The sequence below is a fragment of the Colossoma macropomum genome, unplaced genomic scaffold (genome assembly GCF_904425465.1).
Source record: "Colossoma macropomum unplaced genomic scaffold, Colossoma_macropomum, whole genome shotgun sequence".
In the NCBI taxonomy this organism is placed as follows: domain Eukaryota; kingdom Metazoa; phylum Chordata; class Actinopteri; order Characiformes; family Serrasalmidae; genus Colossoma; species Colossoma macropomum.
The window spans coordinates 30,883,681-31,005,576 of NW_023494790.1; the positions used below are offsets into that span (position 1 = coordinate 30,883,681).

At 38.5% G+C, this 121,896-nt stretch overlaps 4 protein-coding genes and 1 long non-coding RNA gene across 7 annotated transcripts; 3 read left to right on the forward strand and 2 right to left on the reverse strand.

Annotated features, from left to right (window-relative positions):
- The first annotated feature begins 16,852 nt into the window (after positions 1-16,852).
- fam20cb (FAM20C golgi associated secretory pathway kinase b) lies at positions 16,853-71,998 on the forward strand. Its single transcript, XM_036573057.1, has 10 exons — positions 16,853-18,615; positions 19,318-19,493; positions 21,348-21,426; positions 58,364-58,456; positions 63,754-63,869; positions 65,734-65,914; positions 67,443-67,552; positions 68,233-68,314; positions 68,460-68,519; positions 69,766-71,998. The coding sequence occupies exons 1-10, from the start codon at positions 18,062-18,064 to the stop codon at positions 70,022-70,024; spliced, it is 1,710 nt and encodes a 569-aa protein (XP_036428950.1). The 5' UTR covers positions 16,853-18,061; the 3' UTR covers positions 70,025-71,998.
- A 3,596-nt stretch (positions 71,999-75,594) lies between these two features.
- Positions 75,595-79,129, forward strand: foxl3 (forkhead box L3). Its single transcript, XM_036573059.1, has 3 exons — positions 75,595-76,605; positions 77,721-77,889; positions 78,710-79,129. Exons 1-3 carry the CDS (start codon positions 76,499-76,501, stop codon positions 79,127-79,129), a joined length of 696 nt encoding a protein of 231 aa, XP_036428952.1. The 5' UTR covers positions 75,595-76,498.
- A 6,168-nt stretch (positions 79,130-85,297) lies between these two features.
- tom1l2 (target of myb1 like 2 membrane trafficking protein) lies at positions 85,298-106,816 on the reverse strand. 2 transcript variants are annotated; one of them, XM_036573060.1, is made up of 15 exons: positions 106,655-106,816; positions 105,753-105,837; positions 105,338-105,416; positions 105,096-105,245; positions 102,426-102,560; positions 101,551-101,715; positions 101,065-101,181; positions 100,670-100,803; positions 100,531-100,579; positions 97,889-98,054; positions 96,433-96,550; positions 94,860-94,935; positions 94,217-94,276; positions 93,603-93,639; positions 85,298-89,794 (listed from the first exon to the last, which is right to left on the reverse strand). In XM_036573060.1, the coding sequence occupies exons 1-15, from the start codon at positions 106,755-106,757 to the stop codon at positions 89,640-89,642; spliced, it is 1,629 nt and encodes a 542-aa protein (XP_036428953.1). In that variant the 5' UTR covers positions 106,758-106,816; the 3' UTR covers positions 85,298-89,639. The 2 variants fall into 2 exon arrangements, with proteins under 2 accessions (XP_036428953.1, XP_036428954.1); XM_036573061.1 differs by lacking the exon at positions 94,217-94,276.
- Positions 106,817-107,190: 374 nt separating this feature from the next.
- Positions 107,191-112,690, reverse strand: atpaf2 (ATP synthase mitochondrial F1 complex assembly factor 2). Of its 2 annotated transcripts, none has more exons than XM_036573062.1 (8): positions 112,286-112,688; positions 112,102-112,146; positions 110,878-111,026; positions 110,688-110,785; positions 109,700-109,780; positions 109,487-109,599; positions 108,873-108,988; positions 107,191-107,929 (listed from the first exon to the last, which is right to left on the reverse strand). In XM_036573062.1, exons 1-8 carry the CDS (start codon positions 112,419-112,421, stop codon positions 107,792-107,794), a joined length of 876 nt encoding a protein of 291 aa, XP_036428955.1. In that variant the 5' UTR covers positions 112,422-112,688; the 3' UTR covers positions 107,191-107,791. The 2 variants fall into 2 exon arrangements, with proteins under 2 accessions (XP_036428955.1, XP_036428956.1); XM_036573063.1 differs by lacking the exon at positions 107,191-107,929 and adding an exon at positions 108,373-108,420 and having other exon boundaries at positions 112,286-112,690.
- On the forward strand, positions 111,747-118,101 carry LOC118809599. The gene is made up of 3 exons (XR_005007376.1): positions 111,747-111,834; positions 116,024-116,123; positions 117,786-118,101. It is a non-coding gene; the product is annotated as an uncharacterized LOC118809599 (long non-coding RNA).
- The last annotated feature ends 3,795 nt before the right edge of the window (positions 118,102-121,896 follow it).

Sequence of the window (121,896 nt, forward strand, 5' to 3'; positions counted from 1 at the left end):
CTCCACAGGAAGAAATACACAGCTAACAACATAACATCACACAAAGTGAATGTGTGCTATTTCACTAAGATTTGTTACAGGACTCAATGTTTTACTGCCTCCAATATCCAATCTAGCATTTTCTGATGATATCTACCCAATACTGATATCTGGTATTGGATTAGTGCCATGTCTAGTTGAGGTTAAGGTTAGAGTGAGTGAGAAAAATATTGACTAGAGTGGACTATTAAAATAAAGTGCTGCCAGAAAAAGAATGCTTTTTTCCTCAAGCAACTCCAGAGTTTCCCATTTGAGCAAAACTGTTATAATAATACAGAATATACTAAGTAGGGGTATGTAGCATATCTTGATACAGTATAGTGTAGCAATATTAAAATATACCCACAAATTTTCTAAACTACTTATCCTTCTGGGTCATGGAGGGTGCTTTATCTCAGTGGTTCTAGGGGCAATTTAGCATGTCCAATTGGCCTGACTACAAGTCTTCAGACTGTGGGAGGAAACCGATACAGATACAGGGAGAACATGCAAACTCCACACAGAAAGGACCCTGGTTGCACAGCCAGAGAATTGAACCCATGTCCTTCTTACTGTGAGGTGACAGTGCTACCCACTGCACCAGTGGAGTTTGTTAGGAGGAACAGTCAGTGCACTGGATAACATGCCTGCCCCCCCACACAGCAGAATCAGGCAGACCTTTTTTAATGCTGATTGTTATTTACAGCTCTGTTTAGCCTCTGTAAAAATGATTAAAGTGTGATAAACAAAATAACAACAAAATTTTTAAACAAAGTTTTCTTTCGGAGGCACAATTTAGATTCAAAAGTAATATACGACAATATATAATACATTTTCATATCTCAATACACTTTGTTGCCCTTCCTCTTTGCATCTATAGCAGCCCCCACTCTTCTGGGAAGGGCGTTTCTAAGGGAATTTGTGCCCATTTAGTCAAAAGAGTATTATTATGTTATGAGTAGAGGTGACTGACTGAGCTCTAAACCACCCAAAAAAAGCTCTAAACTACACACACACCTACACCATACAACTGCCTCAATTCCACAAACTCCAGCACAAGCAGCCACATGGATCTGGCCTTTAACAATGGGCCACAGTGGCATTTTGCAGGCAGACAGCCCCGCTAATAAAGGTCTTAGCAAGAAACGCTACCTGCCACAGCCAAGTGTCTTATAACTTATAACCGAGAGAGGCTGTGAGGAAATAACCTGCTAAGTCAGCGCTCAAATAATTGCAGTGCACGGGATCCGTAAAAGTGGCCGCGGAGCAGAGCGAAGAGCATGACAGCCCAAGTTCAGCAAGAGAGAAACTGACAAAGACAGGAAAATTCTAGAGAGATAAAGCAATTTCACTCATAGAAATAATGATTTTTATAACAATTTTAATGCTCTATTTTGTTTTAATGGAATCGTTTATTATGAGTATGCATCTTTAAAGGGATGATGATTTGATTTGATAATGCTGCTGACTTTTCAAAATAATTAAATGGTTAGGATGTGAATAAAATAATTCAAAGTGGTTTGAATATTAAATGTGTCACTGTAGAAAAACTTACCAAATTGTTTACAGTAGTGGTGATAGTAACCAGACATCTGAAGTGTTTACAGTGGTAGTGATAGTAACCAGGTGTCTAGTGCCTCTGTTTACGTGTTTAATGCCTTTAAAAGCTAGCTCTCACTAAGCTATTACATGACACAGTTACGAAAATGCTGCTACATGTCTGAAACATTTTTTTACAACAGCTTTGTGATAAGATGTGTGGATAGCAAATACAGTGGCCCTATTTGTGTTGTAGACATTGCAAACCCTGGTTCATTTCAGTAACATGGTAAAGAAAATGTGATTCAAAAAGTCAATTGTTTTAGATCTAAATCACTCTGAATGACTTTGTTTACATCTCAGTGCTTGAATTACTCTTGAAATTTATGATAAATATTATGAAAAATTAATGGAATTCCCATTTAATCCTGTATACTGCAGGATTATTTTTGAAAGAAAAAAAGAATTGAAAGAATCTTAAGGCTTATTTATAGGGTGGAATAATAAGCTTTAAGATTCTTTCAATTCTTTCAGTTAACTGCTATGCAACAAATATGTAAGGTATGAGAGCGAAGTGTTGAGTGAAGCGTTACGTGCATACTGCTAGGAATGTGCTGAACTCTTCTGTGGCACCCATCAAGACTGTTTCATCTTAGGATTGATAAATGATACAAAACACCCCACTGCCCTCTCCCCTTGTTGCCCCATGATGTCCTAAAGTTCACTGTAATTCATTTCCTTGAAGGTATTCCGCCCTCGTAGCTTTGATTTAGTTACAGAGAAAAGCAAGAGAGTCTTTCTGCAGCATATTAAATGCAACAGACTCCGAGGGAGTGACCTTCCGCCCATAGCTGATTACTGACTCATCAGTGTGCTGAAATAGCAGGTGGTGGCAGATATGAAGGTGAAGAACCCACACATACTGTAACCACTGTCAGACAGGAATCCGCACAGTGCAATCATCCACAAGGGCTCATCTCATTATGCTCTGGGAAAATATATATTATCGCCTTCTACTGTGAGATTATTGTTGTAGTGAATCTGGCAGCTCTCTTTCAGTAACCAGCAGCAATAATCAGTCATTGAAGACCAGGCTAGAGTTCCACATTATATTTTACAATGGGCAAAAACCTCAAGCTTGTTTGGAGGGCAAAGTGTTATTTTTCATTAGCTGATATTGTCCTAGCCTATTATCTATTAGGCTGTCTAACATTGTATTCTGAATGTTTGAAGTAGTCTTCCATGAATATTTGTCTTTTTCTCTTTATCATAATCACTGAGCATTTTGTAAGCCTGCTTCGCTAATGTTTAGAAGCTTATCATACGGCATTTTAACCGGTACCAAGAAAATAAGTTGTACTTACTGTAACAGTAAATGCTAAGAAGTATACCTAATTAGGCTAACTTAGTGACTGCTCTCTAAGGGTAAAAATGGTTTGTCAGTTGAACTAAAAAAATTACTTCATGATATACCAAAATAAATCTAAGCTGTTTTTGACAATGGGAAGATTAAATGTCATTTTTTAAAATCGATGCCATCACACCCTGTGGTAAAAAATGTTCCAAAGTCAGTACATTCTGTCCCCTGAATAATAATAAAAATCTAAACTAGTTTATGCAGGTCTGACGCTGGTATAGCTGGTCATCCAGCATGGTAATGACTACATTAACTTCTATTAAAACTCAAGATCTTGGCACAGTTCCTTTATCCTCAAATTCAAAACAGGACTCCTGTAATCTTCAACATTTCTGGTGATGGCCTAATTATAAGGAGAAGGAAACTGAAATATGTAGTACCTCTCACAGGGCAAGGCAATGTCTTGTCTTGTTGGGCAGCATTTGGTAAGTTGAATGAGCCGGATGTTACTTTCTGTTGCCTGGAAAATTTAATTTTAATGGTAATATTACTGTCCAGCATATGGCGTTTCGATTTGGGCTATCTGGAGCAATTTGTGGAAAATTCACAGACCATAAATACCGCCATTCTCTGGAGTTCTTTATTTTGCATGTCACAACTACAAAATGATGCAGAGCTTCAGACGTCTATATGTAAAATTTTATTCAAAAATTGTAACTGAATATTTGTTAATCCTACGGAAAGAACAGCACAGACCAGCATGAATTCTATGCTGGTCTATACTCATCTGGTCCAGCCGCATCCAAAATACAACATATGTTGGCTTTGCTGGTGATCAGCATATTAACTTCTGTTGCTGCTGACCAGCATCCCAGTGTCCAAAACACAACAAATGCTGGTTTTGCTGGTGACCAGCCATGCTGGTTTATGCGATTTTTTCCAGCAGGAAAATTTGATCAATAGTGAACTTCAATGAAAAAAATTCAATAGATTTTTTCCTTCAATTTTGATCATTTGCCATTTGAGAATATGTTGCGGAGACCAAATACCCGTGGGCACAAACATGTAGACCACTGATCTACACTACAGGGCTTATAGGGTAAAAGGTAAAAAAAAAAAAGTGCACGCTTAAAAAAATGATGAGATCTTGTGAAAAAATAAAATCACTGTTTACGCTAGCTTGTGGGAAGGAATCACTCTCATCACCCCAGGCATATCAGCTGCACTCTTCCTTAAACACAAACCAAGACTCCTTGGCTGTCATTTTCAGCTTTGAGTATATATAGCCCTTGAGTAAAATAACAAACTGTGGCATGGATGACTGTTATTTAGGCATGGTAAGGGGGTCGTTACTATAATCAGCGCTGACCAGCCGTCCCCGGAGACGCACATTAAAACCCACACGCTGAAATAAACACAAGCCTAACGCAGTGATCTGAACTAGGACCTTTCCATAGTTAGACCTCCCGCTCATTAAAGCTGTCCGCCCGGGGCTAATTATAGCGTTATATGGGGCTCATGGGCCGTTTGCTCTGCATCATCTTATCTAGACACAAACACGGCACTCATCACCTCCAATACCCCTCACTTTTTTGATGCTTTCTTAAACAAACATACAGACTGAATGCGCTGTGCAGTGGGGGAAGCTGCCAAAATGTGGCTAAAAATAAAAAAAAAGAAAAAGTGAGTGAGATTTGGAGAAGCAGACAGAGAGTGAGCGAGGGAGTGCAGAAGCAAAACAGACCTTTCACAATGCCACTGCTGTGGCTTATTTTAGTCACAGCTGTGTGTGTGTGTGTGTGTGGGTGTGTGTGTGTGTGTGTTGCTCGTATCTGCTGGCCCAAGAGCACTATCCTTCCTCACCCTGGCCTGAATGTGCCCTTGATTTTATCCATCAAATGAGACTGCTAAGTACATTGTACTTTTTGTACTATTGTGCATTCTTTGTTTAAACATTTATGTTAGTTTAAAAATTTATGCTAGTTCTAACCTGCTCTGACATATGCTATCACTGAGATTACACAGTAATTTAACAGTACTGTGCAAAAGAGACCTCATTTATTTAATTTCCAGTCAAAACAGACATTAAGACAGACAGACAAGTTATCCATTTTTCTGGAAATATGTTTAATGACACTAGACAAAGGATTATCTACGTGCACAGATAAAGGGAAAGTCATGGGAAAATAAGTGAAAGTGGAATTATTTCGATCATGAGAAGCAGAAAATGCAACCAACTTCTAAGACTGAACTATGAAGGCATGGAAAAATACACTAATGTTATATTTATATTACACCCATCAGCCATAACATTTTTTCTAAACTCATTGCCCATTTTATCAGCTCCACTTATCATACAGGTGCGCTCTGTATTTTTACAATTACAGACTGTAGTTCATCTGTTTCTTTGAATACTTTGTTAACCCCCTTTTATGCTGTTCTTCAATGGTTAGGACCCCACAGGACCACCACAGAGCAGGTACTATTTGGGTGGTGGATCATTCTCAGCACTGCAGTGACACTGATGTGGTGGTGGCGTGTTAGTGTGTGTTTCGCTGGTAGATCAGACACAGCAGTGCTGCTGGAGTTTTAAACACCTCAGAGTCACTGCTGGACTGAGAATAGTCCACCAACCAAAAATATACAGCCAACAGCGTCCTGTGGGCAGCGTCTAATCCACTGATGAACGACTAGACAAAGTTCACAGCAAAAGGTGAGTTACTGCTTCTGACTTTACATCTATAAGGTGGACCACCAAGGTAAGTGTGTCTAATAGTTTTTTTTTCCTAATGCTGAAAAAAACAAATAACGTTTTGGCCAATTTGACTAGAAATAAAATAAATGAAGAGTGATCTCTGACTTTTGCATAATATTGTACATACAGTCCTGTGAAAAAATATTTGCCTCCTTCCTAATTTCTTATATTTTTGCATATTTGTCACACTTGAATGTTTCAGATCATCAAACTGTTTTTAATATCAGACAAATATAAGCCAAGTCAATACAAAATGCTGTTTTTAAATGATGATTTCATTTATTGAAGGAAAAATGCTGTTCAGTCCTACTTGACCCATGTGAAAAAGTAATTGCCCCCTTAGCTACTAAATCAACCAGTTAACCAAATTCAATTGCCTATTGGGTTCGATTTCACTAACCACACCAAGGCGTGATTACTGCCAGATCTGTTGACTCTAAACATCACTTAAATAGAACCAGTCTGGCTATAAGAAGCAGACTAGAAGGTCTCAAAACACAGCACATGATGCCACATTCTAAAGAGATTCAAATACAGATGCGAAACAAAGTCATTGAAATCTACCAGTCTGGAAAGGGTTACAAACCCATTGCCAAGGCTCTGGGACTCCAGTGAACCACAGTGAGAGCCATTATTCACAAATGAAGAAAATCTGGAACAATGGTGAACCTTCCCAGGAGTGGCAGGTCTACCAAACTTTGACCAAGAGTGCATATATGACTCACCACAAAACAACCCAGACAAACATCTAAAGCAATGCTGGCCTCACTTACCTCAGTTAAGGTCAATGAACATGATTCCACAATAAGAAAGACACAGGGCAAGAATGGCATCCATGGAAGAGTTGCAGGGCGCAAACCATTGTTGACTAAAAAGAACACAAAGGCTCATCTTGCATTGTCAAAAAACATCTAGATGACCCCCAAGACTTTTGGGATGATATTCTGTGGACTGATGAGGCAAAGGTTTTGGAAGACATGGGTCCCGTTACATCTGGTGTAAAGCTAACACTGTATTTCACTATAAGAACACTATACCAACAGTCAAACGTGGTGGTGGTAATGGGGCTGCTTTGCTTCTGCAGGACCTGGTCGGCTTGTCATAATTGATGAAACCGTGAATTCTGCTCTCTATCAGAAAATCCTGAAAGAGAATGTCTGCCTGTCAATAGGGTTATGCAGCAGGACAGTGACCTGGAGCACACATCGAAGTCCACCTCTAAATGGCTCAAAAGAAACAAAGTTAAGTTTATGGAGAGGCTGAATCGAAGTCCTGACTTGAATTCCATTGAGATGTTGTGGCAAGACCTCAAATGGGCAGTTCATGCTCGAAACCCTCCAATATAGCCAAAGTAAAACAATTCTGCAAAGAAGAGTGGGCTAAAATTCCTCCACAGCAATGTAAAAGACTCATTGCAAGTTATTGCAAACGTTTGACTGCAGTTGTTACTGCCAAGGGTGGCACAACTAGTCATTAGGTTTAGGGGGCAGTTACTTTTTCACACAGGTGATACAGGTTTTGAATAACTCTTTATTATCAATAAGTGGAGCGATCATTTAAAAGCTGCATTTTGTGTTTACTTGTGTTGTCTTTATCTTATATCAAAATTAGTTGGATGATCTGAAACATTTAAATGTGACAAATTAGCAAAAATAGAAGAAATTTGGTAGGAAGCAAATACTTTTTCACAGCACTGTATTTAACAATATCGTAAGAACTGACAAGTCTACACAGATGTAAATCCACGTTAGTTCACATTCTGAATACCTAAAGACCAATTTTAAGCTTTAATCTTGAGTGGATATCCCCTCTACTGCAGCACTCTAGTCACAGTTGATGGTCAAAATATTTAAAGAATAACGGTAAAGTAACTTAATTTCTAGATTTAATTCTCTCACCAAAACCAGCAACACTCTATCACCATCCCACCAAAGTGTGGCATAAATCTCTGACTCAATAATAAATAGACACGTCAACCTATACTTTCACGCTCTCATTTTATCTGTATCTGTATCTCTGCTTCTATCTCCAGCATAATCCCCTATCTCTGTCCACAGAACTGTATCTAATGGTCCTCCCTGATACCTTGCAGAGACATACAGGAGTGGTCATAAATCTATTCTGGCTTATTTACAGCTGCTGCTGTAGTCAGCGCTTTGAAAGGAGCAAATCCTCGGGTGCCTTTGCCATCTGCACAGCTCTCTAGCTGATGCCATTCTGCTGGCCAGCACTATGGAACATGAAACAGAGCAGGCCTTACTGTTGGACTAGACTGCAAAAGAGACATTTGGTTTCAGTGGTCATCGGCACATCTAAGCAGAATCTGAGTTGTCAGAATCTAATATGTGAGGATGGATGGGACGGTTAGTGGTTTGAACAGTAGATTATGGTAGCAAACCCAATGATAATTACACTGTTTTCTCCCGATACTGATTTTAAGAATTAAAACTTATGATAACCAATAATATCAGCCGACATTATTTTATTTAGTTAAAAACTAAACAAACTCACTTTTTGTGTGTGTTTAGTTTGTCCTTTTAAATTCAACCAAACAGCCAAACCTTACAAAACTGTAAATAGCTAACATAATTGCAAAACAACCCACTTAAAAGCATAAAACAGGCAAACAAAATTAGCAAGGTTGAATGGTTGTTCAAAATAACATGTTTCTTACAAACCTTTTCTAGAGACATTATAAGTGTATTTATCAGCTGAATTTCCACTGTTATCAATAATTCTGTGGAACTTTAATATCAGTCAAAATATATTGCTTTTAGCAATCTTCATCCTTTTAAAAGTCACAATCAAAATAAATGGCCTATGGTCAATCTATAAAGCACATGTCAGCATAATGTATGTTTATATTATAGTTATAATCAGTATATATAGTATACACTTATCAGCCATAGCTTTAAGTACACCTCCTTGTATCTACACTCATTGTCATTATTTTATCAGCTCTACATACCATATAGGTTCACTTTGTAGTTCTACAACTACAGATTAGTGTATATGTTTTTTTGCATACTTTGTTAGCCCCTTTTTACTCTGTTCTTCAGTGGTCAGGACCACCACAGGACCCACAGAGAGCAGGTGTTATTTGGGTGGTGGATCATTCTCAACACTGCAGTGGCACTGACATGGTGGTGATGTGTTAGTGTGTTCTGCTGGTACAAGTGGAACAGACACAACAGTGCTGCTGGAGTTTTTAAACACTGTGTCCACTCACTGTCCACTCTAGACTCACCTACCTTGAAGATGTAAAGTCAGAGACAATAGCTCATCTGTCGCTGCACAGTTTGTGTTAGCCATCCTATAGTCCTTAACCAGTTGTCACCAGGACGCTGCCCACAGGACGCAGTTGGCTGGATATTTTGGGTTGGTGGATTATTCTTAGTGAAGCAGTGACACAGAGATGTGTATTGCTTGGAACAAATCTCTTTACATTAACATATACTATATATACACTATATATAGTTTATACTACACTCACCAAGCACTTGTATTAGGAACACCTGTACACCTGCTTATTCAAGTTCTAGTTCAAGAGGCTTTATTGTCATTTCAGCTATATACAAGTACACAGTGAAACAAAACAACATTTCTCCAGGACCATGGTGCAACACAGGAACACAAGTGCAAAACAATGTAATATACACAGTGCAGACAATACAGCGCAATAAATACGACAATAAATACGAAACAGAACACAGGCAGTGCACAGTACTGAGAATATCTAGAGTTGTGCAAAGCAGGATGTAACATACTATGACATATTAGCAGACAGCCTTGCATATATGAGCATAGCAGTCACTGAGGTAATAACCAGAAAAACAGCAACAGAATACAGTATTTGGTTGATACAGTACTCTAGCAGCCAATATTGTTAAGAAATAAAACGTGCAAAAATGCAAGTAGTCAGATATATGAATTATATTAAATGAAATATTTCAGTGTGAAATGGAATAATTATATAAAAATACAGTGTCACAGACACAGTCTGGAATTTCAAGAAGTGGGCAGTGAGATGGTGTCATATTGTTATGCATATGTGTGTGTGTCTGTGTGAGTGTCTGTCAATTGAGTCAGTGGAAGTTGAGGAATCTGATGGCTTGTGGAAAGAAAGTGTTGCACAGTCTGGCTTTGAGGGCCCAGATGCTGCGGTACCTTCTCCTGGATGGCAGAAGAGAGAACAATTTGTCTAAGGGGTGTGTGGGGTTGTCTACAATGATAGTGGCTATTTGGATGCAGCATGTGGCATAATTGTGCATGATGGAGGGAAGAGAGACACCAATGATCTTTTCAGCTCTCCTCACTATTCGCTAAAGGGTCTTGCAGTCTCGCAGTGCAATTCCCAAACTAAGCAGTAATACAGCAGCATGCTCTCTATAGTGCCTCTGTAGAAGGTGGTAAGGATGGTGGGTGGAAGATGAGCTTTCCTTAACTTCCGCAGGAAATAGATGCTGCTGGGCTTTCCTGACTATAAAGCTGATGTTCCAGGTCCATGTGAGATTCTCTGCTAGGTGAACACCAAGGAACTTGGTGCTTGCAACAATCTCCACAGGGGAGTGGTTGATGGAGAGAGGAGAGTGATTGTGGTTATCTAATCAGCCAATCTTGTGGCAGCAGTGCAGTGCATAAAATCATGTAGATACAGGCTAGCAGCTTCAGGTAGTGTTCACATCAACCATCAGAATGGGGGGGGGAGTAATCTCAGTGATTTTCACTTTGGCATTACTGTTGGTGCCAGATGGGCTGGTTTCATTTTTCTATAACTGTTGATCTCCTGGAATTTTCGTGCAAAACAGTGAGTTTACTCAGAATAGTGCAATAAAGAAAAAAAATCAAGTGGCAGTTATGTGGATGCAAGTACCTTGTTGATGCAGGAGGTCATCGGAGAATGGCCAGAATGGCTTGAGCTGACAGGCTACGGTAACTCAGATTACCACTCAGGTATGATTGTGGTAAGAAGAAAATCATCTCAGGATGCACAACACAGCTAACTTTGAGGTGGATGGGCTACAACAGCAGAAAACCATGTTAGACTCCACTTACGTAAGCCAAGAACAGAAAGTCGAGGCTGCAGTGGGCACAGGATCACTAAAACTGGACAGTTGAAGACTGAAAAAATGTAGACTGTTTTGATTCTCGATTTGTGCTGAAGCATACAGATGATATTGTCAGAATTTGGTGCCAACAGCATGAATCCATGGACCCAACCTGCCTTGTATCAATAGTCTGGGCTGGTGGAGGTGGTGTAATTGTGTTGGTATGTTTTCTTGGTACACTTTGGGCCTATTGATACCAATCGATCTTTGCTTGAAAGCCACATTCTATTTGAGTATTGTTGCAGTCCATGCACATTTCTTCATGACCACAATTTACCCATCTTCTAATGGCTACTTCCAGCAAGATGATGCACCATGTCATAAAGCAAAAGTCATTTCAAACTGGTTTTATGAACATGCCAATGAGTTCAGTGCTCTTTACTGGCCTTCCCAATAAGTGGATCTAAATCCAATAGGACACCTTTGGGATGTGGTAGAACGGGAGATTTTCAGCATGAAAGTGTACCTGAAAAATCTGCAGGAATTGCATAATGCAATCATGTTACCATGGACCAGAATCTCAGAGGAATGTTTTCATCTTGTGGAATTTATGCCATGAAGAACTGAGGCTGCTCTGAAAGCAAAAAGAGGGTCCTGCCCAATATTAGGATAGTGTTCCTGATAAAGTGCTCAGTCATAGCACATAGTAAGGATGCATCAATACCTTTTTTTTTTCAGACTGGCTATGAGTACATAGTTGGTTGAGTACAAGAGTAGTTGTTGGTGTAGATGAGTGTAATTTACCTTAACAGTTAATTCATTGAAATGTAGCTGCTTTTAAATGATGTCCATTAGCTAACTACGCTCCATTATTTAACCTTGGATCGAGTGGCACTGCATTGGAGAAGAGTGGGCAGAAAAGTGCTTCTGTACAGCTGTAAGTCAGGTACAAGTCATAGTTTTGCTTCTTGCCTCTTGCTCTCTTTCAAAAGCAGTCTTCGTAGCACAGCGACAGCAGGAGTCATATCCGAGGCTAACGCATCTGAAGAGCTCATGTTTCGAGTTTTTCCGTGTTGTTGGGAGTATTTTGTTTGGCTGGTTGAGCTGTAGTTGATGTTCTATAAAGCAAGACATACACTGTGAGATTTTAGAAATCTTGTTCTTTAGTGACTTGCACTGTACATTTGAATAGCCGATTTTGTGCAGACAAAGGCTAAGATTTATATGTGAAAAACACAGCTTCTACAGGCAGCTGTATCTGCAGACAGTTTCGTCCAAAATAACATGCTGCGCACCAAGTACTCAACTCAGCAACACTGTTAACACTGTGTACTGAAGCTTAAAGTAGGCGGTACTGTACAAAGTAGGACAATACAGTCTCTCTACAGCCTATTTTACAAAAAAATCATCGTATAAACATTTATACCTCTCTATTGTATTCAGTAAAACACAGTAAAATCAGCATAGATGGACTTTGGCAGAAAAAGGTCAACTTTTTTCATCTCCATTTAGTTGACCTGTGTGTCTCCATGTGTACTGGAGAAACAGTCGTGATTGTGTTTTCTGTGTTTGTTCAAAGCGGGCTAAAATCACACAGTGTATTTCTGGCGAGAATCTGCAAAGGCAGAATGTTTCAAATGACTGACGCAGAGTCAGTAACTCTTCTCTGTGTGTGCAGACTCATCTTCACTGCGTTTGTTCATTAGCGTGGCAGTATACATTCTGCTGATGTCACAGCAGGTATCGGAATGTTGGTATCGGTGCATTTTTAACCCTTGTCTGGTGTTGGGGTCTGTGGGACCAATTTTCAATGTTTACTAAAAGAAAAAATCATACATTTATTATTATTTCAATCTCAGGTGCTGGAGCCTATCCCAGCGGTCATTGGGTAGAAGGCAGGATACACCCTGGACAGGTCGCCAGTCCATCGAGGGCTAGTACATAACAGTAAACATTAGGGGTGTTTCTTAAAAATCGATTCTTAGATGCATCGCAATGCGGACGTGAACGATTCTGAATCGGTTCACAAACGTCAAAAAATGACTACAGTGAACTCATTTCCATATAAATTAAAGCTTATTAATTCCTTTTCATCATTGCCATAGCATGCAATTTCAGGCTGTTTTGGAGGTCCCTCAGTTCAGCCTTGAATTTTAATATTTAAACAAAATTATTGGTTTTAAACTCTACTTCAGGGTGGCACAGTGGTGCAGTGGGTAGCCCTGTTGCCTCACAGCAAGAAGGGCCTGGGTTCAGTTCTCTGCCTGGGTGACCAGGGTGCTTTCAGTGTATAGTTTGTATGTTCTCCCTGTGTCTGCATGGGTTTCCTCCCACAGTCCAAAGACATGCAGTCAGGAAAATGGGTCATGCTAAATTGCCCCTAGGGATGTGTGTGGATTAATCTGTCTGTCTGCCCTATGATGGTCTGGTGATAATTTAATTTTAATTATGTTTTGAATTAAACTCTTTTGTGTAATATTTGATCATATTAATAAAAATATCAGATGAGTTGCTACTCGGAGGCCTAAAGAAAGGGGTTAATACTTAGAAGTTGAGAGTTGTTTAACTATACTATTTAATCTCTTTACATTCTGTATTGATAGGCTTGAGTCTGCACTTATGACTATTTCAATTTGTGTTCAAGTGAAGGAGGGACAAAAATTTTATATTTTCCCTGCAGTACATAATAAAAAAAAATATCTCTGCTTCAACTCACAAACACAAACCTGGTGCTAATTGAAAGTTTAGAATCTGCACTTTCATCAATTTATCCACTGTTTTCAATGAACTATAAGTGAATGAATTTTTTGGTATTCATTTTTGTTGTAACTTTTGTTACTGCAAATGATAACTGTGTCCTCTATGGGTTAAACATTTTAAAAATATTTTAGCAATACTCCAATAATAAACCTATAACTATGATCATTTTGGTCACTGATACTATGATAGGAAATTTTCATACCATCCTATCCCTTGTCTGGAGAAAGGGCCTGTAGGGAGCGGCTCGGGTTGGGTTGCGGCTCTTTCCAGAGAAAGGTAGTAGTTATGGTTGTAGCAAAGATGGGAGCTGCATCCAAGGTTTCTCAGGCTGAGAGAATAAATAGAAGGGGTAGGAAACAGAGGAGCTTTTTTTTAGTTTTTTTTTTTTGCTAGTGAAACCCAACCCTGTTTTAGATCAATGCACGTTTATCTGCGCTGACCTCAGTTGGTCACTCTACCTCGAAGGATTCTTCGTGAAGGAAATGTGCAGGCCGCAAACAAGCCTGACATTGTGTTGGTGTGGTCTGCATCTTTGTCAAACAACAAAGACTTTCAGCACACCGAGGAAAACATATCAGGATACTGTCTGCTGACTGAGGTCTTTTACAATGCAACCTTTGGTAAACATCTCTCAGAACTCAAACACAACTAATATTGCAATGTACTGAAACACATACTCCACTACATATTACATATTGTAACTGTAAGGGGGGTGCATACAAATTTAATTAAAAAAAAAAAACATTATTCAAAATTTTGATTGATTGATGAACATTGAAAGGTAAGACAGAACCACAATTTTGACTTCATGCTTTTTCCTCCGCTCAAATGAAACGATGTTCAAATTTGCTTTGTCAAATAATATAATGCAGTTCCAGTATAAGCAAAAACAAAAGGGTAGCAGGAACAACTCGTTTGAATTGTAATTTCTGATTAAAAATATTAGTGCAACATGTTACATTTGTGTGGGAAAAACTGTCCTTGTCTACAATACAAGTGAGAAGAGGTCATATGATGTTTGTGTGGATTTATGACCACTTTTAATCTTTACATTACCATTATCTAACCTTGCTTTATCCCTTACAGTTCAACATGCTGCTTTTACTGTGTCTTTAATGTTGATATATAAAAATGAGCTCTCTTCTGATTGGCTGCCCTGTTTTGTGCCTCATTCAAAAAGCAGCCCGATGTGAAACACTCTCTATAACTTGTGAATGGACAGAGCTAAACTGCTGTAGACTGAACAGCCAGGTATATGTAAATACACTGGGTTTTGTGTTAGTGTATTCAAAATGGGTTGTTCTGCAGCTTGGTTCCTATTTATGGACTGTATGAAGTGGGGAGTGAATGGTATGTTTTCAAAATGTAACAATATTTATATACTACATAAAACTTTCATTTCACAAAAGTGAAGAAAATTTGCTTTTCCAAGATCTGGACCCTTTCAAAAAATATCCTACCTGTGGAAATCTAATCTGTGTCCTCTAGTGTTCAATAACTTTCCATGTCTCTGAAGCTGTTTCCATAACAGCTGGGCTTTTGCTGGATGCGGTGCAAAAATGCGAACCTTAACCTTTCAACATTTGTTGTGTTTTTCCTTTTTTTTCACATCACAACTGATCATCTGTGCCAGGGCAGTGCTGCTGGTTTCAACTGTTCTTATCAGCTCTACATAACACACATACTGGAAATTAGGGAGCTCAAGTACAGGATTCTGAATGTGAGTTACTTTAAATAATTCAATGTTGTAAGTTTGTAAGTTTTAAAAGATTTAGAAAGATTTAGTTTTTATCAAGAGTTTAATTTTTCAATAAAAAAACTTTATTCAGAAAATGCTGTACCATGTTTTCATGTCATGTCAATTTTTGTGTTTTAATGAAAAATATTATGATTTTATGTGTGTACAAATCTGTGTTTGCTAGTCATGTACTGGCTATTGTTATAAGTTATGCTCAAAATTAGCTAAAATTGTCACTACCAAAACATTTGTTAAAGTTTTGTAAGTGTTATGATTGTTTTGGTAGTGACACAATGATTCAATCATTTATGTTAATAAAATTAACATAATTAAGGCATAAGGTTATTGAAAACAAAAGGATTTTACTCTAAAGTCCAAGTTAGTTTAAGTGTGCTTTTAATTCTGACTTTGAACCATGTCAGTAAAATGGTCTATATATATATTAGGTAGTTTATTAGGTAGTCCTACCATTATCTACACTCACTGGTGATTTTATCAGAAGCATCTACCATACAGGTGCACAACCACTTGGCACTTTATAATCATGCCAATCCAAAGCACCATTTTTTCAGTTTAAATATCCTTTCAGCCCCATAGCATTGAGTTGTCTTCTCACAGCGGAAAGATGGACAGAAACACCTGTGGATTCTTTCAGATCTGAAGCAAGAGTGGAGCTTGATTTTCTCCTGTAACTCAAAGATGAAAACTTTCAGTACTATTTCTCTGATAGTGACTCTTCTGGTGGTCTACCAGATCGTCTGTCGTTGTTTTCTATATATCTTTTAACAGGTTTTTAACTACAGCTCAACAAATGTTTACTTATTTTCCTCTGACATCTTCTTCCTCATACAACTGGATTGTCTCATATCTACCCTCTTCAGAAATATCACTTTTAACCATTTTAGACACACATTTTGCAAAGCAGCTGAGGTGTGTTTAAGTAGCTGCTTGTGTGAATGTTTTTGTGTGAAGGGTAGCAATGTCAATGTCTCCTTTACGAACAGCTTTTATTGGGAGGACACAGTAATTTTACTAAATTTGCTGATCTTAAGACTGAAAGGATGGAAGAGTTAAAGTGGCAGCAGTGTGCACTAAAGTAGGGAGTGGACTAATTAAACACTGACAGATTCGATATTGTACTTAGTGCTGTAGGATTTTGTGTCATTTCTGGTTAAATATGTTCCCCTTTTTGTCCATGTACTGAAAAAACAACAACTTGCACTTAAGACCTGTTTTGACAGGAAATTAAATAAACAAAAGGGATGGTGATCCCGCGCTTCTGCACAGTATTGTGTACAGTAAAGAAGTAAAGAATACACATTTATTATATAAAAGATATACAATATATGCGTATATACGATATATCTTACACATGGGCGAAAAGGATTCGGAGTCAAGAGAGCTCCAAAAGAGCCTTTTACTGACCTTTTCAGAGACTAACAGTGTGAGAGAATGTGGGTGAGACGCCCTCTTCTTGTGCAGATTGGCGTTGCAGAATTAAGCCCTGCCTGTCTGATCTCTGTCCTTAAAGCTTGTGTTTCTTGTGGGAGAAGATTCAGCCAATCCCGTCTGAGTGACGCTGGAGCGAGGCTGGACCGAGCGGCTCCACCATATACACACTCACACCCACCCACCCACCCAAACAGCAGCACAGTCCGGGGAAGCGGTCACTCGGGCAGAGCAGCAACTGTGGACGGACAGAAACATTCTCATCCTCTTAGCGCTGCTTTTCTACTCGACGACGTCTTCTAAATTTGCGCGTGAGAAATGTAAAACTCTTTGGGCGCGTGTGTGGCTCTGCTCGAGGAGAAATGCAGCGCTTCTCTTCCTCAGCCTGCTCGAGCTGATTAACGGCTAGCATCGCACTCGCGCGCTAAACAAGCCTTGATTTTTGTGGATACAGAAACGGACTCAGCTATAGACCCAACAAACGGACAGAACTACAGAATCAACGGCTAAAACAAAGGACAGAACTACAGAGTCAACGGCAAAACCAACGGACAGAACTACAGTCAACGGCTAAACCAACGAACAGAGTCAACCGTTAAACAAACGAACTGACCTAGCTAGCTATTTCTCTTAAGAGTCAACGGCTAAACCCGCGGACTTAGCAAAGTCAACAGCTAATCCAACGGACTGAACTAGCTAGCTATATCGCTAAAGTGTTAAAGTGAAATTCAGTTGAAAGAGTCAACGTGAAAGAGATTAACTACCTATATTAACGTTTTACCTAACGTTAGCTTTTTCTCTAAAAGGTCAACGGCTAAACTAACGGACTGACTTAAACAGTCAACGGCTAATCAATCCCTCGTTTTTGTTTCAGAGTGAACTGAACTTTCATACTTAAGTGTCCACAGCTGCCTCAGTCAGGCACTGAAGTGCGAATATTTGCCTCTTTTTCTTCCGGTGAGTCTACCAGTCCCATTGCAATATACAGGCTGAAAAATGGAGCTCCACGTCTTCGCTTTTACACTTTTCTCCAAAACTTACCAATACTTGAACATGGTGCACGTTTAGACGCTGTTCCGTCCAACCAAATCTGTCGATGTCTCCAGCCTCCTCCTCCTACCCCTCCTCTTTCCACCTGCCCTCAAGATTGTCCAAGACTCGTCTCGCCCTGGATTATAAACCGCTCCCAGCTGGACGCTGTGTTTGAGCTGAGAGTATTTAAAAGGCATTTCTCCCTCTCTCTCTCGATCCTGGAGAGCGTGCACCATCACCATCATCATCAACAGCAGCAGCATGGCCCGTGCGCGCTCGCGCTGCCGCTGAGGGTGGGCGCGCGCCTTGTGCGCTCTCTGTGCCATGTGTTAGTGCGCGCGCTCGCGCTCCCGTACCGCGCAGACATGATCCTGTTCCGCAGGTTCCGCGTGCTCATACTCACCGTCTTTCTTGTGGCCTGCAGCGTGCACATCGTCATCGATCTGTTGCCCCGGTTGGAGAGGCGTAACAGCAGCACGAGCAGCAGATCACCGCAGACCCCCGCGTGCTCGTGCCCGCGCGGCCCTGGCGAAGAAGCGCCCGGATGGGCCGCGTGGCCCAATAAACATACGCTCAGGCTGCTGCAGGACTTCAGCAGCGAGCCAGGCTCCAACCTGACCTCACACTCGCGCGAGAAGGCCAGCACGGCCGAGGCGCCCAGCAGAGTGGACAATCAGCATCAGAATCATCAGCAGCAGCAGGATCAACGCGCACGGCCACGACTGGAAGGCCACGAGAGGAGAGGAGACCATGAGACCGCCTTCAGCAGGAGACCAACGGCTAAAGGCTCTAGACTGCACGCGCTGTTCGAGCACCCGCTCTATAAGAGACCTCTGCCCACACTGACCGAGGAAGACACTCTGTTCAACGTCAACACTGATATCAGATTTGACCCCAAAGCTGCAGAGAACCAAGAGTGGTCAGTAGTCCCCAATCTCTTTCTCTCTCTCTCTGTCTCTCTCTCTCTCTCTCCCTCTCTCTATCTCTCTCTCTCTCTGTATCTATCTATCTATCTATCCATCTATGTTCTGTTTGTTTCTCTCTTTCTACTTTTTTCTCTCCCTTTTTTCTCCATCTCTCTCCCTATACATCTTTTGCCAATAAACAAATAAACATTAAAGACTCATGACATTTATTATTTATAGGGCAAGTACACATTTGTCAATTCCAAGTATAATGCATACACATAATTAGTATATAAAATACAAATTGTTAATTTATTTTGTGGTCACGTTTTAAATCAAGCATATTTGCTATAAAAACATTATTAACATATCATGATAAAACCATAATTAATACTTAAAAATAGGAAAATACAAAAAAGTACTATTATATCACTATATAGTACTAACCTTTTCTAATGATAGTGAAAATGATGAGTAGCTAAGTAATAATAATAATAATGGCACAATCCCTTATTCAGAAATGATTACAGTATCTCTGGCCTCTAGACTGTTACACTGTATATTCTAGATCTCCAAGGCCTGTCTCTTGGCTTGTGAGTTGTTTAATTTAATGTTTAATATGCGTCCTCAGTTTTGAACATAGTCAATCAGGACTGTACAGCAGATCCACTACTGCTTCTATCAAATGAGTGTGCACATGTGTGTTCTCTCCACAGGCATGGGCAGGAGAAGGATGGAGATTATGCTCCTACAGGTGATCTCTCCTCAGATTCTTATCCAAACTGGCTCCGTTTCCACATCGGGATAAATCGCTATGAGCTCTACTCCAGACACAATCCGGTCATTGATGCCATGCTCAAGGACCTGGTTACCCAGAGAATCACCAGCGTTGGTAAGTAGGGCTGCACAATATATGGTTTGTTCATCTTCATTGAGATATTGGCCTCTGCTGTGCTGATATCCAAGGAGTCTGCAACATGCAAACGAGCTTCTGTTTAATCATGGCATATGCCGTGAGCATCCTGATCAATCATAGATGGTCTTTGAGTGTTTGGCTGAATCAAGCCATTCATATGAGTAAAAATGTGTTAAAAATAATACAGTCTTTAATTCACTCTGCTTTTAATCTAATCTTTGACCCTGTCACTAAGGGTTCAGTGATGTGTTTGTAATATATTGCAAGGTGTATAGCAATCACAATATATAGCAATATAAGCATAATATGATTGGAGCATTTTGTCCATATTATGCAGTCCTTTTGGTTAGCCACAGCTGCTGGCTGGCAGTTACAAGATTTCATGCGTGCTGTGACAAAAAACAAAAAAAAAGAAATAGTTGTCAGACCTTAAATTGTGACAGATTTTTTATTTATATCTGTATAAACTCATGTTGCCTTTTTTAGTTTTATCAGTGCTTTTTGTTTGTGTAAATGTAGGTTTTTTGGCTCCTTCTCTTTAAATACCACATCCAAACCACAGTTTGATTTTTAGACCTAACCCTCAAAGGTATTCAGTCAAGAAGAATGCACAGTTTAAAGTACAACAACTGTTGGCCTGGTTGTACTGTCTTATACAAAATCTAACAGTGATTGTTGGGGTGTGATTTCGGCAGAGCCCACACACATTCTTGAATCGAACAGATTATAGTTGACTAATTTATTGTATACAAGGGAAAATCAAAGAGATCAAACAGATGCCATCAGATACGGTTATTCTTTCTCTGTGGGGAAAAGAAGGACATTTTCGTAATCAAAACTCGGTCAGGTTTAATAGCCTGTCTAGTTACTTTTCCTCAGTGTCTCTGTTTTCTTTTCCCTTAGCTATTCTGTACACAGAGGCCCTTGTGCTAAGTCCTTATCAGCTCTTCCCAAAGGAACAGTGTGTCCATCCAAAACACACTTATTGCATTTTTGTTTTCAACCTCATGTAATCAGATACAGGTGATGTGCTATCTGCACTATGAGGGGAGGCAAGCAGCATCTTTTGACTTTAATAACAGGCAATAACTGTCTGCCCTGAATGCGTATTCCCATTGACTTACACTTCTTCCAGCTACTACTTAGGTCAGTGTCAAGCTGGCTTTACATGGTAAAAGTTTAGTTGCTTGAAACTCACCTGAAAATCAATGTCACTTACGTTCCATAATGTAAAGCCTCTTGCAACTGATTTAAAACTGGTTTGAAACTGATCTACAGTAGCTGCAACCATCTCAACTTGCCGACAACTGTCTCAACCGTTTCGACTTGCTGACACATTGTGGACAAAAAAACAAAACATTTTCATTGAATATTGTAGCTTTTTTGTTTGTAACTAGTTAGTTTTATTAGCCACCTAATGATATCATGGTAGCTGTTCATATGGCTGCCAGCTTAGTCCTGCTTTGTAAGCCTGCTGTAGCCGATCTTGTTCTATGTAGCCTGGTTACTGATGTGTTGCTCTGTTGACATAAAAATTAAACAAAGATACAAATGTGGGCTAAATAACACATCATATATGATTTCATGAGGACAAGACAGATCTGATACATGAAAAATACTAGCTAATCCTGCTAACTAGTATAATAAGCAAATTTAAATGAGTTATACAAAACAAAAATTCAGTCATGCTTCACACAACTTGCAAACAGCTTAACTAGTAATATGAAAGTTTCACAATGTACAGCCAGTGTTAAGAATGAGACTGTCAGTTTTGGCTATAGCATCACCCTGTTTTCTCATTTTGTTTTTTGTTTTTTTGTATTTTTGCAGCCATGAAATCTGGAGGCACTCAGCTGAAGCTCATCATGACATTCCAAAACTATGGCCAGGCACTCTTCAAACCTATGAAGTAAGTACATTTGATGATTTTTGATGTCATCGTGTTAATGTGTGTCATGGAAAAGAAGTGAATTTTACGTTATTAAACAAAAATAACGGTGTTAGAGTTACCACTGCATCTTGATTCTGTTTGGAATTCATGACACAGTGTTTTATGTGTGTTGTGTGGGTTGAGCAGAAGTGTTTCTGCTTTGGCAAGCTATTTCAGTAGAGTTTATCCTGCCACTTCAGACCATTTCTACCATGTAAAATCTGTACCCCCATTGTTTTGGGAGGTACAGTTTTAGCACTGTTGCTCCATGTAATTTGGACACGTTTTTTTATATGCATTTAGTGACGTGCTTGGATCTGGGCCTCTAATAGAGGATTTATAGTTGCCTTCAAAGAGGGTTACAGGGGGTGGTTCATTTCTAATCAAAAATAAAAGCCACAATAGGAGGGTTACTGTTTGTGGATTTGACATCCCCCTCTGAGCAAATAATAGTAGGCTCCCTGTAATTTTCTGAAGCTATAAATGGCAGCAACTATATCATCTCACTGTCAGATGCATTTCTATCTGCTTGTGCAAGTTGCTACTCTTAGTTCTGTTCAGTAGACAGTGCAGGTGGCCTTGCTGGTGAGACAGTATTTTACAGTCATTCTCTTCTCTCACAGTGGTGTAGCCTAGCTGGATTATGTAGCTCCACATTGAGCAATTTGGGCTTCTGCAACAGTAGTATTTGCAGGACATAGGCCTGGTTGATAGTGAGGGATGTAAGAACACAGGTTTTGCTTGAGTTCTTCTGCCTCTGTAGTGCTATACTCCTCTCTTATCATGGATGTAAATATTCCCATATAATAAATACTGCCAAATGGTATGCTTAATTCCATTTACGTGCATAGCCTAGCGTTAGAATTTGTGAATATGTGTGTACTTCGGAAAACTGAGGAATGCACCGATATGGACATTGTAGGCCAATGTCGATGTCTGGGACTTTCCATATACGGTATCTGCCCATGGCGATAGCACTGCTGATACGTAAACATTTATAAAATGTATAAATTTGGACTAAATGCACTTTATGAAAGCGGTCAACTCAGATTTGTTGCTGTCAGTCCTGCACATAATACACCTTCTTTTTGGACTCTGATATTTTTAGTGAGGACCATGTTTTGTCTGCTTTTTCACATAATTAGATATGTTGAGTCAGTTAAAAACAAAATGGATGTGAAAAATATGTCTTCTAAACATAGCTGTAAATAGTCACTATCTGTGTTTATACACCTGCATTTGAGTAAGAATATACATCAGGTTACATATTGCATGCAGCCATTTGAGTAAAACAAATATGTCTCCCACAGGCGATGTGTTGGGTTTGTGCTTTGGGAATATTTAGGACAGATGAGAACAATGGGCCTTTAGTGAGAAGCTACATAGATAAATGTTATTAGAGTGCAAGGATCTGCATGCAGTCTGGTGCTGCTATAATTAGCACAAAGCAAACAAGCTAGTCTCACTTCCCCTGGAAGCCAGACCTCTTTCCAATGGCTTTATTTTTAAGATAAGTCATTTCAAAAAACATCTCATAATACACTGGTGTATGTTTTCAGCAAAAGTTCAGGATGTTTTGATATTATTCATTGTTGAAGATCCAGCTTGTACACTCTTAAAGATGAAGCAGAGATACCATAGAAGAACCGCTTTAAAGGTTTTAAACAAAGTGAAGGTTTTTTTGACAACTGCACATCCATGCAAAGAACCATTTAGGAACCTTCATTTTTAAGAGTGTGTGTTTCTTGGAGAAGGCAATAGTTGAACAGCATTAGATTGAGCAGCATGGGGTGAGTGAATCATTAATTTTTTTTAGTTTTAAATGAACTGCAGAGATGACCAGGCAGAGCTACTGTCATCCTTCCACATCCTGTAACTTTGCCAGTCAAATCAAATCCACAACTCCTCCAGCATGACCAAACAGCAGCTTACATCCGCCTGTCTACCCAGATTTCTCACCCACAGTCTGAAACAGAAGCAGAACTTACCCCATTTCTTCAACCCTTCCAGTATAGACATGCCTACTTGCAACATATGTGGTGCAGTGAATCAGGCTGCTAAAGATGATTCATGCTTGCATGCTCATGTTTGCCGTACAGTGATAGTTCACTTCAGCTTGGCCTCAAGTGATTGCATAATGAACTGAAATCCCCTGAAAGGCTTTGAGTGTGACATTACTCAGTGGAATTGTTTCCTCCAGGAACTTTTTTCCTGCAGCAGCTTTAAAGGAATAGCTTGACTTAACATGCTAATGTGGCTAACAGTGAAGAGAAGCTTGTAGTATCATTTGTAGTATCATAATGCTAACTAGTGCCTGTTTTTTTCATTGGTTATTAGCAACATGAGCTTTTTGACTGAACTATCCCTTTAAGGCATCTGAACAGCAGCAGTGATGCTACATGACACCCAAGATTGCAAAAATGCATCAAACAAGTTGGAGATTGGACTGATAGGATATTAAATTATGAGAGGGCTAGTTGTAGTCATATATGCCTGATTGAAATCACTCATTCTATAGTAAAATTAGGACAAAAATAACAATATGCTGCTGTTAACAGAGAAGCAATGAGTCATTGAGAGTTTCATTACTTCAATAGCTAAAACTTTCTGAGGTATTTCTTCAGAATGGCCGTGCCTCTTCTGTGAAACAAAGAGACAGAGACACAATAATACAGTTGTTCTCCTGTGCCTCCATTGTTTGACATCTTCCTCTAGATGCCACATGACTGGCGCACATCTGCTATATAACACACTCTTTTTTGCCCACACAAAAGTTTCCTCTTGTAGCCTACATAAGTAAAGCTTGAAATGTTTGTCCAAACCTGACAGGACCCAACTGCTTACGTCATGTTTGTCCATGGTCGGATGTTTTTCCAAATATGTGTCATGCTCAGGTTGGGTTCATGTTCAGGTTCTCACAGTCCACCTCTCAATTTTAACAGATTTAGAGTTGGCCAGAAGCATTGCTTGATGAATAAATTAGTTAAAGAGGAAATTAATCTTGACATTGGACAGCTAATTTTTAGTAAGTATGTGCAGGACATAGGCCTGGTTCATACTGAGTGATGAAGAACACAGGTTCCTCACAAGTTCTTCTGCCTCTGTACTGGTATAACTTATCTGTTATGGTGGATGTGAACATTCCCAAATAATAAATATTGCCAAATGGTATGCTTAATTCCAGTTATGTGCATAGAGTAGCGTAAGAAATTGTGAATATGCATGTATATCAGAAAACTGAGGAATGCACTGATATGGGAACTGTGGGCCAATGCCGGTGATATTTTCCATGTGTGGCATCTGCCGATGGCAATAGCACTGTTGATATATTTATAAAATGCAGAAATTAGGACTAAATCCACCTGGGTTAGTATCATACTGAAATGTCACATTTTTATGTAAGGTTACAAATGCAGTAAAATGAAAAAATGCAGATATTTTAGTTATGTTAACTGTCTGCTTTCTTTGCGTACAATAAATACGACACAAAATACTGGTCTGAAATATCATACAAGTTTAAACTTAAAATTGAAAGAGTAAACTAATCTTGATTTTTTTTTAATATCATCTTATTTTATGTTATTTTTTATTTTATTTATCCATGATCAAATGACTGCTTTCATTAGAACAGACGGAATTTTTCAGACAGAAATTTGTTGGTTTGGGTTATTTTGGGGCTCTTGATGTTGTGGGCTAGGTCACATCAGGTTCGGACTCAGACCACAATGCCGTGTGTCAGGTCGGAGAGAGCTTGGATAGGCTGTATTTAAGTTTGGACCAAAATTTCAGGCCTCTGTTCATGAGTAATAATTGACCTATATGTGCATTACCCACAAATTTGTTCTTTCATAGCAACTGTTACAAGATTGAAAACCTGTTAGAATTTTCATTATAGAGTGTATTAACCCCTTAAAATCTCAGGCTTATTACATACTAAGTCTTGTTATTCAGGAAAACAGGGACTTTCTCAGGTTATATAAATGTGAAATACAACTTCTGGCCAACCTGCGGGCCCTGGCCATTTAAGGGGTTAATTTCATATCATTACACCCAATCTAGACAGGGTAGCTTGAGTGTAGTTTTTTTGTCAAGTAATGATGCTAATGTTAGCATGGTGTCTACAGCTTTCTAGTTTTCATTAGATACAACAGCATAGCCCAGCTTGGTAGTGTAGCTTTTTTAACTGGAAAATAAAGGTGGGCAGTATGACATTATTTTATTGTTATCATGATAAATTTTGTTAGAGCTAGAAACTGTGCTTCTCTGAGCATATCATGGATATCGTCAATACTTACCGGCCGCATGTTTCATTAGAAAGAAAGCATAGTTGCTTCTGTTTAATTGGAATTTAGTGCAGCACAGAATGTAAAATGTTAAATAGATAGCAATACACCCTGTTTTTGATAGCAGTTTTTAAATATATAACTACTAGTACATTGTGTCCATGTGTCAAAATGTTGTGAAACGTCATGTATCGTGAAAAAGTATTGTGTTGCAATATTTTTGCCATATCACCCACCCATAGTGGAAACCCTAAACAAAGATCATTATAATTTCTTTAATGGGGATTTTCGTCAGCATTTTGGTAAAGCATGTCCGACTTTGCAACTGTTGTTATTTGTGGGCAGGGCATAGATAGGTCCATAATTAAATAGATAGGTCCATAGGTAGGCATAATTAAAGTACATTTGATATGTGATTATAGAGCTGCATATTGCAGTATGTTGAGTGCTGATTCTAAACAAAGCAGAATGTTTGCCTGTTATCTCTTTCCATTGGGAGCGCCATTGATGTTGATCCCTTTGTGTGGTTGACTACTGCAGCTCAGCTGTCTTTCATAGGAGTCACACTGCTTTACCAGCACTGACTTGATTCATAAATAATTAGCACTTCCGCAGTCACACAACAGGAGATTTTGGAAAAACACACCGCCATTGATTTCAATGTTTTCATGAGCGGAGTCGTAGTGTAGCTCTGCGCAGATGACTGTTTGACAGCTGAGGAACTGTAATAAAAGACTTCCCCAGGAATATGTTTTATGCTCAGGTGAATGCTGCCTTATCAAATGACAAGCCTGTGAATTCAGTTACATATTTGGCACGTAAACTAAGTCAAGGGTATTTAATGTAGGCTGTAATTAAAAAAGGAATAAAGAGAAGGCACCAGCCTTTAAAAAAGCTGTGCCCCAGGTGATTCGAGCCAGGGCTGATCGTTGCCTTGGCTTCTGTGTAGTTTGCTTCAGATCATTGGCAATTTTAGTGTAGCTGCCATCCAAGCAGTCATTTCATTTTGAGCTTTTGACAGAAAACACAATATTGTATGTGACATGCTACAATAACCAGAAGTATAAAAATACCTCCCAGCCAGCAAAGTGAACACTCTCATTGACTTCACACAGCACAACCCAGGTAGGACTTTGTAACCGCAGTTGAAATGAAATACGGCAACATAAGAGGGTTTTCCATGGATCTCTTGTATGCAGATTTTGAAATGCACATTAAAAAATTGTGGATGAAAAAGCCAGAGATTTAGAAAAACGCCTAAATTTTCCAAAAGAAGTTATTCATTCTGATGAGGTGGAAAAGTGATGGAAACAGATTGTGTTGACATAGTGGGAGCGAAAAATCGTGTCCTCTCAGAACTGTTCCCCATCCGCAGGGGAATTCATGCAAAACATTAATTAATTTACATTTTCTTTTACCAACTTTTCAGAAATGTGTTTATTTGCAAAACGTTTGAATGGAAAGCCTGCTATAGATTTGGCTATTGCATGAAAGGCAGCATAGCTATAAGCAGGGGTGGCCAGTGTGACAATGCGTTATCGTTTTAGTGATAAATTACATCACAATACAGTAAATCATAGGTATAGTAACTACATAAACTGCTCAGTATACAGTAAGTATCTGATTGGATTAGGGATCTAAATGATTTAATGTTAATTTATTTTATTTCCAATAAACAACAGTTCCTTGAATAGGTGGGTATCTTCCAAATCACACCACAGGCAGTTGGTTCTGCCTGATTGACCTACTGAATAATAGCATAACGATGTACCATGTTGAGTGAAAACATCCACAAGCAATAAGAAAGACTTAATGTTTCATCCATGAGAATTACTACTATTTTGTCCATGTGACTTACTACTATTTCTTCAGGAGAAAGTGCGATGCAGTGGTGTGAGGAAATCACACATGATTACAGAGGACACGAAGAATGCCAATAGATTTCAAGAGTTACTTTATAACTTACTTTATTCATTTTCACCAAGTGTTTGATTTTTTTTCCTGTTTTGACTTAAATTGTTTGTTTTTGCAATGTTGAATTAAAAAAAAAAAACTTTTCATGGAAAGAGTTTTACATTGGCTTTGTAAAATGCGATACCACGTTTTGTTTCGAATGGCTACTTGCAATATGTATCATTTATCATCATGTTGTCGATATCATGATGTCATAGTTTTGCCATATTGCACACGTTTAACTTTAGGAGATGCAGAGAAGATATGAATAGCAAGCAGAGCTTTAGTCTTGGTTGTGGTCTTGGAGGCATGTGCTTTGCTAATGTCCTTCATCATGAATTAGGCTATGAATGGCTGATGAACTGCAGAGTTCTGTGCATTCCAAAGGTTAATGATATGCACCCTTTCTGTAGATCCCTCCCTTTACAAGGTATGACCTTAAAGGCAGATCTTAAGGAATGCCCTTAAGGTCATTTCTTGTAAATGGAGAGATCTATGGTGGCTTAAATGCCACGCGGTGTATGAGCCAATGCTAATCCGTATCTTTATTGGCTTTCCTTAGTACTTACCTTGTCTTGACTTTTGGGAGACATACTGAGCCACCTCACTGCACTAAAAAACTATTGTGTTGAATTTACTTCATTTAAATGTGTACATCGTTTCCACATGAATAAAATATACTACATAAACTATATTGCATAAATAGTTGTTGCCAAAAGAAAGTAAATTGAAAGACAAAATGGTGTTGATGTACTTTATTCATGTGGAAATTTTGGACTCAATTTGAATCAAGAAAATTTAACGCGTTACTTTTTTTTAGCATGTCCTGTAAATGTCGAAAAATGCCTATAGCTCTAACCAAAGACACATGAAATCCTACATACTGTGTGTTACTGTAGTCTCAAAGGAGCTAGGACCACACTGAGCACACAGCAGTGGAACCGGATTCATTTTATAACCTGTAGTTTCTGTGAGGAGCTTTCCTTGGGGAATAATTAGCTGATAAAGAAGCAGAAGGTAAAAATACTGCGTTCACAGTTGTTAAAACTTTTGATCATCTGTCTTAATTATAACAGCACAGGCGTGAGCTCAGAGATTTTTTTTTTCCTCTTCGCAGTAGGACAAACTCTCTAATTGGCCCTCTCTGTGTACCAACCCATCTGAAACATTGCAGTGTGATAGATAATTGAAGGACAACAAAAAGCGCAGCACCATAACCCTGTCAGCCACTGTCAGTGCAGGGAGAGGCTCATGGCCCTGAACAAGGCTTTGAAGACATCTGTTGTGCAGCTTAGCTTCAAACAAGTGCGGCTCAATTCTCTCTGTGGAACTCCAAGATGGCCCACAGACTCTCCAGAGCAGATCAGAGCAGGATGTGAACTGGTTATCTGAATAGCCTCCAATTTCTTTTTTTTTTCTTTGTTTTCTGGCTGCTTGTGTTTGAGTTACTGAAAGCTTTTGCAGTCAAAACAAATTATCTCTCTGGCCTTGGATTCAAATGCCCACAGGTAGTTAATCTCAACTTTTTTCTCTCTCTCTCTCTTTCTTTCTTTTGTGGGGATGTCCCAATTACATTTTTTCCTGATCTGATCCTTGTTAAGGATTAGTCAAAAATGATTCAATCCAATGACACAATTTAGATTGTAAGCAAGTCTGTCAATTAATACAATAAAACATTTTTATGTGTGCATGATGTGATATTCAGGACTAATATATTTAGTTTTAATTATTACCATTTTGTAGAGTGTTTAATATCGATTATGATCCAATTTGACTGATGACCATGATGATTTGGCTATGTGGCTATTCAGGACATGCTTAGGCCAAAAAAAAAACAATAAAAAAAGAAACAATAAATTAAAACAGCTTTCATAAAATAAACTTACTAAATTTATTATAGTATGTAGGCTATGGTATGTGCCATTAAATCTAATATCTTTAACAACAGAGTTGGTCATCTAAGGCAGTGAATTTCTATTATTTGTAGTTATGCTTTACACTTTGGCACTGTTGTTTGTGAATATTTTCACAATTTCAAAAACTGCAGCTACAGGTGGTGTTCACATGCCCGTTTTACTTCTGATGTTTTGCTGTAATTTGCATATCTGTATTTTCAAATGTTGTCAAACCTGTAGTGAAGTTTTTGAGTGTACTCTCTTGATACTTGAACAGTAATTTGAATCACGTCTCTAATGCAGAGGTTCCTAAGCATTCCTCAGGCTTTACATTTTTGCTCCAATCTGGTTCACAATGCGTAGGGATAGAGTCAAAATGTAGACTGTCTGGGGGGCCCTGAGGATCAGTTTGAGAACCACTGAAAGCAGAACAATTCTGTGATATTTTCATTTTTAACCAGTTGCACTTGCAAATGAAAAGCATGGCAAGACTCTGTGTTCTACATTTTTGGTGGCATGTTGGTAATCAACAGTAGTTTTTATTTTGTACTTTAAAATAGTTCCACAGTTTAGACATTTAAACAGTTTTGTTAGCTTCTGAAAATGCGCCTAACTGCTGCATGTAGTAGATATTGACCATTTATGCCACCTTTGGCCACTTGATCGAATCAGGACATCACTACACTTTGGTTATCTTCCTTCTGCACCTATTCTTTCTTATTCTTCTCTTCCTCTCTCTGTCTTCCTCTCTCTTTTCTTTCTCTCACTTCTGTCTTTTTTGTCTCTTACTCTTGCTCTCTCCTTTTTCTCATCCTCTTTTTTCTTTTTTTCTCGCTCTCTCTGTACGTTTATTTCTTTCTCGCCCTCACCTCTTTCTTTGCCCTATGTGAGTATCACAAGTTCACAGCAGATATTTGTGTTGTGATCACTGCCTCAGTTGTTTCAGAAGAAGGCGCAGAAGTGTGGAGGATTGTGTTTGCGTTAAGCCCCCCGTGCTGACGGCCCGTCTGCTTTCGTCTCTCTGTTTTCTAGGCTTTCGTACCGATGATTAATGTAAATCTTTTGTGGTGGAATGTAGGGATAAAGACAGCAAAGAAAATAACATATGGCCCTTCCGTCAACTTAAAGAGAGATTAACATGAGGTAATGCCAAGAAAAAAATAACCCAGAGTTTGCTATTGTAGTGAGATTAAAACCAGCTCTGACTGAGTGGCTTGAGCAGGAGATATAGGCTAACAGCAGCAGAGCAAGGCTGCAGGAAAGCATTGATCTGTTTGCTCAGGACTGCAGAGATGAGCAGAAAGTGAGGAAACATTCACCCGTTTGTTTTACACCATATGCAAATATGAGCTTTGGAATCTAATTTGTTAAAACAGGAGTTGCGTTGAGAGGGCTAATCTCAAATCATGCAAAATAATGTGCATGTATTATTGCAGGCACAACAGTAGCACCCCAAGACAGCTAGAGCATTTTTGTGGAGCACAAATTTCACAAAAGAAATTCCAGCCTCCAATGCTAGACGCACCTTCACAGTGGCCTAAACCCAAGAATCTTTCAATGTGGAACAGATTCTCGAGGTTAGCTTCTTTAATCCCTACCTGAACTCAATCAGCCACAGACTGTCTAAAAAACAGCCCAAACAAGTTGTATTACATAAGCATCTACTGCTGAATGATTTAGAGGATTTTTTTCTGTTTACAAAAAAAACAAGGTTTTTATAGGGTCAGAAAGCCACCACAACACTTTCTGTGAGCTCGTCATCATTTTTTCTTATTGACTTGCTTTAATTGAGCTGGGTGCGGTGTTTACAGCATAAGAGACACAGTGGGGCTTTGTCATTATGTTGGAAAAAAAAGTGTATGTCTGTTAACCACAGACATTATGTCGTTCACTGTAGACTAAGTTATAACCATTTTGAGTCATGAATGGAGCTATTCGAGCAGCGTACCTATTTTTTTCAATTCACTGCCATCCCAAGCAAAGCAAAGATAAAAAATAGTGTGTCTGTTCAATACATGCACAGTTATATTTGTATATTCAAATGATGGAAGGTTGTTTTGTAGAAAGACTTGCTAGCATTACTTTTATATTCAATGGCAACCTTTGCACACAGTACAGTCATCACCATGAGTGAGAGAGCTGTTATTACTGCAATATTCTGATAGGCCTGGACAGGAAAAAGTCTCTGTGGTAAAACAAAGGGAGTTGCTGTGAAAGGACATTACCAATAATTCTACTCCACATGGACATACACTATACTGAGATGCCACCCTGGACTTATGTTCATTGGCCACTGGCCAGCAACACTGCAGCTTTGTACCACTGCATACCAGTGTAATACACACAAACATGCCACTACCATATTGCTATCACTGCTGTGCTGACTATGATCCACCAACTCAGTGGTGGTCTTATGGGTCTCTTTCCATTGACAGACAGGGTAAAGATTGGCTGATAAATTCTGCATATCAGTAGATGGGCTACAGTTAAAAGTAAGCAAAATGGCAAAAAATATAACATCACAATACTTGAAGACATTTTCAGCATACACTGTATGCATCGATTAGAGGTTCCTCTCTTGCTGTGTCTATGCTGACACCACAATATTGTGATGTAAATGTATCACAATAACGTATTGCCCTCTACTAACTACTGTCTTTTATTGTAAATCAAAGTAATTGTACATTTGCACCTATAATGGCCAACAAGTTTAGGTACAGGGTAGACGTGCCTAATAAACTCAGTGTATATCATTCCCTCAGGTAAGGAGTTCTTTAAGCATGTTGCACGCATCCCTGTTTTAGAGGGTTTCAAGTTGTTGGAGAATGCTGTCATTTTGTATGAAATGGTTGGTATAGCGTAGTGGCTAACATCTCTGCCTTCCACGCTGTAGGCTGGGGTTCAATCTCTGCCTGGGCAAACACCCTATGCTTTACCAATAAGAGTCCTTGGGCAAGACTCCTAACACTACCTTTGCCTACCTGTGTAAAAATGATCAAATTGTAAGTCGCTCTGGATAAGAGCGTCTGCCAAATGCTGTAAAATAAAAACACCAAAGTCTTGTCTGCTAGAAAACAGACCATATGGTGAGTATGGACGAAAAGAACAAAGTACGTCTTTGTGATGTAAGATCCTTGAAAATTAGGGGTTAAGAGATACAAATATAGCCAGAAGCCAACTGGGGCAGCATAGTGGGTTAGATGGCTATGCTGTCACTTCATGAACTCTAGCAGCATTGGATTCCATTGTGTATTTTCAACAGGATGTTTATCTCTCTCTTAAACCTTTTTTCCAAAATCTAGTGAAAGATAAGCACAGGCAACCCCTCGCCAAACTCTCAAGCTTGACTTATTTTTCAGTGGGAGACTCATAGCAAACTGTTTTTTTTCTCTGTTCTTTGTGTTTGTACTTGGAGCATTATGAAAGAAGCTTCTACACATAGCTGGAAAATGTGAACACTTCAAACATTTTCGGTGCCAAGGGTGTAGTTGATCTGTACTTTTTCTCCTTACAAACTTGCTTTTTTCCCTCCAATAAAACATTACAGACTGTTCTCATAAAAGTTTAACAGTTTCGATTCTGCTGCTGCTTTCCATGGAGCGGATGATATGTTTTCTATTTGCACCACGGTCTGCTACTATATTCTGCATGCCTGTTTTGCCACATGGTCATCGGCATTCGCTGTGGACAGAAATGTGATGGGGTGGGATTCTCTCAGCATTCCAGATTGGACTTCGGTCCAAACTGGCCCTCTGTCTTTCAGCTCACATAAGACATAACAAAACACAGCGAGGCAGAGTTACTGCTGTGGCCTTTATGCATTTGTCCAGTTTTCTGTCTGTCATCACCCCAGAGCTGCAGGATGGGGCTGATCTGGGACCTGTATCCACCTGCATTTTCCTATACTTAGAGAAAAACAGAAAGCCTATTTACTTAAAACAAAAGCACACTTATAGTAAAAGCCAGCAGGCAGTTGCTTCAGTGTTTTGCGTCAGTGTTTTTTCTATTTTCTTTTCTCATTTACTTAGTTCATGGAAATGCATTGAAATTATTGTCTGTGGCAATCGACTCTATGTCGAAGAGATTGTTTTGTTCTACAAATTTACATGTTTTACACAGAGGGTTACTGAGAGAATTCTGCAACTGCCTTTTCTATTGTAAATGAGTGGAGTGTTTTGTATCTTTCTAAAAAGGAATGGGCAGTATGACAATATTTTATCTTTATTACAATAAATTATGCATATTGTGGATATTGTCAGTACTTAAAGCAGTGTTTCTTAATCCTGCTCTGAGCTAGAGAACTGCACAGTTTTAAGTATTCCTTACTCTACACACTCTACACACCTGATCCATCAACTTATTATGGCCATCATGCACTGCATCAGGTGTGTTGAGTCCTGTTTAACTAGAGATTTAGTGCAGCATAGTATGTGAAATATTAAACAAAAATCATTGTATAAGTTGTGCATAGTATTTTATTATACATGGCAATACTGATGCATTTTGACTGTTTTGACTTAGTCAAATCTCACTCACCCACTTACTCACTCACTCACTCACTCATTCACTCATCAAATCCACTTATCCTCCTGGGTTGCAGGGGGTACTGGAGCCTATCCCAGAGCTCATTGGGCAGAAGGCAGGAAACACACTGGACAGGTCACCGGTCAATCACAGGCCATAGTCAAATCTCATAAAAATGAAATATTGTGATGCAGATGGTGTGTTGTGACAGTGTTGTGATTTTATATTTCTAAAGTATTATGATTTTATATTTTTTCCACATCAACCATTCTTTTTCAAAATATAGGGAAAAATGTTAAAATTATTATATCTGCTAATGCACCATATGCCACAGATGCAGCAGACTACGCATTCAAAATAGTGCAGATTCATTTAACCCTTGCTGTATAAGCCACTAAATTGATAGCAAGTGTGTTAATCTCGACCATCCTCTGCTCTCCTTTTCCTTTGTACACACTGCTTGTCGGCTCTCCTTCTACTTTCCACCCACTCTTTCAAAAGATTTCATGGAGGGACTCGTGACCACAGGATCAGAATTTTTTTGTCTTCAGTTCACCAGATTTCTAGTACATAACATATGAAGTACACTATTTACACTAGCCCTTAATGATTTATTCGAACCCAGCATGTAATGCTGCGTATTGTATGTATCACAGGAAACTGTGCAGTCTGTGATGAACAAATTGCCTGTCTAGTGCTCTTTTAAGGCCCTCCAGAGAGAACGCTGTCCTGTATTTTTAAAGCAGGATTTTGTGTTACCTTAAATGATTTAAACGTTTAGGATCAAGAGACACTGCTTTTGCAATTAAGCATGAGGAAAATAAGAAAACATCTCAGGCACAAGTTCAGTCTTGCCAGCAGGCTGCCACCAACAGCCAGACCAGACCCTAAGCAGTATAATTACTCTGAGTGTTCCTCCAATAAATCTGGATCCAGACATGAAAGAATTTAGTGAGCATCTTTAATTATGCACACCAGAGGAGCCCAAATAAGCACCCTACCACTAGGAGCAGCTTTATATAGAAGTTATCGGGGGGATGTTTGGTTCCAGAGAATTGGTAGGAACTTGGAAGTAATGATGCCTCAGTGTTTATGGAGAGGCACTGCCAAAGCACAAGCCTCAAAAATGAGTTTGGCTCTTTAAAAGTCCTGCTGGAAGTGCAGAACTCAAGACAGGACTGCTAAAAGTAGTCTCTCATTATTGATTTGGAACGATAAAATTTACAGTTTTTCGTCTACCTCAAATGTAGTCAGCTGGCCAAGACTTGTTTGGTGTCTGAAGTTTGCTTCTTTAGTTTATTACTGGAGCTTTGAGGCTAATGTAGCTAACACATTTACAGCCACTCACTGCCATCACGCAAATTGCATGTCTCAGTCATCACACACTTGCCACACTTGCACTGATTTGTCAAGTAGTCTCAAGTAGACTTGCTTATGTGGTTTCTGATACTGTATGACATACTGTTATTTATAAAAATGAACAAAAATATGTTGCACAGCTAAAAACAGTAGTAGCAGCCATCTTGAACCCTGAATGTTGTCCATATTTATGCATTTTATGCATTTTGATGAATAGCAAGCAAACTTGAAACGTGTCTTGGCTGATTGACATTTGGGGTAGGGAAAACTGTAACTCTGATAGCTTTAAATCAGTCATAAGAATCTCTTTTCATCAGCCTTGTTTACATCTGACTTTTGGCTAAACCACTACTTTAATTAGAATCATGAGAGTTATAGACAAAATTTAGGATTCAGAATGGCTGCTACTATGTTTTAGCTATGTAAGCTACTTTGCCATGAAATGATTGTATGATTTTTCGCCAAACTATCACTTTAATCGTCGATTATAGGACCATGATGTCCTAGAAGAGATGTTCTTCCCAAGCAAGGCATTCCATATTAATAGTGGGCGGTATGACCAAAAATGTACACGTCAGACACTCCTGGAATTTGGTAAAAAAAAAGCTATTCATGCTGTCACTATTAGCTGAGAAGCTACAAAACATCTCGGCTTGAGACCGCAGCACTGCCTGAAGCAGCTGGCTGAGCAGGCTGTGTGCACAGGAAAGCTGGCTAGACTACATTTGAAGCTAAAAACTAACAGGCTAACCCAAGAGACTGGCTTTTCTTTCCACTCTTTTTCCCCACTTTAACTCATTAACTCTTCTCCTTTGACTGGACTAACCAACTTTAGACTGCAATACACTACACAAGAGATGAGAGAGCATATTTTGCACTCCCTGTACATTGCATTATCTGCGCTTATTTTGGGCATAGCAGTATAAATGATAAAACCGGTATAGCAGATGAACTGTATATCACCCACTACTACGTCTTTTGTATATTTAAGAGCAGTGTATTAATTACACTTTGCCAGTGTGCCTCTTACACATAAGGCTCATGGACTGATCGTCACTAGCCTTTCTCAGAAGTCAACCTTATTTAGCATAGACAGGAACAAGTGAGGCAATTGTTGTGTAATTACAGCAGGACCACCTCCGTGTGTCCCATCTTTGTGTGTTATCAGGAATTTCCGTGGTTGCTCAACAGGTCAGCCAGTGTTTAGGTGGTGTGTCAGAAATCTGATCTTTGCTCTTTTTTCCCATAGTGTGCCTCTGGCTGGTCTGAGGTGGTACAGAGGAGACTCTGTGCTGCTGCTGTAGTGTGTGCTGTCGGCTATTGTCTGCCCTCCGATTGCCCCCTTTATCTGAAGGAATCCATACTATAGAGGGAAAAGCCCACACTGTATTACTTTACAAGACCAGCCATGAATTGAAGGTGTTTAGGAGATGCACTAAACCCCTATAGGGACAGTTGGGGGGTATACATTCCGCCATGGGAATTTCTGTTTGGTTGAACGTGCTGGAGTCATTATGCCACATATCACTGGACCCTCCTGTTATCATCTGAGAGAAAGGGAGAGAGAGTAAGAGAAAGAAAGAGAGAGAGAGAGAAATGCCCCTAATCTTTGGAAATGATTCTGTTTGCAGATAACTCGTCTGCTATGTTAAAAACATAAAGATAATGAATGCATTTTCATATTACATTTTTATATAAATCCCCTGATATCTTTTGCTTGAAGAAAGTGGCCATTGTTCAGTCTGCATTTAAAGTAGCTTCAATCTCACCTACCAGACAGTACTTTTTGGGTGCATTTACATATACGGAAGACATAGACGATTTACTAGGCAGCTATGCAGGTACTACAAACACTAGGGCACAGAGAAAAAAGTATATAGCCTGAATGATATATTCTGGGGATCGTATTCCATATTAGAGGCAGACGGTAAAGCATAAAATATACTTGAAGATTTTTCGCATTACAATCTTCAGGTATCACAATATTTCGTTTTTATGAGGTTTTCTAATAAGTTGGAACAGAAAACACACAATGCACCAGTCAAATAATAGTGCTACATTTTAAAAAATGTTAAAAACTGTAATTACAGTAATTTTTATGCATTTTATTCCATTTTATAATTTACAAAATGTATGATAAAATACAAAATGTATGATAAAAAACAAATGATACTGGCATAATGGGCTAACATCCTGTCAGCTCCTTGTTTTTTGTGATTTTGATCTGACAGTGTGACTTTCCAACTTTGTGACAGTGTGACCACTGGTTATAGTTAGAAGGCTCTATTATCAGTCTGAATCTCCTATGGTTGGCCTATGAAATACCGATAGTACCTGCATTATGCTCAGGGAAGCATGTTTTAAATTTTTCATTAAAATACTCACATTGTCTTGATTTCACTGCTAGACCACAAACTACATTGTGGTCAGATTTACTCAGCAAAATATAGATTTGGGTTTTGAAGCAGGCCTGGATACAGAAGAAAGAGTGATGTTACTATTTATTTGCCACAATGGTATGATCAAGTATATGAAATCCAGTCTGGAGGGTAAAGGACTGTATTTTCCTGCCCCATTGGAGTACCTCCAAGGGGTATGTCTTACAAGCCTGTCCCAATAAAAGCAGTGTAACCTCCCTTTTCTGGAGTGCCTGTGTCTGAAGGAACAGGCCTTGCCAGGCAGATGTTTCTTCCATCCCCTTGGCCTCGCTGAATCCCAGATGGCAACTGTGGACGGTGTAGCCAAGTAGCTTCCAGTGGAGAGATGCATCACGGCATCCCAATGAACAGGAAATGCCTTTCACTCACACAAACTCAGGAGCCAAATTATTTCTGCATGCCTGCACCTGTGAATGTGTCATATGTTCTATATTCTGGCAACCTTACAGTCACTGTAGAATCACGGTGGAATCACTATAATGCTCAAAGATAACTGTCTCATTGAATGGCAGTCATTGATTGAGTACATACATTTATCAGTATGTAACACAGCAGGCATGTGCCTGGTGACAGTTAACTGAGTTACCATGGTAGTAGCCTCCAGTGGTGGACACACAAGAACACACTTTAACTTTTAAACATGCTGGGTGATTTGATATCCTATGTAAATACCGCATTTATTGTACTTAACATAGATGAGTGTGTTCTAGAAACATGGCTTTCGAGCTTGGCTGGTTGAACGCACTCTGTGCGGCAGGCATACACCATGCCTAAAATGCCTCCTATATTATGTACAGTATAGTGTACATTGTAAGACATTGTCAGACCACAGCATCAGGTTTCAGACATCAGATAAAGCAACTTCAAGTCGAGAAAAAATATGTCTCAGCTCTCGTCCATCTGGCGACACAGGATCTTTCAAACGGCCTCGGTCAAAATGTCTTCAGAGATGAAGGCATCAGGCTAAGCTAAGCAGCTACAGACTTTCAAAAGGGCAGCTATGTGTGACATTCACAATTTCATTCTTTCTTACTAGATTCATTAAAGTTTCATGACCAAATCAAAGTTGACAATCACACCTTTTACTGAACTGTGGTGTTATTATTTTCTTTTAACTAACAAAGATTAAGTTAAGTTTCAACTCTTGCTATCGCTATGTTTGCTCTCATGTGTCTTCCAGTGTTTTACCAATTTATGTTTATGTTTATCCAACTAAAGTTTTATCCAACTCTAAAAAACTGGAACAGCACACTTAAAAACCATTTCCGGTTTTCTGTTATCCATAGACAATCAGGTAAGAGCCTGTAAAACCTCTGCCCACACTGCTTCACTGCTGCCTCAGATTTTTCCTAAAATATCTGAAAAAAACAACTGCAGTTTTACAGCTTAATTTAAGAATTAAGAAGAATTCCTATTTTAAAAAGCATGTTTTTCATACATCATTTACTGATGGAGTACAGCAACTGCCCAATTGTTTCTATTAGAAGTGAGTTTGGAGTCAACAGTTCTGTTCAGGGTAAGAGATAAAGATTACTGTCCATGTTAGTCAGCCAGACACTTCTGATTCAGAAGATAGGCTGAGAGACGCTGGACTATTTCTTTAAAAGAGTGCCAGTGTGTTGAGCTGGCTGTCTTTAGCCTGGCCATTCCTCTGAGACATGTGGTGTTTGTGTATTTTCACACTCTATTTCTGATGCCAAATCTGGCACTTAACTGCATCCCTCCGCTGGCCTTCTTGTACTCCCTCATTCACTCACTTCCTCCTTCTTCTAGGACTATTGCCCAGAAGGATAGTGCCGTTAGAGCTCTCGTTCCCTCTTCCCGCACAGCGCACCCGTAGTCTCAGATCCTGTCCATTAAGTTGCACCAAGCTACTCTGTAATATGAGGGAATGGAGTGCCCCTGGCAGCCTGACATTGTGACTGTGTCATCATTAACCTGGCCCGCTGTAATAGCCTGCCCGCGTATCTGCCCGACGTGAGGCCACATTTGCTGCATGGCTGCGGACGGCACTGAAATGGCACAAATTATGCACTTTTTATTAGACGCCGGGGTTATCCTATTAAGGGCCAAGGTAGAGAGGGGAGGGATACGACCGTGTGTGTAAAGCACTAAAAAAAGCCTCTCTGAATGCCAAATAGAGCTAATCTCTGCCCTTACAAAAAAAAGATGCACCGCACTTTTCCTCAAGCATTTTCACACGCACTCAAACTCACTGATCCAAGAATATTTTCAGCCCGCTCTATAGATCCTTTCTAATGCTGGCATATTCTGAGAAATTGGATTTTTTTTCACATCCACACATTTCACACCTCCATGCTGAACATCAGATGATTTCTTCATTAACCTGAAAAATTGCTAAGAGATTGTTTATGCTTATTTATTTGAGTTTTGTATAAAACTAAATGTTAATTAACAATATCCTGACATCAAGTGAAGGTGGCAGTCTACACAGAATTTCTGTTGACTGAGTGAACACAAGAGATGTCCACTCCAACTAATTTTGATATTACAAAAACAATCAAAAAAAGGGCTATAGGCTTACCTTTTTAACAGCAAGCAGATATACACATATTTATTATTCAGACATTGCCGTAGGAAATTGGATAACAAAAGCTTTCTCTTCAGGTGAGCTAATGAGCAGAACTACAGCTACTTTGAACTACTACAAGTTTTCAATCATGTCCTTAACAACATGTCCTTGCCAAGGCGCTTACATCATGGCACTCATGATTCATAGTAGAAAAGTGCTACACTACATATATGCCTACTTACAACTACAAGCTCTTAAAACATAAAATTTGGCATTTCACTGAATTGTCAGTCTGTATAATCAAATACTGGCACCTCGAATGGTTAGCTGAGTACTTGAGTACTTCTGCATCATGCCTTGTGCACACACTTGTTTTTATTTGATGTCAGAATGTGGGGTTGATGTCAGAATGTCCTATGTATATTATTTATGAGTAACTATCTATATGTAATAAGACTTTTCTAAGTCAAACTTAACATCAGTAACCAAAAAGAAACAGTTTTGCTCTTTCAATTTTAAAAAATAAAACAAAATCTTTGTGTTCAGGACCATTATTTCAGTCTTGGCAGTGCAGGTTACCACTGTTTTTCTCAGTTTTTCCTACAAAAAATGTTTGTCTTGAAAATGTATGAAAAACACACTAACACAGACTTGTGACCGTCAGACAGAGGTAGAATGCCAGACATTCTTGGTAATGGCCCTTAAGAGATGTGTCCTGCTCAGGGAAGGGAGGAATAGTGGAATAAAGGACTAAAGGATATAAATTATGTAAAGCCTGCTCTCAAAATGTTCAGTCACATCCTGCTGTTCCGGCTTCATCCTCACAGCTCTGCGCCATCCTCCTGTGTTGTTTCCCTTTCAGTAGATAAAGCTTAATGCTGAACCTTGAGATTTGCCTTGGAAAACAAAAAAAAAGAAAAAGCCTTTTCCCAGCATTCTTCCCCTACTGCTACACAAAGGCTGATGCTGGAGCTTTGTTTCAGCATTAGCAGATTTCAGCCTGTACTTTAGCATCAGCTGTTAGCATTCAGTTCCCTTTAGAGTGTTCACCCTATGGCCTTTATGTTGTACTGTAGCCCCAGTGTTAGCATTAGCATTAACTTTTGTGGCGTTTTACTTGTGATGTTGGTTCCCCTGCTGCTAGATAAATGCTGTTTTGCTCTCCGAGGGGAACTGGAGGCTGAGGAGAGACAATTAAGGTAGGCTACGTGCTCTGAGTGCAAAATCCAAAATGGAGGATTCAGCCCTGCTAATTAGAGGTAATTGCTGTATAGGCAAAGCAATTTGCTTGTTTTCTCTTCAGCACTGTACATCGTACACCTTTTAAAGGCATCACTCTGTGCTCTACAAGGACTCTTTGAAGGAGGAGCTGCTCTTTTTTCTGTAATGTACATACAGTAGAGCTGCATGGTATGGAAGGAAGAGCATATTGAGATTACATTGCTACGTACTGTGATTGCAGTGTCCTTTGAAATACTACAAAAATGCATTAGTAAATCTTTGATGTGGTTATTTTATTGGATCATTACCCGAACACCTTCAGTAACACCTCTGGATCATCTGTGATAGGTCAGGATGCTCACAGCACACAGTGATAAAATAGTGTTTTGCTAGAAGGCTCATTTGCATATTGAATATTGCAGACCAATATTGTGATAATGCTAAACAAACGATATATTGTCATAAATATAGTGATTGCCCATAAAATAAAGGGAATGAAGAGCAACTACATTATTCATAGAAAATTCTTCAGTGCCTGGTAAAATTATACAACACTTACCATAAGAGAGAGATGTTATTATTATTAAGTGTTATCGTTAGACTCTAAATCTACATAAACACAGAGGTTCATGTTGTGCAGAGAACTGTAGCATCAAATGAAGTTTGCTTTGTGCTTATTTTCTAAAGTTTTAGAGCATTACCTTTAAGCCTGACTGAAAATAGATTTAGCAGAGGCTGCATCTATTTATAAAACAATCGAACAGGCAGAAAGGCATTGTTTGACAGCAGATCAATGAGGAGTACCCACCGGTCCCATGGCTCAGGTCTAATTGATAATGGCGGCAGTTTTCTTTGTGCTGCGGCAGAGAGGCTGTGATGAAGTGGTCAATTCCAATTATATGGAAATGTGTCTGGACCTTGGTTCAAGCACAAATGCAGCATATAACACTTGTAACATTGATGTTAACACAAATCCAGGTTTCTTCAAAGTGTGCATTATATGATTCATTTGTATATGATCAACAAGTTGGAGAAGCTGAAGCCAGTGGTGACCTATTTAATCAGAGAAGCAAAGAGGATCTTGGTCTGTAATGTGTGATCCGTCACAGTATTTCTTGTTGCATGCCGAGATCAGACTACACTATATTTTTGTTTTTCACCATGATCACTATGTCAGATTAGGCAAGCATAGTTCCATAAATTCATTTCGGGTCAAGAAACTGTCAGTCAGAAGCACTATGTGTGTTGCTTGCGGTTTTGTGTTCTGAGAATAAAAAGGAAAGTAAAAAAAATATATATATATATTGTGGCCCTGTTCCTGGGTGTCATGAAGAGCATAATATGGGCTGTCTATCCTTCAAACACAACTTAAGGTAACAAATGTGTGAACATATCAAGAACATTATATAAATGTAGCTAGCTACCAGGTTTGCTGTAAACAGATGCTGTGAACACTATTTCTCGCCAACATTTATCTTTTTGGGCTCTGTCATGGTCAGAGTTGGGTAGTAACAGAATACATAGGACGGCGTTATGTAATCAGGGTACAAACGTAAACTGTACTCCATTACAGCTACAGTAAAAAAGAAAGTAATCAAATTATAGTTACATTATAAAATTGGGTGATGAGCAGCAGGATTACATTCAAATGCAAACGTATCACCTTTTGCTTAAATTTGCTATTGTAATGATAAATATGTCACATGGGTTGTGTAGACTTTGAGAGTTTTTAATTTGAGGGGAAAAGGGTAGGAGTGTCCTGCTGCTAGGAGAGAGTTCTGAAGAAACCGCCACCCAGCAGCAGTTCACCGTTTTTTGTTGTTTTTTTTTTTTCTGCCATCACTTTATAGAATTTAATTTTTATTAGAACTAAGATCTGCAGCATTGTTCTGCAGATTTCTGAATCAGGCATTTACTCTGGATTTCCACATCACCAGATTACAGCAGCAGACTGACCTGGCACTAAATTCTCGTCTGTTCCTCTTTAAAATTCTGCAGTTTGACCGGCTATAAATCAAACTTTTGATAGGCCTAAACTTAACCTGCCAGATTTCAACTAACAGTCTGAAACGTGAACAGGTAGCAAAGTCTTGTGAGCTGCAAAATCGTTCTTCAGTAGTTTTTCAAATGATGGGTGCAAAATATTAATATGTGTAAAATATTGTTATTAACTAAGACGATCCCACTTGTAAATGAATGCCTTTTTGAATGCCTAAATGAATGAACTTGTAGAGCACAGTGATTTCTGTGAACTGTGAACCGCTGAGAGCTCATTAGGGAGCGTCAAATTGCCATCATCAAAGTCCGAGCACGGTGCACCAACATGAAACCTTGTGAACTAGTATAGGACTTTAAGCAGATAGAACACAAATGGCGGCCAGTCAGAGTTCTCAGAATGAGCTGTTTTTATGATTATTGTTGATGCGGGTCTCAAAAGAAGATTATACCAGATTGATCTTTGACTTTGGCATGGTAAACAACAGTTTTTAACAAACAGGGAAAATTCCCCCCCAAAAAAAAAATAATCCAATCCCTCTTTTACATCAGCATGTATACGTATGTATACACTGTGTATTCATCCTGTTGGTTAACATCAAGGTAGGAGATGTCAAACTAGGTGGAAAAATGCAAAAAATTCTGACACGCAAGAATTTTTAGTGGGGTGTCATGGAGCGTCCCAGATGCCACATCGCTGTTCTTCAGTAATGCAACAATACAATACCTCTTCATTGTTCCTGATGCTCATATTCAGGCTGTGACAAAATCGTGTCAAAATGGGGCTGAATTCTTATAGTCTGATCTCGACATTAGGTTATTTTATATTCCCCTCTCAAGTCAGTCAAAGGCTTGGCTGGTATTTGGTTAATGATCCTCCATGATCATGGATTGGAATCACTCCAATACTGGCTCATTGGTCATAGGATTGATTCTGTTTATTGACTTTTACAGTCATTTCAGATCATTCCATCTCTATAACACTAAAGAGACCTCCTTGTTTTGCATTATCCAAAAAAGACAAGACAGCTAACAGTATGACCATAGCTTATAATCATTACATGTCATTGTTAGTGATCTTCTGATTTTTTTGATGATTAATTGAAGAGGGGTGTAATAATACACAGCCCAATATTCAGTTTGATTCCTGATACTAGATTTTAATCAGGTAATCTAGTTTTGTTAAGTAATCATGACAGTTGAAACTAACAGCGAGTGATAAAGTCACACTCTGTATCACGTTTCATTTCACAGTGATAACACTTCCCAGGCATTTAGTCAGTACTCAGCTTCAAAGAATACTAGTGAGCATCTCTCTTCTGTTTCAGTTGTTCATACTTTAAAAAATGAATCATGTAGCAGTGAAGCAGAGTCTGCTCTGAGGAGGCTGGCACTGCAAATGAAAGGAGGGCACACACACAAGCTGTGTGCCCCCTGACACACACACCAGCACGGCTGGCCCTCAGGCCTGTGAGGATATGGAGTTACTCTGCCATAGATGAAGGAGAGCATAGCATTACCTCTAGGAGACTCCAGAACGACATTAGGCTGTGTTCAAACTACGTAATTGCATTCACCAGCTAATTTTTTAATCAAAGACATTTTAATTAAATGGACGGCTTAATAATTTCCGCAGTAGCTTTAATTTGTCAGAAAAGCAATAAGGAGACAATGATTACAAATTTCCAAGAATGTCTATGGTGCCAGTAAGAAGTTCAGTCATTACCGTAGTCTGTGGTCACTTTCTGAAGAACCCGTCCTTGTCAAGTGCTACTGAAATCTCTGCTACTGCTCATTATAGAGCCACTTCATAGCTAACATTATTTTGAAATGCAGTCACTAATGCAAGACACATTTGTCTGAAGTTACCTTTAGTTTTGCACTGGAGCTACAACACTAACATAGCTAAAAGTGCATGACTAAATCATCATAAGTTTCCCTCAAACCACACTGACTTGTTGCATAATCTCAAAAAAAAACAAAACATTTTTTTGTGAGGTAATGTTATGTTTTTCGGGTTGCCCAAATTATTCATTGTCAATTCTTACCTGCTAGCTAGGTCCCTCCCATCACACAGTGCTACCAAGCCGGGAGGGTGATGGCTACCACATGCTTCCTGAAGTCAGCCACCACATCATTTTGAACTGCTGCTAATGTGTCGAGATTGGACAGCTAAGCTTGCTTAGAGGAGGTTGCCACGCAAGCTAACAGACACCTGCACTGGCTGGCAATGCACTGAGTGATGGGGAGAGAGAAGGCCATCCTATACACTCAGAGAGAGTGAGGTCACTTCTGTTGGATCCCTGGGCACAGATGGATGTAGCTTCACTGTATAATATACTGTTAGCTACAAAAATGGACAGAAACATTCAGGCTTTGGCATGGACAAATGGACAAAAGTAACTCAATACAGTACTAGCAGCCATCTTGAAGCTTGGATTTTTTTCTTTTGTGCACAAAGTCTGTTTACTTCTTAACTCAGCATGTTTCAAAGTGAGCACGTATGTGATGATAAACTTCCATTACTTGTTAGCTAAATTATTCTTGTAGCTCAGGTACAAAACTACACATGTATCGGCTGATTGACTACTTTTGGTATAAAGCAAAGGGAAACTTGTCTAAGTATGATTTGTTGTCAGGCTATCGCTTTAAGTGTGTAATTGTAGTATGTTTATGGACAAAACTGAATAAACAAATATGTTTATTTCAAGACAACTTCAAGACAATTCACGTGTCTTACAGTTAACAGCCAACATGTGTCAGAGCCCCAGTAATTTGTGTTGATGTGTCACAGATGACACTCTGATCAAGTCGTCTGACTGGGAAGTTTCGATCCAGTGCTTGAGTACGCCATGTAACTTGAACGAGCAAGGAGTGTATCACAGCCGTTGTGCTGCGTGTGTTCCCAGATGCACTATCAGACAGAGAAGCCTGTCAGCCTGGGCTGGTAAATCTGTCAGAGATTATGTGCAGATGATGGATTCCTCTTTATGGTCTGTTGATCTGGCTGGAATATTTACAGGATGCCATTATGGGTGCGATGGGCCACGGAGGCTTGATGCAGCAGGATGTTTAGGCCTGCCTGTCACACAGCTCAGTAGGTTTTGTTTGAAGGAGGGAATGGGGTGGGTAATAAGGGTGTTCCTGAATACAGTTACATTACTTGGAGAGGCACAAATAAAGCGATCTGAATGTTTTTCCCTCTAAATATTTCCAAAACAATTTGTATTCGTATTTTTCTCCTAAAGCAGGAAAAATACAACAGAAGTGCAGGGGAGGAAGTGACACCAAAGAACTGTTTCTGTGCTTTAGTACTGCTTTTAAAATGCCCTTGTTGACTAAATTTAACTACTTGAAAGTACATATCTTGTGTTTTACACAAATGAGCACTTGCAGGTCTAGATAATGACAGGACAACAAGGACTTGAGGACTTGTCCTCAAAGTAAGCACAATAATGTGTCCAGCTAAAGTGGCTGTATGAACACTAAGTTTGCTTGAAACTGTGTACAAAGTCGTATTAGCGAAGACAAAGATTTCAAAGAATGATTGCACTAATTTTACACATCCATTGTCTAACCAGCTTAGATATCTATGACTTCAAATAGGGGTCTTTCTGAACACTCCTAGTGGCTAGTTGTTTCATCCTTGCTCCACTCTATCTTGTGTATGTGTGCATTTCATGCAGTCTTAGCTTTATTTGGAGGTCATTTCTGATATTTGTGTTGCAACTGGAGTTGGCCTTCTGTCATGTTGAGAGTCTTTTACACTTACACCCAGATAACTGCTATAGCGAGAAATCCCACATGCTCTTGCACACCTGATGCTTTTCTCAAAGGTACATGTTAAGTTAACCAATGGATATTTACTGTCCACACTGTCCAGAACTCTACTAGTAGACCCCATTGAGCTTTACGCTCTCAACAATGACATGTTAACCCTTTAAACTACAGAATTGTTATTATTAGTTAATCTTGACGTATTATTCAGTAGCTATTCCAAATTATTCTACTTATTACAAATATGACACTAATACATTGTGTTAATAAGTTAATACGATTTTATAGTTATTAGAGATGAGTCAGAATTTTTAAATAGTCATGAAGTTTTAAAGGAGCAATATGTAAGATAATGCAACCCTTTAAATTATACCTCACACTACAAACAAATAGGGGGCAACATATCACAAGAAAGTTGCATTGTCCACCCCTATCGTAAGAAACAAGGAAATGCACTGCTCCTCCACCTCTCTCCTTACTCGTCCGCCTCCTTATCAGTCTACAAGAAACTTTGCGAGTTCCGCATCAAACCTCATCCATTTACTCACCAAGAGCTGTCTCCAGAGGTGGAAAGCAACGCCAGTGTTAACTCTTGTTTTGCTTCTATTTATGTCACTTCTTTTCTTTGCTGCTGAACATGGTTTCTTGCCAGAAATGGGCTGCGGTGATGACAGTGGTCACTTGTCAAGAGCTTCAGCCATCGTTGCATCATCGGCTACCTGTCTTTAAATGGTCTAACTGGGGACAGTACCTTCAACATGATAGACGAGAAGTTAGAATACACCCTCGGGGCAGTGCTACTTCTTCATCCTCTCATGCTGGACTGATGGCAGACAGACACCACAGTGGCTTACTATTACCTCTTAAGGGGCAAAGTGGTATTATGAGACAGGACAGGACAGGCCAGGGCTGGCTGGTTAGCATGCTAACGTCAGTAGATATCTTTAAACTAAAACTAAAAATCTTACAAATTACACCATTAAATAATAGAATAGTAAGTTAAAGTAAGTCATAGTTTTTGATAAGCAGTTTAGCTTCTGTTTAATGTTAAACATTGTCATGTTTAAGGATTTTAGACTTAACAGTAGACTACTGCAGTTGTCTAAAGGCTACCACACATTTCAAGCCTGCTGTGGATTTGTGGTTTAAATGTGGGATTTAATATAGTACAGTAAAGTGAGATGCTGAGTGGCACTTTTTAAATGATGCTGCTGTAGCCAGTAGCTTTGAATCTTTGTGAAATAATGGCTTACAAAATATAATAGCAAACATGACTGAAAGGCCCATCCCTAGTACTTATGAAAGTGAGAAGTTTAAGAGGTTTTCACTTATTATAAATAATCTAAAATGGAAAATTCATATTCTAAAATTTGATTGGCCGACCCATGTCTTTTTAAATAAGCATTATATTGTTGCAAAATAGTCAGCATACATACAGATGACCGCGGTCTACAACTATATCCTGTATTAATGCAGTTATTATAAAAAAAAAACTTTCATGGAATAATCGTTGACCATTATGTTGCTTTGCAACCATAGCCTACTGTTGCCAGTCACATTGCTGTTGGCACTATTACCATTAACTACACTGCTTGGCAAAAGAATTGTGATCATTGTGATTATTATTAATAATGTATTATTCATTTATATAAACATTGTTGTATTATATCATGTATTTCATGGCCATGTTATAAAAACAATGAGCCACTCAAAGCCATGCATTACAGGGATCTTACAGTTAAGGGAACTTGTTTGACACATATTTTGCATTTTTACTATTTTATAGTTTTTATACAATTTATGTCAGGCCACAAGAACACAGCCTATTTCTAACACAGACTGTGTAATTAGAACACAGCTATGTGTTAAAAATCTGAACATATTGATCTTATAAGAACACATTGGTTGTGTCAGTATCAACACAAAATGCTGTCCGTAAGTGGACACCCAAAAAATAGAACACTATTTTTAAGCACACTTTTTAAGACATCTGTTCTGGGTGTAGGAGAAACTACATATTTCAGAGTAAAACTTCGAATATACTCCTTCTCCAAACCAGCCTGTTTCTCACACATGTGCTGGACTTAAGGGCAACAGCTGGCCAAGACGTGCTGACAGCGAGTGGGAGTGATGTAGCATTCCACATTACAGCACTACTACACAAACATTAATGCTAACTTTTAAACATGCCAACACAGAGAGACATACAGTCACACATACACACAAACATTCATTCACAGATTAAAATATACAGCAGAACCAGACGTACACAAACAACCAGCTGTAAAAATCCCCAAAATGTTGTGACTATCCAGAGACAGAAAGAAGCAAGAGAAAAACATGCAAGTTGGAATTTTTACAGCATGGCCAAACGTTCATCCTGCCGGGCTTCCATAAAGCAGACTGAAGGCCACTGTCAGCCTCTTCTCTCTCCTACTCTCCACCAATAAACAGCTCTGCCAGGCCTGTCAGACACGGCACTAAATAGCAGCCGCCCTGGCTGAGCTGAGCACAGAGCCATAGCTGTGCACGTGTGTGTGTGTAAGAGGGGAATGGCCTCGATTCTCGCTCGGAGCAAAACGCCCTTCACAAGTAAAAATGCACTAAGCACTTAAACATTGAATGTGAGAAAAATGATAGCAGTGTTTTGTCTGACAAGCTTTTCAGACAACCCCCCACCCCTTGTTCCTGTTGTTTTGGCACTGTAGCTCTTATGCTTTAGAGCTGCATGCAGAAATGTTTCATTTTGGGCTACTACTATATGCAAGATTTCCTTCACATTAACCTTGTATCATGGAAAAGGGCCCATTATGGGAAACCTAAACAAAATTTGCCTTAAAACTAAGTTTCAATGCATAACATACACTACCCGGTCCATACACAGTACACATATACGATAATAATAGCCTGTTTTGAATTCATGATTATGTTTACATATGAGTGACCATTTGGCATATAGTTGTATAGCTGCCAATTCATGTTGAAGTTTTGAGGAGTATTATTACAGCAGGCATCTGTAGCAGGGTGATGTAACTGTCTCAGGTGTCCACACTTTCTCTAACGACAATAAGTTAATGAATAATTATTAATAACTAGTTTTAGTAATTTTATATATACTCCTACATGATTATTTCAGGAATAATTTTAAGGTTAATAACTACAGATTAGAGTGTTAAGGGTTCTTCAGCTCATTTTGGTCCACATTGCTCATGTGCTGCTGACTGAGGCTAGGTGGAAGCCGAGGTTTGTAAACTGAACTAGCTGCTGGCATTACGTTTTATCTGTTATCACCACCATGTCAATGAAAGCAGCTTTATTCTCCCACAGGTGCCCCTCTCTCCCCTTCCTATTCAGATGTGTCTCTCCCTGCACCATGACATTAGCTCCAAAGGTCATTTCTGTACGCTCCACCAGAGTTCAAACAATGCTCCATTTGCTAATCATGCAAAAGTCAAAAAGTCACGGAGCAGTCCGGGTGTAAGAGCCATGTGAAATGGTGACGTTTAGCATATGGTTCAATGACACAAGGCCAAACAGATGAGTTTCACCAGTATCTGTTCAAACAGTGCCAAGTCCATGTTAGCATCACAAGGAGGAAAGAGAGTTCATGGTTGAGTTACAAACAGAGATGGGCCGACACCACTTTTTCCCTTCTTATACATATACCTGAAGCTTAGGACAAAGAACAAAGCATAATGATAACAACAGGGAAAGTTAAAGAAATGAAAGTACATAATTTGTTTGGATATTTTAGAGTGAGGAACCGGAGGGGTGAGTTAGTCGTTTGGGCTTACTGTCGTTGTAGAGGGCTGGTCTAAACAGTCTAGGGCTGAATTTAGTTCCCATTCCAGCCCTACTTTATAAGTTAAATCAAGGTAATTTACCGAACTGTGCTTAGTCTTCAACTTACTGTTAAAAACTTCTTCACATCCATGTACACCACTGTTGGTAGCTTAGTTGCCGATCTATATGGGATTTGCCCAGCACAACCAGACATGCTACAAGTTTTTTTTCGCAGAGCTGTTAGCGCTCATGAGCCACAGTGGACACCTCACACTTTAAACTTAAACTAACCAAACCTCTTTACTGTATTGAGTATAACTCCTCTGTAACATAATGCTATAATGCTCCTTTGTAACATAATGCTTTCCCATGGCTCTTTATTATTCATTATTCCTCATTCTATTTACTGTATTTTCATTTTAATGTTCCCTTAGCTAAATACTTGTTACAAGTCTCTTTGCTTGTCTGGTCTGATTAGTATGTTACATGTCATACCATATCAAATTATTCAACAGTACCTCTTTCATGTAAAACAATTTTCAGTGCATCCATATAAGATTCATTTTAGTTTCTTTTTGCCTCCAAAAATGGTGCAACTGTCCAGCCATATATGTTGATTAAGTAAACTCAAATCAAAAGTCAAAAAAGATAATTTAGTTATATAAAATTCTAAATAAAGTAGTTCGGCATAATGTTATGTTTGAAAACTTTAAAATAAAAACCATGTTGCTAAATAAGGCTTTAAAAGTACTTAACTTACTGAAAAAAATGATCATATTATAAGTTCTTGCTTCCTCAGATGTCAGGTGGCACATCCAAAAATGAAGGACTTTTATTATGACATGCTTTTTACGAAAGGGGCCTATTGCATCATAAAGAAGACCCCAAGTATCTTTAATGGTGCCGTGCCAAGGTCAGTAGCTCTTTCGCAAATTTAGGGGGAAAAAAATATTTTTTATTCATGGGTAGAATGGTTCAGTTAATCATGTCAGGTGGTATGACCTCAGGAAAACCATTAAAATTACTATGAATAATTGTATTATTATTAGTAGTAGTAGTAATAGTAGTATGTTTATTTATATGAAAACATGAAAGTATGAACTCTAGGACAAAGGTTTCTACAGGTGTGTAAGTACATGCCTGTTTAATTTGAAATCAGTCTGAAAAGTCAGGTGGCACAACCAGCAAGTCAAATTGTGCATCCACACCAGTACAGGTTTAATACCTGAAGTAGGCAATTAAAAGCTTTGATAACGCTAACTATATTTAAGATATAAAATTCACATAGAAATAAATGCAAATATATATATATATATATATATATATATATATATATATATATATATATATATATATATAAATGCACAATATGCCCTTTTACATAAGATTTTTTTAATTTTTGTCAATTTGAAAAACCTTATTTGTCATTGACCCATAAGTTGTAGAGACTATTGTGCGTAATTATCCCTGGAGCTCAGCAGAATCGGCAGAAATACTCAAACCAGCCCGTTTGGCATCAACAATCATGACATGGTCAAAATCATGGAGATAACATTTTCCCCCCATTGTGAATGTTGATGTGAACATGTACAAAGTTTTCTGGGTGAGAATAAATGTTTCTGAATGTTGTTTTACTGGAATGTTGTCTGGATTGCACCAGTCATTTGTCTCAAGCAAGCGTCCTGTTCACTCATGCTCAGTCATTGCTGGAGTTAAGTGGTTAGTCATTCACGCTGTCAGCGACTTTCAGGGTTTTTTCCAGCTTAGTTGAAGCAACAGGACACGATACTACTTTTTAAGTGTCAGTATCGGCGCCAATACCATATTGGTGCAACATTAATTAAAAATGTTTATAGTATTAAAAAAATAAATGAAAACAAGTAGCCACAAATTGACCTCTCTGATCTCTGTCCACAAATGTGTTTTTCCGTAGCAACGGTTGTGAATTTGAAAAAGCTTTACACTCACTTTCACCAACAAAAATCCCCATTGAACCTATTGAAAAGTGTGCTTAGTTTTTGACAACAAGAAGAAAAAGATATTTGTTTTCATGTAAAAGTTCACACTATTAGGATCGGATGGAGTATGTTTGTGTTTTTTTTGGCCGTATAATCATGCTAATGTTGATATGGTGGCAGAAGCTCTCTTACTCTCTCACTCACCCTCTTTCTTTCTCTCTCTTTATCCCTCATTCATCCTCTCTCTGTCTTCGTCTCTCTCACTCTGTTTCTCTCTCTCTCTCTAAACTAAACATATCTAAACTTAAGCCTAAATATATTAGGATGAATAGGAATTTAGGCAGCATTCCAGCAGCAGTACCTTTAAAAGAGCGTATCTGTGTGCAGAGCATGGATAGACCAATTAGCATTATGCAGATGAAATAATGGTGACTGGTACCTACTAAGTTCAATCCATTATTATGTTTGGTCAAGCTATTTCTTAAACCAGAATGGTAGAGTAAGCTTGTACACACTCGCCTGTGTATTGTTCCTGCTCTCCAAGCGATTATCAGTGACACATGTTTAATGTTATTTACCCAGTAAAGAGCCAGCGTGGGATTTGGCCAGTATGTTCTGTTGCAGTCGTTTCTGCACTGCCTGCCTCATTAGTTTTGTTCTTGTGGAATGAGTTTTTGTATTGTACACACCTTTTCTGCTTTCGCCCTCAGCATTTTGCTCATCTGCTGTTCTTTTAATGCTTGCAAAGCATGCAGGCTACCTGCTTTTTATTTGCTGCCATGGCACTCGAAGTCTTTGTGTGTGTGCGTTTGTGCCAGTAACTCTGCTGCCAGGCAGGAGTATACAGTGTGTTTACACCCAAGTGCAGGGTCATGTGAAGTGCTGGCTCAGCGTAATTTGAACGCTGGAGAGATCCGCGTCTCAGCAGAGTTAGTTTAAAACACCAGCAATGTAAAGCCACTTCCCAAAGGCCCATCTCTAGCTTCTCTCAAGTGCGTGTCAAGTGGGGTGACAGCTCAGATAGCTCCTTTTCAGTGAGCCACAGTGTGCTGAGCTGCCCCTCACTACACTGCTGTGTGCATAATGGAATTAGGGAAAAAAGAAAACCTGGATCCTACCCCCCTCAACACCCCCACCTCCCATTTCTCTCTCTTTCTCACTCACCCTCTCTCTCTCACACACACTCTGTCCGTCTTTATTTCCCTCTTGCTTTCTCACTCCCACCTTCACTTCTCCTCTCTCTCTGTCATGTTCTCTCTCTTTCTCTCTCTCATTCGGCCACTCTTTCATCCTCTCATTCATCATCGTTCTCTCTCTCTGTGTTTTCTTCTCTGTTTATATTTCTCTCTCTTGCTCACTCACAGTCTCTCTTTCTGCGCTCCCTCACTCTACCTCTCTCTCTGTTTCTCTTTTTCTTTCTGTCTCACCCTCTCTTTCTCATTTTTTGCCCTCTCTCTATCCTCTCTCCCTTTCTGTCCCTCTCTCTCTGTCACTCACTCTGACCCCATCACTGTCTGATTTTCCCTGTTTTTCTCTCACTATTCCTCTCATCTCGTTTTTCTTTTCTTTCATACTCTTTCCCACTCACTTTTTTCACCTTCTGTCTCTGTCCTCTCTCCATCTTTCTCTGTCTTTTCTGTCCCTCTTGCTCACTCCCCACCTATTCTCTTTCTCTCTCTCTGTTTCTACCTCCCTCTCTCTCTTGCTCACACACTCACTCCCTATTTCTGACTCATGCTCTTTCTCTGTTTAACTGTGCATCTTAGTCTCTCCTGTTCAAACACACACGCACACACGCACACCTTTTCTTAAACAAAACATTTGATCTTTTTAAAGGTGTTTGGTGAGCCTGTAGTGTAACCAGTGGTGAGTAATGCTGAATTTGTTTGACAGGGATGATTCTGATGTGTGACAGTCTGCGGTATCTGTTTTGGTTTGTTACCGTTTGATGGTCCAGCCGTGCAGTGGAGTGTTGTTTGCCTTAACTCTTTCAGAGTTTTTATTGGAATAAATGAGCTCCTCCAGCTCCTGCTTAACAAGCATGTGTGTGCAGAGGGAGCGCAACAGGAGAACAGGAATAGCTTTTTAGGCTCTGCACCTCCAGCTGCTCCTTACAGCACTGCCAGAGACTCCCTGTTAGGGCCATTTGTATTGTGGATCTGATGTGTGACTTTGGAAATAAGCTTATTCGAAAGGTCTGAAAGCGCTGCAGTGCAGGCGTGCTAATGATCCAGAGAGCAGAGGCAGAGCTTTATGTAGACCCGGTTCAGCTGGCTCTTCGTAATGCTGCTTGTATTCGATACAAAATCATTACAGTATTTGATACAAAATCATTTCACTGAGGGCAGATGTCAACTGCCCTCATGATGGACTGTTTGATATTTGAGATGTGATGTCAATATTATATTGGCATTGGCGGATGCCTGCTTAAAATACTTTTTTACCACATCTTTAATCCTTTAACCCAGTAATGGAAAGAGAAAAGGCAAATATTTTAATATACTCTACTCCTTTAATGTTGTAATTTCCCAATGTTGTTGTCACATTTATTTTGATAAAGAATGTGATCTAACAAAGCTGAAATCTTGTGTATTTTTGCTTTGTTTTTATCACCAGCAAATATACAAAAGGTAGCATCTTGCTTCTTTTAAATAGTGATAGAAAACATGGTAGCACACAGCAAGCTCCAGCTCCACCTCACATATTTTAGTGGACGTGTATGTGTTGCATCTGCTCTGAGCGCAGATTTTAATGTGCTAAAGGGGGCAAAGGCAAAGATTCTGAATGTAGAGTTGGCAAAATGTCAGGTAAGACAGCTTTAAACTCTTAAGAGACCAGAGTTTTTTTGGTTTCACAGCTACATTACTTACAATGTTAGTTTTGTCATAGCTACCAAATAAGTCATAGTAGTGACTGAAAAAAAAATGTAATAACTGAATAATCAGCCTAGGGTTCACGAGAAAAGAAGCATCAGCTTGAACACGGAGGGAGCAAAGGAGGAATGTGGAGCTGGAGCCTCTTGCTGGAAGATCCATGCTGGCTTATTTAATGATCGGTGCATATGTCAGCCTCACAGCTGCATCTGGAAGAATCACAGCCAGCTGAGGATGGAGCTGAATGCTTGGCTTTGCCAAAATCTGAATGTTTCCACTGCAGAGCTCCTTATACCTCATCATGGTTACACACCAACTCGTTACACACACAGCCAACATGAAGACATGTACCTTTTCCTGTGTCTCAATTCAGGCATTATATTTTGAGACTATACATGATGAACTTTGCTGTATAGAGAACTGTCATCAAATTAAAGATTACATTGCCCTAAATGGAAATAAATTGCCTCACAGTGTTTCACGTCATTGAATCACATATGAACAGCCTCCATTGAATACAGATAGGCCTGTCACAATTATTACATTATCACCTAATCACACTTATTTGAGCTGATCGGTGATGTTTTAGATGATTGCAATTATTTAAGATGACTGCAGTCATTTTCCACAGTGAGTATATCTCACAATCATATTATGTTACAACAAGCAGAATGTCAGTTGAGGCAAATAAATGTAAATAAAAGAAAGCAGTAAATGCATTTATTGAGACACATTTCTAACCTGGTGCTCTAACATGTTTACAGGGCAGCGTGAGTAATGTTTGTTTGTAAGTGTTTTTGCTTATATTTTCACTCTCAAGAACAAATGTAGTTTGCTTGACTACAAATGATTGTGTAACTGTAGACATTTGTTTAAATAAATATATCTGGGAATGAAGATAGCTAATTAGTTAATATAGCTACTTTAGGCTTGTTCTTTAATAGTTGCATACAACAAACAATCATTAATCGCAATTATTTATATGACAATAGTCAGCAAAAAGTTCATGATCGTGACAGATTATATATTATTTAGCAGTAAAAGGGGAACATTTAATTACCATTTTCAATCTAATATTGGAATTACAGCCAATAATATTCTGCCCCATTATTGCTTGTGCATGGACTAATGCACATATACTCACCCTTGTTCTCAAACTTACTGAAATGGAACATAGTGGTTAACCCCAATCCCCACACTCTGCAGACTGTAGGTTTGATTCCTTGTACAGGGATAAAAGCTACTGCTTTATCAACAAGAGTTCTTGGGCAAGGCTTCTAGAGCTACATTGTACCTCTGGATATACGTCTGCTAAATACCTAAATGTTTACAATAATTCTCATGTCTGATTTAGGCTAGCTGTCCTATGTAAAATTAATTATCCATCATTACAGTTTTAATCTGTTTTATGCTTACTGCATTACATATGGATTATATTGTGAACTTGCTTCAAAATCCCAAAAATGTAAAAATATCTGTGATCATTATCTGCCCAGAAATTCCATGTTAACAGTAATCTACGGCATGTTGCATTTCCCAGTTGCACTTAAAGTGGCTAGTGCACAATGGAAGTACTCGATGTGAGACACAGCAGGCCTCTCTGCAGGGGAGTTTACATGAACCTCGGGAGGAGAGAGTGCCAAGTTCAGTAAGCAAAGGCTGAGCTCTCTCACTGTGCTGACCTTTGGACACCACTGTCCAGTGAGAGACAGAAATCTCAAGTAGGTCTGAAATGAGCTCTGCTGGAAACATCTCAGCAGGAACTTATGAAGCCATGATGTGGGGTAAAAAATAGTTTCTCAGGCCATACAAGACAATTGCTATCACATACTTCACACAAGTGATCACTGGCTCTTGCACCTCCAGTGATGTTTGTTTTGTCAGTTTGGTTGCACAATATGTCCTCTACTGCCCTACATGTATTGATTTTACACTATGATGGATATGGTCTGGTGTAAAGAATGGGCCTTAACTTGTACGATGTCATGCATTTCTTATTACATTATCTCAAATAATAAGATTTCACCATAACAATTTTGATTTTTGAGTTTACTCACCAGTTTTTTTATCTCCTATGTTATGCTTTTAAAGAAGCCTCTCATCTATGAATAAATTCCGGCTTTAGGCTATTATATGTGACATTTTCAGGGAGGATCTTAGGGCTCCAGAAGTAGGTAGAGTGTAGAGGTGTGCCAAAATCTTCTCACAGCCCACAATGGATGCTCTCAGTGGGGCAGGGTAGGTTTATTTTTCAAGCGCTGGGGTTTGTGGCGGGGCTTTTGTTGATGAATGGGACTAACAGCAGATTAACCTTTGCCTTGCAGGCAGACAAGGGAGCAAGAGACGCCTCCAGACTTCTTCTACTTCTCCGATTTCGAGCGGCACAATGCAGAGATCGCTGCCTATCATCTCGACAGGTAAATGCCTCTCACTTGCTGCCATAAATGTCAGTCACTGGGATGAATCAAACTCTGTATATATGTATGGTTGTGTGTTTGTTACAGCTGCACAGTTTATATTTTTTTGTTAACCCCTAAAGCTCTAATGGCCTGCCTGTGATTCCATACTTCAGTTTCTCACTCTCATAACTATATTTAGCGCATTGCCTTCATAATGGTTACTGAATAATTCATAGTAGTCAGTGAGTGAGTCTTAAGGGTATTCATCAGTAAAGTCCTTTCACCAAGGGTGATATATTCATGCGATCATCAGTGATTGAATTCAAACACAAACTTAACTGCTGATATCTGACACTCCAAACTTGATTTTTCAGACAATGAAAGTGACACTTTTTTATTCATTCTCTGTTCAATTTTTGTGAACTTTGACATTGGTGGAACCCGTTCTACCAATCACTGATGTCATTGTGGTTGGCATAGCAACAACCAAGATGACCAATCAGTGTCCCAGGACATAGAACTTTGAACCTAGAACTAGAACCTAGAAGTTTATCTACTGCATCATGCTGTATTTCCAAAAGCAGCTCACACTAGGTTATGGCCATTAGGGGTGGGAATCTCTAGGCACCTCACGATTCGATTCGATTACGATTCAGAGGGCTGCGATGCATCTACGATTATCGATGCATCTTGATGCATGTTTTTTTTCTACACAGGATTTCTTTTTTCTCACTGTGTGAGGACTTGGTACTTTTAAAGCGAAGTATCTTTAATGATCCCTAATGAATTTACTTCCAATATCTTTTATTAATAAAACAAATGGAAGTGATGTGGCAAGTGAACTGGAAGGCTCTCAATCACTGCTCTTGTTTGACGCTGTATGTCGGCTCCAAAGTGTGCAACATAGCACTGGTTCTCAAAGACTGAGTACAGACGCAAATCCTTGGCAATTAAAGGTTGCGATAGAGTGTGTAGTTCGCTTCCAATTTTGGTCGAAGCTTTGACATTGCTTGATCTATGGTCCTCTGGTTGGCAGCAAGTATATGTAGTATAGTATATTAAAAATATTATAGTTTAGTGTGACACAACTTGCATATAGTATGGCTCTTATCCAGGTCCCTTGTCCCTTGGCATGCAGACTGCAGGTAACATAGCAACGCAGACAGTCTCACTTAGCTAGCTAGTAGCTAACGAAAAGGCAAAGAGAGAGATTTAAGACGAACTTTTGGAGACGAATGGACTTATTCGCATTTATAAGCACCGCAGTTGGTTTCCTGGTACTTTCAATCTGCAATGAGAGACTGTCAAACACTAAAAAGTTGTAAAGCTGAAGTCAGCTTCTCTTTCGCATTTACATTCTGGCGCGTCAGGCAGAATTTAAGGTGGAATGGGAAAATTCGAACAAAAAGGTGGCGATTGAGAAGCTGACTTCAGCCTCGTAAAACAGTCGAACATTGAGAGACGTATACTGAGACATATTGGACATAAAATGTTGTGGCTCCCAAGGTGGTTTGATTTTTGTTGAAAGGACAAAATGGCTCTTCTTAACCTTTGGGTTGTCGACTCCTGACCTAACCTAGCTTTTAATGCAGAGGGTGCCGATCGGATTTCTCACTCATCCAGTTGTGTTTTTATTATGTGCACGTCACAGAGTGTCCGGGTGCTGCACTTCCACACTTCCAAGTTTCGCCTTTTGCATTCCGTCAACATTACGTTATAAATTAAAATTTTGGAAATCAATTTTTGACATTTGTGAATCAATTCAGAATCGTCCACGTCTGCATCGCGATGCATCTAAGAATCGACCCCCCCCCCACCCCATCCAAGCTAATAAGGGCTAATAAAGTTCCAGCTCCTGGATGAAGCATCTAAACTCTCTGTGCTCCTTTTGCTTTTCCAAAATGTCAGGCAGCCTGCTCGATGGCCCTTTTTTGTGAGAAGCAAATTACCTCTTTGTGGCTTAAAGACATTCTGCCAGTTCATTAGCTTCTTTTATGGCATGAACAACACGACAGAATTCCAAAATAAATTGTGCTGCATCTGTGTACATAGATTCAATGTAGAAAAAAAAGCTTCTGAATATTTCACATTTTCAGTGTTTTTCATGTTCAGCATGTAAACAGTCTTAATTCTACAAAAGCGAAAATAAGTTCATTTTGAAGGAATGCACAATGATATTGGAATTATATTGGTATTGGCAGATACTTGATTAAAACAAACAGCAGTATCTGACAGGTGTTTAGATTTGACCAGTGTTTTCTGATGGTAACGTATTTATTGTACTCGGGAACAGCAGAAGGATTATCCAGTGCTGTGCTAAAACATCCACATTGGTAATTTTCCAAAAATACGTGTTACATCTACATCCCACACTACATTTTATGAATGTTCATGTATCATCAGTAGATATGTACATATATGTATGGCTAGGATTTGTTTGCAGAAGGAGTTTTTTAATGTGCATTCTGAACTTAAGTTCACATCTAGTTTTTTGAGAGTTTGAACATTTGATGTTTGACTGTAAAATTGTGTCTGTGTCTGAAAGAGTAAGCTGACTGAAGCCCTGAGTATAATGCTAATAAAACACCTGATCTACACAGGGAATGGCATCTCACTGTAAAAGAATGCTGACGCCCATTGCTATCACTCACTTAAGTCACTCCAAAACTCCACAACTGTCTGTGATGTTTTCAGTATTAAGTGTGTCCACCCTTTGCCTTTATTACAGCTTCCATTCTTTTTTAGTTTTTCAAAGAAATCTGCAGGGTCAAAGTTCAGTCTTAGAAGTTGGTTGCATTTTCTACTTCTCATGATCCAAGTAACCCAAAACACATTCAGGTCTGTACTTTGTTAAGTTTTAGTGTTTTAGTGCAAATTGAGTTGTCGTCTCTCAGTGGATAGACACAGATGGACACCGAATTTTTTTCAGATCTGAAGCAAGAGTGGAGCTTGATTTTCCCTCAAAGATGAAAGCTTTAAGTAATTTTTATTTGATGGTCTTACCAGGTCGGTTGATAGGAGTTCCATTTTCTCTGTATTTCTAATAATTTTTTGATGAGTAGTAATGAAAACTCCTGTTTTTTCACTTATTTTCCTTACCTTAAACACTTTCCCCTACTGTTCGCTTACATCTAATCTCCTAAGAAATATCTTTATTAGCCATTTTACATGCATGGTGTGTTTGGGGTTTGTTTCTTGTGTGAATGTTAGTGTCTTTCTGAATAGCAACAATGTCAGTGACTCCTTTGAGAACAGCATTTGTTAGGAAGACACATCTGTAACTCATTGGTTTTAAGACTGGAAGAGTTAAATTGGCAATAGCATGCATAAAGGTAAAGAGCAGACAAATTAAATACTGATAGATTTTATATTATACTTAGGATAATATAAGGAAGTTAAGTTTAATATAAGTTGGAGGCTTACGTGTAATTGTTTGTTATGTATATGCTTCCTGCTTTTTATGGTCATTTTGACTGAAATGAATAAAGGAAAGGGCTGTCTCTGACTTCTGCACAGTACTGTAGACTTGCTTATGTGGTTTTGGGCACCGTATGACTATACAGCTGGTGAAATACAGCTAAAAACAATAGTAGCAGCCATCCTGAAATCTGAATAATGTCTGTGCAGGCAAACTTCAAAGCAAACTTAAAACCCATTGACGAGGATAAAACAGATCTTGGCTGATTAACTGCTTTGGGGTGAGGGGAATACTGTAAATGTAATTTCTGGCCAGACTCTCACTTTAAATCCAGGACTGCTTCTATGTAGATTTGGGCTCATTGTGACTGTACTGCTCTTGTGCAAAGTAATCATTGACAGGCCCGGCTGAGCCCTGCCCAACCTGCCTATGCTCAGTGCTCACATCTGGCCCTCAGCAGAATCCACTCTGTGCACACAGGCATGTGTGTGTGGGAAGAGAGAGGAAACCAACAGCATGAAAAAGCCGCCTGCCTTCTAAATATAAGTTTGTCTGGGTTAGCCAAAAGTGCTGGTTTTCATTTCAGTTCAAGGGTGAAAGCAGCATGGCTGACCATCCCTCACGCTGCACACCAGCCTGCAGCCACTGCCTCCAGCAACATATCATTAATTATCTGATTTTAGACAGTGGGGAACGCTCATTGTAATGTGGCCTTGGCTGGTGGAGAGGGCAGCAGATGAGAGAACAATCCAGAGTGGAGTTTTAAAGGTGGACACTGTCAGATTCTCTTAGTTTTTCCACTGTGTTGCATAGTCAGAGAGTAGAGAACAGTTTCCTCCTTCTGTCTTCTCTGTCAATATGACTGAGCAATTAGTAGCTTCAAGTGCTTTCATCCCTTAGGCCTGGTCCATTAGGTGTTTTCCAAGATTAATTTTTAAAGTCGCACTGTCAGCAGAGCGCTTGCGAAGGAGGGCCAACGCATGCATAAAATGAGCACAGAGCACGCACAATGAATGCCTATTACAACACGAATGACTGGAGGCATTCCCCAGACGGGCCTAGAAGCTCAGAGAGATTTTCTAAAAAAAAAATCCAGGCAAAAAATACTGGAATGCTGCTCAATATATCATTTGTTAATCATTGTTTCAATATTGGCTTTTGTTATAGTGATATCACCAAGGCTTGCAATACGTAACAAATGCAATACATGCACTTGTGCATCCAACAAACACGGAGTGTTGTTCAAAATAATGCAGGCCTGTCTTTAACCATGTCACAACAACGGTTCACCAATTGTTTATAATACATTGCAAAACAATTTGCAATCACAGTATGCAGTATTACAATTGCAAAAATTATCCCTGTCATTTAAATTGATCCTGTTTTGGATTCAACATTGGGGGCTAAGTTTCAAGTTTGCCTAGGAAAGCTGAGATTTTGAGCTGGCTTCTTAAGCTGGATAAAAACTGAAAACGCACAAAGCGTTCCATCATAGGCCTAGTTTTTTTTCTGGTGAGGAGGCGTTTTCTTCATTTTGTTAACATTTTTGTTAACTTCATTTTGTTAACAACATCTCCATCGGCTTGTGCCCTTAACAGGCCTGAGTTTTTCATAGGCCAGGTACAGAGGAGATTCAACAACATGCTTAGAGCACCCTCTACTGGCAGTATCAAGTAGCAAACTTAGAATACCTTTTCGTGTAACAGACAGTTCTGTCATGTAATAGATTAGTTATTTCTAACCAATAATCATCTCTGAACATCTGGAATAAAGCACCTGCAAATTTTGCATAATGGTTTAGCGCAATTCATCACTATGTAGTGAGTAATCTGCCTTACTGTTGTATTGCTGCATATAAAATCTGCAAGCACTTTTCTATTCTCTCTATCTGTAACAGAATTTTGGATTTCCGACGTGTCCCCCCAGTGGCTGGCAGGTTGGTGAATATGACCAAAGAGATCAGAGATGTGACCAGAGACAAAAAGCTGTGGAAAACCTTCTTCATCTCCCCAGGTACTGAGCCAAGACTGCAGGGAATAGGCTGTGTTTGTTGGCTTTATCTCATTTATATCAACTCATCTCATATAGATATTCTAGGCCAAAAATAAAATAACCAGATACCAATGCCCAGTAACTGCTCATTTAACTTTTTTGCATTTGATAAAAAGTACAGTGCTGTGAAAAAATATTTGCCCCTCACCTGATTTCTTCTATTGTTACTAATGTGTCACATTTAAATGTATCGAATCATCCAACGTATTTTAATATAAGATAAAAACAACACAAGTAAACACAAAAGGCAGCTTTTAAACAATTGTTCCACTTATTAAAGGTAAAGATTTCTTCAAAAACTGTAACACCCATATAAAATAGTAATTGCCCCCCTAATGCTAATAACTGGTTGTGCCACCCTTGGCAGTAACAACTGCACTCAAACGTCTGCAATAACTTGCGATGAGTCTTTTACATTGCTGTTTTTTCGAGCATGAACTGCCCATTTAAGTTCTTGCAACAGGATCACAAAGAGATTCAAGTCAGGACTTTGCCAAGGCACTCCAAGTCACCAAGGCACTCTTGGTGAAATTTTGATACGTTGGCCACTCCTGGGAGAGTTCACCACTGTTCCAGATTTTGAAACGTGGCATTATGTGCTGCTTTTTGAGATCTTCTAGCCTGCTGCTTATTCCCAGACAGGTTTTATTTGAGTGATGTTTAGATTCAACAGGTCTAGCAGTATTCATGCCTGGGTGTGGAAAGTGAAATCGAACCCAGTAGTCAATTGAATTTGGTTAACTGGTTGATTTAGTAGCTAAGGGGGCATTTACTTTTTCACATGGGACCAGGTAGGGCTAAACAGCATTTTTCTTTTAATAAATGAAATCATCTTTCAAAAACAGCATTTTGTGTTTACTTAGGTTATCTTTGTCTAATATTAAAAGCAGTTTGATGATCTGAAACATTCAAGTGTGACAAATATGCAAAAAATAGAAATTTACTAAATTTATTTAAAAATACTTTTTCACAGCACTATATATTATAATTCATATGTAAGTGCAGTGCGCAGAAGTTGTAAAGTTAACACTCTTAACATGTTAGCTACTAAAGCTAAATGCTCTAGGCTGTAAAGATCGCTGGAAATCAAAAGAGTAAAAATAGATTATTTCCTGTCTCCTCAGGTGAACATTTGTTTCAAACTGCAATTCTGTTCTCTTCTGCTGAATCCATTTCACACATTACAGTTTACATACACACGCATATGTGAGCAAAAATTGAACGTAAAGCTATTGGTTGTAATTATCAGCTTTAATTTCAACACGAGACCAATAATAAGTTATCAGTACTCCTCGTTTTAATGCATTCAGTGTTACCAGCCCAACTTGCAATTGCAAATCTTACTTTCTCTTTGGTCTCATTTAATAAAACACTGATTTATTGTAATCTCTAAAAGCCATCCGTAGCATGTATAACTTCTACTCTCTGTCTGTTCAGTGAAACACTACCTGATTTTTTGGCTTTGGATTTTCAGACTGAAGCTCATCCCATCACTAAATTATGATAAATCAGCACAGGCGGAAAATAGACAGGCAAACGAATATCAGCATTACAACTACCACTCTCTTATTTCAGGCATTACTAAATGGAACTTACCATAACACTCACTAAAGAAACCTTATGGTCCACCTCCTCAAGTGAACACCAGGTGGCACTGTTGATTTTGGATTCTGACACTTGTGTGCCAGTGATTTGTTTAAACTAATCAGCACTATATCAGCACGCCTGCTTTAGCTAACCCAGCTAAACCCATTTTAACAAAATGTGCTCTAAGAACACTATATATTTAATTACTAATCGGCTGTGTATCTTTTCTCTTCTACAGCCAACAATATCTGTTTCTATGGTGAGTGCTCGTACTACTGCTCCACTGAGCACGCTCTGTGTGGGAAGCCTGACCAGATCGAAGGTTCTCTGGCAGCGTTCCTGCCTGACCTCGCCCTGGCCAAGCGCAAGACCTGGAGGAACCCCTGGAGACGCTCCTACCACAAGCGCAAAAAAGCAGAGTAAAAACCACTCACATCTACATCTCTTTTGTACTTACATTCAGATGAAACTAGACCATGGTTTCCCAGCTTGAAATTTCTAACTAAACTGGAATATAGCCTGAGAACATGTGCCCAAGTCTTACCTGACCTGACCCACAGGAAACACAAGTATTGAATTCATACCTGACTGTAGCCAAAACTCTGTCTAAAACTGACCACCAGCAAATGGAGATGCAAAAGTGACATATCTAATGAAAGGACCTTATGTTACCATTTAGCGACAATGACAGCTGTTATCAGATCACTCTTAAAAAGTGTTGCATGATAAATCATATTTTTAGCATTAGCATTTAGCATTTTTAGCATTATTGTGTTTTATATTATTGAGTTTCCGCGATAAACCCTCAGTAAGGCTGCAAAGACAGAATGGATAACATTACTTCACACATGTAAGACCAGAGTGACATAGTGACATTAGCAGGAACATAGCTTAGGACCAACAAGTGCTTCTCTGTACTGGGCCTGAACCCTCCTGTCCTGTGCGGAGAGCATATAACTAAACAGCCATTACACGTGCAGAACTTGAAAACTACTCTATCCTGAATTCTGTACTTGTGGCATATACAGTCAGAAGTGCCTATTTTAATCATAATTTATTGCATTTCCTACCTTCATAATGGAGTTTATTTTGTGCAAAAAGTTTAAAATAAAATAAAAAAATTTTGCTCGTGGATTTTATTATTTTATTTGAAACTTTTGGCACAAAATTCACTCCATACGTCATCATTATATCCAACAGATATCTATCAGATATCATATTTTATGTCCATATTGTGCAGCCACAGAGATAATAAAACAATTATTAGTCTAATTAGCACAAATTTAAAATGAAGTTTAAATTACATTTATTTGTCAATATCCCAGATATTTTTTAGTCTGGATAAGCCTTACTTACTTTATACGTACTTCTGTTGTTATATCATATTGTTCTAATGAGGCCTCTGTGCCAAGTTTAGGGTAATTTAAACTGGAAGGAAGAATAAAGTACTGAAAAAAATGCACCACTCATACATCTATAAAGTTTAAATTTCCCTTTCCTGTATTTTTGGTGGCATGTAAAGGATGAGAAACCACTGTTTCCCACACCCTTCTGTTTGTACACTGCTGCAGAGCAGGCTGCTATAAGGAGCAGCCAGTGCGATAGGAAGCACTCTCACCCTGTTAATAGGAGAAAATTCATGATATTATATTTATTCTGAACTAAACATGCACTCTTACTTCTAACTGGTTTGATAGTCCATAGCCCCATTTCAGTTCTTTTTCAAACTTACCCTCGCCCACTTTGAGCATATGTGGGAAATGAAGAGTGCAAGTTGACGAGGGCGTGTTAAAAACAGTATTGAAACGGAGCACAAGGGCCATGGTTACAGTGATTTAGTGCACTGGGCCTCATCTAAGATTAAAGAGCCGCAGATGTTTTCTATTTGTGAGAGAGGATTTTTTGATGCATGTAGGAGTAATATTTACATGTGTTGTGTGCTCTCAGGTGGGAGGTGGATCCAGATTACTGTGAGGAGGTGAAGCAAAGTCCTCCATACGACAGTGGCACGCGTCTACTGGACATTATGGATATGACCATCTTTGACTTCCTCATGGGTAATGATCATACATATTTTGCGTGTTAGGGCTGCACGATAAGGACAGAACATAAGTCTTGCAAATATGATATAGTTACATACTGCGAATGTGATATTCCTTACATTAATTTATGTAGGGATGCACCAATACGACCTCTTCCGATACAATACTGATACCTGATAAGTATCTGCCGATACTGCGTACCGATATGAATACTAACTCTAACATAAGTAGCCTCTAAATGAAATTTCCATTTTTTAAATATAGCAGTATTATATATATCAACTTCTAACAATTTTATGTAACAAAATTTCTCTGTTGCCAATACAGATACTGTGTTTAGGTGCCAGAATTAGTGCCGATACAGTACTGGTAACAGTGTATCCCTCAATATATGTTGTGTATTAGAAACACATTAGTGAATCAGTAATGTAACCAAAATAATTTACTTTTGACTGCATGGACTACATTTCAATTCACCCAGACATCAATAGAAACACCATCTGAAACTGTGATTAGTCAGGATACAGTAAAAAATTCTGTGTTTGATTATAGGATTTGTTTGCATATTGCAAAGGCCAATATCATGATATCGATTTAAAAACAATATATTGTGCAGCCCTACTGTGTATAACTGGATTCATCTTCCTGTGGTTCCTTGGTGACATTATAGGTTACAGTTTACTTTTTTCTCACAGGTAACATGGACCGGCATCACTATGAGACATTTGAGAAGTTTGGAAATGAAACCTTCATTATTCATCTGGACAACGGAAGAGGGTGAGGCAAATGTCTTTCTGTGATTTGATATAAACTGTTTTTCATTTGGTTCAGAGGTAAACACATTTTATATGATATTTATATATGTTTTATACAATATATTCAGGACCATCTACTAAGCTTGAGTTTTCTCTCTTAATTCTAGATTTGGCAAACATTCCCACGATGAAGTTTCAATTCTGGCACCTCTGAGTCAGTGTTGCAGGTTAGTCTGCTCTACATTTGGGGAACAGTGTACGAATATATCATTTGATTGCTAAAACTTTTCAGATTATATTGATTTAGGCATGAGACTACAAGTGTAAGATTCAGACATTTTAAGGGTACAAGATTTGGGATTAAGGGTATGAAATTTGGACATTTCCAGGGTGTCCCTTTGTCACAATAGTTCAAGTACACTAGGACTTTTGTTGTTTGAAAATTTCCACAATGCATTATAAAAACGTGGGTACCTTGGGTATGTTAATGGTGCTATATGACTGGAACAAACAAATAAATAAATAAACTTACCAACAGTGAAAGCTTTCCTTTAAGCAACACACATTTAGTCGTCATTATCACTTTTTGCTATTAGGCGAAATATTCACAGCAAGCTGACAGCTAACCTGTTGACAGCTGACAGGTAACAGGCTTCTTCCAGAACATTCAGAAAGGCAAGTTTAAATTGTTACTGAATCACTGTAAAACAGCAGCATACAACGTAAAAATATGTTGTCTGAAAGTCTTCAAATGAGAAGTGGCTATCAAGTGTTCGAATGCACCACCGTTGGTGCTTAAATAATATAAGCAGTGCTAGCACAAATGTTGTTCGTAAACAGATAAACAGAAATCACTTACAATACCTTTATTCTGACATTCTTTTGTTGCATTATGTATTAAAATGTCTAGCTTCTCCAAGCAGCATGTTAAAGGTATTCTCCACTATTTTCAGCCTAATCCCTAGTCAGCCATATCTGTAGGGAATAGATGAAATTACATTTCCCTGTACTGAATAGAAGAAAAAACCCACTGACATGAACCACTTATACTAAAGGGTATTAGGCAGTTGCTAAATTACTGTCAGTAAACATCTACGCAAAAACAATTTAGTATAAATATTTTTGTTTGTGTCATGTTTTATAAATTTTTGGAACACTTTCATGAATTCTTCAGTCAAATGTATTTGTAAATTAGGCTGTCAGTTTTTCCAACTCATTCTTTCAAAGATGGGATTAATTTTCCAGGGGAAAGAAGTTCTGGAAATATGTTACAAGTGGTGTGGGCAGAAAAATTCTGAAGTATTCCTTTAGGGCAATTATAAATTTAGAAAACAGATCCAAAGTCACCATTAATAAGTACAGATACAAAGTTTTAATAAAGATTTTTCAGTTGGGTCATTTTCATCATGAGGGACTTTAATTTTGAATATTCATAGTAAAACAGCCTTACTTTGATCCACTTGGTTTTTACAGAGTGAAGAAGTCCACCCACTTGCGGCTGCAGCTGCTGGCTAAAGAGGAGTATAAACTAAGTGCTCTGATGGAGGAGTCTCTCCAGAGGGACTTACTCGCCCCCATCCTCATCCATCCACACCTGGAGGCCATGGACCGCCGCTTGCGCCTGGTGCTGCAGGTCCTAGCTGACTGCATTGAGAAGGAGGGCTATAGCAGTGTGGTGGAGGACGACCTGGCCTCAGAAGGCATGGACGTGGCCTCGGACACAAGGAGGTAGTAGCCCTGGTGATAGTAGGCCACCCCTAGGGGTCCTTCCAAGTCCCACCGCAGCTGAATACACCATGAACGTCTTGCAAGAGAAACTCTTGATGACTTTTTCTGAATTCAGTGAATTCCAAAGACTCTACCAGTGGACCATGTTTGTAGAGCCGAACACGTACATGAATGGGCGACATGGACATATATATCGCTGTCTGAATATGTGGACTTGCGTGTCTTAATATCATAGGAGCTCTTTTTGTCTTTGCTCTTTAAAGGCTAAAGCATAGCGAGCCAACATTCTTCAACAAATACCAACAAAAGCAAAGTCTTGGGTTGGTGTTTCATACCTTTATGTGATAGCTGAGAGATTCTAGAACATTCTTCCTCTATTCACACTGTTCTAGAATGTTCTCTCCCATTCTAGAATTAATCTAGAATCCATTCACACTAGTTTGAAACATTTGGTTTGAGACATTGGCTTGTCAGTCTGATTCTGGAAAAGTATAAAGCCAACTGCCAACATTAGAATGCTGGTGTTTGATGGAGAACATTGGTTCAGTGTGCCATGGTCTTATGGCACAGATGGCAGTGGAACTGTGCATTTAACATATATTTCCTTTTTAAGACAAACAGCTTTGAGTGGAGTGCAGGTTAGCTCCAACATGTGTACGTCACCAACAACCCTGAAATTATTTATTTGAGTTCTGTATTTATTTTGATTAAAGTGGTTTACCAAACTTCTCACATGAGTACGGACAGCACAGAAATGGATTCAAAGCAAAAAATTTAAACGAGTTGCGGTATTTGTGATAGCATTTAGAAAAGTGAAAGTTTGTGTATTAAAAACATTCCTGTTATATTGGAATCATATAGGATTTCATTTGTAATAATATCAGTAAATCACATTAATGCAATCTCTAATTTAATCACGAACAATTTTGAGAAGTGGCCTAAAATTGTGAATATTTGGTATATTTATTCATAGAACAGCCTGACTTAAGATACAGCACATGCAGTAAATGAATAACCCCAAAAAACATTAGTAAATACTTGAATGGACCACCTTTCTTTGCCTTCAAAACTTTAGGTTTGAGCTTATGTAAATGACAGTCACATTTTTGGTAATAATGTTGTACCCACACTTGTACCCATGTTCACCAAATCTTCTCCAATTTTCTTTGTTTTGTCTGACCTAGGAAAATTTAAATTCACATTTTCGTAGAATGTGGAGCATTTTTCGCCCCATTGTGCATCGCAGATATATAAGCTGCTGTTTCAGAATTTCCAAAACGTAAGATTTTGGTCCTAATCACACAGACAAAGAATAACTTCAGGGTTATGTATGGCTGTGATGCCGTATTATAACTGGTTAGGCGCTCTCTCATTAGGTGCTATTGATGTAAGCATGCACCAGGCAATCAGCAAACCTGTTTGGTCACAATGGAATTAAAGAAACATTGTTTCTCTGAAAATTGTTTCTCCTAAAATTGCGTTTTTACTAACTGCTTATTTGCAAAGATCATTTAGTCAATTTACATACTTTTTATCACATTTCCAGTACAGCTTTAATATTATGTATATACATTCACATTAACTTGATTTCACACGGTCGATGTACCTATTTTTATTTCCAAGGGAGGAGTGAATTTGAGCGCTAATGTACAAAGCTAGCAAGAGTTTAAACTGCACTAGAGCATATTTCAGCAACTGCTGAGAAAGGCCTGTAAATACTATGTGAATCCGTTGCCTGTGCAATTATAGAAATACTTGAATGTTTGGGTTCTGAATAAAGGGGTTAAGGAACCAAGAGATGGAATTTCATTACCCAGTTAAGGTAACGTGCTACATTCTCTATATATTGTTTTACAGTTTTCATATTGAGTTCATTCAGACTTTAGAGATGTTCCGCATACATGCTTTTTTCTTGTACTGTTTCAGTGGAGGGTTTCTTTTTCTTGTCCAAGTGCAATAAACTGAACATTGCAGCACATCATTGTTCTTGTGTACTGTGATATACTGTAACTGGCCTGGTTTTAGTAAGATACGATCAGAAATGCCTTCACTGTAATGTTGTTGCATTTTAAAAACAAAAACAACAGAAAAGCAAATCGTTGTAGTTTACCAAGCAGCTAAAAATAAACTAAGACAGTTGTATTTAAATGGGTCGTGATCTTCTGGGAGCCTGTAATCAGATGGTGCTCTTAAGTAAGATTAAGTTATTAAGTAAGTTTTAAGTGATAAGTCAAATTATCTCACTGTATTAGCAGATAATTTGGCTTGTTTTAAGACATGCTTTAAAGAAGCCAAATTATCCACCAATATAATGAGAAAATCAGACACACCAGAATCATTTAAAACAAGTAAAAATGTCTAGAGATAATAAGGCAACAACCATTTCAAAATTAGAAATGTCAGATATATTGACTCCATTTAAGATAATCTCACTTGCCAAGATATCATTTGTGCAATGCAGTATGTGATGTAATCCCATTACATTTGAAGAGATGTAATTAGTAACTTACAGATTACTTTGTTTGAGTAACTACCCCAACACTGAAGGTGGCTATTCTAACATTAAGCCCAGCATTATGTACTGCTGAGCCTGGGCAGCACTCTGTTCTGACTAAAAAGAAAGAAATTGGTTTCCATGGCCAAGCAGCTACACAAAAGCCTAGGATCAAAATGCACAGTGCCAAGCATCGGGGGGCTTGCACGCCACCACTGGACTGTGGAGCAGTGGAGCAGTGGAAGCGTGTTCTGTGCAGTGACGAATCACGCTTCTCTATCTGGTAGTCTGATGGACGAGTCTGGGTTTGGCAAATGCCAGGAGAACGTTACCTGCCTTACTGAACTGTGCCAACTGTAAGGTTTGTTGGAGGAGGGATAATGCTATGGGGTTGTTTTTCAGGAGTTGGTCTAGACCCCTTACTTCCATTGAAGAGAACTCTTAATGCTTCAGCATACCAAGACATTTTGGAAACTGTATGCTTCCAACTTTGTGGGGAAGGCCCATTCTGTGCGCAAAACAAGGTCCATAAAGTCATGGTTGGGTGAGTCGGGTGGAAGAACTTGACTGGCCCGCACAGAGCCCTGACCTCAACCCCATCGAAAACCTTTGAGATGAACTAGAATGGAGATGCAACATCAACATCCAACATCATTGACTGACCTCACAGTTGCTCTTCTGGATGAATGGGCAAAACTTTCCACAGACACACTCCAAAATCTTGTCAAAAGCCTTTCCAGAGAAGCTGTTATAGTTGCAAAGGGGGGACCAACTCCATACTAATAGCCTATGGATTTAGAATGGGGTGTCATAAAAGCTGCTGTAAGTGTAACATGTAGGTGTCCTATTACTTTTGTCCATATAGTGTATTTCAGAATGGGTTATTTAAAACCAATACTTGCAATATATCTAACTTGTATTGTCATGAGGCCCTAGGCGGTACAAAGAACGCCTCTGGGCAACAGAACTATTCATTTTTCCCCACTGTGAAAAATAACAGGTTACACATCTAAGTATGAGCAATTGTTCATCCCATACGCAAAACAAAAAATAAATAAATACAGTAAGAAAAAGTTTGGACATTTGGAGCAAAATAAAGCAATGAGCCAGGTGAAGCAGCAGGTAGTCTCAGCCTCAGATACTCTGCCAACACGGAGCGTCGGGATAGGAAATGCATTCTAAGATGGCCACAACTATCTGGATTACATCAGCTGCGTTCTGATTGGCCATCCGAATGTCCAGGTATACGCACTTCCATGCTTCAGGATTAATCTGGCGGATGGGAAAGAAACTTTCGGAAGCAGCTGCTGTTGTCTGCGAGTCATGACGAGTCTTTTGGAGCAGGTTTTAGGCTGAATCTCAAATTGCTCCTTCCTGTCTATATATATTGCATTACGTGGATCTTATAATATCACCCCCCCACACACACACCCAAACAGTACATTATCTGTCTAACAAAGAGCCATTTGAGATTCAGCCATGTGTGCACAATTTACTACTGGATAAATAGTGCACTATTTGGATGTGGAAAACTAAATTTTATAACTAACATGGAGCACTATACAGGGAGTAGACAGCCACTTGAGATTTAACCTAGTTTCTGGATTTATTTTTGTATTTTTTTTAGAATTTAGTAAAACAGAATGAGATGAGTGCTGATGTGTTTTTGTTGTAGGCCTGTTTTGAAAATCTCTTGCCCTATAAGATTGTCATAAGATCTCCCCACTGTGAAAAATTAGCATTTAAACATTACAAACTATTTGCCAAAAAGTATTTAAATTTTTTAATATTAATTTTCAATGTTTCAATAATTCTATGAAAAAGAAGTTGATCATGATAAATGATATACTGTAATTATTTATTTACATTAATTGTTTTGTCAAGTTATCTGTCCTGAGATTTGATCTCTTCTAAAATATGAAGAATTTCTGGTTAGTAATGTTACAATAACTTTTGATGCTATACAGATATCTCAGTTATTTTAAAATCCTCTAGTTTTGAAACATCTAAAATATCTTGGAATTTTCGTTATGTGAAACCTGTGAAGTTGCACAGAACTAACATATTATCACTGTCCAAATAAAACCAGGAATCTCCAAAATGATAACTTTACAAGAGAGAGCAAAAACATTCTTTACTTTTAAAGAAAGGTAACATAAAGACATTTTATTCCAAGCAATTTTGGAGCATTTCTATTGGCCCATTCATCATGTGTTTTTCACATATTATAAAGGGCAGCTGTTATGTTCAAATGATATAGAAAAACCAAAACTGGCAAAAATGAAAATTATTTTGTTTTGACAGCGACAATATTAGAATCATTTTACACTCTTGTCTGTAACCAAATGGGATTTATTTTATTGAAAACAGTGATTCCAAACATTTGAACAGTAGTATGTCTCTGAGTCAAGTGTAGCTGTAGGCACAGCGGTAACCGTGGTGACAGTTGTTACCATTTAGTACAATTTCCACAGCTTATAGCTACAGCTAACTGATTCCAAGAGCGATCGTTTAGGCCCATGTGAATTTAGGTGAATTTGTTTAAAATCCTGTCGTGTTTTATTGTGATGACCTTCAAATGGCCTCCCATTCGCTGCAGGGAACATGCATGTGAGTGCAGACAAAGACGCAACAAGAGCTGTTCAGGGCCCAAGAGGAGGACGGAAACTGCACTGAGGCGGCAGTCTTGGGGGACAGGGAACGCTAATGGGCCTGCCGGAATGAGGGAAGGAGCAGACAGACCAGCAGAGGAAGGGGGAGTCATGGGAATGCACTGGGAGTCCGGCGGGACCCTTATCAGATCGCACTCCGCATGCACTCAGACCAGAGACAGCCACATGAGCTACACAGATTCTTACACTTCTTTAACACACTGTTCAGTGCCACATTTCAATCATATGCAAAAGAACTGAACAGCTTGAAGAGCTTTTGGTTCTTTTTCATAGACAGAGATAGAAGTAAGTGCTACAAAGACGAAAGCACTTTCTGAGTGGAAATATAGGCTGTTATTCAGCAGCTTTGCTCAGGCCGCACACTGAAAAAGTGACACACTGAATGTAACTGACCCAAATGTGTATATTTCCACATGAATTAAATATATAAGATATATTTCATTGTGAAATGAAACAAACTGAGAGACGGATTTGTGTTGATAACAGTAATGTGTATTTTATTCATGTAAAAATGATGTTCGCTTTTGAATGAAGTTAATCCTGTGTGTAACTTTTTCATTGTAAACTCTAAATTAAGAAGAAAAGACAAAGAAAGTTTAAACGTGTGAATGCCTGTGTGGCATGTATGCTAGGCAGGGCAGTAGCAGCATTATCTGGAAGATCAGAGGCCACACACACACACACACACACACACACACGTACATGCGCATACACACATCATGCCCCGCAGGCTGTTTGCTGCGCTCTCTGCAGCTGACAGTAGTCCACACATCCCCCTTTTAGTCACGGCAGCCCAATTTATGGCCATTATACAGCATTATAGATTACATCTACACAACTCAATTTGTTGCCGAAAGATATGTGATTGAGGGCACACAGACGCTGCGGAAGGCAGAAACGAAAACAACCTCAAAGAGTTAAGACTGATTCACCAAAAGCATGTTTGTTAATGTTTGATTCTTCATCCAGTGATTATTAAGCAGATTAAGCTATAAAAAGAAACATTACGAAGCAAAAACATCCCGCTCAGAGTGGGCCTGGACCACCCAGAATCAAAGAGTGAATGAGTGAGTGCTTTAGTGATCCCGCCCAGGGTTCAGGCGTGCACACACACACTGCCTGAGCCTTTTCCAGCCATTCCAGCATCAGAACAGCAGCAGCAGCAGCAGCAGCAGCAGAGGGGGTCTTCCACTCCACAACTCCACCAACACTTACTCTCGTTTTAGAACCGCACTTCACTTAATCAACAGCCATTTCTCTCAGTTCTGCTCAAAAGTGTCGTTCACACAGCAGCCATCCTGGACCTTCAGCCATGTTTGACAATTCGCAGTATCCCTATAACTGCTTTAATTATGATGGAGATGGTTACCCGTCCTGTGGCAGCGATGAAGGGAAGAAAGTGTGCCGACCAGCGTACAGGTAACTGTTTTTTTTTTTACTTCTTTATTTGTTTACGTCACTGTTTTTAAAATATATATTTAAAAAGTTTAAATATAATAATTCTAAAATGATAATATAGTAGTAATACTACTTCTAATGATAACATCATAATATTCATTATCATAACAAAAACATAACAAAACACACTAATAATAATGATAATAATGAGAATTATTATTATTATTATTATTATTATTATTGTTATTATCATCACACATGCTATTTTACACACCATGTATTATATTTATATAGTTGTATTTGTATATTAGTAATATTATTTAAAGGCATTATTAATAATTAATATATATAAAATAGTACACTACTGCTGATAATAACATTATCATAAAAATACTAACAGATATTTTTCTTATTATTATTATTATTATTAATATTATTGTTGTTACACCAATAATAGATTAATAGATTATTTTAAAAATACTACATAAATAATACAAATATAATAATAATAATAATAACAAACATAAATGTTTAACAACCCTTGCTTATTATTATTTTCATTGTTAAATAACAACAGTGAATGTTTTGTGATATAAACAATTAGTTTATTATTATTATTATTGTTGTTATTATTATTATTGTTATTTTTATTATTATTATTATTATTATTATTATTATTGCATAACAATAGATTAATAGATTATTTAATTAAATCATAATATATACATTAAAAAACATTTTAAAAAATCTTTTACAAACAGTTGTGATGATAATGATAACTGTTATTATTTTATTATTATTATTATTATTATTATTGTTGTTGTTATTATGGCTATTGAGATTTAGCACAAAAATGTAGCTGTACACTAGCAGAACTATTTTTATTTAATATTTCTTCTTTTAACTTTATGTTGTCAGTAACAGTCTGAATAATTATCTGTCATAACAAATGTAATATATACTCCAAATGTAAGATACACAGTACAAATATGAAAACATACTAAGTAAACCTCACTCTTCCAACAGAGCATGTTATATCACATATATCTTTACAGTACACAATCCACAAACAATATTATTATCAGTGCTTTGCAGTTATGTTCTTTCTCTCTCTTTTTTCCCTCTCTTTCTCTCAGTTATATTGCTCTGATAGCCATGGCTATACAGCAGAGTCCAGAGAATAAAGTTACTCTATCAGGAATCTACGAGTTCATCATGAAAAGGTTCCCTTATTACAGATCTAACCAGAGAGCCTGGCAAAACTCCATCCGCCACAACCTCTCTCTCAACAGCTGCTTTATAAAGGTAAGAGGCTCTGAGGAGACGAGGTGCATGGTAAGAACATGCAGCTTCAGAAGTACACACTAAACTCTTAGCTTCATCAGAGATCAGAGGCATGTGTTTGTATAAAAAAAATCACCAGTAAATTCTTATTACACTACCTTGCTTCCATTTAATAAAGAGCTTGTGTTTTTTAACATCCGAGACCCCTGCCTAAGTGTCCACCCCCACACACACACACATTCATGTTCAGTTGAATTCAATACAGCTCAGCTCAGCTCAGTTCAGTTTGATTCAATTTAAATGATTCAACTCAGCTCAATTCAATTCTATTTAGCTCAATTCAATTAAACTCTAGTCAATTCAATTCAATCCAATCCAGCTCAGCTCTCTACTTGCTGCTGTGTAATAAAGAGCTTCTGTTTTATTGATTGTTCTGTTTTCTCTGAGCCCCTCTGTGTAACCGAGCCCCTCACAAACACATATTCAGGGTTGATTGAGTTCCGTTAAATTCAATTTAATGCCATAGAAGAACCAGTTTGGGTTCCATAAAGAACTTCAATAGATTTCAATAGATGGTTCTTTACAGAACCACGTTTGTAAATGAGATGTGTGAAGAACCCCTCTAAAGTTTAAAGAATTTCCACATGTCCCATATTGATTTCTAGAACTACATGCCCAATCCAAAAACAATCTAGGAACCTTTATTTGTAAGAATGAACAATCATAACCATGAAGCATCTTCACAGAATTCCAGGTCCATTCTAAGTCCATTAAAAATAAAAGTGCTGACCCTTCCACATTTTGGCTTGGTTAAAAGCCTGCTGTTTTCTGTTTTCTTCAGGTTCCTCGCACTGAGGGGAATGAGAAGGGGAAGGGAAATTACTGGACTTTTGCCACAGGCTGTGAGTCCATGTTGGACCTCTTTGAAAACGGCAACTTTCGCCGCCGTCGTCGCCGACGCAACATAAAGCTGGGCTTCAGGGAGCCGTCCGAAGCTTTCGGGGCCATGGACGCTCAGCAGAGTGTGGCGGGGCGGCCGCCTGATCCCGACTCATTCTGCCCGGAACCCTCGAACCACAGGGTCACCCATGGCAACCCACCGCTCAGCAAGCCTGAGCCTGAGATCAAATTCAGCATTGACTACATCCTGTCAACTCCAGACCCCTCTCCGGGCTTTAGACCTCCACACAGTGGCCCTGCAGGAGCAGTCGTCCACCACCTGGAGCCACAGCAGCTCAACCTGCACTTCTGGACCCTCTAACACACATTCACTTCAAAAGACATCAGAACAACAGAGTAATGAGACAATGAGAAATCGGAGAACTTTCCTAAAGGAGTGTCCGCATTGGTTTGGACAGTTGTGTAATTGTGGACAGTCGGGGCTCCAAAGCAAATCATTTGAACACACAGTAGACATATGCAAGCACTTGTCTTAGTGGGTCTGTTTAAGTGGCACATATTAATCTGATTAATGATTATTAGCATTATTGTAATTGGCAAAATTAGCCAATTACAAGTGCACTGTCTTAAAGGAAAACTCCAGCATCATTCAGCCTAACCTCTATCTGCTGCATCAGTAGCACATGGTTGATGGACAATAACTTCACAGCACTTTCGTGTGCATAGAAAAGAACAGAAAACTCTGAGCACATTTATAATAGAAGTCAACAGGCAGATACTCAAGCTGGAGGAAAATGCTGGAGTATTTCTTCAAGGTTATTTTGGGTAGAAACTGCCTTGCTAGATGAATCTTCTGTTTATCTAGATAAACAGGTCACTCCTTTATTCCAGACTGTAGGGGTAAACTTGCTGATCTGCAATAAGAAAAAGCACAAGTGATACTGGTTTAGTTAACCAGAACCTTACAATCCATTCAAAGACTAAAGATTCAGTTCAGCATGTTACAAAAACCTGACACAGACACTTGCTTAAGCCTAGTTTTAGTTACATTACAATGAAAATCCTTAGAACTAAGCTTAAGAAACGTGGGTTGCAAAACATGGCCCATGATTTTTGGTGCATCAGTGCTACTTGTTTATTGTTTGAGTTACTTTTTCTCATGTGGCTGGCAGCGAACTCAGACGAGTGTGCTAACACGACTGTGTACTCAGTGTTTCATTCCCTGCTTACAGGAACTGCTGAGTGACTGCACTGTTTACTCGTCTTGGTGTTTATATTATGTATCATTTCCCTCCAACACTCTGATCTATGCCAGTCATTTGTGAACACAGCACATGTTACTCTTGGCAAAAACAAACGATTCTGCTTCATACCACTTGTACTATTTTGAGTTTCTTTTTTACCTATTTTTTTAGGCCTACAAATGGGATTGAATTTATTTTTTTCTTCTATGATGTATCACAGTTCTTGTGAGAATCACTAAATATTGCTTCTCTCTACAGCTGGTAATACTTCCACAGAACAAATGTCAGTGAAATAACTAAATAATAATTGTAAAATGTAACCGAAATGCATTGCTCAGTCAGTAGGATAGAAGAAAGTGAAATTTTTGTGCAATACCGGGCTGTACAGTGAGAGTGTGAGTAATTACGAATGTACATTTTATTGTACATGATCTGTATATTGACTTTTAGTGAAAAAGCACATACTGTTTGAAAGTTTGGAATCATTTGTCATATTAATCAGTATTCATTAGTTATGTTATAAAATGTAAGTTGAAATATTATACACATACCTGTCCAGTCAAAACGGCAAAAACTGCAAGTTACAAATTTTTAGGAGATATTTCTGAGGATTAGATAAGACAATCCATTTGCATAAGGAAGGAGAAAGATAAAGGAAAAAAGTGACGTTTCTAAACTTGAAAAAAACAACAAACTTGTAAGACTGAACCTTGGAGGAGTAGAAAAGAATCCCTGCCGATTTCTTTGAAAAACTGAAATCAAGTCTCCTGAATAGGACGGAAGCCGTAAGGATAGTAAAACGTGGACACACTAAAGAGTGAAAAAAATATATGATATTATATTTAGTTGTTGAGGCTTCTGTGTAATTTTCTGTTAAATATATGTTTTCTGCTTTTTTCTGATGCTGAAAAATGAATAACTTGCATTTACTGGCCATTTTGACTGGAAATCAAATAAATGAAGGGTGGTCTCTAGGTTTTTCAAAATTTACCACTAATTATTTGAGATCATATTAGAATCTTTTTATACAGTGGTCCAAAAACAAATGGGATTTATTTTACAGAAAACATTGATTCTAAACATTTGAACGGATTCCAAACTTCTGAATGCTCACGTACATGTATATACCTAAAAAAGAAATAAATAAGCAGGAGGTTGGCTTGGCACAACTCAATTGTAAACTACGCTGATCTTGTGTACAGGGTAAGGTGTTCGTAAGCCATCAGGTATTTATTGCAACTGTCTGTCACAATATAAAATCATACATAAAGTACAGTGAAGCTCAGACCTCTTCTGTACTGCGATCCACTGTACGCAGATAAAGGGCATCAACTGGAGAAATAAGCCTAATGAGTACCTTTCATTGCTCAATAACCAGCTGATTACTGGAAGTTGTGAAAAGGTCCAATACATCTTATTACTTCTTATTATGGAATTGTCAATACAGCTCATGTAAAAGATTAAAAATATGTAATTCTTTGTATTTCAAGAGTCTATATTTCAGTGACAGGGTGATTAACATGCTGCCAGAGCAGTACAGCATAACCTTCTCTGAATCCTGCTAATCTCTCTGACTGACCTTTTCCGTTCTTCTGAAACGCAGTCACTCTCAATTTGATCCAAACACTCTATTAGAATACATATCATTCATAAAGGTGGTAGTTTAAAATGGAAGGCTGTTAACATTTATTTTCCTTCTAAGGTGTATCAATCATCGCTTGCTTTTGTGCTGGAGAGGGGACATTTTTCAATTTAACCTTTATATTATGGTGTGACTACATCAGGAAGGTTTCGACGCACTTAACATGAGTGGCATTTAATATAGTATTACACTTGCAAGGTTAGCCAGAGATGTGACCTTATTCAAATCCTGCTGCCACTACAACACCACTCCCGATGCAATTATAATTAAATGCCTTATGCCGGCTTGCAAATCCTCTGATCGATCATTGATATTAACGTTAATATTGCACTGCCCCCCCCCAAGCGCACGTCTAGCAGTAGAACTGTTATGGATCAGCAGGTTTCTATTAACAGAGCTGTTGATGTTGTGGGCTGTGGTGTGGATATATTTGGGTAAATTAACTTAGCATAAAGTGCTCCAAGGCCTGCTCTTAAAAACTGGAGACGACTGAAGACCAAAGCCAACAGCCTCTGTATACATTTGTGGTTTCTTTCACGCTGTTAGCTTTAGCATACCGTTCTTATAAACACCATGGGATGAACCCTGGGCTTGTTATTGTTATTAATATCAAAGACGATGATAAAGACTGAGTATGAATAAAAAAGGCATAGTTAATACTTACTATTCAGTGATTTTAGTATATTTTCAGTACAATCATGGTTCCAGGGTTTCAAATTCATTATTCATTTTATGTTTACAGAACTACTTTTTTAAGCTTTAAAGATTTAAGAGCATTTCCAGTGCTTTTTCAAAACCTCTGTATAATTCAATGATTAAGCTGTAAAGTAATTCAGAGTGATCTGATGTGAAATGCTCCACTGGATTCTCAGAATTGTTTATAGTAATGGTGATAGGAACCAGACATTTAAACCATTTAACTGGTCATTTTGGATAGTAAATAAAATGACTGTGTTGTAGACATTGGGACCACCACTGTAAGGAAATCTGAGTCTGTAAGCTTCTCTACAGTGAAATGTTTCACATCAAACCATTCTGAATGACTATGTACATTTCCATGATTCAATCACGTAGAAATAGGATCTTTTCTTATTTTATCTATATGAATCTGAAAACACTTTTTTAAAGTCTTTGTACTTTTTTCTGCAACTTCATTGCATTGCATAAGGCACCAGTGTGACATTGGTGAAATTAAAAGCTTAGGGCTAAGTAAACAGAATTGAGAGGGGAAATTGGGAAATCAGTGATGTGCAACAATAACAGCACCCATATCATAAATAGCCAATTTAGTCAAATGTTTTTTCCTTTCGTTACCTTTTCTCCATATTTTATAATTGGATTTTGATCCAATAATAACATAATTGTAAAAAAATGACAATGATGACTCTTATGAGCAATATGTATTTTAAATACATTATGATTGTTTATGTATAAGAGTGGCAAATCCAATTATCCTGTTTCTGATTAACAACCATTTCCTTGAGGTCTGTTTTTGCTGAAGATCAAGGATGCAGTGCTCTCTGAATAACTCGAAAGGTGGATATTTACACATATGTCTGAATGATCTGCTAATGAGGATTGGTTCAATAACTTGCGGTCAGACACAGTAATATATTTTTTATTATGAAGTTATAAATCAAAGACAAAATCATCACATTGTTTTCTGATATTGTAACATCAATTCTGGGCATCTTTCTGTACTACTGTTTACATCTGTAATGTACTGTAGTTGTCCCTGATGCATAGCTGATAGTTTACAGATGTGCCTCACAGGTAAACTGGAACTGCATTTTCCTAAATGACTTCAGGTGACAGCTCAGAATAAAAACAGGCATGAGAGGTAACCTTATATTCAGAAATGACATGTTGGCACAGTGGACAAGCAAAATAATGTAACAACCTGAACTGACATATTCACCAGGCTGTCAGTGATATTCAGAGCACAGCCCAAACTCTATGTGGAAAAAAATAAATAGATCATATAATCCCAGTGTTGTAATACAAACTGGTATCTCCAAAATGGTAACTTTGCAGAAGAAGTGAATTGCATCCCTAATTTTAAGTTAATAAAAGAGGATTTTATAATTTTAGAGTGGGTGCACTCATAACCAGGGATCAAACTCACAATCGCCTGATGACAGAGCCAACACTTAGACAGTTGTGCCACCTGGGAGCAATTCTGAGACATTTCTATTGCTTATATTTTACAGTGTACAGTGTAGAAATTAATTAAACCTGCTCTAAGTAAGATTTGGGGATTTGGAGACCTCTCTGGTGGAAATGTGCAATTGCATGCAAGCTGCAGAAAAACATTTTGTATCGCACAAAATACAAAATACAAGATGCGCAAAAGATGCGCCATCACTTATTAGCACCTATTGTGACAAATCGGAACTAGGGCCTGATCGATAATGCAAGTTTTATGGCTAATATGATACCAGTTTTAAGGGGCAAAAAATTACCAAAATTAAATAACCAATAGTATCACCCGATATATCTGTGCACTTAAATTTTGTAGTTTAATTGTACATTCAAATACTTTTAATAAAAAGGTACTTTACTGGCTGTCAGCTATCAATTACAAAACTTCTTAAACTCAAAAAAACAAACTCAGTCTTAAATAATATAAATATTGAAGTACTGAGGGTGGAGCAAAGAGAATTGTTTGCAGTTTTAGTTTCTGTTATTCACTTATTTTTTTTATTTCCCGCTACCTGTTCAAATAAAAAAGTGCTACAACTTGAGGGTTAACTATGATTGTACACACCGAGTTCCCCATTTGGACAACTGTCTATGGTTCAGGATATCTTGAGTTCAAACAATCTGAAAATATAAATAAAAAATTATAAATATCACATTTCATAAATATTACTCAACTGATCTATCTGTTGGGCACTAATAAGAACACAGCACAGATCAACTCTGTGAAGATGAACGATTCCACATTTTGACTCTGAGCTGAATGATTACCATGATTTTTGGCTTTGTATGACAATCCGTTGCAATTGCTTAGCTAAAGTTAGCTAAATGGCTAACACAGATAGCAGTTGTTACTGACTTTATAGCATGTTAAATCATATGTTTAAAGGTTTGTGTTTCTGACAAAAAAACTAAAAAAAACAACGTGGGTACAAAGTAACTTCTTTTTGTATGTATGTATCAATCCTTCCTATATGGTTGCTTACTGAGGTGGCATATTGAGCTCAATGTTGTTTCTATTTAGCATTTAAGAGTTTAAATCAATTAATGAGGCACCAGTCTTATTTTCACACATATGCTTTGGCAGATGCTCTTATTCAGAGCGCCTTACAGTTTTATCACATTATAGGTCTATGCAAGTGCAGAATTAGTAATCTTACCCAAAGACTCTTACTGGTGTAGCCCTGTATGCTTCCCCAGTCTGCTGCATGCAGAACAGCAGTGATAACCACTACACTGTACCAACCACTATTTTTGTCCAAAGATTGAAGGACTATAGAATTATCAACAACAATGTGAAATAAAAGGCTGTTTGTGTTCCTGCACTGACTGAATTAAACAAAATATTTGTAATCATTTTTGCCACTGTTGTACAGCTCTGAAATTTGAAAAACAGTGAAGTAACACACACAAACACACACTCCACTGTGTGGAGTGAAAAGGCTTATTTGATGAAAGGTCACCGACGTGGTATGCTTTATTGGAGATTAACACATGCATGAATCAAACAGTATAGAGTGCAACTTGAGGTATAACAACGGGTAAGCACACAGACCAGCATATCAGTACAATCTGCAAAACCACGATCAGTGGACAGCAGTGATCACTGGCCAACAGAGTACAGCTTATCCATGCCCCACACACTCTCTCTCACACAGTGCACTCACGATCCGGTCGCTCGTCCTCCTTTCTCTCCGAAAAAATGAACAGGTTTTCTGCAGCAATCAAGTAACGGAAACTTGTTCACGCACATACAACAGACACACAGAAACCTCAAACATCTCCAGTAAAAAGAAAAGTGCTATTTCTCTAAATACATGGAAATGTTCTGAATACAATGTGTGTAATTTCTGAACAAATTCATCTAATCTGATCCCATGGTGAGTATAGGAGAGTACCACTGACCACTACTGGTGATCATTTTGAGCAGGTTTGTGAGATGTTTTCTCCCATAATAAATAAATGAATTGTATTCAGACTTAAACTGATAGTCGTACTTAAAGAAACATGGAGCGAAACAGCCTCTAAACAACTTACAAGGCAAAACAAAACAAAATCTCATAGGTTTTACATGAACACAAGCATGACAATCAACACACAAAACTCAAAAAGTGCGAAACTGATCATCGCATTCAATGTTACTGTCCCAATACTGACATTATGAAACAAACAAAAAAAAACAAATTAAAGTAATTCCTACATTCACCAAATGTAGTTTTACAGTCCCAGCTATATTCAAGTGGAAAACATAAATTATGTAGTGCAGAAGCTCACAAGTGTTTCATCTACCCCAAAAATATGACAAACAAAAATGTACATATTTGATTAGTGTTGCTATGTTGATAAAACAATACATCACCCCACACCAGGCTTTTAGCATCCTTAAGGTGGGTAGAAGGGATTACAGGTGTCATCTAGTTAAGGAATACAGTATCTACTAACTTCTTGTGTGAAAGAAATTAGGTTCCTTGAAAACCAGTCTGAAATATCTATTTAATTTTAGTGTACTGAGAGCCAACAAAATAAACAGTAAATGTGTAGCAGTGTTGTGATTTGTTGAGCTTTAACAGAGAAAAAAAGTATTAAAGTCAAAGCATTGTAGGGTTTCCTTAAAGGTCATACTTTCTGAGAACTGAAATTACTTCACTGGGTAAAGTTATCTTCTTTATACCTCGCAGGTTCAAGTTTCACCAACCCACTGTCTACTCTATGAAACTGCCTTGGAATAAGCCTTAAAAACCATCACCTTATGCAATGCAACAATATTCAGAAAGCTACATAGGCAGATAACTGACATTACTGTTGTAAGCAAACGTAAACTGCTATTACAAGAGACCTATCCATGCTTACGCCTTCAAGCTTTACAGAACATTGGCAAAAATCAAATTCAGTCTAATGAGAAACTGTGTCAAAATACAGAAATACATTTTATTAGTGATTTAAAATATTTTTCTGTTTGCATGTACAAGGTTACATTGTTAGAACAGATTGGGTGTAGCTTTTCTGTCGTGTAATCTAAATAACATTACCACACATCAAAATTTGTTGTTTTCACCCTGCCGACCTAGGCAAGTCCAGTAGTGCAGAACTTTAAACTGGCAACTCAACATTATGTAGTGACTCTAAACTCTAAAGAGGAATTCCACTGTTTTTTTCCCCACAGATATTTTTGTGTAATTCAGTGGTTGAGATGTAAAGTCACTCACAGTGGTTTAACGTGAAATCGTTCATTGTAGAGAAACTCAGATTTCTTTACAGTTGTGGTGAAAGGAACCAGGAGTCATGTTTATAACGCAAATATAGCCATTTTATTTACTATCCAAAATTAACGGTGAACCTACATGTGCCTTCGGAACTTTACATGTAGTGTTGATCAGCAAAAAATTGAAAAAAGTTTCCTTTGGGGACTATTTTGCCTCACAACGCCCTACATGTACCCCAAATCATGAATGGATTTAAAAAAATATGGATTTAAAAAAATGTTTCAGGCAAAATATTCTCAAAACTATTGTAAAGCAATGCCTCAGATGTAATGCAACTACTGTGAACAAGTCTGACTTGTTAAGTTTCTCTAGAATGGAGCATTTCACATCAAACCACTCTCAATGATTGTTTACATATTAACCACTGCGTTCTGAAAAATCAATGGAAATTCCCCTATAAGTTGAATAAGATCCTTGCTGACGTTCTGTAAAAACTGTCTAACCTCGCAATGGTTTCTATAAAAGAATATAGCTGTGAGCTGTTCATGGATAGGCCGACTTCCTCCTTCCCCCTCCCTTTCTATTGATCTATTTTCAAACAACTGGGTTAATCAGCAGACAAGGGTGTCCATTCTCTAACTGGACAAAAAGTCATTGACCTTCATTTAGCACAAAGCTGTGAGCCATGTCCGTTTCTTTACAGAATATCGTGTTTCCCTTTGCTAGATTGTAGACTACCAAGTTTAGTGACCAAACAGAAGTATGCAGGTATCAAACAAGCATCATAAGTGTAAAACTGAAAATTGGATGTCTGACCACCATGCCTGGAGGACCACAGGTTACAAACGCAACCAACTGTGCCATCTACCATCTACTGCATGGCTCATTAAATTAATATCAATGCAACAACACACACAGAAAATATATAATCATTTTACATTACAGCTAACTTTCTGCACACCCTTACTCATACTATACTCTGTGCATAATGTTGACTTGGTCATTAAGCAAATTGCTAAAATTTGTTCAGGTTTTACACTTGGTCCATTAAAACAGTATGTGCACCCAACTGCAAGTCACGTACACCAGAAAAGCACTAAAATGATATCAAAGGGCACAATCAACATACAGACCAAAGTTCAAAGATGTGCAAACATGAGAGTACCAAACATTAAATAAATGTCACCTTTGCCTTCTTTAACTAAAGGACTTCTGTTCATTAAGGCGGACCTATTTCATTCCCAAGTAACAACAGTGAGCTTGACATCATTTCTACTGTAGTTGAGTAAGGGAAAATCCAATTTAAACTGCCTCGCAGTCACCATCAGGTTTAAATGAACTCTATTTACTTGGAATACAGCTCTCTCATAACAGGCAGCATTTACAATGAATGACAGCTAGGATTTGCATTTGAACGACAGCTCTCTTTTCACACAGCCTAAAAAGCCAGCAAACAGTTTCAGTGCAAATTATACTAAAATATAAATATTAAACATTATATCCCTTTTTGACTTCTCATATTGTTTTTACATGTAAAATGACAAAGCATGACCAACCACCCTGCGAGAGGCACACAAAAATAATCTACCACTCCATCAACACCTACAGTTTAGAATCAACTGTACAGTCTACTGAAGAACTTTCCTTTTTGAGGTAAAACAAAAACACAGCACAATGTTCAGGTAGCCAAATGATGCCAAATGAACCAAATTTACTGTACTATATGATAAAAACCTAACTGTTCCTTTTGTATAACAGCTGAAGTAATCTGTGATCAAGCAAAAACCTGCTAAAATCCAATAAATTCCTGGACACTGAAATTGGTTTGTCTTCTCTGTGCCTCAGTTTCATTGTGACACTAAAGCCTTCACTAAAGCCTTCAGGTATTGCACTACATGGGATGCACACAGCTAAAATGAATAAACATCAACTTATCTTACCAAAACGTAATCTTCTGTAGTCAAGAGACATTAGTGACATCTGCCAACTGGAAACTTCAAAGTTACACTAGCAGTAGCTCGCTAAATGACACTAAAGAAAAGCTGTTCTTTATCTACCATTTAAAGAATCTACAGACAAAGATAATTAATGGGAAAATAATCACTTCTTCAACTTCTTTTAAGAATGTGGAAACCAGGAAAATAAGCACTTGGGAAACAGGTAAAATGGGAATTGTCTTGTTGCTGCATGCATAACTGAGGATGTTGGTAAGTAAAACATTTTCCAGCTCCTGCTGTTTGCTTTAATATGTTCATACATTATGACAATGACCTTTCATGCTTATGTAAAGTGGGGCTTCTTTTGGGGTGGAGGTGGGTTTGGAGGTGGCTTTAGAAATTAAAACCTTGTAGTGTATGAAAATGTCCAATATGAAAACGTTTCTTCAGGATACCTTCACAAAACCAGTCTGATCACGCCCAAGGGTACAAACTGCATAGTAGGCAGCCGTCATAGTGTTGATTGTGTAGTAATGAAGGAAGCAGAGGAGAGAGAGAAGAGGCCCTTGGGTCTGCACAACTGCCCACTTACCACGCGCAGGGGCCTGAGCACTGCTGAGACACGGTGAGGAGTTAAAGACCCCGTCTACAAGGCAAACATTGCGTCCTCAGACCGTTCAGCTTTTTTACCAGCATTTGCAGCTGAGCCTGCTGCTGTGGCAGGGTCTCCACCAGGGGGCGTTGGAAGGGAGGGGACCATCTCTGCTGCCTTAGCCCTCTCCTCCAAAAACTTATCAAATTCTAAAAGAGAAAGAGACATCAGTGAAGCAATGGAGAGTTGAGTCAATGGTAGACAGCATCTATATACACCAAGCTTTCACCTACCACATGTAGTACTGTGTTAGAGACCACCCTTCACTTTTTTATTTCCAGTCAAAATGGCTAGAGTACAAGTTACTCATTTTTCAGGAGATCTTCCTGAGGAGATTTGATATAAGACAATCCACTTGCATAAGGAAGGGAAAAGTTAAAAGAAAATAACTAAGAATTTCCAAAACTAGAGTTCAAAGATTACTGAAAGAGAAGCAAAAAACTGCAACTACCATCTGAGGCTACATTCACATAGCAGGTAAATTTGGCCCAAATCTGATTTTCTCATCAAATCCGATTTTTTTTGTTTGGCTGTTCACATTAACTTTTAAATGTGACCTGTATGCAACATTAGTCTGAACAGATCACGCTCCTAAACCGACCCGCATGTGCAACAGGAAAGTGCTTCAGGTTTCTTCACGTTGCTTCACATGACGCGCCTATCCAGAGGTAAAACAATCATGACTTCCAATGAACGCCAGTCGCTCCCTGAGGGTTCAGTTTTACCTTCACCAGCACCAAAGGAGCAAACATGAAGCTTCATTGACCGACAGCTGGGCTCATCACCCAGAATGAGCTCGAGCTCGCCGTTAAAAGTGCACGTTATTCGGCCACGGTCACTTCTTTGGTTCGCGCACTCAGATTCTTTAAACTTTGCTTTCAGACTTTTTCTTGACGCTGCAGCCTTGCTCTCCTACAGCTGCATTCAGTCATTTCTTTCGAAATCTCTTCGAACACAAAGGTGTTTTGGATAACTCTCTTCTAATTTTTTGGTACAGAAACATCAGCCTTAATGTTTATGAGGTCTCAGCAGGACGGAACGATGATGAATGTCGAGTTGGATTGACGTAAAAGTCGCATGAATTCCGATCTGTCTGTTCAGACTGAGTCGCACTACCACAGATTGGATACGTATCGGATTTCAGTACCACATTTGAAAGGCTGTGTTCACATTACCAGGTTGAAGTGGCTTAAATCCAATTTTTTGCCCTAATGTGACTCAGATCTGAGGTTTTCAGGGCTGTGAGGACACGCAAATCTGATCTTTTCAAATCCGACCTGAGCCACTTTCATATGTGGTCCTAGATCGGATACGTATCCATGACCATGCAACCTTAATTTGAGCGCTCAAATCGGAATTCATCTGCTTTTTTCCACTGCGCATGCGCCATCATGGCAGCAGCGCCAAACAGAAAGTAACGCCTGTAAACAGCGGAAAAGCAACACAGCTCATCTTTTTCGTCTCGCTCTAATAGTGAACAGCTGAGAGCTGCTCAAAGCTCATTATTTTCGCACCGAAGGCTCGTTTTGTTCATTAGTTTGTCTGCTGATGATGACGCATGTGATTCATTCACGTGATGTTACTGAGTAAAATGAGCGCATACGGGTCATTTCAGGCCGCCAGTTCATTCACATTAATGATAGATTTGAATCAATTACCAAAACGAGTGTGAACCATCATGTCAGAGAGATCGGATTTGAGCAAAAAATCAGATTTGAGTAATGAGGCATGTAATGTGAATGTAGCCAAAGTGTCTCAGATTGGAGTTGGGAAAATGTCAGATTAAATGTGTTTTTTGCTGTTCACACTGCCACAAAGAGGACACATCTGTGTCACATATGAAGAAAAAGATCACTTTTACCTGCTGTGTAAACGTAGCCTAAGACTGGACTTTGCAGAAGTGGAAAAATGTCACTGCATATTTCTTTGAAAACTGAAAGCAACTCTTCTGAACAGAATGTAAAGCGTAATAAAGGCAAAGTGTCGACACACTAATAATAAAAACTTGTAAAACCACGCAAGACCTAGTAGACCACAAAAATTTAAACCATCACATACTTAACACTTATCATTGAGAGACAGGAGAAAATTAAGCTCCACTTTTGTTTCAAATCTAAAAAAAGCTACAAGTGGTTCTGTCCATCCTTCCACTGTGCGAAGACAACTCTGAAAGGATGTGTTTCTTTCAACAAGCCTGAGAAAACAAATTAGAAAAGGGAAAAAACCCAACATTTACAAATCAAAACAAAGAGGCTACTGGTGTTCTCAGATCAATGAACTGGCCACCCCAGAGCTCAGGCCTCGATATCACTGAATGTGTTCAGGATTACTTGGATAGTAAAAAGCAGAAAATGCCATCAATTTCTACAACTGAACTTTTGGGGTGCCTGCAGATTTCCTCGAAATAATTGAAACATGTCCCCATAAAGAATGGAAGAGTGGCCACACTACTGAAAATTTAGATATTCTATTACGTTGTTCTGTCATTTTCTGTTAAATAAATGTCTTTGGTTTTTTTCCCCTGATGCTGAAAAACTTAATTAACCTAAATTAAGGATGGTCTCTGACTTTTGCATAGCACTGTTGGTCTACAATAACTGACTGTAGCCCATCCGTTACTACACAGACCATCCCCCCTCTACCCCATCTATCAATGTAAACCAGCCCACAGTAGGATCACTGGTATAGTATTTGGATGGTGAACCATTCTTAGCACCGAAGTGACACCAGCAGGGTAGTGGGTTGTGCTAGACCACATCAGGCACAGCAGTGGTTCAACACCTCAAATGTTACCATTCTGGGCTGAGAATAGTTTGTTAAAAATATCCAACCAACAGCAATCTTCTGGTCAGAGGCTGACCACTCATGAGCTAGAGGATGACTAGTCTCAACAAAGTAAAATCCTGATCTGTGCCTCAGGCCGCTGGTCAGTGGTGGTCCTATGGCAGACCCTATACAATGATAGGGTCCAAAACTGGGGTTGAAAACAATGAGCTACAACCAGAAATTGAAAACCTAAAAAGTGAACCTACATGATATGCGTTTCTGATAAAACAACCCATAAATGGAGATAAACAATATGGCCAAAAGTATGTAGACACCTGTCACTTTTATATAACCTTGTTGGGCATCCCTTCCCAAAACCATGGACATTAGTATAGAATTGGACTCCTCTTTGAGGCTATAACAGTCTCCAGACTTCTGGGAAAGCTTTCCACAAGATTGTAGAGCGTGCCGGCGGGAATCTGTGGTCATTCAGATAAAACTGCATTTGTAAGGGCAGGAACTGATGTTGGACAAAAAGGTCTGGCTCAGAATTGACATTCCAATTCAACCCCAAAAGTGTGGGGTTGAGGTCAGGGCTCTGTCTGGCCCACTAAGAGTTCTTTCACACCAAACTCATCGAACCATGTCTTAATGGACCTCACTTTGTGTACAGGGGCACAGTCATGCTGGAACAAGAAAGGGTCTTTGCCACAAAGTGGGAAGCATATAACTGTCTAAAATGTCTTTGTATTACCCTTCACTGAAACTATGGGGCCAAGCCCAAACCCTGAAAAACAGGCCCAGATCATTATCCCTCCCCCACCAAACTTTACTGTCGGCACTATGCATTCTGGTAGGTAGCGCTCCCCTGGTATCCACCAAACCCAGATTTAGAGAAAATTCATATACTGACTTGTGACAAAGGGGGCATCTTATGCAGTTTAAAGTCACTGAGCTCTTCAGTAGGACTCATTCTACTGCCACTGTTTGTCTGTGGAGACGTGCTTGATTTCATACATCTGTTAGCAATGGGTGTGGCTAAAACATCTGAACTCAATAACTGGGAAGTGTGCCCACATACTTTTACATAAGTCACATAGTATACAGTGTCAACTCATTTCACATACATCATATACTATATGAACTATGAATCATTAACCACGCAAATACATTCATTAAAACTGAGTATACCTTCACTTGTCACACCTTCTTCTCCTTCGTCTCCTTTCTGTTAAAAAGCAAGAGGAAAAACAAGTCAGAAGTAATAGAGGAGTTTGGGAAAAGTGACACAGCTCTTTGATAGCAGGACGAAACTCCAAGCAGATTAAAATCACTGATTAAGCAATCTGAAAAGAAACACCAAATTCTCTCATTCAGGATCCACACGCTTTGCCCATTAATACAACCTCACAGCACAGTTCACTCTGGATGCAAAGACTAAAGCAAAGACATTAGTGACAAAAATAAAAAATATATTAATGAAAGCTAAATCAGCAGCTTCCATTTGTTTAGGCTGTCAGGCACATTAAACATGTCACTAAAAAGAACTAGAAAGTAAGAATAACCCAGGAAAGTAAAGGAGTAAGACCGAGTCCATACAAAAAGTCAACATCCAATAAAAGTAATTAATGGGCCACAAGCCACCTCAGAGAAGGTGCTAGAATGCACAGCTGGTTGGTTAATAGATGAAAAGCAACTAAAGAAAGAAATATGCTGTGAAGCCAGCATATTTCTTTTCAAGGATGCTTGCTATGCAGCATCCAAGAACAGCAAAAAAAATTAGTAAACACAAAAACCAATCTCACCACATCAGTACAGAGCCATTCCTCAATGTCATCCATGACAGAGGACTGGACAAGAGCGTCCTTTGGACAGAAGTCATGGACAAACCATGGGATAGAACCAAACAAAAACAACAACAAAAATCCAGAAAACATAAAAACAAAATACAAAATAATATAACTTCAACAGAAAATGTAAATTCCTTGAAATTACAGACAACAAGCCCCTTCCCCCAAACATTATAAAAACTATAAAAAGCAATATCTATAATGCATGCATTCTTAAGAAAACAGCTGCACATAGACAAAAGATAAAAGATATGTTTTTTTTGTAGGCATTGTACACTCACGACCAGGAGAAAACAGGGAGAAAATAAGGTATAAATGATTAAAACAAGCTCAAACAATCAAAAAGTTCCAAAACTCAAATGTCAAACATACTTTCAAAATGTTTCTGACTTGCCTCAAAAAGTGGAAAAGGTTACTCAAGTGCATAAACATGATAAACGTGTGCCCCATTCATATTTCGTTACTCAATGTGCTTCACCCTTTTATTGTTTCCACGTGTTAGACAACATATCAAAAGCTGAAGAGACATGCAGAGATTAAAGAGAAAAAACAACAGCGTCCACGCACAAACACATATCTAAACGGATTACAGACTCACCCCTGCAGAGTTCTGCTGTTTAACATCAAGAGTAGGAGCCGCTCCACTTGCAGCCTGTGTGTCTTCAAATGGTGTACTATAATTTGTAAAAAAAAAACAAAAAAAAACAAAAAAACAATGAACTCCTATTAAAGATTACTTGTAATTTTTATGTAGGTTCTACTTTAACGTTTTTTTAACGACCACCAATTAGTACATACACTGATGAGCCAAAACATTACAACCACGGACGAAGCAAATCATGCTGATTATCTCATACCAATGGCTCAAAATAAGGTCTGGGATTCATTAGACTGTAAGCAAACAGTCAGTTCTCAAAGACAACTTTTTAGATGCTAGAGAAAAGGCTAGGTGTGAAGGGCTGAGCAACTCTGACAAGGGCCAAACCACTGGGTTGGAGCATCTTCAAAACAGCAAGACTTGTTCAGTGCTCCCAGTCAGCAGTGGCGAGTACCTTCTGACAGTGGTCCGAGGACAAGCCATGAACTGGTGACAGGGTGTAGGTCACCCAAGGCTCACCAATGAATGAGGGAAACAAAACAGAAGGGCTACTGAGGCACAAGTCACAGAAAATTTTAATGATGGTTACGGAAGGAATAAATCATGCACACAGTGCATCGCACCCTGCTGCATATGGGGCTGCGTAGCCGGAGACTGGTCAGAGTGCCCATGCTAACCCTTGTCCACTGTCAAAAGCGCCCACAAAGGGCATGCAAACATCAGAACTGGACCTTGGAACAATGGACGAAGATTGCCTTGTGCAATGATTGCTGGTTTCTTTTACATCACATGGATGGCTGGGTCAGTGTGCGGCATTTATCTGGGAAAGTGATGGCACCAGGATGCCCTGTGGAAGAAGACAAGCCAGTGGAAGGAGTCCAATGCTCTGGGGACATGCCACCTACCTAAACACTGCTGTGAACCAGGTACACCCCTTCATGGCAATAGTATAACTGATGGCAGTGGCCTCTGTCAGCAGGTTAATGCATCATGCCACACTGCACACAATGTTCAGGAATGATTGGAGGAACATAAAGAATTCAAGGGGTTGATCTGACCTCAAAATTCACCAGATATCAATTTATTTGTGGCATCTTTGGGTTATACTGGAACAACAAGTCCAATCCACTGCGGCTCCATCATGTAATTTACAGGACTTAAAGGATCTGCTCCTTACATCTTGGTGCTAGATACCACCAGCACCTTCAGAGGTCTTACAGAGTCTATGCCCTGGCATGTTGGAGGTGTCTTGGCAGCACGAAGAGAACAAACAGTATATTAGGCATTAGTATGTTGGTCATAATACTTTGGCTTATTTGTGTACATTATTATTATTATTATTATTATTATTGTTGTTGTTGTTAAGACAATAAAAACAATGTAACAACCTTCACATTTGAAAATAATGAGACTTCTATAATCTGTCTCTTTAGTTGAATTGCACGCCTCAGATTAATGCTCTGCTGCATTTTTACACCCCTATGTTGTAAACATATATTACAATAGGACTAATAACGATATAAACAAATGCATAAAAGTGTTTAAAAATAAAGCTATTATAACTATCTCCTACTTTTTCCGCTGGTCAGACAATGTGCCGGTTCTGGTCTGGGCAAACATGTCAAAGTCGTCTTGCGGCTGACAGCTGCTTAGAGAACTCAGAGTGCCACTAACACTGTCAGCACCCACATCTGTAAACACACATCACCATAACATAACAACAGTCAGAGTGCTATTATTAAGGTTACCATGTTTTTGACAGAGAAGAAATGTTACAACCTCATTTATAAAAAAGTTGGGATGCTGTGCAAAATGCAAATAAAAACAGAACGCAATGATGTGCAAATCATTTAAACGCCATATTTGATTGAAAATAGTACAACGACAACATTATTGTTTTTTGAAAAATGCTCATTTTGAATTTGATGCCAGCAACTCATTTTAAAAAAGTTGGGACGGAGGCATGTTTACCAATGTATTGCATCACCTCTTCTTTGAACAACACTCTGTAAGCGTTTGGGAGGAGACAATTACTGTAATTTTGTTCTTGCTTGCTATAGGATAAACCTTTACATATATCATTCAGCATTAATGGTGCCTTCACAGATGTGCAAGTCACTTATGACATGTGCACTAATGCACCCCCATACCACTGATGCTGGCTTTTGAACTGTGCACCGATAACAAGCCAGACGGTCCCTCTCCTCTTTAGCCTGGTGAACGCAGCGTCTATTATTTCCAAAAATAATTTACCATTTTGATTTGTCGGACCACAGGACAATTTTCCACTTCACCTCAGCCCATCTTAAATGAGCTCGGGCCCAGAGAAGGCAGAGGCATTTCTGCATCCTGTTTATATATGTTTTTTCTTTGCATGGTAGAGTTTTAACATGCATTTGTGGATGTAGCAACTAAGTGATGTCACAGCCAATGGTTTCTAGAAGTGTTTCTGAGCTTCTGGGTTTTAACATTTAATACAATGTCTTTGCATGATTTTCTATTAAATACAGGGTTTAAATAATTCACATATCATTGCATTTTGTTTTTATTTATATTTTGCACAGTGTCCCAACTTCTTTGGAAACAGGGTTGTATTTATAGCCTTTCAAATAGTATGGTGCTATTTACAGAGTATTCTTTTAGTCTATTTCTTCAAATTTAAAACAGCAAGTCATTTAAAAGAACTGTCCCCCTAATTTGTGGTGTTGCAAGTGAATGGCTAGATTTCTTATCTTTCCCCTTCTACAGAATAAAAGGCACACTCTGCCTCTTACCATACTGAAGTTCAACAGTTCAAGGCTGTGTTGTAAATCCTGAACAAGGATCGGGATGCCATAATCATTTTATTAAAAATATCATATCAAAAAAAATTAATTACCTTATTATTGCCTAGACCTAATACATATAAATGTTCAAAAGTGTATGCTTTTATGACAAATCCAAGATAAATTTCCTGCTAAGACTATAATGTTTTTTTTTTGTTTGTTTGTTTATTTACAATAAAATTAGAGCAGGCATGGTGGACTCACCAATGCCGGCTAGTCTAGAGGAGAGAGTGGCGGGGGAAGCTGATCGGGCAGGTGTTACAGTGGAAGGCAGGTTGGAGGGAGGTGTAGCACTGATTCTGGGGCTGACCACTGCTGGAGACCCTGGTCCCAGGTCAATCAGGTTATCCTCAGTAGCTTCACTCAGGACCTGTGGATACACAATCATTTACACAACCAAGCAAAACGATATCAACCCACCAAACCCCCATAACCAGTGGATGGCGCAAGTTGCTTTTTCACACTGACCACAAAGCAGTTCTGCCGTCAGTTCTGTTTTAGGAAGGGTTACCACATGTGTATAAAGCCACTGGTCCTGCCAGTATAAAAAAGCAACCTTAGTACAGAGCATGTCCAAGCTTTACCAAGCTAACCTATATATTACTAACCTACAGCCCATCTACATATCGCACAGGTGTCTACATTTAAAAGAATACTCCAGAGTTTTTCAATCTAATCTCTATGTGCTGCATCAATTGCCATGGACAATAATTTCTCTGTACTTAGTAAAAGAAGAGAAAAGCCACCGACTCAAACCCCATAATGGAAGCCATTGAGCAGCAGCTGAATTCTACAAAAACATCTGAACTTCTTGACCAGATAACACAAATTCAATACTACAACGATTAAACTATTACAATCCAGAATTTGCCAAAATGATTGTCCATGGTAACTGACCATATTTTACACATGCAGCAGATATAAAGATAAGAAGGTTGAGAAACATGAAGTATTCCTTTAGTCTAAGGAGTTTTATACCTTAAGGAGTAGTCAGTCAACAAATAAGAAAGTGGTTAACGGAAAACGGCCTAGATTCTTCACTACGTAAAAATCCCATGTTCACAAGTTTCACAAACCCATAACGTAAATAAGGGTCTAGTCATGAGTGTCTATCTCTATTCTCATCAGGTTTATCAAGAGTTGGTGAGAAAAGTGAAAAAGGGATACTGCTGATGAAAAATGTAAAATAAACATTTTAATATGAGATTAATAGGTATTTAAAAGCAATTTATGAAACTTGAAAAAAGTGCTTTGAATGGGCTGGATTTTATTTTTGGAGTATATAATAATAAACTTGCTGCTTTACATTTATATCCAAGCAGCACACATACAAATGAGCCAACCATTTATCGCTACATATCAATCACATCTAAGTTTATCCTTTCTGTCTGAAGCAGAATGGGATGGGGAAGGCAAGAGATGGGTGACAAGCAGTGGTCTCAAAACTGGAGAAAGGAGGGAGGTCATTTTAATACAGGCATACAGAGGCTTCATGTTCAGGACATGCCAAATGCAACATGGGAAACAATAGCGCAAATATACCAGCCAATGTTTCTTTGACATTCGGCTAATGCCAAAGAATAAAGCAGGTACAGTTATACATTTAGATGACTTTTATACTTGCCTCCCTCAGCTAGCAATACAAAATAAAGTAATAAAAAAACATTAAAAAAAAAAAACACAGAACAGAAAGACACCATAAATAATGTCAGCATGCTTTCACAAGTTGTCTCTTGATTTTGCAGAGAGCACACAAAATGTACAGAAGATATTAAGAGCATCAAGCAAGCAATGAGGGGAAACAAAAAATAAGCAGCATGACCCAGAACCATGGCTTTTACACGATCTCTTTATCTTACATGTACATGAATGAAGACAATACATATACAGAGTGACACCTAAAGCAATGGTTCATCTGGATTTTTTTTTTTTTAAACTAATTTACACCATTTTCTCCCTAACCCAAATGTAGACAATCAGCCAAGACCTGTTCAGAGTCCAAAATTACCTTATTATTTTAGGAATTTTATTACGAGAAGATGGAGAAAACGTACTGACCAACAATTCAGTAAAACACTGATTTTATGTTCTGACAGCACTATAAAATATGACTGGCTCATTTCATATAAGTATGTAAATTAAATGAAATTTTGCTACTAAACAAGAGTGCCTTAACGTGGTTGCACTGATAGCTTATTGGCTCACCTGAAGACGCAGCCTCTGTTACTTATTTCATTAAAAAACAAGAAAACATAAAAATTTTCTTTGCCTAAGTTCCTTTCATTAATTCTCACAGAAACATTATTTTATCAAAATTAGACAGATTAAAATCAGCCAGTATTCATTCCTAAAAACATCAAATTATTATCACAAATTGTTGCCTTATCTATAATTCTAAATTCTGCCAACAATTACAATAATGTAACCCACTTGCTGTAGCCTAGAAATAGTATTTTACCTATGCATCCTATTTTTTAATGTAAATTCAAGCAACCACTCAAGACCAGTTGCCCAGAAAGACACTTTTACAGCTACATTCAGAACTTTGGGAATTTTCCCACCTCAAAATGACTACTGAGTGAAATGAGAGTTTAGCTACTAGCGCAATTAATAATCTTGCTTATGTGGTTTCTGATGATGTATGACATACTGTTATCTATAAAAATTAACCAAAAAATAAACAATTCAGGCTTCAAGATAGCTGCTAAAATTTTAAACATGTGATACACTATATTTAGGGTAAGGGAAAAATTATGCAAATTAAATTTTCAAGGTAACCTATCACTTTAATGGAATACAACATCTGTCTTATGAGACAATAAAATGGCCAAAACCACATAACTTACCCCGTTATTGACACCATGAGCAGTTCGACCGGATCTGAACCTCTCGTATCTGAGTGCAGCAAGAGGCCCGTTAATGATGCAAACAACCTTCACCAAAGCAAGCTGTGTAGCTTTTACTATCAATAGCTTTTACTAATACCTCTCGTATCTCAAGAAGATATTGTTGAGGTCGTCGTTGACATGCAGCAGCTCCTCTGTGACCTCCTCGTTGGAAACGCGAGAGATCAGCTCCACTATCCTCTGCTGCATGGCCCTGCAGGTCCTATTCAACTCCTTATCAACAGACACAAGATTATGAATGCTGTGAAGTATGGTGCAAAATAACAGTAATACCAGCTCTTATAGTGCCCCTTTCTCAGATTCTTAGACTCAGCATGGCCTTGTTGAGGGGGGAAAAAAGAAGATGTTTCCTGGTAAACCTGTCTTTTGTGGGGGATGTGGTATGATCTTTGTTTGAGAAACAAGGTGCTTATACAGTACAAAAGTGCAGATATACACAGACTATAAAAGACAAGAAAAAGCTGAATCACCGACCTGCAGAAGCTCATGGTCTGAAGGATCCTCTTGGCCAGGCACCATTTCTGTTAACATCTCAGACATCACTTTAGTGTTCCCACGCACAATGTCTAGCTCACTGCGTAGCCTGCAAATCTGAGATACACCTCCAATGTAAACAGCAGGTCTTCACTGTTTTCTAAGCATATGCAATGCTAATGTAAATATGTACTGATGCCTCACAGCCAATAAGTAGAAGGTGATTCAACTGCATTGATTTGGAATTTTACAATTAATTATAAAAATATTCAATACATTACGTCATTTTGTGTTCACAATAAATTCTTCTGGCTATTTCCAAACCAAAAAGCTTAGTTTGAATTTGGAACCAGAATTCTAAATTGCACCAAAACAATCAGCACAAATTCAATCATGGTGCAGTTTAAGATTTCATGATGCACTGAATCGTTTCATAAAGAAGGGAGATTTACACCCTAACACGCAACGTGAAGGGATGTGAGCTACCTGTTCTGGAGTCGGGTTGATAGGTCCAGACATTTGCAGATTGGGGATTTGTGGGGAGGTGTGGGCAAGTGGAGCAGAGTAGGCAGGGACAGAGCCTGGCTGGGGCTGGGGTTTGGGCTGGGCTGGAGCATTGTATTTATGATCTGCCTCTGGAGCGTTCTGCAACTGAATACAGCAGAAGAATGTGAGTAAACATTGAGAACTGCACTATTCTCATAGTACTTGCATACATACAAAAATGTAATTCAGAAGGACTGAGAGTATTGGATGTTTTCATTTTTGAGTATTCTGTTGAATATTATCTCAAATAATTAAATATTCTATAACAATCAGAAAAAACATGCTTCATTTTAACATATGAACATAAACTCTTGTTTTTTTTACTCTTACTATTATTATTATTTTTTTGCTGTACCGCATAAATTATATATTTTTATTTTGAAAATGGCTCCGAAGAGCGGTGGGGAGCACATAGACAGTGTATTTTTAACCACTCTTAAAAAGGAAAACTTTTTGGTCAACATTTGTCAGTGAATGGGAAGAGATAAAGGATTTTAATTCACTTAAAACCACTTTATAACTCAACCACAGCAGCTGTAAAGAGGAATTCCACTGATTTTTCAAAATGTCTGCATAATTAAATTTATAAGGAGGTAAACAAAGTACTTCAAAGTGGTTTGATGTGAAATGCTGTTTTCAAGAAAGTGCAGAGTCATTTTTTCAGTGTTTTCAAGTGTTTGATGTCTCTTAAAGCTAATGTGATGGTTGTTCAAATAGGTTTCCTTTTAAAGGATATTTAGCAAATTTACTGAACATTATCAAATATTTTCTGCTTTACTAAACCTCTGCCAATCTGCAGAAAACTTAGGTCTTACCCGCTGTGGTGTGTGGATAGGTGATAAGGTCTCCATGTCTGACCTTGGGAACTCTATGCCTTTTCTTTTCATTTCCTCATAGACATGGACCACACCCGTCAAATCTGGACTACTCCTGAAAGCATCAGCCCAAGCCTGAGAATGACAGAGGATAGAGTGTTAAACACTGGTCTTATTGAGCTTAATTTAAGAAAAAAATGTTTATAATCATTGTAGTTTTACTGGCCACATTGTTTGACACATTTGTACCCTTGTTTGAACATCTACTATAAGAGCCTAAACCTGTTTTTCAGCACAGTCTGTGTTAGTCACCTAATAGCCCTTCATCAGTGGTCAGTTCCTGGCCACAGCTAGATGGATATTGTTGTTCAATGGACTATTCCCAGCTCAGTGGTAACAATGACATGTAAAAAGCGTTGCAACACCACTGTGCCTGATACACTCATACAAAAGAAACACACACTGCCATACCACTACCTGTACGGGTCACTGCTGTGCTGAGAAATCTGGTTAACAGTGGTTCTAACCTTTATGTTGATAAACAGGGTAAAGAAGGGCTTTTAAAATGTGTTGCAACAAATGAGCTACAGTTGGTGTGGGTACATGGTAGGTGTTCCTAAAATACTACAATCCAGTGTAATGAAAAAGTGAAGTCTATTAGCCTCAAGGTGCAAGGTAAACAAATCAAACTGACACTGAACAATACCAGTACTCACTGGCCACTACCTTCTACCTACACGCACTGGTAATTTTAACAGGTCCATGAACCATATAGGTGCATTTTGTAGTGTTTCACTTTGGTGTCTCTGCAACTATGGGCAGTTTGAGCTGTCTCATTTTTACTGAAAAAACCTATACCGTGACATGCTCTTACTACAACTGAGTACTGCAGTACGCAATCTAGTTTTTGAGTACAAATGACAAACAGCAAGTTCTATTACATTAGCTTTGGCAGGTAACTTTGAGTATATTTAAATTTAACATAAAAATGATTTAAATGCTACAGTCAAAGGATTGTCTAAGAACAAGTACAAAATACTGAAGATGAAAAGATGATTTTTACTTTGCTTTTCTATAAAACCAGAGACACCTAGATTAGGTTTCCCACACTTTTGTTCATATACTCTTTGAGCATTTCATGTTTCAATCAAACGTGGGTTGGTTTGGCTTTGTCTTGTTTTAGGTCATTTGGTCAGGGACAGACATATTTAGAGAAAAAAAAAGACATTAACAGCGATCAACAACAGTGTTTTTAAATAAAATTTAGATGTAACATTGTGAAGTTTTATATGACAAGGTGTAATTTTGTAATTCAGTAATGTATTATTATGCATTTGAAGACTGAAATCTGTGTGGGACATGAATAAAACTGGTATTTTGACCCAAAATTTGCTTCACAAATGACATTAGCTCAGTACATTTACCAACCAAATTATATATGAAAGTGTGTTACGACACTAAAAAAAGCATCCTCTATGCATTATTCAAAAAATGTTCAAAATTCACTGATGAACATGCCTGCAGTCGCAAACACTCCCAATCACAGATCTGATCACAGATCCGTGCCCGTGTCACTGCAGTGCTGCTCTGTGGTGGTCCTGAGGGGGTCCTGACCATTGATGAATGGGGCAAAGGGGACTGACAAATTATGCAAACAGATGGACTACAGTCTGTAATTATACAACGTTATAAAAGTTATATGGTAAGTGGACCTGATAAAATGGAAAAAGAGAGTAGATACAATGTAAGTGTGCCTAATAAAGCGGCCAGTGAGTATTGCAGTATGTGCACATCAGGACTTTGACTGGACATCCATAAAAAACAGAACAGTAATAAAATATGTAAACTAAAATATGTAAAGTATTAATGTATTGTTGCAGGACAGAATACACAGGACAACAGGACTAAGGTGTGGTCATCAGATATAGTGAGAGGTGCGGGTGATGTATAGTGAAGATAAAGTCCAAGTAAGGTAGAATTACTATAGGGCAGGAGTGTATGATCTAGAATGCAACAGTAATATGAATGAGGTAGAAGCACACAGTCTTAGACATTCTGACAACCTCTCATTTCAGTATAATGGCAACACAATAGTGCAAGAACATAAAAACATGATGTAAGAATAACATAATGTAAGCTATCATTATAAAGCCCTGTGACACTGAATATTCCTGTTAATACTGTTAGCAGAGAATATATGGAATCTTAATCATTGCTATTTGAACACCATTCCACACAGTTAAATGAGATCCTGGCATGGATTCCTTCAAAAGACTGAAAAAACCTACTCTTTGGTAAAAATAGCCAAGAAAATGTGTCACACTTTCTGTGTTGTCTCTTCTATACTATTTATAGCATTATGTTGGGTGAGAATCTTACGTGGCTTTTACAGCAAGCTGCAGTTTTATAAACAGCAGGCAAGCTAACAGAGGCACATTCAATCTGCCCTCGGACACCTGAGCTGCTCAAGGTAACCAGATCACACTTGGCAGTTATTAGCACAACTCCTGGGCCAGAGCATCTGCCAGATCCCCTTGACTACAAGGCCTTTCATGACTAAGTAGATCCACAGGCTATCCTCACTCTTCTCTCCAGTCACTTCTGTTACCATGCTCCAAAACACAAAGCATCCTATTTTTCATTCTCATCTCATTCCTTTAATGACTGTACCTGTATAAGGGCGAGCACTTTATCTTGCACTATAGCAGGGGGGTTGTTTTTAGGCGAAATGACCTTCACTAGAACGCCGTCAATAAAGTCCCGGGTGGTGACAAGAGCATGAAAACGGTAACCACAGTTCTTCACGCATGTCTCAAGGACCTGGCAAGCAGAAAGTAAAACAGTAATCTGATTATGTAAGACAACAGTGAGATGAGGAAAACATAAGCTATTTATTAGAAATATCTTCTTACCGTCAAAGTCAGCATCACTTCCCTGTAATTCTTATTACCATTAAGTCTCTTTTTTACAGCCCTTATGGCATCCTTGGGCCTGTAAACAGAAAGAATAATTAGGAGAGGTAATAATTAGGTTGTGATTTATTCTACCTTCTCTGATTTCATTTGCTCAAGACCATGGTATAAATGAATGATACCTCAGCGCTCACTTTTAAGAAGCATCTAAAAATGTATCTCTCTTTAACTTAGCATTTAATTAAAACTCTATGTCTTGTGGGATTTGATCTGTCATTTTGTTATGATTCTAGATTAACACTCATAATTTCTTGTATAAATGTTTTTATCACCTGTCTGTAAAGTACTTTGAGCTGCCACCGGCATGAAAAGTGCTATGTAAATAAAAATTACTATTAATTTTTTTTCCCCTCACCCATCTTCTGTTTCATTGATGATATCACATATCTCCATATTTAAAGTCCAGTCTTCACTCTGTAAGGAGCCATCTGTAGCCTTTTCTGCAGAACAAAACAGAAGGTTTACCACAAATTAGACAGTTTCTCATTTAGAAGCAATTGTGGTAATATACTGTACTCTCAGCACAACAGCCGTTAGTCAGCTACCTATATAGCGAGCGTCCTTGTCTGCGTGTTAGAATAGGTAACTGTTAAGCGTTATGTTAATGATGTAGCTAGCTAATTCTGAAGCATATAGCTAGCTAACGTTAATTTGCCACAAATAAAGTAACTAGCTAGCTAGCTAACTTAGTAAATACATAGCAAACTAGCTACGTTGGCTAGACGCGTTTGATTGTATAGCTAGCTGAGCTGCAGATAAAGCACTTTCTATAACTGTAAATAGGAAATAATTTGTCTCCTCTTTAAATGCAAAAGCATTTTTGTAATTAAAATCAATAAACTGTGAATGACAGAAACTAAGCTGTCTGTGAGGACAAGATGTGCAACCCACAGTGACACAGTGATATGAAGCTAATTCAGCTAGCTGCCTAACTGAATAACAGCTGACAAGGCTACAGCTTATTTTTACGTTTGTTTGTGTCCGCCGACACATACTGTTTAAAAAAGAAAAAGCCTGACGAATAAAAATTAAATGACATTTCATTATTTATGACAGAGCAATTAAACCGACGAAATGTTAAAATGCCAGCAAGGCGACTAATGAGCAAAGCACATAATGCTACTTAGGTAGCTAGGGTTACTTAACTAGCTAGCGAGGGAAACAGCTCGTCTGAAATGCTGACAAACCAATGAAGCCTTACAGTAAGAGAACATTTAATCATTGAACAGATTTTCGTCTGACGTTTAAATCACATACCAATGCACTGTCCCACCGGTGTACTGTATGGATTTCCCAGTAAAAACTCCATCTTGTCAACAACAACCCAACACCGACTAGCAGTGAATGAAGCGGTAAACATTCATGCCCCGCCCCTGGCTAATCCCATTGGAGGACGAAACGCTGGACTTCACACTTATTGGTCACATCTCATGTCTATCACAAGAAAGACGCTCCCAGGAGTCGAAATAGCAGCAGCTGGCTGCAATATGCTTATACTTCGAAGCTTTCTAACATGCAGTTGATTTAAACAACTCTTAATTTATATTATGCCATTGCTTGATGGGACAACACTATTACTGATTAATTATAGAATTTATATTTTGTAATGATTCAGTTAGCTAGCCTACTAGCTGACACAGTCTCCTAACTGCGGGAGGTGTGAGACTTTATCTGCTGGACATCTGAAGGACCTGATAGTGTTTGAATGTGGCACACGCCCCTAAAACAAATCCCTGGTTAATGTTATACTTCAACTTACAAGTTAACATTTGAAAGGAATGCCAAAGACCTGGTCAGTTGGTCATAACTACTGTGCATTTAATGTTATAAAGTCAAAATCTAATACAGATCACAAGGACAACAGATGAAAAGCACTGAAATGGCATTCGTTAACAATCTCTCCAGCCAATATGTTCATGTAAACAGAAACAGACTGTACATATCTTAATCTGACAAAATGTTGTGACTAATAACAGGCTGTGGACAATCAAAGCAGCTTTAGTGGTATCCTAGGGCAGGCATTTAACTCTAGAGCAGTGGTGCCCGAAGTCAGTTCTGGAAACCCCACACCTTGCACATTTTTGTGATTTCCTTGATCTTGCACTCCAATTCAATTCATTAGCTAATTAACAAGCTGCTCATGGGCTTAGTTAGTTGGGAAAACACAAAAATTTGCTGACCATCCCAGGGCTGACTTGGGAACCTCTGTATAATATATATATATATATATATATATATATACACACACACACACACGCTATGGAGCATCTGGTGCCAAGACTACAATTCTACCTATTTTACAGTAAGCTTCAAACACACTTAAATAAACCCAGAAAAAGGAGCTTTCATTTTCGTTCTCATTGTATTTGCTCATTTAAACAACCACAGGCCTCATCAGTCCTGAAGGATTTTTTTCTTTGTTGTAGCACTCTCCGATGACAGATACACAAACAGGGCCCCCGCTGCTGTACGAGCCCGCAGCTCATACATGTCATAGTCATGAGCCCATTCAACGTTTCCCCAACGTTGGATCTAGGAGAGAACAAACACAGAGGTCAGTGTAAATCAACTTATTATGTGAAGTGACGGACTTCCTAAACAAATGACCAAATATCCCTTTACAGAATTACATCTTTACAGCAGCACTGCTTTACTATATACTATTTACATCTATTTTTCTGTCTTATCTTTTACTACAATTGCTTGATTTACATTACACTTAATTATTTTTCTTATCTGTATTTGTTTAAATTTACCATCCACATCTTTGTTCTATGATAAACTACTTTTAGTTTAAACTGAACAACAAAGTTGATTTAGATGTCTGATCACTGTATGAAAGGTGCTATATATAGGGACCATTCTACCAAACTAGTTCAAACTATTCAGACTTTATATTTACAAGGATTGTGTCACTATTTAAACCTAAGGCATTACATCAGACAGTAATAAGTCAAATACATACCAAATGTTTATTTATAGGGTACTTTCTATCGGGAGGTGGCTGTTCCAAACCCTAACTCCTAAATTAAAAAAAAAAAAAACATCCTCTTTTGTGTGCTTTAAAATACAACTTTTCATAGCTGTGTTTGCTAGCCATGTACTGGCTGGTTTTGAGTTATGCTCATAATTAGCTAAAACTGTCACTACTGAAACATTGGGTAAAGTTTCTGTAGTCTTATGACTGTTTTGTTAATGACAATATGGAAATGTTAATTCATTTATTTTAATAAAATCAACATAACTAACTGAATCACATAATCACTTAAAGCAAAAAGATAGCCAAAAGTCCAAAATGTGTTTGAACCACTCTCTCTCTTTGATCTCTTGGAAACAATTCAGTAGAATGATCCACATATAAATAAAAATTATTATTGTTCTTATAATAACCTTAGTATAATCAGGTCATACATTCATGGAAAATTTTTATATTGAAAGTTTATTCTAAGGTAAACCACTGAATGGATTGTTATACCTGGTATTCCTCCTCCAGCCGAGCTAACAGAACTGCCTGCTCCACCGTCAGATGTCTGTCAATCAACCCAAAGGACAGCACCACTGACTTCAGTTGATTGATCACATACTCAAGCCCTGCAGAAAAATTCAAAGACTCAGTATATTATTCGATGCTAGTGATTTTGACTGGACAAACAGAACTGTACATTATTTAAAACACAGCAACCAGACAAACCTCTATTTAACTGCAAGAGCAAAAAATGTGCTGCAGTTCATCTGCTACAACATGATTGATATTATATACATAACAAGAATAAAGCTATATCAGAAGAAAGCCATATTAATTTGTTAACAAAAAACCTACCAAGGCAAGTAAAAAAAACAAAGTTGTGTTAGCTAAATATGTTAAACCTGAGAATTATTGGTTCAATTGCCAGGTGCTCATCACTGAGCTCACAGTGAGGAATCACAAGAGAATTTTTATGTTCCCATGGAATATTCTTTTAACCGATGTTGCTATTCTTGACTACAAAATATCACATTCATATTTTAAAGATTAAAGTCTGACATTTTTTAGAAACTACAATTTAACAACTGACTGAAACCCAATGTATAAATGGTACTCTTCAATACCTATTAGAGACCAGAAGTTATAAGAATCAAGATGCTGACGAAATGTTTCCTTCGTCTCCTCTGGGATCTGAGGGCCCATTATACTAAAGGATGAACCAATAACGACACTGTACCTACAGAAATAAATTTTGATTAGCCAGGTTCTGTAAAAAAATGCATATAGCTCATGGGTAAAGACTTATTCACAGTTCAGAGGGTGTTTACACATTTTACCTTTTTTCAATCCAGTCCAGAACAGGGTCCCATTCATTTTTCTGAAGTTCTACAAGTCCTGGAGGTTCTTCTACTCTGTAACTAAAGAAACATGGAGGTCAGAATTAACACTTTGTTTAAATTAGTATCAGCCTGACTATCACTTCTAGAGCTGGTACAAATAGCAAATCAGGAAATATTGATATTTTCATTCTTAAAATACCACAAGTACTGTAGTGTACAGTAACGTTCAATATATACACACATCCGCCAGAGGGGGGCAGCAGTTGTGTGTATTGTTTATCAATGCACTGATAATTAACATCACATATCGCTGCTGCGGAGCTGCAGCTCGGGACTCAGTGATTGATTTATTGAGCAGAATGGGTTGTTACTCAGTATCTGTGTCTTTGAGCAACATTGGTTCAAAGAAGAAAAAATGGTAATTCAGTCACCATTCCTGCTCAACAAATCCATTTCTTCTTACTATTCATCTTCCTCCCACGAGAGTTTAATAAAAAAAGGGCATCAAAGCAAAACTTTTGGTGCGTTAAAATTGCATCCACTTGTTTCAGCCGTAAAAACTGACTCATAGGAAAAGACCTCAATATGACTAAGCTCATCATGCACCGTCGTGCCAGGAAATGTTCATTAAAAACAATGGTTTTGAATTTTTGGACACGGCATAACATGATGTGGTGTGTCCAGAGAGCGGTGACCTTAAATTTTTTTAATTTTAAAAAACCCAAAAATGTAATCTGTAAATAAGACTATGTACCAGTGAGCCAGTGGCCTAGATGTTTCTGGCTCTGCCTGTATAATAGGGACCATCTACTCTGGTCCTGGAGCACAAGACTCCAGCACAGTTTGATAGTTTCCCTGCTCAAAAAAACTGAATCAACACGGTGGTTTACAACAAGGTTAGCAGGCGTGTTACAGTATGGATTCTGTTTTGGGGGAACTAGAAAATGTCAAAGTGTCATTAGGCAATTATTTAAGTTCATCATACCAAACGGTGTCAGTGTCCAGAAACTTCAGTGCAGCAGAGATGATCTGATCCTTGTTCCGCTGTGTTGGATTATCAAGGGCTGTGTTGCACAGAGTGGTCTACAGCAAAAAACATAACATCAAATCAAAAATAAAACATTACAATTAACCAGAAACAAAGTCAATCCCTAACTTTAATCAAAGTATCTTACTAGATGCATCGTGTAGAACTTCAGTGTGTCCTTCTGAGCATCCCATTCTGTTGCTACAGCTATAGCAAGGGCTTCATTTGGTACAGTGAAGAGTTTTCCCCCTGGAGTCTTCAGCTTCCTCCTGTCAAGATTTATTTCATAAAGGCCTCCTGCAGGTCGCAATAGCGAACAATGAATTGCACTGTATCTACACACATTGTCCATTTTATCAAGTCAACTTTGTGCAACCTCAATTAAAGATTGCAGTCTACAGGTCTCTGCATAATTTGTTAACCTTTCTTTATCCTGTTTATCAGTGGTTAGGACCCCCCACCAACACCCACTAAGTAGGTATTATTTGTGTAATGGATCATTCTCAGCACTGCAGTGACACTGATGTGGTGGTGGCATGTTAGCGTGTGTTGTGCTAGTACAAGCGAATCAGACACAGCAGTGCTTCTGGAGTTTTCAGACACTGTATCCACTCATCGTTCGCTCTATTAGACACACATACCTTGCTGTTTCATCTAGTAGATGTAAAGACAGAGACAGTACCTCATCTGTTGGTGCACATTTTGTGTTAGTCATCCTCTGGTCCAGGGGTGCGCAATCCTGGTCCTGCAGAGTTTAGTTCCAACCCCTTATCCAGACAATGAAGGCCTTTATGAGCATCAGAATATGTGTAGATCTCCAGGGCCAGAATTGGGCACCCCTGATCTAGTCCTTCATCAGCGGTCACAGGACATTGCCGGCAGGACACTGTTGGCTGGATATTTTAGGTTGGTGGATTTATTCTCAGTCTAGAAGTGACACAGAGGTGTTTAACAACTCCAGCACTGCTGTGTCTGATCCACCCTACGCAGCACACACACACTACCATGTCAGTGACACTGCACTGATGAGAATGATCCACCACCCAAATAACACCTGCTCAAATCAGTGGTAGTCCTGAGGGGGTCCTGACTGATAATGAATCAGGTAAATGAAACCTAACAATTTTTTGCAGAGAAACAGATGAACTACAATCTGTAACCGAAGAACTACAAAGAATACTTGACAAAATAAACACTGAGTGTAGATGTTAATTAAATGAAAAGCAAGTGGTGCAGGAAGAGCCGCCAACGACAAAACATAGATGTATGCGAGGCGTACGTATTTTGATATTCACTAAAACACTAGGTAAAATAGTAATGTTTTTTTCATAAGTGTATGGAACTAAAAGCGCCATTATTGGCGGATGCTTACCTTCACCTTGAGAGATTGTGACATCCCGATAAAATTTCTTACGCTCTGCAAAAGACCATTTAAGATGACTTTAGAAATGTAAGTTAATAATTAAAATGCAGCTTTGCAACAGTGTAGGTTACTAGTTAACTAGCTAGCGTTAACTAGCTAGTTCATGTGATTTCATCATTAACGGTGACCGTACCTGATGTAGCACTGCCGTATTTTGCCCTTTGCACGTGTGTAGATGAACTTAACAACTTTAACTCTACTTGACGACTAATAAGAGGCAAAAGAGCCCGACTGAACTGTCGATGGTATCTACATAAACTCGGTAACATGGTAAATGTAAATGTGCCGGATAATAACTAATTTTCGCAGCAATTAGCAAACGTTAACACTGGGGGCGCAACGTTAGCAAGCGAGCTAACAACTGATTTAGCCACACAACAGTGTCGCATGGGAGACTTCAGGCTCTTCAGCGCAGCAGCGCAAATAAACAGCTTATAAAATTAATTCAAAAAATCTTACAACTCTAACTCAGGACTTACGTGCTGACCTTTCTCTCAAACTGACACACAGGAAGCTAGACATTTTCACACAAAATATTCTTTTCAAAATAAAAGTCCCGTGTCCGCCAAACCCAAGCGTTTATAGCGCAAATCTTAAGTCAATCCATTATTCACCACCAGGGGGCGCTAAAACTCCTCTTTAGTCGCATTTTGTTTTACCAAGTTTTCTTTGGGACCGTATGAATTCATGGCGGAGGGGTACATGCATGGTGTTGTGAGGCAAAATGGTCCCAAAAGAAAACATTTGTTTAGATCTATCATTATTTTACCATTTTCTACATTAGATATAAAATTTAGAAGACGCGTGGAGGTTCACTGGTAGTTTTGGGATATCAAATAAAAAGGTTATATTTTTGTTGTAGAAATCCCGACCCCTGGTTCCTATCACCACCACTGTAAAAGTTTCTTTTGGTAAGTTTATTTACAATGAAACATTTCACATTAAACAACTGAGCGACTTTGTTTTACATCTCAGTGACTGAAAACAGAAATGTTGAAAACATCTCCTGCAAGTTATAAGAGCGAGGCATAGAAATCTGGCTTTTCGAAGAGTTAAAGTCCTAACAGCTGACTCGTTTTTCCACTGGGAGGTAGCAAAAATGCACTTGGTAATAGAAAATACTTTTTAATCTTAAGAAAATGTTGTAAGAGCTTCTTGTTCAGTTTCAATCCATAAGTCTATGTTTCTGGAGTGTACAATAATTGAGATATGACAACCGATCATCTCGGTTTTAGATGGATATGAAGAACGTGTCTGTAGACGCTAAGCTACATTCACATGATGTCTTTTGCTGTAGAGCGGTTGCACAAGACACAAAAACTCTTTTTAACTCACAGGGAAGGTCACCACCAGCCGTAGGCTTCCACCTCGTGGTGACCAACCCCCGACACAAAATAAAACAATAAACATGTTGACGTACTTTAACTTAAAAACAGCAACATTAATAACATTTAAGTCCCATTTCACAGTGAGCGCCCAGCTCCCATGAGCCTCTTTGGCAGCGTGAGCCAGCAGCGGGACGCTACAATATGTTTTGAAGCTCAAAAGCGGGGAAAAAACGTAATTGACACAAACCAGACAACTTCAAGACATGTTCCAGTATAGCTTGTTTGTTATTCTTATAATAGTAACACCCTTTTGCTGACAGTAGCTAATGTCTAGCTCTCAGTTCCATATTGCTCAATGGCTTTCTCTCCACCGTCCCAAACATAACACAGACTGCTCACTCACTCACTCAGAAGTGTGAGGTGTAATGAGTATAAAAACAGAATCAGTGCAATCAGCCAGCATTAGCTAAGCTATCATTAGTAAGTATCACATAAGTTTAAATACTAGTAAACACTAGTAAAAACACTGAGATCATTTGCAATGGCATGCACAGAAATGATAACATGATGACTCAAGGCTACAGCTATTAGCTCATGATGGCTCAACTTAGTATAGTTTGTTTACATTTACATTTACAGCATTTAGCAGACGCTCTTATCCAGAGCGACTTACAAAAAGTGCTTTGTCTATCCAAAGAAAATATCTTTGCTAGTTACCAATAGGTTAGAGAGAAAACCAGTCCTGAGCTCAGATACTGCTAGAATCAGAAAGTCATTATTGACACCTAGAGAAAAAGGAACAGAGTTAAACACAGAGCAGTGCAATACAATACAATACATAAGTGCAGTACAATAGATTACAATCAATACTTAATTCAGTGCTCATTTAAGTGCTGTTGTTGATGTTCATTAATTCCAAAATTCAAACATCTCCATATAGGAATGTTATTATTACTATGTTTTCATTTATTAATATAAATGTATGTTTGTTGTTTATATTCAGTTGACTTTAGGTGGTGATTCTGAATATGTTTTAGAAAAACACTGACAGAATAACCTCACCATCATTGGCTTCTTAAAGTTACAATGCAAAGTTGAACTAAGACTGATATATTAACAATTCATAATCATTTTAGACTATTTATTATTTAGTGTTATATTTTGCAAAATATATTATAAAACTCTGGTCTCGATCTTGTCTCATACTCAAATACTGCCAAGTCTCACCCTTGACTCTGACTTCCCTCTAGTGGTCTTGACTACTTGAACACTAGAGAATTGGAATGCCCTCCAAGATGGCTGCAGGGGTTTCTTGAGGAAGCTTAAGAGTGTCTTTCTTTTGTAAAAAGTGAATGCAAGACAGGTCTCAGCTCAAGTGTTGAGTACTGTCCTGCCTCTTTTGCTTGCCAAGGTGCTTTAAAGGCAACATGAATTGGAAATCATAATGCGTTTTCCTGCAGTAGCAGGATAGAGTATTTCCGAGTTAAACATGTTATCAGGAGGGAGCATCTGAGCGGAACGTACCTATGGCCCCAGGGTTCTATGTTCCCAGGGAGTCATTTTCCTAGTTTTATAATCCCACAGAGCCATGTTCCTAGGGTTCTATGTTCTCAGGGAGCCATGTTCCTAGGGTTCTGTGTTCCCAGGGAGCCATGTTCCTAGGGTTCTGTGTTCCTAGGGAGCCATGTTCCTAGGGTTCTGTGTTCCTAGGGAGCCATGTTCCTAGGGTTCTGTGTTTAGCTCATTATTTAATATCAAAATGACACATTTAGGAAACCTGTGAAAGCACATGTATAAACATCATGGTGTCATCCAAGATCTTACAGGGAAGAAAGAGGATCAGATTTTTCCAGTAGGAATGCACTTTGTCTCAGCTAGGCCAACCTCAGTGTGCTAATTATATAGCTAAGTTAACTTTGTGATTCAATCATTTTTTTGAGAAATCAGAGTGTAAATACATGGACCTTTTGAATAATTGCTTTGTCTGGTATAAGTTTGGTGCACTGCTCTTTTTTTGCTTTTAGTTGCATTGCCCTTAGCATGCTAACTAGCAAGTTAGCAGAATAAAGCAACAAACTTAAGATGCTATGAGGAATTCCTCAAAGGGAAAATGGTGAGGAAGTTGATGAGGTCAAGTTAAAAATGGTGTTGAAATGAAATGTAGATGTTGTTGAGGATGTGCTCAAAGAGTCTATTATTAGGATGAGTACCAGTTGTGGTAATGTTTTGCAATGTTGTCATCATTGTGAAGTTAACCAATTAAAATTATGACTGACAACTGAATTTTGTCTTTTGAATGATATGACCGGACATAACTATCTTTTACCATGGACTATGAAATAGTACCGTTCCTATGAAATTATACCTGCTTTACAGAAGTTCCTGTTTGATTACTATCGGTCCTATTTGATATGAGCTATGAATCTGGAACCACCTTCAAAAGTCCTGGTTCAATACAATTGTGTAGAATGTTGTACTGTAATGAAAGCAGTTGCTTTTAACAGGTATTCAAAGAATGCCTACTGAAATGGACTGTTTTAAAGGTTTCAACATAACGGCATCAGAAATGGAGAAGGAAGCACGTCTACCAATGAAGGTTAAAAAAAGACGCAGGAGGAGGATACTTACTGCTGAACTACACAGGTTTGTCTGCTTTAGTTACTGTAAGCAAACCAGTTACACAAGTTGATGCCTTCATCAGTAGTTACTCTACAGAAATGAAACATTCTAAACAAAATGATAGTTCTTGTAAAATGTAATCAGCTTTTCCTCTTTGTTGCATAATATAATCTCAAGACGTCACATTTCCACCACCAATGACTGGTGAGACATTTCCTGTTCCTTTAAAAGATGATGTTCACTATACATCCTACTATTGCTTTCATTTCCTGTAACACTTACGCAGCAGCATATTTGTAAGCATTTCTTTTTTAGGCGTACGACCAGCCTGGAGTGAAACAAAGTGATGCTTGTGTTGGGTGCTTTGTGTCTGAGAGGATGTCATTTTTAAATGTGGAATATTGAAAGCTTTAAGGCCAAATATGGATGAAAATCATTACTTGATTGACGTGGTCCTTCTATAATATTGCATATTCCAAACAATAAAAGTTGAACAATATTGTGTTCTGTATACCTCTAATCATAATCAATAAGACTCTTACCATTAATTCTCATACTTTGTGACATAGTACATTAAGTCTAAACTATCCACACATCTTATTAGTAAATTTACCTACTTTAAGGTGCACCTATTGCTCGCGAATGGATGGCTTGTGTAATCGCCATAGAAAAGCATTGCTAATAGAATAGGACACACTGGAGCGCCTCCAGATAAGCAATGTGGGCGGCATGGTGGTGCACTTGGTAGCGCTGTCGCCTCACAGCAAGAGGGGCCTGGTGCTGTTCCCTGGCTGGGCAACCAGGGTCCTTTCTGTATGGCATTTGCACGTTCTCCCCATGTCTGTGTGGGTTTCCTCATGCAGTCAGGCCAACTGGACTTGCTAAATTGCCCCAGGTGTGAATGTGTGTGTGGATGTATAAGTGTGTCTGCCCTGCGATGGACTGGTGGCCTGTCCAGGGTATATCCCATGTTCTGTCCAGTGACCGCTGGGATAGGCTCCAGCACCCCGCTGTGACCCAGAATGATAAGCGGTTTAGAAAGTGTGTGTGTGTGTTTGTGTGTTAGCCATGTTGTAGGCAGTGATAGCAAATCAGCAAGGGTTTGTTATCTCAGTATTGGACATTAATTGTGGGATAATCATGGCAATATGTAATTTAATGATTTTATTGTATTCATCCACAAGTGTTTATTGCAAAGCATATTGCAATCACAATACCTAGCAATTCAGTCACAAAATGGTATTTTGATCAGTGTCCAAATGCTCCTTTTATCTGAATTTCCATTCTATTTAAGTGACACTTTTCAAATGCCTGCATTGCTTTTGGGAAAGTCAAAGTCAAAGTTTATTTACATAGTACTTTTTACAACAGGCGTTTTCATAAAACAGATTTGCAGAAACTATTTAGATTAACCAATGATAACCAATGACTACTATTAGAAGCCTATCAGAGTAACAATGACAAATAAATCTGTTTACCAGTGAAAACCAGTGACAACTGTTATGAGATTATAACAGTGAAAAACCATGAACGTCACTGACTACTGTTAGAAGCCTGTAATGATCTGTTAGTATGAATATCAGAAAGCTCAGATTATTGTGAGGCGGGGAAAGGAGTGTCTATGATTAAACAGTTTGTAAAGCAGGAGAAACAATGTCTGTGATTAAATAGTTTGTGTCTGTACAGGCAGCAGTATCATCAGGAGGGTCAGTGGCATGCAAGAGAGGCGTTCTGCACAGTGTTGGACAGCAGGAAACTCCACGGTGGTCAAAATAGTCCAGAAGGTGTGTGAGCAGGGGCACTTGAGGCAGATGAAGCTACAGCATCAGACTGCACAGGATGGGCGGTTGTTCAGCTCAGCAAAGAAACACACAGACAGTTAGTTCTGTTAGGAGTCATACATTACTTGTGTGGATAAAAGTCACATGTAATGCCATGTTTGGGTGCTCATTGGTAGATTGTACACACCAGATGATTGATTATAAAATATGATTTCACTCTGGTTGCTTCTTTCTTTTCTTTGCTATATTAAAATCAGATATATTTTTTTCATATTTACTGCCAAGTTCACGTCTTACACTGGCTGAAAAGGTAAAATGTTGAGTTAAACAAATTCTTTGGATGTTTGAGTGCAAATTCACAAGCAGGAAAACTAGTACTTCCTAGCTTACAAAACCATCCAAATGCATAAGACTCCAGTCCTGGTGGGCCACACTTGATTCAACTTATCAGCTAATAAACAAATTAATTAGTTAAATTCTTAGTGTTAGAAGAGAGAATTCATCAGAGAGAAATCATCTCTGCAGAGCTGTGGCCCTTCAGCAGGGCCAGATTAAGATCCTATAGTGCGCCTAGGCATTAAAGCCATAGTACCCTATTGTCACGAACGCACTGATAATGACCTGAAACCATTTGCTGAAAAGGGCTTAGTTTTGGTGGAGACTTGTTCTGTAGATTCTAAACTGACCCAGAGTTCATTACTCAGCTAAGACTTCGTCAAGATCGATCAGACATGCCAATGAAAGAGTGAGAAGATCAATATGAGATGCGAAAATGATCCTGTCTATGTTTTGCCCACATAGGCACCACTGTCTGTCAAATTTACACAATGATAATCCTTTTCAGATATTTATAGTTGGATTATCAGGCAGACTGTTGTAGCGTGTAAATAGATTTAATGTAAATGGAATGTTGAAAACAGCATTATGTTAACAGATTAATTAATTAAATAATTTAAAACTATGCAACCTTTTAGAGCAACCTTTTGGTGCCCCTGGACGTTGAGTGCCCTTGGGCAGTAACCCAGGTTACCCATATGGTAGATCCGGCCATGCCCTCCAGGGCCTGAGTTTGACACCTCAGCTATGATTTGTAGCTGCTTTTGATGTAGTATGCTCACTCTTAAAAATTAAGTTGCCATAAAGCACTCTTTAGGTGATACCATAGAAAAACCACTCTGGTTCCCTAAAGAAGCTTTCAGTGGATTGTTCTTTAGAGCAGCATTGTTCAGCTCCAGTCCTGGAGACTCAGTGCTCTGAACAATTTTGTGCTTTCACTGCCTTAGCATACTTAATCTGATATTCACAGTCTTTATGAGTTTTATTAGGTGTGCTGGAGCAAGTAATATTAGAAGCCCTCAGGACAGGATCGAAATACTAAAGAGAAAATTCTTTGGTTGTTTGGTCTGTATAACAGCCAAATGAAGACACCAATCCTTCTGGTTTATAAATCATTCTGTTGTTCAGTAAAATTTAGGAATGTTACTGTTATAGCTGTGAAATGTGAAAATTCTTTTAAAAAGCTGCCACAAAAGGTTCTTTGAGTAATGCCATGGAAGAACAACTTTCGGTTCCCTAAAGAGTCAGTTTTGTAAATGAGGTGTGTAAGTGTGAAGAACCTCTAGGATGAACACTTAAATTGGGATAGAATGTTTATGTGAAAGTTATTTAAACCTTTAAACATTCTTCACACTCACAGGTATGATTCTATATATGTAATAGAATACATGATGTTATGGCATTACATACTCAAGACACAAAAAAGGGTAATGAAATAGAGTGATTACCAGCAGGATAACGTTCAACCCACATACATGCAAACTCAGCGTCTTTTGACTAAATATGTCGTTCTGACACATAAATGTGTCACAGGAATCATTTTCATTTTGGGGAAGGTTGGGGGCTTTGTAGAAATCTGAAGAAGAATCATCCTCACAAACAGCAGTCTATGACCTTTTACCAGATAGAAACCAAATAATGGCCAGTCAGAGTTTTTAGAATCGCCTCTATTTATAGTTATTGTTAACGAGGCATCTTAAAAGATGTCTACCAGGTTGACCTTTTGACTTGGTATAAAGCACAGATCTATAATCTACCAGTTTATAAAACAGTGCACGTTTCCTGTTTACCTTTGTTACAACCCCTGGTTGTAATATACCCTTTGTGTACCTTGTGTTGGCGCTCTGTGTTTTCCCTGTTGTGTGTCCCCTTATGTGCAGGTACATGATTGGCCAGACGGGGGGGCACTGAGGTATAAGAGGTCGCCGAGCCACCATCTTCAGAGACGTTCAGGGCTTTCTCCCCTCTGACTTGACCTGAAAGAACACCTGTCCAGACCAGTCCGACGCTCTTCACTTCTGTCTGCTTTGCTTTGCTGCTATTGTTAAAATTGTGACTTTACGCTTTGAGAGCTTGGGAAAAGTAGGGGACGGGTGCCATGTTGTTTTGGTTATCTTTTCTCCTGTTTAAGGTAGGGAATTAGGGTAGCCTATATGTCTTTTGTTTCTTTTGTTTTTAGTTTAGTTAAGTTTGAAATCATTAGTTGTTTTGTTTGCTATTTTGGCAAATGCTTGTCCCTGAAGCCATCAACCCCGATTGTTTGAGCTTTTGAAGAAAATAAACCTGTCATTTTCTAGTTTAAATGGTGTTTGGTGTCTGGTCTGGCAGCAGGTCTGGGGAGAGAGCCCACTCTCATTCTCTGTTACAGCCTGACCCTAGACCCTACTTTTCTCTAGTATTTATTTAATTATAGGACTTTAACTGGCCCATATCATTGGAAAGCAACCTTTCCTCTTTTTTTTTAAATAAAACAGTTTGTTGTAGTAGGTAAACACTGTTAAAGTATCAACATGTACCATTCACTCCTCAGTCCTTTCCTTCTTCTGTAAAGCTACTTTTCTGGAGATACAAGGTTTTGTTCCAACATTAACAATGTGGAGTAGCTGTCCTCACAGTCACAAAAATACTGAACCCAACATGCTCATTGTTTTCTGTAGTTAACAAAGTACAATTAGCTTCATTTTATTTGACATTATAAGATGTAGATAAAATGAGCATGAAAATAAAGTTCCTCAAGTGCATTAATGATTTATTAAATCAAAGCGCCACTTTCTCACTGCAGGTCTGTCACTCATTTCCAACAGGTTAATTTTCATTGTGTTTAAGTACAGTTGAAATGTGAAACAGAGTATACAGTTTCTGCCTATTTCATTAATTGAAATGAAAACAAAGCCATTCGGAGTGTGATTCATTGTAGAGGAACTTACCAAGACCAATTTCCTTGCAGTGGTGATGACAGGAACCAGAGGGTGTGATGTTTTTTTATATGTAATGTTGACAATGGTAAAATAAATCCAAAAGGAACTGTTTCCTTTTCCTCATAACACTATGCTTGTACCTCTCCATGATAAATGAGTTGTGAAAAATATTTTTTAGGACAAAACTTTATCTCAGAACATCAGGCCAAATATTAGCAATCATTTCATGCTGTAACGTTTTGTGAGTTAGCTTTTAGAGGTGAAGCCTTGTGAAGTTAGACGTCTGGTTACTTTTACCACTTGGAGCAATTCTGACTTGGTAAGTTTCTCAATGGCAAATTTCACATCAAACCATTCTGAAAGATTTCACCTGTTAAGAAATTGTTTATGCAGAAACTATGCAGAAAATCAATTGAATTCCTATTGCTGAATGTTTGCTAAATCCATGACTACCAGAAGAAATGGACATCGGGCTTTGATTGGAAAGTAATGTTATGACCCTGCTAGAAAAACCAGCATAGACCAGCATAGCTGGTCACCAGCAAAACCAGCATATGTTATGTTTTGGATGCTGCCGTGCTGGTCAACCAGTACGGCTCTGTTGGGTGACCAGCTAAACCAGCACCAGACCAGCATAAACCAGCATATTTCATTCATGCTGGTCTAATTCATGCTGCTCTGTGCTGTTTTATTCAGCAGGGATTGTCTGGCAAAAATGGACATTTTGGGCATTATATCAATGTTGTAAAGGAACATTATGGT

Coding starts and splice junctions, on each gene's coding strand:
- fam20cb (XM_036573057.1), top strand. CDS start 18,062: ATGATCCTGTTCCGCAGGTTCCGCGTGCTCATACTCACCGTCTTTCTT. Junction 58,457..63,753: donor GCTGCCTATCATCTCGACAG/GTAAATGCCTCT, acceptor TATCTGTAACAG/AATTTTGGATTTCCGACGTG. Junction 65,915..67,442: donor CACAAGCGCAAAAAAGCAGA/GTAAAAACCACT, acceptor GTGTGCTCTCAG/GTGGGAGGTGGATCCAGATT.
- foxl3 (XM_036573059.1), top strand. CDS start 76,499: ATGTTTGACAATTCGCAGTATCCCTATAACTGCTTTAATTATGATGGA. Junction 76,606..77,720: donor GTGTGCCGACCAGCGTACAG/GTAACTGTTTTT, acceptor TCTTTCTCTCAG/TTATATTGCTCTGATAGCCA. Junction 77,890..78,709: donor TCAACAGCTGCTTTATAAAG/GTAAGAGGCTCT, acceptor TGTTTTCTTCAG/GTTCCTCGCACTGAGGGGAA.
- tom1l2 (XM_036573060.1), bottom strand. CDS start 106,757: ATGTTTACCGCTTCATTCACTGCTAGTCGGTGTTGGGTTGTTGTTGAC. Junction 96,551..97,888: donor CTCTAGACTAGCCGGCATTG/GTGAGTCCACCA, acceptor GTGTGTTTACAG/ATGTGGGTGCTGACAGTGTT. Junction 89,795..93,602: donor AGAAGGTGTGACAAGTGAAG/GTATACTCAGTT, acceptor TTTCTCTTTTAG/AATTTGATAAGTTTTTGGAG.
- atpaf2 (XM_036573062.1), bottom strand. CDS start 112,421: ATGTTACCGAGTTTATGTAGATACCATCGACAGTTCAGTCGGGCTCTT. Junction 108,989..109,486: donor TAACTTCTGGTCTCTAATAG/GTATTGAAGAGT, acceptor ATTTTTCTGCAG/GGCTTGAGTATGTGATCAAT. Junction 107,930..108,872: donor GGCTGGAGGAGGAATACCAG/GTATAACAATCC, acceptor GTTCTCTCCTAG/ATCCAACGTTGGGGAAACGT.